This window comes from Myodes glareolus, chromosome 7 (genome assembly GCF_982192425.1).
Source record: "Myodes glareolus chromosome 7, mMyoGla1.1, whole genome shotgun sequence".
NCBI classification, from domain to species: domain Eukaryota; kingdom Metazoa; phylum Chordata; class Mammalia; order Rodentia; family Cricetidae; genus Myodes; species Myodes glareolus.
In genome coordinates, this window is record NC_142032.1 from 28,260,268 (window position 1) to 28,379,345 (window position 119,078).

General features: G+C 42.1%; 2 protein-coding genes across 5 annotated transcripts; one reads left to right on the forward strand and one right to left on the reverse strand.

Annotated features, from left to right (window-relative positions):
• The first annotated feature begins 23,994 nt into the window (after positions 1-23,994).
• Positions 23,995-37,484, forward strand: Acta2 (actin alpha 2, smooth muscle). Its single transcript, XM_048438866.3, has 9 exons — positions 23,995-24,153; positions 26,931-27,082; positions 27,765-27,893; positions 30,267-30,377; positions 31,930-32,014; positions 32,421-32,582; positions 34,050-34,241; positions 35,594-35,775; positions 37,199-37,484. Exons 2-9 carry the CDS (start codon positions 26,954-26,956, stop codon positions 37,340-37,342), a joined length of 1,134 nt encoding a protein of 377 aa, XP_048294823.1. The 5' UTR covers positions 23,995-24,153; positions 26,931-26,953; the 3' UTR covers positions 37,343-37,484.
• Positions 37,485-38,570: 1,086 nt separating this feature from the next.
• On the reverse strand, positions 38,571-89,962 carry Stambpl1 (STAM binding protein like 1). 4 transcript variants are annotated; one of them, XM_048438862.3, is made up of 11 exons: positions 89,514-89,962; positions 63,636-63,723; positions 54,246-54,463; positions 50,535-50,610; positions 49,160-49,255; positions 46,965-47,322; positions 45,983-46,107; positions 44,919-45,056; positions 40,842-40,954; positions 39,483-39,582; positions 38,571-38,893 (listed from the first exon to the last, which is right to left on the reverse strand). In XM_048438862.3, exons 2-11 carry the CDS (start codon positions 63,663-63,665, stop codon positions 38,837-38,839), a joined length of 1,311 nt encoding a protein of 436 aa, XP_048294819.1. In that variant the 5' UTR covers positions 63,666-63,723; positions 89,514-89,962; the 3' UTR covers positions 38,571-38,836. The 4 variants fall into 4 exon arrangements, with proteins under 4 accessions (XP_048294819.1, XP_048294820.1, XP_048294818.1 ...); XM_048438863.3 differs by having other exon boundaries at positions 89,442-89,962; XM_048438861.3 differs by having other exon boundaries at positions 89,551-89,961.
• Positions 89,963-119,078: the final 29,116 nt, after the last annotated feature.

The window sequence follows — 119,078 nt, forward strand, 5'->3', positions numbered from 1 at the left end:
GTGGTGCAGGCCTGGAATTCCAACTACATCAAAGCTGAGGCAGGGGAACCACACCCAGCTTCTTAGGAGACTGAGCCCGGGGATCCCAAGTTCAAGGCTTTTTTGAGAAAATTGACGAGATGCCATCTCAAATTCAAAAGGATAAAGAAGGCAGGAGATATAGCTCAGTGGTAGAGTGTGTATTTAAGGTGTGTCTTGAGACCCTGAATTTTTTCCCCAGTACCACAAATATTATTGCTAGATTTGAAGCCTACTCCCTTAAAGTCTGAGAAGGACAAGTGGCTGGAGTGGCCCAGGCAGAAGGGATATCATGACCTGAAAGGACCCAAGATGTGGCAAGAGTGTAGCCAATTCAATCCATCAGTACCTGAGAACAAAGCCGCCTTTCCCTGCCTGGAACATTTTTGTCAGTTGTATTATTATTTGACCATCTTCACAGTTGTGTTAGGGGAGAGATGCAAGAAAGTTAGTGAACTCAATAGTCTCCTACCAGGCCTGTTACTTAATTCTATTTATGATCGCTCCATATCGTAAATGCGTCTCTGCTCCAGACACAAGTTTGCCTTGAATGCATAAACACATATTTTTCCTATCAAGAAAAAAAAAAAAGACCTTAGTTTCTTAGTTCCTTTTCAAGCACACTGAGCTTTTCTGTGAACCGAAGGAAAATTGGCTGGATATCTGCTGTGTCCCTCGGCCAATCAGGAGAATGTGACCATAAATGTCCATGAATTGCCCCTTCTGGGAATCTCTGCTTTTTTTATTTCTGTCCTGAGGACTTGTATCTTACAGTTCTGAGCCACACCCTCTGCCTTTTAGTTCTGACTTTTTTCACGTCTGAAAAGATGCTTAAGTTCAGTGTGATTGCTCATTGAAAAATCCACTGCTTCTTACATGAAAAGCCCTTTACTTCCTCGTGCACTGGTGTTGCTTCTTTTTTTTAAAAAAAAAAATCATAACTAACTCATTTAGATCACTCAGTATGAGCCAGGCACAACTGTAAGGGTTTTATGAATATGGTTATATTTTAGGGTTACAGAAGTTCCCAAAATGCCCTGCTGCGCAGGGGAGGTAGCAAAAGGAACCCAGTAGGAAGGCTCATGCTTCCATCACAGAGAGTAAGTTACAGAGCTGAGATTTGAACAAAGGCAATTGTTCCCTGAATTCTTCAAAGTGTTACCTTTACAGGTCTTAGTTAATAACTGAGAATTCAAAATATTCCAGGCCCTTTCTGATATATTATTTTATTTAATTCTCAGGCTAGTCTGATTCCTATAAATGGAACAAATCCACATTGCAAGCCAGGCATTCAGGTACATCTGAATAAACTCTGTGGTTTGCACAACAGCATGGCATCTCTTGTCTTATGGTGAAGGAGACCATTTGCCTCATGGTTTGTTTTGTTTTGAATAAAAAGCATCGTCCACCCATCTAGGTCTTTGTAATGCCATTCATTAGCAAAGTAGATGTCAGAGGGCTGGGGGAAGGGCCATAGCCAACCTTACCTTCACCCTTCCTTATGTCTTAGGATCAGATTTCTTCATTTTGCATTCCTACCCTTGACTACTAGTACAGATCTCACTCAGTTCAGAATTTATTCTCTGATTCTCATACTGTGAACACAGCTAAAACATGAAACGCCATAACCCACCAGTGTTGGAGTATAAGACATCAACCAGTCCCCTTACAAGTAGGCATTCCTCTCTCTGCCCTGTGACTAATATGGGGTTAATATTTATCAAGAGCTTGATTGCACCAAACAACTGATATATACACAAACTTATCTCATCTTAACTTTATCTTAGTGTCTGTTCATATAAACACAGCTTTATCTGATCTTAACTTTCAGTGCCTGTTCTCATAAGGAGAAACCAAAGTCTGAAATCTGCAGAATGAAAGTTAACGTGTACATGGCTGGTTTGTACTAAAGCCTCCTCAGTTCACATTATCAACTGAGCCACTTCCTCTTTGTTACCATTCCCTAATTCTGAATTCCTAGCAGCTGACCTCTCTGAGTTCTGTCCCCACCCTGTCACCCAAATATCTCTGCTAAAAGGACCCTCGTTGAGCCTCACTTCCCATATAAGGTAGCCTTAAAGACTTGTAGCCTCTCTTGACTCACATTACCCAATCCTGACCTTTCCCAACTTAGAGCTTCCTTGGCGTGATTGAGGAACAAGCGAGAGAGTTGCAGTGGGGGCTACGACTGGAGCTTCCTGCCTTTTTAAATGAATACTTGAAATCAATCTAGATTCCCCTGGAATTGCATTATTGTTCTTTTATTTATCAGTAGCTACTCGATCTTTCATGGCGTGTGACATGCTCCTCATTAGAATACAAGTACCTGAAAAGATGCTTTTTCTTCCTGTTTCTTTTCTAAAGGTATTTTTCATTTTTGAGATTATAATATAGCATTTCTACATTCTCTTTCCTCCCTCAAGCCTTCCTGTTTTCTTTCCATGGAAACTTGGAGCTTAAATTTGGATCCCCAAGTCTTCCCTAATTCTATAACTTCTAATAAGGGCCAACCTACTGTGGAGGTCCCACAGAACTGCAAGAGGTGGGCAGGGTAAGGATGGTACCAGTTTCATTTCACAGTCCTGCTCTATAAGAATGGGTGAGAATGACACATTCGAGGACATGCCATAGACGTCCGTGGCCTCTCTGCACCTTTTCAGGGTAGACAGGACACTTCAGATCTCATCCTGTTCTGGATATTCCTTTTCCTCTTACTGATATTGAGTCATTGCATCATTCTGCAGCCTCTGGTACCTTCAGTTCTAATGTGAAGCACCAACAGTCTCCTCTTTCGGATGTGCAAATCTATACCCCACACTCCGGCTCCTTAACTTTATATTTCGAGTGCATTGTGTGCTATTTCCACTTATTTTTCTGCTCATTCTCTCAAATTCTTACTGTGCCTAAACTAAACTCTTTCCTTTACACCTAGGCCAGGAAGCCAGAACATCGTAAACAGTAAAGCAAATAACTAAATAAACAATAAAATTCCAAAAGCAAAGAAGTTCGTCGTCAGGTCTTCCAAAACACAATTTTCGCTTATAAGCTTTGGCTTCCTTTGTCTGTTAGCATCTAACATTAGCTTGGTAGGGCCTTGAAAACAGGCTATGTAGCCTAGGCTGGCTTTAAATTCACTGTATAGCTCAGACTGGCCTCTTGCATGCCAGGATAACTGGCATATGCCATCACACCTGACCTCACAAAGCCTGCTTTATGGTAATGGTGTTAATGCTGCTTCTGATTTATTGAATACTGGTCACAGAGGAAAACACAACATGGCTGTGTAGCTACACATCAACACCATCGAATCAAAAGGCGATAGAGGAGCCACAGTTAAGCCCAGAACCTTCTATACTTTCCTTTTTCTTTCGGAGATTTTAGTTTTCTGATCTATAAACTGAATGACAAAAGAATGAGCTTCCGTTTACTGTGAAGGTTAAAGGTGATGCTTCACATAAGTTATGTTTGACAGTGCCAGCTGTGCAGTAAGCCCTTAGGTAAAATTCTAGACATTAGAAAGGAGGGAGGGAGTGGGGCCGTGGTGATGCACGCCTTTAATCCCAGGACTCAGGAGGCAGAGGCAGGCGGATCTCTGTGAGTTTGTGTTCAGTCTGGTCTAAGAGGGAGTTCCAGGTCAGTTAGAGCTACACAGAGAGACCCTGTCTCAACAAACAACAAACAAAACAAAACAAAAAAAAATAAAAAAGAAAGGGTCATATCTATCTTTGGGCATTACAGGAAGTCTTTAAAGTAATCTTGCTTAGCTCTAACATGGGTTAGCAGCAGAGAAGATTGAGTTTAATAGCCCCCTCCCCGCCCTTGGTATGTTCCCACAGAGAACCTCCCTTCCTTGGCAGGACTATGTATTGAGGATCTGGTGTCAATAGAATGTCTTCTCTTGCCTGGGCCTGCCTGGTTGGCCTTTCTTTCTTCTCTTGAGATTGAGTTCCAATTGAGCAGAGCATCTCCCCGCTCTTACCCTTTTCTTGAGAGAGAAGAGTGGGTGTGGTAGACGTTTGTGCTCAAAACAGGTACGTGCAGCTGACACCCCATTGCAGAAGCCAGCAAATGCATGCGGAGATGTAAAGATGTTTCCTGCGTTTTCTATGCTTGTGTGAAAGAGGTAGCCAAGAGCGTATCCTGGCTTTTAAAGCATTTGAACAGTTCTTCACAAACTCAATAATTCATTAGATACCAGAAGGGCAATCAACCAAACAACCAATCAATCAATCAATCAGCTTCTGTAGCAGATCTCCAAGAGTTTTCTTTGTTGATTACACAAAGAAATCTGGAATGCACAGGCAAAAATCCTCTTTTCCAGAGGGAAGCATCTCAAGCCCAGTGAAACTCCACTATAGGTATTGATTTTGGATTAAGCCTCTGTGACAGTTCAGTTGTGTTTAATGAAGGAATTATTGAATTCCATTTGCAAACCTCATCTCTACCGAAACCCATACATTCATGCTCTGATTTACCTAATAAAAAACTTCCAACCCTCTTTGTTTCTTTCATGGCTTCAGATTGCTTGGAAATGACATCGTTCTCAATACTCAGTGGTTTTTTTTTGAACCAATACTATCATTAGAGATCTACTCATATTCAAGACATATAACTGACATGTTAGTCATTTTCAAGTCACTGATGGGAAGGAGGTTTAAATTCGAGAAATTTGAGATCAAATTACTTAAACTAGGTCAATGCAATATAATGGCTATTTAAATGTGATAAATGTCTTTCTCCATTTTACATGATCTTTATGATGAACCAATATATTGTCCTTCATTGTCCTCTCAATATGTGTATTTGTGAATACATATTGTCTCCTGCCTTTACTGCCATGTGTGGTAGTGTAATTGGTTAATACATTATATAAGTGCAGATTGAGATTTCTCTCTGTTCCACCCATTCCACTGTACTGGTTTCTCTTCACCCACCAGGTCCTCACAGCCACGTATAAAATACGTACTCTAAGGCTTAATATCAGTTACAATTGTTTGGCTAATGGCCTCAGCTTCTTACGGCTAGCTCTCTCTTCTAAATTAACCCATTTCTATTACTCTATGTATCATCATGTGGTAGTGGCTTACCCGTGATGCCCTGGTATCTTGCTTCCCTGGTGATTACACAGCATCTCCCTGTCTTCACCTTCTCTTTCTCCCTACCTTTGTTTCAATTTCTCACCTATGTCTATAGTCTGCCTGGCCATTCGCTGAAGCAGCTTTATTAATCAACCAATAAGAGAAACACATAGTCACAGCATACAGAAGGACATCCCACATCATATAATTGTTATAACTAATTAAGGATGATTGTTGTAGGATACTCATATAAGAGGAAATGGAAGGTTCAGTGGTGTGACAATTCAATAAGGGCCTTAAGTCTGAGGGGGAATTTGGATTTGAGCGGTAATTGATTGGGGAATCTTATGAAGTGGCTCCTGCTGAGGCCTGCATCAGAACATCCAAAGTTAAACCCCTAACTCCAGTTGTGTGACCCTGTGATTCAGACTGGCAGTTTAGTCCAACATGGTAATTCTACACTGAACACACCTCAAGGCTAAGGGAAAATGACAACTCCAACGTACTTGAGGCTCCAAAGTTGTGAACTTCCAAGGAATTGCCCAGTCTCTTTCTACCTGGAGAGGACATTGTACCAGATTTTGACCGTTCTTTGTTTGAGAAATTTATCAATCGCCCGTTACATAGTGGCCCATCATGAGACTGCAGCAATGCAGAAGAAAACAAGAGAAAAGTGTGTGAGATGGCTCAGCCGACAAAGCACTTGCCGCCACTTGAGTTCAATCCCAAGGTCTTACAAGGTGCCAGAAAAAAATGGAACCCTGCATGTTCTTCACACATATGCTGTAGAATTCACATTCCTACACACACACACACACACACACACACACACACACACACACAAATGTGCTGTTTTTTGTTTTGTTTTGCTTTAATTTCTTACCCCCATAGAATTTATAGTTTAGGAAAATATCAGTCCGGGCCTGATTTGCTCATTCCAGAGTTCAAAGATATATTTACTGGAAGCTCCTTCTGTCTGTCTCTAGATCCCTTCTTTTCTGGGCTTTTTTCTCTGCATGTGAGATTTCTGACCTATCAAGATACAGAGAATGGAGAAAGGGCAGATGTTATTTCTTCTGTCTATTCTACAACAAACACAACATAAATTCTTCTGGCAGTGTGTGTGTGTGTGTGTGTGTGTGTGTGTGTGAGAGAGAGAGAGAGAGAGAGAGAGAGAGAGAGAGAGAGAGAGAGAGAGAGAGCTTTTGAAAGATAATGACTTCTGGGGCAGTGAGTCGGTTTTCTCCAAGGATGTGGCCCATGCTGCAGTGAGTGGTCCTTCAACCTCAGGCTCTCCAGCTGTGCTACAGTGGGGTACAGTGAAAAAGAAGATGTGAATTGGGAAGCAGATGAGGGAATCTGGGAGATGTTGGAGGGGGGAGGAGAGGGCATGATAAAAATACATTGCACACACATATGCAATTCTCAGAGTAAATAAATAAAATAAAATAATTTGAAAAACAGCAACATATTTTCCTACTCTTTAGATTCCTAGCCTTTAATAGTGTCTGTTTTCTGACCGGTGAAATGCCCTTTACCTGTTCCTGTCAATAACTGCGAACATTACTTAAACAGGGGCCACATGCCACAGATTTCCTGACCCCAGAACATTAGTACACTTGTCAAGTCCCAAAAACTGCTTCCTAATTAGGAGAAAAGAGATTTATTTTTACCAAACAAAGCTTAAAGTGACTTTGCCAAGGTCAATGGTCAGATGGAATTCACAGAAATATTTTTATTACTTACTAACCACCAGCTGATTTATCTAGGTACTCAAGAAGAATGTCCCTTAATAAATTGCATTCAGTGATGGGACTGCTTCACCCAAAATTTTCAACCCAATGGATAGGGCTTTGGTTTTAGTCTTCCCTTTAAAGTATTAAACATGAATTTAAGGTGCAAGCCCTCCAAACATCTCTTTAAGGGGAACTAGAATGGTCTTCTGTTTGCATTGGTTTCCTAGCAAAGGCTTAAGTACTTAATTGAATTACCAGGTGACTAATTAAGTCCTGAGAACTTACTCCTTCATCAAGTAGCCAAGCTGCTTTTTATCATTTTTTTAAAAAAAAATCATTTATGAGTCATCTCAACATTTCAGCTCTAATTTTAAAGTTTAATAGCTTGAGGCTCTGGGGCTGGTGATATGGGTCAGTGGTAAAAGCTCTTGCCTAGCAAGCCTGGGGTTCTGGGTTCAATCCCTGGGACCCTCTCAGCATTTTCAGGGTAAGATAGGAGGCAGAGACAGGACACAATCTCCACATCTTGCCAGCCAGCATCATGCAGTATGCATGAAGGTGGAAACAAGATCCTTTCTTAACAAGCTGCAAAGGGAGAAGTGACTCCACAACGTGGCCCTCTGATCTCCACACATATGCCACGGCACATGTGCAACGATATTCACACACACACATCATACAAATATTCCACATGCTACAATAATAATTAAAAAAATGAATGCTCTGAAACCATATATGCAACTCTGCATCTGGTATCCATTTAGGATGGGCTCTGGAATGCCTCCACAGAGCAGGGTATCAAGGACTTGCTCCCTAGCATCTTGTGTGCTTTCGATGGCATCAGAGCCTCTGGGGGTGAGACTTGGTGACAGAATAAGGGGAGGTTATTGAAGCTTATGCTTGCCTCTGGTCTGGTCTTGAATTTTTGCTTCAGGTCTGTTGTATGGGAAGTGTCTCCACCACAAGTTCTTGTTGCTGGGAACTCCACCATGCCTTCCGGGCCAAGAAAGACTGTGCTCTCTAAAACCATGGGCCAATGGTTTGGAGAGATGATGGCTCAGCAGTTAAGAATGCATACTGTGCTTGCAGAGGAGCCAAGTTTGCTTCCCAGGACCCACCCATGAGGATCTGACACCCTCTTCGGTTTACATGGGCCCTCTTCGGTCTGCATGTGAATGCAGTCAGCCGCACACAGACAGCAAGCATTTACATAATTCAGTGTTTTTAATTTTAAAAAATGTGAGCCGAGCTGTTTCTCCTCCCTTGGGTTGTGTCTGTTAGGTGTTCTGCCATTGTGATGCAGAAGTTATGAGTTCAGTACCCCATCCAGGGCTCCCTGACAGTGCCTGGCCTTGATAAACCAATTGACTGCTGAGGAATGTGCAATTTAGTAAACGGAAGGAAGGGACTATGACTAATGAATTGTTTTCTTCATTGTGAATTGCATAGAAGGGTTTCACAGTTGTTGCCCTGGAAACTTCTGGGATTGCCCAATCACTTTCTCCTTTAGTTCCTGCTTCTCTTCAAGACTTTTAGACACGGGCTGGAGACAGGGCTCAACATTTAAGAGTGCTGGCTGCTTTTGCAGAGAACCCCATGAGTCTCTAGCACCCTCATGGCAGCTCAGAACTGTCTGTAACTCCAGTTATGATTCTCGAGGTTCCACATGTGAAAGGAGGGGAGGCACCCCGACATGCCATGAGCACTGTGGCAAAATGAAAGTAGAGAAATCAAACATAGAAATTAGAAAGACTAAGGATTTACAAGTTTGGGGTTTAAGATTTCATATCAGTTCAACTTTGATTTTATATTATTCATTTTTTTTTTACCCCTAGGAACTCAATCCTATATATAAACGTATGCACCTTCAATCTTACAATATTTAGACTGTCATCCAAAATACCTTATAATATTTTGAAACTACTTTTAGGATTCTCAGTTAGACAGACCTTGGGTAACTAAATCAGAACCTCGCTAAAGGGTAAATGCTTAGATGGTGTAGATGCAATATTGGAACCAATGGAAAGAATACTAAAGGAAAAGTTATGTCACTGTGTGGGTTTGCTAGCAGTTTCTACATGAAGGAACACGTGGACTGGGATCTCAAGGGTTTTAATTGTTTTTATCAGCAATGTAGTATTAACTCCAACTGGCCGGTGACTGTTTAAATATGTATATTGCAATCCTCCGAATAACTCCTTCAAAATTACAGAAAACACACATAACGCGGTGATTCACAAATTAGTAAATATAGAAAATATTCAAATGCTATAAAAGAAGATGGTGAGGACAGAACAAAATAACAAAGGCAGCATATATGAGCTTGTCATAAAATGGCTGAACTAATTTGATCATTTCAAATATTTTATTATTTCTTAATAGGCTAATTATAGCAGAATACCAATGACTTTCCTAAACTTCTTCTGTGACCTGTCCTTACTGTACAAACAGTAACCCCTCTCTCACATTTTTGCAGTCCAAAGCCCAGACAATTAATTTTAAACTGATCTGTTCCTTTTTCTTTTCTTTTTTTTTTTTTTTTTTTTTTTTTTTTGGTGAGGATTTGGAGATTTTGTTTCATCTCATTTAAAGTGGTCAATTAACAAGCAGCCCCACTAGCTAGCAGTATTAAGGTTTTCTACCCTCTTCATGCATAGGCTGCCAAGAAATCAGGTGTGTATGTGAACTCTCCATCAGAGCCCCGTCCTGTGACCATTGGTTCTTGGCTGCTTTCTCAAGGAGAAGATGCCGCAGGTGCACATTATACAAACCGCCGTGGTCACCCTCGCCTCATTCATATTCTAGGTCTGCGTTTTCAAATGCCACTTCCTACGATCTTCGAAAATAAAAAGCAACTGTTCAAGTGGTTATCATTCATTTCTGGCAAACTAATAAGCGGGGGAAACAAATTCAAATATTGAAAAAGGAGTTAAATGAGTAATACTTGGGTCTAATCTTCATCAAGTGGTATCTGAGAAGTACAACTGCCCATTCTTAGTTTATTTTATTTAACACTTCACTTGGATCCTAACATGAATTTAAGTGTGTCGTGTAGATTAGGAGTGAGACAGCATCAGTTGGCTCCCTCCCCCTGACCCGTCTCACCAAACATCTTGCATGGACTTGCATGGGCATTGAAATTTATTTTAATTAATTAATTCTACATCTATTATTAGTACTGTTGTTATATATTGTGATGTGTGTGTGAGTGTAAGCATGCACGTACTACAGGGCACACACTAGAGTACAACAATGGAGTCACATCTCTTCCACAGTGGATTCCAAAGGTCAAAGTCAAATCATCAGGCTTGCACGAGAAGCTCTTTTACCTACTCTGCCATGTCCCTGGCTTGTGATTTGTCTGTTCTGTGATTATATTTGTCCTTAGCTGTATTTATTTCATCAGGCTATGCTTTTGAAAATGGAAAATAAATGCATTATCTATATTCATACCCACTTGGTGTTGAGACACCCATTAAGTAGTTGAAATGTTGAACATCTGAAAAAGAAAAGCCAATGAAATGCTCCCTTTTGTTCAGTTCAGAAAAATGCTTTCCAGTTCAAATCCACAACTGACTAAATGAGGCTTGAAGATTAGATTTTATTATTCAAGATGTCTCCTCGGTATGTTTCTTGTGGATTAAGGAAGAGGAGACAAACTGTTGCTGAGTGGTAGAATCCTAAAATTAGACAAGAGCACAGATGTATCTTTTTGCCATATTTTAGATGCATAACTATCAAGCTGGGAATTTTTAGCTATGCTGACTGATTTCTGGACTTCCCCGATGTAACAGTAACATTCCAGTTTTTCCCATTCCTTGGTACTAACATGAATTGTGCTTAACTGGGCAAAGACTCCTTAAATGGTTCCAGAACTTCTCCACAGCTGCTCTCACTGGTGTGGCTCACCTGAGGAGCAGCAAGGGTGGATGGAGATGGAGCTGGAAGTTGGAAAAAGGCTGAGCCCTTTCTACACTCAAAGAGAATTAACAAAAAGGAAAGATAGTTCAATCACACTGCCTGCTCATTTCCTGAGGGATAAAACTGATACCAGGGAGAGTTTTCTCGGCGAAACAAAGTCACGTGAACATGGCAAAGACTTTCCCCTTGGGTAAAGAATGAGTAGATAGGTGCTTTGATGTGGGAACATAAAAACGAGTCGTTCCTAAGCATCAAAGCACGAATTTCAGCATTAAGCACATGTTGTATAGTGTCTGGATATTGAAAAGTATTCTATTCTAGAAGCTTGTAAATTCATGTTTCCTTCCAATTTCAGTCCAACTGTATATGAAGCTAATATCAGCATCCTTTCCAAAGAGCACCTGTTTGTCACTCACTCATCATTAAAAGTCCAGGTGGAGTTTATAATTAAACAACAACTCTGTGACCAATATTTACTGGGAGCCTCCTGTGCCAACACTGTGATAGACACTGGCATCCCATGCGGAATTAACATCTGTCAGAGTCCTTGATATGGCTCAGGTAGGAAGGTGGATATTAATGAAGTCACATCACGCATAGATCCGCTGTTGGACTATAGTAAGTATATGAGGAAAAGACAGTACACTGTTAAGTCTATAAGAAGACCTAAGCTGGGTATGGCGGCATACATTGCGAATCCCGGCTAGTCGGGAAACTGAGGCAGGAGGTTATCCTTGAGACTAGGCCTTTGAGGCCTGCCTCAACAGCATTCTAAGATCAACTGTTTCTCAAAAACTAAAAGTGAAAAGATCTTATTGAGAGGGTGAAAGGGATCACATATGCATACGCACACACACACCTGTAACTGGAAGTTTCTCTCTTGCCTGCCAGTTCCCAAATAACCACTCTAAGGTAAATATTAATTACAAACTATTTGGCCTATTAGTTCAGGCTTATTATTAACTAGATCCGAACTTAAATGGACTCATTTTTATTATTCTATATTTTACCATGAGGCTCATGGCTTGTTACCTAACATTTTGCTTCCCTGATGGCCCCTGGTGTCTCTCAGTCTCTGCCTTCTTTCTCCTTGTATCTCTATTTGGATTTCCAACCTGACTCTATTTTACCTGGCTTTTGGCTGAATCATCATCTTTATTAATCAATGATAATGAAACACATTCACAGCATGGAGAGGGGTATCCAACATCATACATCCTGCATCCCTCACACACATATACAAACACACTTATTCACACAAACGCATATATGTACACACACATAAAAATAAAACAAAATATTTATGAAATCTATTAAAAATGGATCATCTGAGACCAAAGCTCCAAAACTCTTCTTGTGTCATGCAGGACATTCATGCTTTTTCTATGATTTTCAGGCTCTTTCAAAGAGAGATATCAAAGGCTAAATAACTAAGGTCTTATGAACATAGGCTTGGGCACATCTGATACCCAAGGCATAGCAGTAAGTGGAAATACTAATTTCTTTCAAAGAAGTTTGTATGTGGACTATCAATATCAAAACTAGTTTTGAGAAAGAAGACAAGTAACATTAGCTAGGCAGTAGAATAATCAAGGCTAGCCATAGAGATAAATTCTGAGTCCCCTACACCCATCATTTAAGTAATGATCAATATCTTTGGTTCACCGATAGATATCTTATTTATAAAGATTCTTGTCCTGAGTAGTATTTAAAATAGAAGAGGAAAAAAATGAAAACGTTCTCTTACAACCCAGAACAAAGCTCTCCACACATTCTACCCCCTACATCTTCCAAAGAACCTTTCCCTCAGGAAGGTTTTCTTTCCTGATGCATTTCTCATCTCTAGTGTGGGACATCAGAATCAAAGCAGACAACCTGTTACCCGAAATACTAAACTCAGAGTTCCAGCAGAAAGTTCTAATTCTGGGACCTCCCCCACCTAGTCTACTTTCCAAGAAGACCCACAGAAGGGTGAGTGAGGTCTAAGGAACCTGGAGCATTCTTTCGGCACACACACACACACACATATAAGTTAGTAGAAAAGAAGAGAGAAATGTCTAAGTCAACAGTTGCCTGGGACATTTTTAGCAGAGACTCATTCCAGGCCAGCCAGTGAGAACAGAGCAGCAAAGGCCTGTGACTCAGAAGCTGCCTTCCCTTATAAGGTCAAGGTTCTCCGGGTGGTATTTTGACTACTTAGGGAGGAGGCATTCGCTTCTCTGAAGAAGCCAGAATTTTCTGTTCCTCTCTACCAAAAAAGTATGCCACTGACAAATATGTGTTAAAAATGCAAAGCGTGCCTGCATTCTTTCAGGTTGGGGCAGTGCCCTTGCTACCAACATTCACTGCAGAGTTTGGGGCAAAGTTCTTGTTGTCATGGCTTCAGGAAAACAGTTTTCAGTTGTTTCATCATGAGTTTTAAATTCAAAACTGAACAAAAGAAGCACGGAGATTTATCGGGATTTTATCTCTGAAAGGAATATTCTTATGACAAGTCTTTGCTGTGAAATAAGAGCATGAGCTGAATGCATAGCTAGGACTACTTAGAAACATCGTACGTGTTCCGATTAGTCAAATACTCTGGTTAAATGAGAGCAGCTACACGTAATTTGAAGGACTTCAATCCACATTAGTGTACAAAAATGAAAGAGAAGTACAGATAATTATAACACAGTGATTCCTGAATTAGTTTACGTCTGAAAATAAAAGGTACACTCATGATATACCTCAAGCTCACAAGAAAAAATTTTCAATTATTGTTGCATGCAATAGCAAAAAATATAATTTTTATCTGAATAATGTTGTTTGAATTATAGATAAAATAGAACTGTAAAGCATGAATATCATACTAGTACTCTCTAAAGAATTTATTCATGTGAAGGTTTATATTTGTGAGAGATGAGAGGGTGTTTGCAGTTTCTTTACTTTCTTAACAGATCAAAATGCCGATTTTCACGAAGACCCCGACTGGCAAGCGCATCACCCAGAGGTGGAGCCCGATGACATCATCCAGAATGTGAAAGCTAAGACTTAGAATACACCAGGACGACAATCCCCAGACCAACTGAGGATCAACTTTGCAGCAGCTGGAGCATGGCCACATGTTTCTAATTATAATACCCAGAAAGCGTCAACCCTGCACCTGGATCTCCATCCGAGGGGGGGTGGATAATTATTCTTCTGTCTGCATCCCTAGTGGGCCATGATGGTATTACCCTGCATTGTAGTCCGTTGATCAGATTTAAGTTTAAAAATCATAAGTTTCAGTAATAACTGTATCTCTGTCAAAAAAATATCAATAAAGGTTTCATTAGAAGGGTAAAAAATAATAATAGATTTGTGCTTATTCCAACTTGCATCCCCAGAGGGGCGGGGAAGAAAATGACCTCGTTCTCCACCCTCCTGCTTTGAACTGAGAGGTGACTGAAATGGATTCCTGGGTGTGAACCGTCATTGCTCCTGGACTGATGGAAGCTTCAAGACTCAGCCTGCTTTTTTTTTTATTTTAATTGACCTTTTCAAGATTCAAATTCCAGAAAGAAAGAAAATCGTCAAGCAAAATGTGGTGCTTCGTCTGCTCATTCTCCACTTCAGGTGGCTTCGGAAACGAGGGCCCTTGTTCTGAGTCTTGCTGCTGGTGGAAAGTTGTTGCCAGGTGTGCCGAAGTTAGCAACGTGGACTGTCACAAAATGCATGCAAGACTGGAACAGGGCTAAGGATCATAATGTTGTTACCAGAATCCAGCATTTCACCACACCCTTCGTCTTCCTGGCCACCTGCAAGAGAGGGAGCTGTACCGTTTCCGTTTTGCAGACAACAAAACCAAGGGGTTACTAAGATTCGAGGCCATCAGGTTTGAAAGACTGATGAAACAATTATGCTTAATTCTAACCTCATTCCAAAGGCCCCACTTCAGCCTCTGTTTCATTTGTCATTTCTGACAGATAATAAGAATCTTGCCTGGCTCTAGCTATCTCAATTTCCAGTCAGATATTCAAAGCGCCGGGGGGGGGGGGGAGTTTGGCAGTCTGGAATTACCCTATAGGGTCTCAAAGCTGTAGGCAAGGAAAAGGAAAGAAAATGTCTCAGATTTCAAGTTGCAGCTTCTAACATTCTTGAAACATCCAGAGATAGCTCACAGGGTCTTAACTGTCCGCTTTCTTTTCTGGGCCATAAAGTGTGTCTGATGTAGAGTAGTGTCAACTCCCAGAACGATCTTGGCTCAAAGCCATCTCTGTACTATTCAGGCCACTTGGCTCTTCCGGGAATGATCAAGTCTCAAGGTCCTCCGAAGGAAACTTAAGTGTCTGCTTCTGCCTACATTACCCAACAACAAACACTTAGGTACCACCCAACACCAAATCCTAATCTTGAACAGCTTAGGTGACAGCAGACAAACGACTTCACAAGTTGACATTTTATATTTTCCAGAATTCTTGGCTAGGACTGACGGTGGAGCCCAGTGGTCAGGGCTCTTGTTTGGATACCTCATATGTAAAGCTTCGGGGACAGTCCCCGGTACTGCAGACTTCACCAAAGCCACTTAGCCATGCTCTTGACCTAGCAGGCATGGCTGTGGTGAAAACTGACCAGGAGCTGAGTTGCTGCTCGGTTGAGAAGGGACAGCCTCTGCCTGTGTTAGTGGCCGTATAGTGATGGTATCTGAGTTCCACTTCCCTTTTATGACGGCATCAGCTTCACTGGTAGATGTCACAGATAAATAGAAGAGTTCACACTTTCTCTTTAGCTTTTTCAAATTCGAAATCCTAATCAAAGATTATTAGAGGCCGAAATAGCGAAACAGCAGCAAGCAGTATAGCAGTAGGCAGTAAGCATGCGACCGAAAGGCCTGGGCATTCTGTGAACTGTTTAAAACCATGCAGACAACTATCAGTTGCAAAACCTGACAGGCAATATTAGCTACTCATCTCCTTTCTGCTGTGTTGTCCTGCAGGCTTGTGCCTGCGGTGAGGCAGTCTCACAGGGGACTCTTACAGTACTGATACTATCATTATTTTTGTGTACTTTTTTGTTTTGTTTTGTTTTGGTTTGGTTTGTTTTTTCGAGACAAGGTTTCTCTGTGGCTTTGGAGCTTACACTGGAACTTACTTTATAGACCAAATTGATCCCAAGCTCACAGAGATCTGGCTGTCTCTGCCTCCCCAGTGCTGGGATTTAAGGCACGTGCCACTAACTCCTGGCTGTATGCTTTGGTGTCACACTCTTCCTCCTGTTTTATGTCTCTGGCCTATTGAGTGGTTCTTGCTTTAATGCAGATCTGCATAAAAGACTCCACATCAGAGAACCTGGCTCAAGGGAGGCCTAGGAGGAAGATGATAGGATAAGATATGATATATCTTAACCTGCTGCCCAGTGATTTTGTTGATTATGGTTCTGGAAGTTTAGGCCGCACTTTAGAAAATTTTGCTCCCAGCGTTTGCAGGGACTGGGGTGGAAAAAAATGATGGCAAATTATATTTAATAAGCAATTTACTTTTTAGAAGAGCTGTCCCCAAATGAGCCATAATGATCAGTTAACAGCAAATGTATTGCCAAGTCAATCCTTGAGGAAGGGCTTTGTCTGAAGCTAGGGCATCTTGGGGAAAATCTGTGCTGTGTAGAAGAGGTGCAGAAGAGGCCTGACAGCCAGTGTTGGCCACTTTGCCCAATGACCTGAGAGGCTAGAACATATGTGATCCAGTCTCTGTTCCATGTGTGAGCTTTTGGTTACTGAATAATACTATTGTATCCAATGTTCTTAAACTCCTGAGCAAGGACCCTGGGCAGACACCAGGCACACCTTACGTGTGAAAAATAGGGCCATGTTCTCAGGTTGTAATAAAAATGAAATTACACAAAAAAGCCAAGAAGCACAGAACTCCTCTTATCTTATACATCGTATCTACTCTTTTCTGAAAATGAATTAGAAGGTTACTGAAGATAAATGTCTGAGATGTTCCGTATAGCTGTTTGAAAGCTGTGGGAAAACAGGAAGTTGCGTAACTGCATTCCAGAGCAGGCTGGCCCCAGGGAATAACGAGCGCACTGGTTCTCTCCAAATGTGTGCAACCCAATGGTTGAGTGTAGGAAAATGTGCAGAAAAGGTAAGAGTTGATAGAAGTTAATTATGTTGAGTGTGTCACTGCAGCAACGGGAGCGTTATTTGAAGCTGTGGGGACAGAGTCCAGTTAGAGGAAGTAGGTCCCTGGAGGCACGCCCTTGGGGCTGTGTCCTGCCCGACTCCTTGCGTTTCTGTCTCTACTTCCTAACCACCGGCTGCACTGTCGCTGCTCTGCCCCTCCCTTCCCACACTACCATGGTGGTGCACTGACGCTGCTGAAACTGTATGCCAAAGTAAACCCATGTCCCTTTAAGTTGTCTGTGTCCTATTTTGCCATGGTGGTGAGGACAGAAAATACCATACGTCAGTACCAGGAAGGACAAGGATTGATTACCGGAGATGATCGCAGTCACCTGCCTGAAGGCTGACACGGAGGCAGCTAGGAAATAATGGACTACCAGCACCTATTTGCCTTCTGATTGTTACATACTTTGACTTTTCCACAATTTGACACCCCTAGGAACGCAAAGACTTTTTTTCTATGTCTTTAAATCTCTAAACATTGTTATATAAATAATATCTAAATCACTTCTTGATTTAGAATATTCATTTCTTGGGTGTTTCCCATGTGGATATGAAGTGTGTTTCCATTAGCGTTTCTGCTATTCAGCTCTCTTTTGTTGCAGTGATTTGAGACCAGCACTCAGAAGGGAAGAGAGATTATTCTTTTTCTGCTGTACGATGCAAAAAAAAATATATGTCTGTGGTGTATGAGCCCCAAGATGGGGCCTAGCCAATATAATGAGAATCAGAAATAAGGAGTTTGGTTAAATGAGCCATTTAGGATGAGCTAGAAGGTAACTAGAAATTGTAGCATTGTAATAAAGTACGGATATGCAGAGAAGGGAGAACAAGGGGAAATCTGCAAAAAGCTGGGGGTGGTGCTTCACACTTACAACCCTGCGCTTGGAGGCTAAGGCCAGAGAATCACCATGAATTTAAGGCCAACCTGGTCCTCAAAAAGTTCCAGGGCAGTCTCAGAAAGAAAGAAAATGAGAGAGAGAGAGAGAGAGAGAGAGAGAGAGAGAGAGAGAGAGAGAGAGAGAGAGAAGGGCAGAGGGATATGGTGACAGGGAGGAAAGAATGAAGGAAGAATAAAAGGGATTAAAGAAAGAAAGCAAATTTGCACAAATGTTTAGTTAAGAGTGTTTGCACATTTTAGTTCTTTACAAACTGGGTGGGGATATCAGTCTAACTGCTCTAGAATTACCTTCCTTTTTTATCTAAAATATCATTACCTAAGTTTGCCCTGTCACCTTCTTTACTGGCCTTTGATTTAAAAAAAAAAATGGTGTTTTGCTGCAGGTAGGTGATTTGCTAGCACTGAAGAAATTCAAAAAAATTGGCTGTTGTCTTGATCCATAGATCCAGAGTACATGCCACACGCTGTTGAAAAGTTTAATTTTCTAGAAGAATTTCTAGCGAGAGATAAAATTAACTTGGCTCTCTAAAGCCAGTTGACTATAAAAATTACTAATCAAAACCCTCTAAGTGTGTCAGAGTTGCTGTTTAAATCCTTACTGCCAAGGAAAGAAACTCATTCACCACACAACCCACACAGTAAGCACTATCCTTGGGGACATGCTAGGCACCAAACATATACAAATTTTCCTCTTTTGTGAACTATTGGAAATGAAGACAGAATATTTAGGGCACTACCAAGCTTTAGCTACAAATACTCCCTTCCTCAAAAAGTGATCAGATATGTCTATGACAATAAAAGCTGTTTGGAGTGCTGGAGGCATGGCTGAGTGGTTAGAAGACCCTGATGTTCTAGAAGACCTGAGTTTGGATTCCAGCACCGGAGAAGCATACACATGCACTCTTATACACACACACACACACACACACACACACACACACACACACACATGCATGCTTATGTTCACATACACTAAAAATATTAAAAATAAAAGTACTTTCCTTTTGGGAAACTAGCTTCAGAAGCAGTGGACGGTATTCAGTAGCAACAAATGAGTACCCTTTGTACCATAAGCTCCCAGAAGTTGATCACGATGATAGTTGGCCCTTCTACTTGCTTACCTATACTTTTCTCTAAAGTCAGTGACTTAGGGGTGGCATCCTTTCCTACATTCCACAGCATGAGCAGGGTGCTTCTTTTCTGTTTCATACACTGTGCATCCTTCGGATATTGTTGGTGATGAGCCACTCTTCTGTGAATTCAGCCAGCCTTTTTCTTTTCTTCCGCTGTTTGTCCCCCAAATTGTATAGAGCCATGTCTAGCTCTTGTGCCTATCACTCATTGTGACTAAGTGTGATTTGGAAGAAGGTCCTTCAATCCTATCAGTCTTGGGGATCTACTTTAAAAACTGGATCTACAGAAATTATGCTTAGTGCCGAGTGTAGGGTGTCCGTTTCCCACTAACTGCATAGCTTGCCAATGTTGCGAATTATAACACGTGGCTCTACTGTGCTGTGCACTATGCGCTATGAACTGCTCACGGCTGTGGAGGTCCTTCCTCTGCACACAGTCTCTTATTTGCAGATATTCTCAGATCCTTCCCTTGATCACATACCCTTTTCTTTAGCGGAAACTTAACTCTTTTTCACATTTCTTCCAAGGTTTAAAGTTCCCTCGCTGTCTCTGTCCCTTTGTCTGTTTGTCTATCTGTCTGTCTGCCTCTCTGTCTCTGTCTCTCTTTCTCTGTGTATGTGTGTCTGTCTCTCTGTCTCTGTATCTTTCTATTTCTCTCCCTGTGTGTGTGTCTGTCTGTCTCTCTGTTGCTGTCTCTCTCTCTTTCTCTGTATATGTGTGTCTGTCTACCTGTCTCTGTATCTCTCTATTTCTCTCCCTATGTGTGTGTGTCTGTCTGTCTCTCTGTCACTGTCTCTCTCTCTTTCTCTGTGTATGTGTGTCTGTCTACCTGTCTCTGTATCTCTCTATTTCTTTCTCTCTCTGTGTGTGTCTCTCCATCTGTCTCTCTCTCTTTCTCTCTGCATGTGTGTGTGTGTGTGTCTGTCTGTCTCTCTGTCTCCATTTATCTCTCCCCTTGGTATGCTTTCTTTCTTCTAGGAACCCAACGGCAAAACACACAAGGTGAAAACATCAACAGTTCTGCTTTTGTTTGCTGTTTGGTGTCTATCAGAACCATTTAGTTCGTGAACTAATTGACTATTAACTAGTCCCATTGGAACACCATCTGAGTGTCAGCCACACTCAGAGAATCCGAATCAACTGAAAGAGGCCTCAGGATTTCATGTTGTTTTTACCCTCAGCCATTTGTATGAACAATTCTCAAGGTTGAAGATGTTTTCAAAAACAAATTTCTGTCTGGATATTCTATCCTAAGGAGGTAGAGTGTAGCCCTCCATTCTTTAAGTGTGGTTGCTTATAATGGAAGCCATGCAAAAAGTACTGCTAAGAATGGCTTAATGGCAGGGTAGTTTTATAGCAGAGAAGCCTAGCAGATGCCATGCAGGTGATGAGATCAACACCAACAGTGCCAATCCATCTTGATATAAAGTAACAAGGGCACTTTGTTTAGCTATCCTTCTAATATACAACCCGATTTAATCAGGAAAAATATAAGACAAATTTTAAGTGGTATTTTACAAAGCATCTTACTTGTCTTCAAAGCTATCAAGGTCTTTAAAATTGTTTCTTAGACTGTGGTATCTGAAAGGATCTTTAGATAACAAAACCAAGTACACTGTGAAGCATGGGATGCAATGGGATGCCTGGGATGGGTTTCTAAAGCAGAAAAGGAGGCAATGAGCAAAGTCTTCCTTTGCTTTCTGTTGCTATGATAGAATGGTAAACACCATTACCAAAGGCAATCTGGAAGGAAAGGGTTTATTTCAGTTTATTGCAGTCCATTATGAAAGAAGTTAGAGCAGGAGCTCAAGGCAGGAACCTGGAGGCAGGAACTGAAGGCTACAGAGTAATGCTGCTCACTGACTGGCTTGCTCCCCATGACTTGCTCAGCCTGCTTTTGAATACAATCTGGAACCTCAAGGCCAGGGGTGGTACTGCCTGCAGTGGGCTGGTTCCTCCCACATTAATCAGTAATTAAGAAAATGCCCCATGAGCTTGTCATTAGGCCAATCTGATGGAGGTATTTTCTCAGTTGAGGTTCCTTCTTCCCCTAAGTTGACAAAACAAAAACAAAAAAAAAAACCAAAACCCAAAAAACAACAACAACAAAAAACCCCAAGAAAACAAAACAAAAAACAAAACTAAAAAGCACAGATAAGAGCTAAAGAAATGCTAGTGAAGGGTGGCCTTAGTTAATACTCCTGTGTCAACACTGGTTCACCAATGTGATGAATGTACAAAAGTGCTGAAAGATGTCGATAGTGGAGACCGCTTATTGGACAGATAGGAAAACTCTTCATTATTCTATAAATCACAAAAGATACAGTATTTTCAACTGAAAAGTTTAAGAACCTTCAGGTCAGGATTTATGTTTCAGGAGGTGATTGGGGTGAGGGGGTCCAGTTTTGTAAATCACTAACACCATGTCCCGTGGACTCTGATAAAGACAGGCCATGGAGTTTGCTCAGAGGAATGTTGGGTACTGTGAACATTCTCATCCGTGGCGATGGATTGGAACGTGGGCTCTGGGATAAGCAGTCTCTTTTAGCCAATCTAGAAGTAGCCCGGACACTGGAATTTTCTAAGGCTTTTGTGCAGTTTAGTGGTAAACATATTTAAAACTCTCTATACCTGGGAATTCTAATATGGCAGTCTATGCGAACCAAAATTTAGCTAAGATTAAATGAAATAAGAACAAGGGAGATGCTCCAAATGGGTAAAATAATGCTGTACAAACAACAGGACTGAAATTCTGATCCCCAGCACCCACATAAAATCCTGGTAGGTATGGAATACCTAGAGCAAGCCAGCCAGTGAGTCAAGTGGGGTCAGCGAGTTTTGGGTTCAAATTAGAGACCCTGTCTAATAAATCATGTGGAAATGATCAAGGACTACATACACTATCAACCTCTGGCTTTCACAGTCATACATATGCACACACATGTGCCCACTCACATGAAAATATGTATACACAAAGGCATGCACACCCTACACACATGCCAAAGCAAAGATTAAATGAAATTAAAAAAAATGTCAATTCTACACACTTCAGTGGTCAATAGCTGCATGTGGTTAGTGACTATTGCATCAACATTGCTGATACTAAACATTCTCCTTACTTCCAGTGAGTACCAGGCTAACTCAGCTCTGGATTGATTCCCAGTGAGGAGGAATATGGTCTCCCGTTCTCAAGAGTTGTACAGTAAGTCATCACTAGGTCACATTACTAAGGTGTCATGTGATGACTGTAGAGCAATACAGCTAGAGACGACTCTTGGGTGTGTGCCTACAGCTTGGATATATTTTATAGTTTCCTTGAATTGCAACCAAGTGGCCAGATGTTACTCTTTCCCTAAGCAGTCCATAACTCCCAGCATTCATAGCTGTCAACCTCGGGAGTTATCTAAGCACTCTAGTGGAACTTCCCTTGTATACAGTTCACACACTGGTCCAGTGGACTTTCTTGCGTGTTAGAGGCTTGAGTTGGATATAAAAATCTCAAACTCACCCAGTGAGACCATTGATCGCTTGCTCAGAAATTGGTTTCCAGTTCCAGATCCTTTTTGGTTACTTCAGATTGTGTGTGTGTGTGGTTTTTTTTTTTTTTTTAGTTTTTTTTTTTTTTTTAGTTTTTAAAAATAAAGCTAAACCTTGAGTTATATTATAATTTCTCTTTTTTATGTCATAATATCCTGATTACTGACAAATACAACCACCATAAACAAAGAAACAATATAAGATTATCAAAACTTTTTTTCTTGGCATTTAAAGGAGTGGCTGGCTCATAGGTAATCAAGACACCACTCACTCATGAGACTAAACATCATCACAGACATCCATGTCGGGGACTAAAATAGGGAAAATGTAGAGTTTTGCTTTATATTATGCCTGTGATGAAAACCATTGGATTGATCCTAAGTGTCCCACGCCGAGTCACATGATGCAGTCTCTATATTTGAGCAGTCAGACAATTATATTCCCTAGTTGTTAGGAACCAGATAGAGGATAGAAATCTCTCAAGCAACACAGAGGCATCTCATCATTATATAGCAACTATTGAGACTCTTCTAAGGATCAGCAGTGCAGTTTCTCACAGACAAATATGAACACATGCATGTGGACAGCATAAATCAAATGCACGAGACTTGGTTGTCTGAGAGGACAGTCGCTGTCATTCACCCTGGGGATTTCCTAACATGTGAACAGTTCAGAAGCACTCATGGAATCCATAAAAAATATTTATATCATGAATAGAATTACGATTTTGGCTTGAGGGGGGCGAGATACAGAAATGTATAATGATTGAGCCTGACCATTGAAGCCCAAGAGCTGATGTCCTTGAAGAATGGAAAGGTCACCTGATCTCTACTCCTGTCCAATGGGCTCAGAAGCATGGAGGAAGATCAGCAGGCTTCATTTCAACGTTTCAACTTTTCTTTTACAAGTTATTTTGGATGACAGGGTGACAGGTCACCTCCACAGCCAAAAGACAGCTCCTAATCATGCAGTCAAGGGCCAGTGACTAAGCTACAGGCTGGACTGCACCTAAGGGCTGAAGCAGTTTGAGTGATGCTGACTTCTCAGCTCCTCTTTGGGCAACACAGGCAGGCTCATCCTGTCTAGATCCTATCTTCACCTCCCCTTTTCCTTAGTGCTACATGCAGCCTCGATGTATAAACATAGTGTGACTACCATAAAATGATCGCTCCCTCTCCATATTTAGGAGTGTCCGCCGTGTCTTTTGTGAAAGCATTGCTGTAAACTCCCAGCTAGTCAGAGGCAGGCCCTTCCTGATCTCAGTTCCTTAGCAAATGGTCCAGAGGGCCAGCTTGACAGTGGGCTGGCGTCTTCTGAGGAATGTGCAAACCATGCCTGCATCTGCCCCAGGACACTAACCCACTGTCTGGGCGATTCAGCAGTTGTTCTGAGGGCTCAGGATGCTTATCCCCCCCAGGAGCAGCTGAGCTGCCTCCTGTCGCAGGAGCAGAGCAGAGGAATGCTGTGGAAGAGACCCAGGCCTCTGGCCACCCAGATTAGAGAGTTTTGTGCTGAGGTCCCTATATGGTTGTGTTAGAGTGAACGGCCAGCTCCAGCCTGTCTCTGCTCCTTGTTTGGGAAGCAAGTGGGAGGGGATCGGACTAAGGGGCTATATAACCCTTCAGCATCCAGCTTCCCCAGACACCACCCACCCAGAGTGGAGAAGCCCAGCCAGTCACTATCAGGGTAAGTGGCACCAGCCCAGGGGTGTGACTGAGAGATTCCGTGGACTCTTATAGCTCAGTGTAACCAGACAGTGTCTGTGCCACTCTGGATGACTCTCACATTCTGCAGTTTTGAATGAACATTTATACTATTAAAATGGGTGTAGCTTTTGGGCTTGCATGAGGTTACATTCGAATTGAGCTAAAATGAAACTTGATTTAGTGGAGAAGTTGATGGAGTGAACTGAAATTGTGTTTATGCATGCCACCTGAAAAGCCTGTTTATGCTGAACCGATTGACTGTCCAGGTACTGCTGCCTACTGTAGGGGTGAAGTCTAGCTGAATGTGGCAAATTATGTGTTTATTTCTGCTGGGATTGGAAACTTGAATTTGTCTATGGTTCCTATTTAGAGTGGAGACTGTATTTTTAGTCAACTGGGGTAACTGGAAGTGGTTGTCAGGAATGAACTAGGGTGTCCAGCCCTCTGGTTTCTGCTGAACGTCTTCACTGCTTCTGGGTCTCCGTGGCTCTAACGTGGCGTCGCCTGTTGGAAATGTGTATCTTGTGAGTGTGCTGGTGTCCTTGCTGTTCAGACCTGTGCCATTGCTCATTTGCCACATAGCAGAGCTTCTGTACTCTCTGCAAAGAAAGGAGGAAGTGTCTCATCCAGGGGAGGACCGCTTTGCATTTCTCTGCCCCAAGGGTCCCTCGGCCTGGCAAGCAGCGCCTCTGTGGAGTCAGCCTTGCCACCAGAGGCGAACCCCTGTAACTCGGGGTTTGGTAGCTAGGGCCGGGAATGCAGTTTTCTCAATAAGATTTTCCTCCCATTTTGTGATTCATGACTAAATATGGTTTGCCTCTTGAGACCCACCAGCCGGGAATGGTACCGTCCTTGCCTCCTCCCCTCCCCACCCCTCCCTGACAATTCAGTTTTGGCACGAGATGCACTCCACTGTGCTGCACCGAACTCCCTGACCCGGGTGCAGTTCCAAAAGCAGTCGCTGAAGCCTGTGTGTTTTACCTAATTAGGAAATGCTCCGCTTTGCCCTGAGCTACTCATTCAGGTTAGATAAGAGCTGTAAACCACTGCAGCAGTTTCTCTGGGAACCCGCAGACTTCTTTTCTAGTGACAGTGCTCCTTTCAGGATTTATTAAGACAGATTTTCTGCACATTTTTGAATGAAACATAAATACATCTTTCCTGAATTTATTTATTTATTTATTTATTTATTTTTGCATTTTTTGGGGAGGCGGTAGGCAACTTATTTTTCTAAATATATTAAAGTCATCTCTATCCAACAAAAAGTTTAGGTGATTTATCCTTCCCCATTTAGAAAGAGTTTCCTAATTCTAAGTGGCTTATCCCATTTGCAGCCCCGTAGCTCAGTGGGGAAAACAGGCTTAGTATATGCACAGACTCCCTGCAGGTCCTTGCTGCTGGCTGCCTCTCATAGTCAGGGCGCTTCGACCTGGGTCTCCTTGTATTTACAAACTGTAAATTTGTAAATTTACATTTACATTGTCTACCAAAAAGGTATCATCTCAAAGAAAGGGGAAAAGCAAGGAGACGAAAGAAATCAAGAACAAGTCCTATTTTCTGTCCTCATGAGGGGAATTCACACTGAAGATTTCATTCTAATCCTGAGAGGGCAGTGTTGAAAAGAAGACAAGATGATAAACAGCGCTTGTGGATCATAGCAATAATCCCACAGTGGTATCCATTTTCAAAGTTCTGAATATCCTTCCAAGTTTTCAAAAACCCAAGCTTAAATGCCAGTTAGTTAAAATTTTGTTTTAAAACCAAAGGAATATATTCTCAATTAATCAAATTTAGAAGATAGGCCAGAACTCAGGGAAGAAAATAGACTTCTACAAAACCCAATACTTTCCACCTCAAAAGAACCCCAGTAAATACCTTGGTGAGAATAAGTAAGCTTTCTGCAAACAAGCAAACAAAACCCCACATCTTATTGTGGTCATATTATGCTACTTTCCCTAGCTTATTAGTGATATGTAAGATTAGCTGTGAGCATACTGTTGAATTTTCAGCTTAACAATGACTTTAATTAAGGAAGAAATGCTGTAACTCCTAAAATTGCAAACACCCTCTTGGAAAAATTTCAATTCAAGTTTCTATATTAGAGCAGTTCCTGTTGGCCTCAAATGTGTGATCCACCTTCCTCAGCTCCCAAGTGCTAGGATTGCAGGTGTGCATCGCCTCACATAGCTTTGTTTCGTGTTTAATGTCTCCCCAAATGTGCAAATCGTCAGAGCCAAAAGAACTGTCTTTTAAACATTTAAAATGAGTAAATAGTTTAACATTTTCAAATTGACAAATATTGCCCTTTCTGTAAAAAATCTACCTTTTTGGAAAAAAAATTAGCATATTTAGAAAAAAGTGTGAGTTTGGTTTGATATAGACAAGTAAAACTGGATAGTTCTTCAGCACGTGCTAAACCTTGGGGAACCCTGCTCTCTCACTCAGGAACTCTATCTGCACAGTTTGTCCTCTCTTTGTGAGCCCTGGCCAGCTTGAGAATGTTAGAGGAGCCTGTGACACGCCAGTCCTTGTGCTGAGGGCCCGTACTGCTAACCTGGAAGTCAGAGTAGGAGTTCATCAAAGGCTTTACAGCCTAGTGAAAGCATTTCAAGATAAGAGTGTGTTAGCTGAGAACTGGGGAGAGCCTCCAGCTAAAATAACATGAAAGGGCCAAGAACCCTGTCTGAGGGCCGGAGTGATGGTGAGCTCTGGGATTGCCCTGGTACAGCAAGGGCTGCTTCCTCCCTGTCTCTGTAGAACCCCGTGAAGCTGCTCCAGCTATGTGTGAAGAGGAGGACAGCACCGCCCTGGTGTGTGACAATGGCTCTGGGCTCTGCAAAGCTGGCTTCGCTGGTGACGACGCTCCCAGGGCTGTTTTCCCATCCATTGTGGGACGTCCCAGGCATCAGGTGAGACAAATTCTCCTTGAATACAGAGAACAGGACTATAGGCTCCATCTCTCTGTCTCTACACGTATCCAACGGTTGTCAGATCTGTCTGTCTACATGTATCCATTGATTGCCAGGTGCTTTCTGCCCAGAGTATAAGGCTTTCTTTCTCTCTCTCTCTCTCTCTCTCTCTCTCTCTCTCTGTCTTCTCCTCGCCCTGTCCCTGTACTGGTGATGATTGATGCCCAGGAATAGATGTCAACTTCACATATCAAGCAGAAAGATTATCTGGCATATTATATATATATATATATATATATATATATACACACACACATACATATATATGTATGTATAATATATAATGGCCAGTTAGCTGTTTTATGTTATATTTAATAATATATAATTATAAAATAGTTTTAAAAGTCTTTCATTTTCTCATGTACACTATGGAAATACAGCCGCTGTGACCATTGTTCTCACTGCAGTAGCGGCAGCAGCAGAAATCGATATAAGCTGCCCTTGTGGACACCATCACCTCTTCGGGGGAAGAAATTAAAACACTCAACCTCACAGAGTTTGGTTTAAGATGAAAGGGAACACTGTTACTATGTGGAACTTTGTATCTCATTTGCTGTCAGAGAAATCGTCAAGTTGCCCGTTTCCGGAGGGCACTGACTTGTGGTGTGTTGAACCGTTTTAGGGCGTGATGGTGGGAATGGGACAGAAAGACAGCTACGTGGGCGATGAAGCACAGAGCAAAAGAGGGATCCTGACCTTGAAGTACCCGATAGAGCACGGAATCATCACCAACTGGGACGACATGGAAAAGGTACCGAAACCTTTCTGCAGGCTGCGTCTTCAGGGTGCAGGGTGCCAGTGCCCTGAGAATAGGAACAATACGCTTGCCGCATAAGGCTGCTGTGGAGGACAGCTGGCCGGCATTGCTCAGCTGCACTGCCATTTGCTATTGTTTAACTTGGATTATTAGTTATTGAAAAGAATCTTGATGTACTTCATTCTGAAAATGAATTTCTTGGCTATTGGTGTTTATAAAGTGGTGGGAGATGTTTCTGTAGGTGGGAGCAGCCCTTCGCTAATGTGGAACTGATTTTCTTCCACACTCTTTGGACGGCCTGTGAGGACAGGCGTCCCCAGAGCAGCAGGTGTCTAAAGCTAGAATTCTGGGAAGACCCCCTAGGCGGCCCATTCTTGAAAGTTTATTGTTAATTGTCCCTAGGTAGTTTTCTTAATTTTCAAAATTAAGAAAGACCAGAGTGTATTTGGTACATTCCTGAATGTCCCTCAACTTATTTAAGTGCAATTGTGACTGAAAAATTTTTTAAATGAATACTTTAAAGTTCTCGTTCTGTGTCACATTGAGCAAGACCTTTGCTCCCAGACCACTGTGAAAGCCAATGGAAAGCAAGTCAAACACAAGGATTATAAAGATTGTTATCAGACATTTTATAAACACTAGTAGCTAAAAACAAAAGGAACAATAAAAGGGGAACATAATTTTTAAAATACAGCAGAACATATTAGATCTGCAATATGTGCTTCTTATTTCTGTATTTATTAGCTTTTCAAACCCCCTAAACACATAAACTCACCCACACATGCTCACATGTACCATTCAAAAATAAATCCTACACATAATGCTGCTAAAATGTCTTGCTAATTATGTCTTTCTCTGCAAGGGCTGCCCATCCTTAGCTTTGCTCTTGATTGTGGACCAGGTGCAATTGCAGTTTGTACCACGCAGGTGGCGGTGTCACTCGTGGAAAGATCCTTCAGGCCTCTCTCCACGGAGCCAAGAGCAGGGCAGCAGGGACGACCTGGGAAAGCGAGTATTGGAACGGGAAAACAAAAACAAAACAAACAAACAAACCCCAAATCTCTGCATTCCTGGCCTTTAAAGTCAGAGCTCTCTCTGGAGAAAGGGGGTGAGAAAGGATTAGAGCTTTTTACAACCTGTTTAACCATGGTGTGTTATAGAAGACCAAGATTCTTGAACACTCTGTTTTTCCTTTCATTTTCAAATGATTATCTGTTCGGTAGAATGAGGTGAAGGGAGTAAGGAATAGTCGCCCACTGATCTTTACTGTACTGTTGAATTATGAAGATGGTTTTCCAAACTTGCTCAGCCCTGGCCTTTCTTCCTTTTATGCCCCGCCCCCCACCCCACCCTACCCCACCCCACCCCTCCAAGGGACGGACTAGCCAGAGTCCCTTTCTTTGCTGGAAACCACAAAACCAAAAGCAGGAAACTTGAATCATGACAAAGTCTTTCAAGTTGGTTTTACTTTCGTTGGTCTGCAAACTGTCATCAGCTATGCTTGTTTACCCTTGGGTAAATCTTATATTCCCAATGCTGGTGGACAGCAACCCTTCCTTAAAAGGGGAATTATTTTAGCCCTTTTCATAATAATGCATTCTTTTTTAACATCCAGGGATTAAAGACATTGCTTAACTACAAAGCCAGTGAACTTTTGTCCAAAATACATTCATACCAAAACACTACACACAGGTTGGTGTGGGGAAATGTCTAAGGCTTTTGTCTGCCCCTGAAAGGAAAGTCTAGACTGTTCCTGCCGAGGCTGCTTTACCTGCCCCTGGAGGGTGAAGATGCTGAGGGAAAGAAAGGTGAAGCCCTTTTCCCCACTTGCACACACCTGCACACACCTACACACAACTATACACACACACACACACACACACACACACACACACACGGTCAAGAACGGTCTCCAAAAGTATTAAAGATGGCAATTGGGTTTTCAGGGGGGCCTCCTTCATTTGTCGCTACAGTCATTTGCCCTTTTCTTTATCATTCTAAATCAGTTACAGTGGAGCTGGAAAGTTGCTGGTTCACATAAACAGGAAGTGGCCCAGCTGTGGTCTGAATCTTCCCTTGACTACAGAGCCTATGTCCTTGACCACGACACCATCCTGTCACACACACACACACACACACACACACACACACACACACACACACCTGGTTTTGCGTAGTCACTTAATAACTGTGCAGCCTTGTGCATTCGGTTCATACCCTCCGGGCCTCCGAGTCTTCACAGATAGATGAGGCCTTGCGAATTTCACCTGATGTTAGTTTTGTTCTGCACATTCTGGTCCCTTTCCAGGAAGGCCCTTCAGTGCCCCACAACAGCACCCAACTCTTTCTCCTGCCCCTCCTCTCTAGATCTGGCACCACTCCTTCTATAATGAACTTCGTGTGGCCCCTGAAGAGCACCCCACCCTGCTGACGGAGGCACCACTGAACCCCAAGGCCAACCGGGAGAAAATGACCCAGGTAAATATTTGTTCCGGAGTGCAACACTGTTGGATTGGGGATAAGGCTAACTGGAGTAAGAATACAGCATGGCAGATCCAAGGCCCCAGCTGGCAGTTCCCCACCTGACTAACCACCCAGAGACCCCAAAGGTCAGGGGTCAGGACAGTGCTTACATCCTTACTACACAAAATCTAGACCATTTTCCCTCAAAGGGCAAGAAAAAAAAGTTTAAAGATTTAATTAAGAAGGGAACATATTTAGGGTTAGAATCTTCTGAAAAGCCATTTCAAAACGCAGTATAATATAGTAGGAACTGAATCTGTCACTGAAAGTCATGTCATTTCTGAGAGCCCCAGCTTCTTTATTTGTTGGGAATATTAATTATTTCTCAAGGGATGGATATGCAGACTAATGATGCAAAAATATGTGAGTATCACTGTGGATGGCATGATAAACATCCAACAGGTAGTGGCGGTTACTGTCGTATTGTCTGTGTGACACTTGAGACCCTACAGCAAGAGACCGCCCAGGGAACTAGCTCTGGAGAGTTCTGGTGTGGATGCTCTGTAAAATGAGAGCATCTAATGTCCGTTCCACCCAGGCCCTGGCCAAGCACGGGGGTATTTCACACGCGCTCTGACCCCTAACGTTGTGAAGCAGGAGCTTTCATCCCAATAACTCCAATGATGAAATTAAGGCCAGAGGTGTACTGAGTGATTGTCCTAATATCACGATGTTAGGAGCAGCAGGGCCTGGAGTTGACCCATGGCTTTTCCTGCTGAGAAATCATAAGCTCATACAGCCCAGGGCCTCCCTTCTTGTAAGAGCACTTGGTGTGCACACCAGGACATCAGCTGCTCTGAGAATCACACTACCTGTCAAGACGTGGTAGTTCTAGGAAAGTTACCAACCCGTGAATTGTGTTGAGGCACAGAAAAGACTGAAAACTATGGGTTTCTGAGAACATTGGACATTCCTTCAGGTTCATGCACTAGAGAGTGTTACTAACATGGAGGTTGAGGACTTCTTCTGATGCAGGAGGCGCCTAGGGAGTTCTGATTTTAATTTTGACCCCGAACCTCATGGACTAATGAGTTGCATTTATCTGTAGCCAAGATCATGGCATCTCCTATTCTATCCATGGGACCTCATTTCCAGGGCTGGCATTGACCCACCGTTGCATAAAAACATCTTAGAGTCTCTCCCAGCGCTCACTTACTCCACAACCCTCCTCCCTTTACGTTTGAGAAATAAGGGAAGAGCGAGCACTTAGTGAATCCTGTCACATCTAATTCAGGACCAAGACTAGAGCCCACAGGTAGTCACTCCCCACCATGCCAGGCCTTGTGTTCATGCTGCTGGCTCCTTTCCTTTCCCATCCGATCACCAGTGATGGTACTGTCTATTGCCACCTTCATTTTTCTTACTTGTGGGACCAGCTCTGCCTTGGCCTTCCTTCCTTCGGTCTTATGTGTCTGGAGGGTCCGTATCAGGCAAGGGGGGTATGCCCTGACATGCTCTTTGTAAGACTGACGGCACCATCTACTTACCTGTTTGGATTCCTTTGCAGATTATGTTTGAGACCTTCAATGTTCCTGCCATGTATGTGGCTATTCAGGCTGTGCTGTCCCTCTACGCCTCTGGACGTACAACTGGTAGGTAGCCAGGGGAATGGGAGCCTTAGTCCAGCGAATCCACCAGAAAAGGTGAGATTTGATGGTTACAAGCTCCAGGTTGTGATGGATGAGAAGTCAATAAGCACAGACAGAGATGGTCCCTGTTCTAAAAACAAAACAACATGAAACAAACCACTTTGCACTTTTCAAAATCAGCCCTGGACCCCCACTTCTTTAGAAAGACATGTTCAGGGGCTTCGTTCTTCCTCTTCCCATCTCCCCTAAGCACTCTCTAATCTTACCTCTCCCATCACACATGTTCTTTCTTCCTCTCATATAAGAGGCTAAGGAATTACTGCTCCTCACGGTCTTCTGTATACTAGAACAGCAAGTAACTGCACACCAGCTGCGGCGGTGACTTACAGCAAGGTCAATGATCCCCTAGGTATTGTGCTGGACTCTGGAGACGGTGTTACCCACAACGTCCCCATCTACGAGGGCTATGCTCTGCCCCATGCCATCATGCGTCTGGACTTGGCTGGCCGAGATCTCACCGACTACCTCATGAAGATCCTGACTGAACGTGGCTATTCCTTCGTGACTACTGGTGAGGCCCGGGGGACGTCAAGGGGAGAGGGTAGGGGGCAGCATGCGGCTCACGGTCACTTAGTGGAACAAGAGCTGTCACTCAAAAGGGGTCATGGAGCTAGAGAGATGGCTCAACTGGTAAGACCGTTTGTTGTGCCATCGTGACAACCTAAGGACAATTCCTGGAGCCACAAGGAAAGGAGAGAAATGGTCAGCAAGTTACCTTCTGCCGTCCACACATGTGTGCCTGAATGCACATGTGCACACACAGCCATATACACGTAATAATAATAACATTAATAAGTAAAATTTTTTTAAAAAAAAACTACTGAAAGAGTTGGTGAGTTAGTGACTCAACTAACAGGAAAGCCTGTCTCCAACGCACAGAGCAAAGCACAGCTTTTCTTGCCTTGTGATTGCAAAGTTATTACAGTTTCTCTGAGAGAGGCTATAGACAGGGGTGTAGAGGGGAAGTCGGGGTGAGCATGTCTTTGTATATGCTGCTAGAGATCAAATCCAGGATCTTACGTCTGCTAGCCCAGCACCCCACCCCTGAACTAGGGCTACTTGGAAATTTTTTAATTTCTGCATTAATAAATAGAAAAGAAAGGATATAAAGATAGAGAGGTGTGGCTGGCGATCTTTGGAGACACCTAACAGGAACTGAGTCCCCGACTCTTACCCTCTAGTCACGTGGTGACCTTGAACACTAATCAGCCTTGCTAAGCTGTAGTCCTCACATCTGTAAAATGGGCTGAGTCAGAGATTCTGCCTCCTGGGACTGCTAAGAATACGAAATTCTGCAATGCCTGTAGAATGCTCTGCCCATAGTCAGCGCTCAATAATTATTAGCTATTTTTAGCACAGACCTAGCAGGCAGTGAGTGTGTGTGTGTGTTGTACAAAAGCTGGTGCCACACACTCCCTTGACAAGAGGCCAGAGCTGGGCCAGCTAGAACCCCTAGTACGCTCTAAGTGACCACGTCTCTCTAGTTGCCTGAATCATTACAAATTGGGACCTGTCCAAATTTTAGGTTTCTGGACTACTTGCAACCAATTCTAGGCTCCGTGTTTGAACCCTGACAGACATTATAATCTTCTTTTCCAATATGATGTTGAATTCATTCTATTCTGGTCCCCCAAAACACCACCCAAAGACTCCCAGGAAACAGGTGGAATTGGGGCCTTGGAAGCTTAAGGCACTGGATCCTGAGGAGTCGGCAGCCTCCTTTTCCATGTTTCTCTCTGTATGCCCCATGGGAACTGGAGCCGGCCTGAGCTACCTACCATCCGCTTCATTTTCAAAAGTAAAGAATGTGTCAGAGGTCGAGCCATTATAGAACTGGGCAGGGAAGCAAAGATCGTTGAGGCATTCTGGGAACCTTGAGTCTTCTGAGGAGCTGGTCCAGCAAAGAGTGGCATGGGGTGGGTAGGCTTTAGCCCCCGCGCAAACCCTAATGCGTACGGTGTTTGCATGTGTTTGACAGCTGAGCGTGAGATTGTCCGTGACATCAAGGAGAAGTTGTGCTATGTAGCTCTGGACTTTGAAAACGAGATGGCCACTGCCGCCTCCTCCTCTTCCCTGGAGAAGAGCTACGAACTGCCTGATGGGCAAGTCATCACCATTGGGAATGAACGCTTCCGTTGCCCGGAGACCCTCTTCCAGCCATCTTTCATCGGTAGGCACTGGGTGGGTGGAGCCTCCCTGTACTGTACCCAGCCAGCCCTGGCTACCAGTACCCATTTGCAGCTAGAAATGAATCAGGGCTTCAGAAACAGAAGCAGTCCTACAGGAAGGAAAGTGCCATATTTCCAAAATGAGAAGACCACAGGGAGCCAAGAAAGCACTTGATGGCCTCGGAAACCTCTCTTAAGTCATGGTTCCCCCAAACATGCTCTCCACATGCAATGTAAAAGATAAACGGTATCTCTGTTTAGGATGTAGTGGAGCACAGGACTGGTTGGGGCTCTGAGTTTGGGAATGCTAGGGGTGGGGCAGAACAACTAGAGGGCACCTATTCCATACGGGCAAGGCACAGTCACCAGAGGGTTTTACAGAGGCATCCTTTTTGGAGGCTGGGGGCCAGGTGCTTGAGACTTGGCTCTATTTTCAGGATTTTGAGAATGTCACTTAACCTCTCTGAGACTCAGTTTCCTCCTACTAGGGTAGCTGGGAGGTTTATAGCAGACTTGGATAGCACCCTCATCCTGGTGCTTCAAGCCTTCAACAGTTCACAACTGTCAGTAAAGAATAATTAATTAATTACAAAAGACCTAGATGACAGTGCTAAGAAGGAAGAGGGGGCCACCTAGAGGTTTATTACAAAAAAGCCTGCATCATAAGTCAACAAGACAATCAGCCCTCTCTCCTCAAAACATCTTTATACAAAGATTACCATAAAAAGCATCTTGGTAGCTGGGCATAGAAGGACGTGCCTTTAATCCCAGTACTAGAGAGGAAAAGGCAAGTGGATCTCTATGGGTTTGAGGCCAGCCTGTTCTATAGCAAGTTCCAGACCAGTTAAAAGACACCTAGAAAGACCAGTGTTAAAAAGAAAAAAAGAAGCAAAAGACAAAACAAAAGCAGAAACTTTATCTAAGTAGGAGAGATACTTTTCCGATTGAATGATTCCACCATTCACCATTCAATCTTGGGTGTTGGAGGCGCAAAATAAAATAACAGTCAGGGAGGGATGGGGCTGTTCTAATCAATGGCTCTGGCCCTCCCTTTTACGGAACACCTGAAGGCCTAACCCCTTGTTCAAGCCATGTATAGCAATCCCTGCAGAGACACTGGTGTTAGCATGTTGTAACCTCACCCATGAAGTGCTGCAGCTGAGCCTCCTCTTTGGAGGAGGCAGTTGGGCATGAAGCATTACAAGGTCCTTGATCTCTTGGATGGTAGTTTCTAGTTCCTGAGGCCTGCAGCTTCACCCAAGAGAAGATTAGTCAGTTGTGCCGACCTGGATTTCCTTGATCAACCCAAGTTTTTCTCAGAACCCAAGGACCACGACCTGTGTCTCTTTTCCAGGGATGGAGTCGGCTGGCATCCATGAAACCACCTATAACAGCATCATGAAGTGTGACATCGACATCAGGAAGGACCTCTATGCTAACAACGTCCTCTCAGGGGGCACCACCATGTACCCGGGCATTGCTGACCGGATGCAGAAGGAGATCACGGCTCTCGCACCCAGCACCATGAAGATCAAGGTACCACACTAAGACCCTCTGACTCGGGAGGCAGGGGGCGGAACAGTTCTAGAGCAGCCTCCAGCTTGTGAGGCAGTCTAACAAGTTCTCTGTTGTTTCCAAGGGTGATGAGGCTGAGCTGGGAGTGATGTAGACTTATTTAAAACAGGCTCTGAGAGAGTTTCTCTAGAGGACAGCATGGTGAGAGTGGAACCACTGCTTCCTGGGGGCTTGGGCTCCTTAGATATCTGTCTGACCAGCTAGAATCCCCCCACTCTCGGACAGCTGTCTGAGCGGCTGAGCATGCTGCAGAAACTACTTAGTTGGAGTTTGAGAATAGGCAGGCTGTATGCAACAGGACTTGAGACAAGCCTCAATTCTCTAACCTTAAAATGGAAACAGATGTGAAACTTGGGGGCCTCGTATGGGCAGAGAGCACCGAGAGACAATATAATTGGGGACACCAACACGACGAGTTCACGGAATGAGCCTGAGTAACGTCAGGAAGTCCCTGTACCATCTGCGTAACTTCCTGGAACTCTTAAGTTATCACCAAATCCCCTCCCCATGGAAAAGAAAATGAATAGCTTCAAAACAAAACTCCTGTGGGGACCAGTCTTAAAAGTGAACCTGATACTGACCTAGCCACTTGTGGCTGTTACCGGCAGTCCCCTGAGCCTATTTCTTTGTATGTAACATGAGAATCACTGGATACCTAACCTTCAGAATCGATATAGGAATCAAACAAGCTAATACCTGTTAAATATCTAGCACGGGGGCGACAGTGAGAGCTCAGTGAATGAGAGAAAAAACAAATGGATGTTGAAGCAGAGCTTGTGGGCGAACAGAAAGAAAACGCTCGCCCAGCAAGCATTTCAGGACACTTCGTTCACCAGTGCACCTGCTGCTGGCCAAGCAGCTAAGACCTGAGCTCAGCTTGGTGCTGCTCAGCTCTGGGTTTGAGTTGCTGTGGCCCATCACACCCTGGCCTGATACCCTGAATAAAGCCAGCCCCTGCAGGAAACACTCCAAAGGGGGACTTGGAGCCCTCTCCGAATTGGTGTATCTGGTAGGGATTTCAGAAAAGAGTGGTCAATTTAATCAGGTGAAGAACACCTGCACGAAAGTTCTGGAACATTTGCAATGTCCCTGCACACAACACCAGGACTTCTACAGTAAGTGCAGGCCCTGCCGAGCTCTTAGGCCCAGCCCCCAGGGCCTCCCCTGGAGACTAGTCAGGGCTTTTATGTGGAGACCCCACATGATCTAAGGCCAGTTTGCATTTACCCGATGAAAGGATAAAAAAAAAATTAGGTTTGGCATAGATTGCATAAAAACAAAAGAAACAAACAAAAATCAAGGAGCTCACCAGGGAATCACTCTACCCCAGTTGGAAGGGTCAGCTTGCTCCAGGCACTGACCTCTCCTTTTCTTATCCTGACAGATCATTGCCCCTCCAGAACGTAAGTACTCTGTCTGGATCGGCGGCTCCATCCTGGCGTCTCTATCTACCTTCCAGCAGATGTGGATCAGCAAACAGGAATACGACGAAGCTGGTCCCTCCATTGTGCACCGCAAATGCTTCTAAGCCACCTCCCTGCTCTGTCTCTAGCACACGACTGTGAATGTTTTGTGGATCTGCGCCTTTGGTTCCTTTCTAAATCATTCCTACCCAAAGCTTTGACTTGTTACTCGTGTTTTTTAATAAATCAGACATGTGCTACCCTGAACTTCTAGCACTGGCCTATCATCAACACTGTGAATGGCTTCTGCTAGATGGGACGCATTTATATGGAGTGGCTCCCTCTAGTGGTCAAGAAAGGATATGACACATTAGAATGGCTTGTTCCCAGGCAATGGATAAAAATCACTTCGACAAGAGGAAGCCCCCTTAAATGATGTAAACAGGATGCATTTGAGAGTGCATAGGACATGCATATATTACATATAATAATATATATTAGGGCCAATATGAAAAATCTACACTGACCTCATGACTGGTTGAGCGATTATATTACTTTATACATATAATGGCAACTTGATAAGTGAAAACAAAAACAATTTTTACAGGCATTTAAAATTCGACAAGCAATGCTGCTTTACTAAAATGATATATTTTGCTTTAAACCTTACACTTATGCATGAATATGCATGTGTGACTTTTAATTTGCATCAAGCCTTGTATATTATTTGATTTTAATGCACATCAAACCATACGTATTTAGGAAAGTGTAATTTTTGAGTTTGTTTTTAAAAAGAACATACTTTGTGAAACCCTGAGAATCTTCTTTAAAAGCTTCATAATGCACCTGGATCATGTTTCCCTCTTCCTTTGACCAATCTCTGCCTCTGTAAGAAAACGCAGTGGCTGTATTTACACTAAAAGGAAGAAGGACCAGCCACGTCACTCGTTATTTTTTACACGTCACCACTATTTTTTTCTTGACGACTGTGTGCAGATAAGTGTTATCACCAAGTGTCCCTGACACGTAGCTGCTTCAGGGTGAGCTGCCCACTTCAACAGTTCCTTTCCTGTCACCATGGGAAGTCAATGACTTTTAAAAAAATATACCAGACATATTGGGACTGGAGTGTTGGCTCCATTAAGAATACTCCTTGGTCTTGCAAGGAACCCTGGACTCAATTCTTAGCACCCACATGGTGGCTTCCAACCAACTGACTCAAGTCCCAGTGGATCCAAAGCCCTGCTCTGACCTTTGTTGGCACCAAGCATGTACATGGTACACATATATACATGTGGGCAAAACATTCATACATATAAAAATAAAACCTAAATAAATTTTTACAAATAGGTATATTGTTATTTGCAGCACAATTTATTTTCTGAGGATATTATTTGGGTACATTAATGGGTATAGATTGAACAGCATGTGACCTCCTTTGAGACACAGCAACCCAAAAAGGAAACTTCAAAATATGCAAGAACAATAAATATCAAAGTTTTGGTCTAAAATATATAAATATAAAATATCAGTCACTCCTGGAAACATCATAAGAAATTCATCAGTCACACACATCCATGGCAGGTATCTGGCGCAGATGGTTGTGCATCTGGAGCACGTCACCTCAAGTCCAACACTGTTGTTTTGATGTCTTTTACTAATACATGGTTGCATATCTAGAAAAGAAAACAAAAACAATGTTACATAATAATGTTTAATATGTGGTTTTCTTTAGGAAAGGTATATCGAGTTCCTTACTTATTTTTCTCTGAATTTTATAAATGTTGCTGAATTGGGGTCGGGTAAACCTAAGATAAACATCTGTGAGAATAATCCATGTTGTCTATTCACACTGAACATCTGGGAGAATAATCCATGTTGTCTATTCACACTGAACATCTGGGAGAATAATCCATGTTGTCTATTCACACTGAACATCTGGGAGAATAATCCATGTTGTCTACTCACACTGAACATCTGGGAGAATAATCCACGTTGTCTACTCACACTGAACATCTGGGAGAATAATCCACGTTGTCTATTCACACTGAACATCTGGGAGAATAATCCCTGCTGCTGAGCCAGACATTGTGGTGCACATCTTCACCACAGCTCTCGGGAGGCAGAGGCAGGGGGATCTTTCTGAGTTTGAGGGCAGCCCGGTCTGTACAGGGAGTTTCAAGGCTACACAGACGAACCCTGTCTCAACAACAACAACAACAACAACAACAACAACAAGAACAATCCTCCAGGATGTCTACTCACACTGAACAGCCTGGGGTCCTTGGTGTGAGGATGAAAGCCCTTCTTTTTACAAGTAGAGACCTCAAGCATGCCGGCATTGGTGAGCCTGAAAATGCCCGTGCTAAACATGAGGGGGGAAAGAGGCACAAAGTTAAAAACCATCTGGGAAGATGCAAACATGCTCATTCCTCACATGGGATGGGGGAAGAAATCACCAAGCAGGAATCCCTGGTGACTGTCACAATTAGCCACAGCATGACTACTGTTAGATATACTGATCTCCAAGTACCTACAGGAACCCAAAGGGACCAAAAGGGAACTGCTGAGACCCCATGGGAAAGGTCATACACATGTTCTCCACCCTAGCAGATAGTTCTATGTCAGTGATCAGGCAGGTAGGTGGCAGTGTTGGGCACTGTGAGAAACACATCATAGACACTCTCTAGTGTCCTTCATCAAAGATGAAGGATGAAGAAACTGGGTCCCTGTGCTCAAGAATCCAACATCTTGCAGGTAGAGACAGGCTTCAAACAATGTCTGTCTTATTCTTATGATTATAACTACTTGTAAACTGAACCCCAGAAAATGAAAAGTCATTTCCGTGTTAACAGATCTGCAATACAAGGCCAGTTGACTGGACTCCTTGGTGTGGAGGGTTAGAACGCTTTGGACAAGTGGCAGGTAATCTAGAGCTATTTTCAGTCTCCTTCAAAACTCTTTCCTGCGCACCTTTGTGCTGACGACGATCACAGTTTTGGAAGATATTCTTCGCAGGCCTTTTACTCATCGAGAAGTTATAAATGTCCTCAGACAACCTCTGATCCCGACAGCACAGTTGCCTGCCTGCTTTGCTAGACCCATCCTACCTGCTGTTTCTGCCAATGTGTTTGGTGTATGTCTTGATTTGTAACTAGCTTTGTTCTGTAAACAACAGAACTGAATGCAATCACTTCTGTGGCGGAGTATATTTCTCAGGGCAACTTGAATCCATGTTCCTGGGCCATGGCCACTCACATCTGGCTCAAGAATAAAATCATTCTTTCCCAGATGAGAATGCTTTGTGTTACACAATAACATTTGTATTCCCAAACTAGGAAAGCTTTGGAGGTTACTGGGGAAGACCGGTCAATTTCTTTCATAGAAAACAGAACAGTAGAAACATGATTTCAAAGGCAACTGGGGTGGCGAGCCCATGACGCGTTATCACACTCGCAGAAGGGGGACCAGCAGGCTCACTTTTGCGAAGACTTAAGACAACAACAATAACAGATCGTGGAGCTACAGGTGTACAGGAACTAGCCACAGCCCGTCTCCTGCTGAAGAGCCTCATATCCAAGCACCGCAGCATGGTGGACTCGGAAGCCCTCTCGCCACACTTACTCCTTATGCTTTGGGGAGCACACAATGGCAACCGCCTCAGGCAACATCAGCTGATAGGAGCAGTGAGTGTGAAGATCCACACTGGACAGGAACGCAGTTTGCGTGGGGTGCGTCTGCAAATGGGAAGGAAGAGTCTCGTGAGGGAAGCCCAGGCTGCACTTAAACCTTGCCCTGCGATTTTCATGGAGCATGTGAAAAGCATGCTTTGTTGCGGGTCGGTGAGACGGCTAGTGGATAACAGCGTTTGCCAAGCATGCCTGATTGATGACTTGGATCCGACTCCTGGGACTCACGGTGGGAGAGAACTGTCTCCCTGAAATAGGTCCTCTGACTTCCACATGTGTGCCCTGCCACCTGCACGCCTACACTTGTACACGTCACACACTACTACTAGTAATAATGCATAAAGGTGAATTAGGTGGGGCTGATAGAATCCCTCCATTTCTGCCATGCTATTGTTTATTTGTTTGGAATAACTATGCCTTAGAGACAAAATTCCTATGAGTGTATGTACTTTCGTTGTGGGAAAGGCGGAGACGGCCTTGTTTACTAGAATAGATCCTCCATTAATCTAATGAGGCAATAATCTGACTATCTCAGCCTATATACAAGGATCTCCAGACTAAGGAAAATGAAGCAGCATGGCCACAGGAATCAGAAACCTGGAGTCTTGGTCACTTTTGCATTCTGACAGAATTAAATATAGCACATAAATGACATTGTCTATGGCTCTTCATCCTCATAAACAGGAAGAGGAGGGATCTCCAAGTTGCTGAAGGTGTTTGAGACTCTACTTATCCATTGAAAATGCACAAAGAGAAAGGAGACTATGAACAAAATCCTGTCTGTGCTAAACACCCACCCTTCCGTGGAGTCACGCACCAGGTAGGCTCATTGTTCAAATGCAAAGATTTAGTAGAGGAATGAGTGAGAGGGCTTGACACTGCTCCTCTGCTAGGGAATACCTTCTCTGAGAAAACCAGAGCTTTCTATATCATGGCAGAATGGAAGACGTGTTCTATGGGACCAGTGTGCTGTGGAAACAGCAAGCAAGTTGTAACATAGAAAAGTTACTATGGCCATCAATTGACTTCAGGCTGAATGTACCCATGTAAACACCTGAGCCCTTCATTTCTGCCTCAAAGAACCGGTTCCATGCTCAGGAGGACATCTCTCCCATGGGAGCATGGTACTCCCATTGCAAAGGAAAATGATGACGGTGGTGGTGACAGCAGCAGCAAATGCCATTTATTACCAAAGAATGAAGTGCTGGGCCGAAAATGAATCGCTTTCCATGAATTATGACATAGAGTTCTCACGAAGGTTTGTGTTGTTATTACCCCTGTTCTATAGACAAGGAGACAATTGCGATAAACAGCGTAGTATCTTCTAGATACTCCAAAGAGCCAGTCAAGCTAGAGACATTTAAAATTCAACTCCAGGTCTGCCAGATCCGTTCCAACTTTCTTCCTGATGATGAGTTTGTATAGATCTAGCCTGGATTGACTGCTGTTATCATGTACTGTGAAAGCAAGCACTTCATCGAGCTATAGAGATGTAACTAACAGCTTGACTCAGGAAAATCTAGATCTTAGAAGTCTAGAGTGATGACAAATCCACTATTGAAACAACTTAAATTCACTATAGCCTACACAGCAGACACAACACATCTTTGGAAAACCTTTGATTCTGGTTTGGGAATTGTTCATCAAGATGAACACTGACTGGCCTACATAGGCAATTTTAAAAACTACCACTTTTAGTTTGCTGTAATTTCCTTACTATGACTTGCATATGTGCATAAATGCATGTGTGTATGATATAGTGGTGTCCGTACATGTTTATGTGTGTACGTGCATGTGTTAGCCAAAGGATAATATTAGGTGTATTTCTCTATGGCTCTCCACCTTATCTGGGAGGGGGTGGTCCAGTTTTTCCCATTGAACCTGGAGCTCACTAACTTGGCTAGGTTGGCTGGCTACCTGGCAATCACCAACGATCTGCCTGTCTCTAACCTCAGTTCTGGGACTCTAGACTCATGTGGCAGCACCCTGCTCGTTAGGTAGGTACTGTGGTTCTGAACTCAGGTCCTCATTTTTGATGGCAAGTACTTATACCAACTGGCCTATCTTCCCAGGTCTCTGTGCTATAGTTTATTTTGCTTTAAAATGTATTCTAGACACATTCTGTTAGGCTAAATAAAGACTTTAAAACAGCAATCTCCGGCCAGGCAGTGGTGGTGTATGCTTTTAATCTCAGCACTTGGGAAGCAGAGGCAGAGGCAGAGGCAGAGGCAGGTGAATCCCTGTGAGTTCGAGGCCAGCCTGGTCTACAAGAGCTAGTTCCAGGACAGCTAGGACTGTTACACAGGGGAAACCCTGTCTTGAAAAAACCAAAACAGCAACAACTAAAAGCCCAGCAATTTCCATTCAGTAGTAAAGTGTATTATTTATTATTAAACAAACCAAATAAATGAGTAGCAAGTTTTTCTTTTCAAATAAACTTCTACATTCAAGGCACGGTTTATACTTTTTCAAAGGGCTTTCATATGCCAGCTTCTTTGCCACTCACATCAAATCAGTGAGAGAAACTCATTAGCCTCCCTGTCAGCAAGAGAACTTGAAAATAAGGAGCTAGTAGTCTTGACTAAGAAGACAGAGGGCCGAGCGGAGTGATGTTTCCTCCACCCTCCTAAACTATATTGTAATAACACTTGGCAGGTGTGTGTGTAAGTCCACATGGCTCCTCCCCAGCATTTTTGTACAAATAAATAAAATGCAAACCAATCCCTGCTCATTCTTTAGGTCTCTTGCAGGCATTATTTCATTTAACATTCAGTATCATAGGAAGTCAATTATTATGGCTCTCACTTTGTGGACGATGAAGATGCTGTTACAGTCACTTGTCAATGTTTCTCCATGAGCTCTCAGTGGAGCTGATATTTGTTAAACTCATGTCTACTTGATGTATAAATCCAGTTTCATACCTACAGTGGCCCAATGGATGTCAGAATCCAATATTCTGACCCTAGTTGTTCAATCCCCAGTCATTTTATGTACACACTTCTGCTCTGTGGAGCAGGACACTGAATGTGTGGACTCCCTTTGGTACACACATGCATTTTTTAAAGATTTATTTATTATGTATACAGTGTTCTGTCTGCATGTATGCCCGCAGGCCAGAAGTGATGTCAGATCTCATTGTAGATGGTTGTGAGCCACCATGTGGTTGCTGGGAATTGAACTCAGGTCCTCTGGAAAAACAGCCTATGTTCTTAACCCCTGAGCCATCTCTTCAGCCCCACATGCATTGTTTAAAAGTAGTGTGGTGTAGGAGGGTCTTCTTTCTATGTGTTGCTTTCATTGGCCAAATAAAGAAACTACCTTGGTTTTTTGATAGGGCAGAATTTAGATAGGTTGAGTAGACTGAACAGAATGCTGGGAGAAAGAAAGCAGAGTCAACCAGATGCCATGGCTCTCCTCTCCAAGACAGATGCTGGTTAGACTCATGCCGGTAAGCCACAGTCAAGTGGCAGTACACATTAATGGAGATGGGTTAAACTAATATGTGAGAGTTAGCCAATAAGAGGCTAGATATAATGGACCAGGCAGTGTTTAAATGAATACAGTTTCCGTGTAATTATTTTGAGTGCAAACTAGTCGGGCGGCAGGGTGCCGGGAACACAGCCCGCTGTTCCGCATTACAACTGTAGTGTTGTCAAAAGAAGGTTTATAAACTATTTAGATCCATAGTCAGAGATAGGAGACCACCACACAGTCTAGACTCGGCCATTTCTCTGAGATTATCTGAACCCAGCAGAGAAAGGCCTCCTGTCATGTCTTACCTTTCTTAGCTCTGGAGAAACAGAAAAGTATAGGCTACCCCTTTCAAATCCAGATGTGACAGACTCATACACAGCCCAACACTGAAAAAACTGTTTTAAATCGGGATACTTATTACCTCCGGGAAAATATAAAGACGAAAAACTATTTAAACTCAGCTAAATTCCTGTTTGAAGAAAACAACACACCACACACACACACACACAAAAACCAAAACCCAAAAGGCCAGACGTACATGAATCCATCCCAGCGTGAGGAGTCCATGTTGATCTTGAACACTGAATAATTCCTCTACGTTCTCCATGTCACAGTAGTCTGGGCCTGCAGACTGCTTTGGCACGATCACATGGGTAATAGTGAATTCATTATGTGTCTGGAAAACAACCATTCAAGAACAGTAACAAGTCTCTGAAGAGGATGTGGAATGCTTCAATATCGGCCAGCAGACCTCACCACTTGTACTACGACACTATCACAATTCAAAAACAAACAGAAAAGTTGACTCTACTGAAAGATTCGGGCATCCGCTGTTTGGGGCTTGAAACCCATTTCTGTGGTAGAAAATACAGACGGAATTAGCATCAAGGAGAGCAATGGGGAACGGAGTTATTAGCTAATAAATAATGCATTGGCATACTAGACCTACAAAGGAAAATGTCTCCACATAGCAAGGCCAGTTTCTGTGGAGGGACAAAGACTAAGTTGGCAAATGTGTGGTGTTACTCAAAGGCAGTCCTATGAGTTGTAGGGATTGCTGTCTTGCTTTTTTTAATCAGTTATATGTAATTATAAAAAAGTTAGGATTTTTCTCTAAGGGTGTTTTCCAAAATTAAAAAAGATGGCTCTTACAATTAAGTAAAAAGAAAGAAGAAACACATTGGGCTCTTCTTGGGGAAAAAAAGGTGCGGGTGTGGGAAAGAAAGGGTCTTAAGGTAAAGATGGGGAGGTCCTGGCTGGGCTGTGAGGTGTGTCATCTCTGGGCCCACTGGCCTTCTAATCCTTCTACAGCACTGCTCTCTCCAGCCTCAGGGCCTCCCTTCCCATTGAGCATGGTTCCTTACATCTTGACTTGTAATCTACCATTTTTATAAATGTTCTGTTTCTAGTGTTTGATGGTGTTTCTAAAACTTTAGTGTTCATTTTTTTTTTATAATGCTGAGTTCATGAACAATAACCGCTGTTTAAGGAAGCGTGTGTGTTTAAGGTTACTTTTGGAATACTTACAGCCCCTCCCCGACGTGCTTCCACCCTGCTCTCAGGACTGAAAGTGACCCACTGAGAGATAAAACAAGACCGTACCAGTTTGCCACAGAGGATTCCACAGGTTTCTATTCCTCTTACTGTGTTTGATTCAGCCAGCAGCAGAAATTTATGGCAAAGGTCTCTTGATAAAACCACACCCCGCAGGCCTTCAACCACTAAATCTAAGACAGAGAAAACAGAAACATGATAGAAAACAAAGCTTGAGTCTCGTCCTTCAGCCCTGAATCTCGGCAAGCAACTAAAGCACAAATTTCAAAACTATCAGGTGGTTCACTTTTCATAGCTCATTAACAAAAAACACTGGGAAGTAGATATTGATTAGAAGGAGGGTAAACTGATACGTACATTTCATATGCAAATCGTTTTATAAGAAAGTTTATAAAGAGCCAGTACTCATACACAGCTGCCTTCTGGAACAACTCTCAAATGCGTGTGTTTTCTTCCTGCACATCGCAAATACGCCAATGAGCCCACAGACCGACCGCAGTTCACTTTCCATGAGACACAGGATGAATATTCCTTATTGTGCTTGTTACGTGCTACTACTAGCCTAATGAATGTGGGCGATCCGTAAACAAAAGCACATTTTTCTCCGGAAACAATTACCAGCAAAGTAGCATTGCTGCCTACTGTGACTCTTAAATAGGAACCTCTGCCAAAGAGAACTGCCTACTCCATTTGGGAAACTTGCTAGAGAAGACGAGACAATACTTAAAACTAACACCAGCAACTGGTCCATGCTGATGCTGAACACTGCTCTTTACTATCTGTCTACTGAGCTAGGGTCTCAGTAACTAATTCCTCAGTTCCTTCTTTCCGGAGTCCCCAGTGTGTGTTTCCCTTTAAGATGTATGTGCGTCTTGAATAAAACACAAAGAAGGAAAATAAATGCTTGGACTTCTCATTCAAAATCTCTATCCAGTAACAAACTATGACTGCTCTGTAATCAGACAAGTTAGGTGGGCTGGATTGTAAAGTTAGAGACAGAAGGCGGTGCGCCTGCGTCCTAGAGACTTACTCTGAACCGCGCTCAGAGTGGCCGCGGGCTTTAAGGCCCTGTTCACGGGAGGAGAGTGATCAGCGAAATCGCTGCCATCGCTTTTACGGGGCTGATCGGCAAATACGTTCCGTAGAGAGTTGTTCTGGTGGGTGGAAAAGCAGGACAGTCTGCTTCCATCAGTCTGCTCAGACAGCACCGGGGAGTCTTGACCTCGTGTCTGGCCGCGGGCCAACTCTTGCTTCTTAAGCTGATCTTCGAAAAACAGGAACTGTTCTGATTCTAGTTGCTGCTGGCGCATCTGAGCTATCCGCTTCCGCTCTGCCTCGATCAGTCTCTGATGTTCCAACTTTTTAAGAATTTCGGCATTGTATTTGTTCTGAGGAGATGGTTGCCAGGAAAAAAAAAAAGTGTTAGTTTCCAAGCCAAAAACATCAAACTGAAATTATTCGATTCTTTGGTCTTCTGGGTGGGGTGGGGGCAGAGAGAGAAAGGAGAGAGATTCATAGGAAAACAGAAAAGTAAACACCACAGGAAAAATGCTGAATTTGATAAAGAAAGTAGTTTCTAAATCCATCATATTTCATGAGAGGCAGCACAGAAATCATGCTCTATATTCCCATGGTTCTAAATACCGGAATATCAATGTCTTGTCCTCCTGACCCCTCAGACCACTTCAAACAAAAGATCTTGTCCCTTAAACAGCATTTTCCAATCTGGCAGCTAGTAGCCAGATGCTGCCAGATGCTGCTATTTAAATTCAAACCGAGACGAAATAGAACTAGCAATGCAGTTCTCAGGCACACCGGTCACACTCAAGTATCCAACAGCCTTCTGTGCTAGTGGCTGCTGTACTGGAATATGCTCTTTGGCTTGGGGCTCTCCAGAACCTTTCTGTCTTTGCCTTTAGAATGCATACATATGTTATGGGAATCACAGGGAAGTGGTTCCCAAAAGTGTTTCTATTTCTTCTAATCAAAAGTCATGTTAAAAATTAAGAATCCCAACACCCAGTTCTAACAAAAATATCTGGGCATTATTAGGACAGAGGGATACCAAGGGGGTAGTAAGTTTTCCAACTGGTGTTGAAAGCAGCAGAAAGGTGGGGGGAGCAGAGTGGACTCACTTTATAGCCATGCTTCATGTGAATCACCCTGGGCCTTGTTAGCATTAGCAATTCTGATTGGGCACGGATTCCACAGTTCTAACAAGCACCAGGGCAGGCAGGTGTTGCCCATAGTCAGAGCCTTTAGGTAGATTTAACCTCTCCCTAGCCTTGGCTGCTGCCACTACCTCTCCAGAAACCTGCATGTGAGGTAAGACTGTAGACTCTGTGGGAGCACTATCGTGACCACGGCAGCACAGGGCACAGCTGTCCCATGTGCTCCTCCCAGGGACACCCTGAAGGAGCACAATCCTCACTCCCTCTTCAGTTTAGCTAACCAGCCTTCCAGCGATGCCCCCTAAACTCTGGGACTGTTAGCAGAAGTAGTGAGATCGAAGAGACACCAAGAGACGGTGAGGCTGGCGACCTCCAAAGCAAATGGTCACCCAACCACAAAGAAGCAAAGCAACACCTCTAATAACCTCTTAAGACCTAAGAATTTGCATATGGAATCTGAGAACCCCCTAGATTTACTGGGCAATCTCCCCTTTCAATGCCCTTCAGTCTCCTTTCACTGTGTAACAAAAATTCAGAAACTAGCACCCACTGGAACTAGGATTATGTTTCACCCACAAGGTTAACTGTTCTATCTTGAGGAAATGTTGACTAAACTATTTAAGAACTAAATTTAAATTTCCAAGGCCTACATAATTAAATACATCAAAAACATGCTTTTTTTTTTTTGTCTACTTTCTGCCGCTTCTATTCATCTGGAAAAATAAATGTATCAGCCATCTGGATCAAGGTTACACTGGAATGACTTAGTCAGAGGCTCCATTTAAACCACTGTAGGAAGTCTATTTCCTAATGCACTCTTTATTAGATGTTTCAGGAAATGAAAATACCGCATCCTTAGAGCACATGCTCAATCTGGACAGCTACATGAATCTTTTATTAGATTTACATCATTACATCTTTAATTTTTAATTTAAATGCACATATTTCAAAAACTCATACAGAAATAAAATTCAAAAACCATTTTCACACACACACACAAAGAACAGTGGATAAATAAATCCACTATTTATTTATATATGCCTATTGAACTTACTTTGCTTTGCAAATACTCTTGGTATTCTATGTTGTATTTTCTTATCAGGTCCCTTTTCAATTCATCCGTCCTTGGGAAGGCAATCTCCTTCAGTGTCTTTCAAAAAGAGATACACATATCAATTAGTGGGAATTTCAGTACACACTTTCCGGACATCAGCTGAGAAAGAGAAACAGCTGGCACGTATGTTAGAAACCAAGTTAGAAGAAGCAAAGATAGTCTCAGAAAACCAAATCTATTCTAGGATTTTAAAATACAGCTTCTAGCAATGAGGAAAATAAACCGTGAGCTGTGTTTGTGTATGTGTTCCCTTTGGAAGATCTCCGTTGAGTCTACTGGTTAGATAACCGTTTTGTTTAGGAAGGTACCAATAGAGTTTCACGCGTGCACTTGGAGGTCACTTATTCTTGGCATTACAAGGGAGACATAAGGGTTTATAGTGGGGAGGCATTCCTACACATGGCAGATGTAAAAAGCAGCTGAGGGACCTTTCATGAGAACTCAGAGTCCCAGGCTAAACCCAGATCTCCTGGATTCACATCTCCAGGGAGGAGTGAGGAAGTCAGGATCTCAGACAACTTCTTTAGTGGTTCTCAATGACAGGAAAGACCCAGGGAATTTGATAGAAAGTCCTATCATACCCTCCCTGTGAAGGAGAGAAGGAAAAGCCTAATGAAATTGGTTCACACAGGGAGCTGATGGTCCAGTTAGGACTAGTTCCCAAGTCTCCTCTCTTATATCTAGCTAATCTCTTCAGGAAAATGTCTTTCTAGGAGGCAAATGGTTACAAACCACTTAACAACAAGGCTATGTCCCAAGAAACTTATGTTTCAGTGATTTTGTTACTATAGAAAAATCAACGTATACACTTAATAAACTAAGATGGTAATGATGTCACTAGGCAACAGAAGTTAATGGAACCACTGTCATCTCTAGGGTTCAGGGACTGAAACACACAGTACACAGCACAGGACTGTAGCTAAAATGTGAGGCTACCGCAAAAATCACGACTGATTTCCAAAGAGTTATTCAATCCTGTGGAGAATAATCCAGCAGCTCAAGTGACTGCTTCAAGGAAGTGCATGGGAACAACTGTTATCTCAGTCTCCGAGAGGAGCTGTAAAGGAATTCCTGCCTTACATGTGTGCCTTAATGGAGCACATTCTCTTCTCTCTCTCTTCCAGTTTAGTTAGACACCTTGAATGGCCACCATTACAACCACTAAATGCATTAGGGGGAAATCAGAATGTCACGGCTGATGAAATGGGGTTTGGGGTTTTACATTCTTTAGAGGACAAGCCAAGGAGGAAGCTATGAACCAATCACATATACTTCAGGACATCTGAGCCCACAGGGAAGGCTCAACCCAGTGTACCTTCATGATATCCTGCTTCTCTGGTACTTCACACTGTTGGTAATCTCTATGGCTAGGAAGCTTTTCGACAAACAATCTAGAGAAAGAGAAAACACAGCGTTAGCATGCCGTGCCAGGGAAAGGCCAGTGTCAGTTTCTGATGAGCATTCTTTTAAAAAATAATTACACTCAACAACATTTTTTTCTCCCCGAGACAGGGTTTCTCTGTATATCTGTGGCTGTCCCTCTGTAGACCAGGCTGGCCTCAAACTCACAGAGATCCTCCTGCTTCTGCCTCCTCGAGTGCAGGAATTTAAGGCATGTGCCATCACTGCCTGGCAACAACTTTTATTTAACTATGGTCTTTGTATCCACCCACTTCTTAAATAAAGAACGGTATGTATATTATTCTGACTCTACACTATACTTATACTAAACAAAAAATAGCAGGGCTGTGCTGGTTAGTTTTTTTTTTTTTTTTTGTCAACTTCACACAAGCTCAAATTATCTGGGAAGCCAAACCTCAACTGAAAAAAATGCCACCTCCAGACTGACCTGTAGGCCAATCTGTAGGACTTTTACGTGATTAACAACCAATGTGGGGAAGCTCAGTCTACTATGGCAGTTGGGCCTGGATTGTTTAAGAAAGCAGGTTGACCTAGCCATGAGGAGCAAAACTGTAAGCGGTGTTCCTCCATGGCTTCTGCATGCGCTCCTGCATCCAGGTACTTGCCTTGACTTCCCTTCGTGATCAGAGCATTTGTTGGAATAGAAACCCTTCCCTCAAGCTACTTTCGGTCATGGCCTTTATCACAACAATAGAAAGCAAACTCAGACAAGGGATGAGGTCAGGGTCTCTACAGGCTCCCTCCATGCTCTAGTCCTTCCTGGGCCTTGCATACTTGAACCCACCGCAGCACCGTCTTACGTATGTGTAAGATTTTCAAACAGGGGTATAAATCCCTTTCATCCCTGAAAAAGATCTAACAACCTTTCCTGAATTAGTATCACTGTCGTGTGTTGGTAAAAACTCGTAATTGAAAATTCATAGCTAAGAGAGATGCAACAGAACCTCTAGCGGACGTGTTAAACGGAAGTTATTTTCCAGTCGCCTGGGAGGAAAAAGATTCCGCAGAGGTGAAGAGAAAACCACACAAGGCAGGTGCCTTGCTCCCAGGGAAGGGAAGAAGATGGCTCGTCTGCAGGGGCAGATGTTTCTCCTTCTTACTCTGTGATGCATCCCTGGCATGAAGAATGGTGTTGGCCCATAAGTGATCAATACAGATTTGAAAAACGAATGCTGAGCCTTTGCTTAACAGATCATGGTGGAGTATAGATCATTTAATATGGGTACTTTGCAATTACTGGTTCACTTAATTTCTCCTCACGACAGGGTGACAGGTCACACCTAAACATGAACATAACTTCCATTTCTGATACGAGACAGCTAAAGCTGGCAGAAGCTAAACTAAAGGTATTAGCTGCCAAAGACTTCAGAAACAGTAAAATCACAGACCGGATGGTAGTTTGAATGTATCTGGCCCCCATCAGTTCATAGGAAGTGGTACTGTTAGGAAGTGTGGCCTTGTTGGAGGAAGTGTGTTCTTCTTGGAAAAGACTGGGTGACACACACCTTTAATCCAGACCTTGAGGCTGGAGGGCACAGCTTTAATCTGGGCCACACCTTCTATTGGAAGTATGTCACACTGTGGGGGCGATCTTTGAGATCTTTTTCTCAAGCTTTCCTAAGAATGCCAGGTAGTCAACTTGTTGTTGCCCACAAAATGTAGGATTCTTAGCTCCAGCACCCCGTTTGCCTGCATGCTGCCATGCTCGCCTTTGTGATCAGAATGAACTGAACCTCTGAAACTGTAAGTGAAACCCCCTCAGTTAAATGTTTTCTTTATAAGAATTGCCATGCTCACAGTCTCTTCACAGCAATAAAAACCTTAACTGAGACAGATGCTCAGAGCTTTCTCCTTCATGAGGAGAGTGCTGGGGGAGTTTACACAAAATTAGACCTGAAGGTGGAAAATATATGACATATTGAAAATATATTTCAGAAACTAGAACTTTTGCAGCATTTTGGCCATAAACTGTGGTTGACAACCCTCAGTTTCATATTTATTGTTCAAATTTCTGGTAACCATTAATTTTTCCCAGTCAGGGTGAAGTTAGTCATTAATTCTTTAAATTTCCACTTTAAGTTTCCAAGCTTACTAACTTGGGAATTAAATATGTAAATTGTTTTTACTTTCTTCTTTGGTGGAATCATTAAAAAACCAGTTTTTTAAAAAAAATATTTTATTCTTTCAACTTGAATGTTTTCAGAATAACATCCTGCCACGTGAACTACTGTAATCATAAATAAAATGAACAAAATACAGAATACGAGTATTTCATGATCTCATTTGGGATTTTTAAAAGACAAAGGCTATGCCACACACAGTGATGCACGCTTGCAATCCTGAAGACTTGGGAAGTGGAGGCAAGAAGAACAAGCATTGAACTCCATCCTTTCCCTGGTACATGGTATCTGAGCTACATGAAACACTGACTTCAGACAAGGTGGAAGGGAAGACTGACACATGAGGCTACTTTCTGAACTCCATATGTGTATGCTGTGGTATGCATGCACCTGCACTCATGTATACAAATGTACAGTATGCATAGCCATCTGAAACATACACATATACATGTGCGTGCACACACAGTTTTTTTAAAACAGTAACAGTTCAAAATTCCAGATGGATGAATAAGTTTAGGGATCTGCTGTACAACATGGTATCTATAAATAACTATACCCTAGAAAGTTGCCAAGACAACAAATTTTTAAATATTATCACGATCAAAATTGGCAAGTGGGTGATATAAAAAGTTAATTAGCTTGATTTAGCCACAGAGGCAAACAAAAACATAAATATGCACAATTTATGATTTTATTACATTAATTAATTACATTAATTTTCATAAAAATTACATTAATTTTCCAACTAAAAACAAATTAATGAAACTAATTAACACGTGGCTTTAAACTCAAATGAAAGGCTTAGCTTAGAGTCCATCATTATTGTTAAGAAGGGATCCTCTAGGCAGTGAAATTACCAAACTTGTAAGGGAAGTCCAAAATCACCTTCGCTAACTCTAAAGTTAGGATCCATTACTAACACACGTCTGAGGGGAAATGCGGTAGTTTCTGATGGATATTGTGGTGTAGTCACTCTTGTTCAATATTCTGAAAGTTCTTTTGTAGATTAACTTCTTGCATAAACAAGCAAATGCTTCTCAAAAGCAGCTGCTGAATTCTGTGTGAAATGGACTGCTGTGTCCTCGTCAGAAATGACACCTCTCCCATGCTCCCCAAGGTGTTCCTGCTCTCAAACCTTCAAATCAAATCTTTAAAGTATCGATGGCGGACTCGACATGCTCTAGATGAAGCAATATAACTCCTGCTCTCAGAAGGCGCATCTTGCTACGGGAGGAAAAGGGCACCAAATGTGAAACTATACACGTGAAGAGAGCCTCCACCCCTCCTGACCCTCTCATTCCTGAGGTTCATGGATGATATCTCGATGCGTTTCAATGTATATCAACATATATACTCCGTTTTTAGAAGATGGTCAAACTGGTCTGAATATGAACACTCTCATGGTATCCAAAGTGCCATGTCAAATTATCACATAAATATTGTTTCAAGCTTCTCATTCTAAAGACCTCTAAGACAAGACTTACGTTATAAATTTGTTATAAAGAACAAAGGCATTTTCCAGGTTCCCTTCTTCCAAATACACAGACGCCATCCTTTCCATTTCTACTCCGGACCTGAAGTAACGGCGTGGGGTGATGTCTTCATTAATGGAGATATTACAACCAAGCTTGCTTAGGGCGCGGACCCGCTCCTCTGGACTTAGAGAAACATCTGTATGATCAGGCATTGCAGCCAACTTTTTCTGCAATGAAACATTTAAATATCTGATTATAGGTTTTTAAAATTACATAGCTATTTAATTCATGTAATTTCTGTACCACAAACCCAATACTAGTACCTCAGAAAATCCTTCTATAAGAGTTAATGATAGGATCAGTGTAAGACCTGTGTGCACAGTCACACCCGAGACACACATCCGGAAAAGATAAACACTTTTATTTGTCTAAGACCTCTTCATAGGTTTCAAAGTACAATCATGTGGCATTTCCTGGGTCTGCAAGTGCTTTAGGTATAAGCATCATGTAAGTTGTCATGTTAACCATTCTGGATCATTCTGGTCACAGGAGGGCTCACGTCACGGGACTCTGAGGCTCTCCAGAAAGTTGTTTACATTGAAGTTATTATTAGGATTTGGTTCTATCCCACAATATAATAATTAATGGGGAGTTTCTAGGGTCCCCCTCCACTGCCACTATACAAAAGAAATTACAACAAAAAACCACTGGTAACTCCCCGTGAAGCCCTTTCAGAGAAAAAGAACACTCTCCAAGCCCCACCCCTGCCCCATTATTTTTCTTTTAATACAAATAAATCTAATAAACTTCCATCTAACAGCAATTGTTATCAATTAGTTCTCAAGTGAGAAAATGATAATAAATTATGGAGAAAAGTAATTTCTATTTCTATCTTTGAATTTTACTAATAATGCCATGATGTATACTCTCAGACATGCACAAAGCATACATAGTAAGGATAACTAAGACGGTTCTGTGCCTCAGAAATGCCAGACTCGAAGACTGGCTTGTTTTGTTTTGTTTTTCCATTTATTTAGGGCCCAGTAGTAGATATTTTATGTTCTTTACAACTTGAATTCAGGTCTCCACATGTTAAAGCAGCTGTAAACGATATGGCCATGAACAGCCCTGGCTCCTTGCCAAGGCGATGAATACAGCACTCAGACCACAGCTTGTTTTCCCCGAAGTTCAGACTTGTCTGTCTCAAGAGTATGGTCCAGGCACCTGCAACATCAGCAAGACAGCTGTTCTCAAAAATAAAAAAAAAATGCAAATTCCTAACTGGCGCCACTGAAGATCTACAAACTCAGGACCTCAGGAGGTGGCTGGAAAATTGCTGCTTCAGTCAGTGTTCGCAGAAGGACTCAGTGCGTTCTCCAGCTTCACTTGACCATTATTTCACAGCCCAAGAATAAGGCTGCTCCAGAGAAACTCAGCATCTTGCGGCCTTCCTTATTCAAATATGGGTAACTTGTAAGCCCAACTACAGTAAAGGCAAAAATGTTTGAATAAAGTCCGTAGAAAGCTCTGAAAAAAATTTAAATCAGATATAGCTTTATTCTGCCATGAATAACTGAGCCACTGGGCAGAGTACAGGAGATTAGGTAGGTAAGTTTTTCTTGTGTCACTTGATTTACTTTATTTCCAACTTTATAGCAAGTAAAACACTAGAAACATGAAATGATTCTTGTTTCTAAAGGTTTAATATATAGCAAAAGCCATAAGACTTTTCTTAAGGTTCCATTATGCTGAAGGCAGCCACCTCCTGTGCCTGATGGTACTGTTGGTTGGACCTGTAGCAATGAACACGAAAGCTCTTTTCTGCTAATTCCTTCCCAAGGAAGTGCCAGGCAAGGTTTCCAGGTAACTTTCCTGCAGATTGATGGGCATACCTGGTCCAACTACAGTCCAAGAAATAGTAATATTTAGTCTTCTACATTCCCAAAGAAAAGAAGTTTCTGGTCCAAGTGACCATCATAAAAGGATACACAAAATTTTGATTCTCACCTTACACTTTTTGATCTATTTTCTTTTGGTTAGGAATTCCAAAACTAGAGATATATGATGAGCAGCAATGTAATATATGCTCTTCCTACCTTAGTTTATGCCAAAGTAAAACACATTTCTTCCATTAGACATTAGGAACGAAAATAGAGCTGACAGGAGGAATTAGTTTAAAGTTCTAAAGCATAATAGGATAACAAAAGACACAAATTATATAATAATGTGAAAGTTTCTAACACAGAGACCTGGAAATGACAACTGCCCTGTTTCAATCCCTGCAGAGTGTGTATGTATGTATGTATGTATGTATGTGTGTGTGTGTGTAATTATATATATATATATATATATACACACACACACACACATATAATTAACATCCTATAGTCTATAAATATTTTTTAAAAATCTGTTGGAATTTGTCAAAGAAATGTTCTAGCAAAGTCCAATATCTGCTCATGATAAAATTCCTGTAGAAAGAAAGAAGGGATGGAAGGAAGAGATCTCAACGAATAAAGGTATATATGAGACACCAATAGCCAACAATCACACGAAACAGAAAAACTTGAAGCACTTTCACTAAGATCAGGGTAAGTATGTTACTACTCCTATAAAATACAGTGCTTGAATTTCTAGCTAGAGTGATAATACAAAAAAATGAAATAAGAGATACAAATGGGAATAGAAGAGACCAAGGTATTTGCAAATAATTCCATATCTGAGATACCCCAAAGACTCCACCAGGAAACTTCTAGAGAAGGCAACCACTTTCAGAAGAATGGTAGGCTATAAAATTAACAGCCTTCCTATTATACTGACAAAAAAAAACAATAAAAAAAACAGACTGAGAAATAAACTTGGAAATCCCATTCACAGAAGCTTAACAAAAAACTTGAAACCAACTTATAGAATGAAAACTTTAAAACACTGAAGAAAGAAACCAAAGAGGACACCAGACGATGGAAAGAACTCTCACGCACATGGGCAGGTAGGATTAATACAGTGAAAATGGTCATCCTACCAGACGCCATCTACAGCGTCAATGAAATCTTCATCAAAATTCTGATGCAATTCTTTACAGAAATTGAAAAAGAAATTTTAAAATTCATATGACAGCACAAAAGACTTGGGTTAACCAAGACAACCCTGAACAAGAGAAACACTGCTGGGAGAATCTTCATTTCTGATTTCAAGTTATATTACAAAGCTATAGTAGTTTTAAAAAAAAAAGTTCAAAAACAGTCAACATGATTGGTTGAATAGAATCAAGGACCCAAATATAAGCTCATGCATCTTACAGTCACTGGTTTTTGACAAAAATGGAAAAAAAAATACATCGTAGAAAAGAGTATCTCTAACAGAAAGTTGTTATCTGTCTACATGTAGAAGAATGTAACTGGAACCTTTCTTTTTATTCTGCAAAAGAAATCAGTTACAGGGCTGGAGAGATGGCTCAGTGGCATCGCCTGCTCTTCCAAAGGTCCTGAGTTCAGTTCCCAGCAACCACATGGTGGCTCACAACCATCTGTAATGAGGTCTGGTGCCCTCTTCTGGCCTTCAGGCATACATGCAGAAAGAATATTGTATACATAATAAATAAATAAATATAAAAAAAAGAAATCAGTTACAAATGGATCATAGATTCCAATGCTAAACCTAAAACTTCTAGAAGAAAGAGCAGGATACAGGCTCAAGTAAGAACTTTTTGAGAGGACCCTAATTTCCCAGGAAATAAGATCAACAATCAACAAATGAGACTTCATGCAACTGGAAAGTTCCTGTACTGCAAAGGAACCTGTTAACTAACTGAAGACACAGCCTACAGAATTTCATTAAAAAGAAAAATATTCACCAGCTATATACCTGGTAGAGGACTAACATCTCTAATATAGAAAGAACTCAATAATATAAATATGAACAAAACAACCCAATAAACAGTATGCAGAAAGTTCTCAGATGAAGGAACACAGATGGCCAAGGGATATTTTTTAAAGTATCCACCATCCTTAGCCATCAAGAAATTACAGATAGAAACTACTTTGAGATTTCACTGTATTCTAGTCAGAATGGCTAAGACTTAGAACACAAAAGAAAACAAACACTGACAAAGATGTAGGGAGAAGAGAACCCTTATGTGCTGTTGGTCAGAGTACAAACTGGTGCAACCAGTTTGGGAAAAAGTGTGGGAGTTCTTCAAAACTACAAATAGATCTACCATATGATCCAGATACATCACTGCTCGACAAACCGAAAGAGATATCCAAACTGTTCTCTTTCCTGCTTCAGAGACACATACTCAACTTTGTTCATCATTGCTCTATTTATAATAGCTAGGGCATGGAAACAATCGAGATGCCATCAGTTGCACAAAGGATGATAAAGATGAGGTCCCTAGATTCAATGGAATTTTATTCAGTTGCAAAGAAAAAAATTAAATAATGAAAATTTCAGGTTAATGGACAAGATTAGGAAACATTATCCTGAGTGAGGTAACCAAAGACCCAGAAAGACAAATGGAGCGTGCTCTTAGCCAAATGTGGATCTTAGCATCAAATCTCTAGATTTGTGTATCTAACTTGGAATACCTACAGAAGCCAGGAAACTGGAAAGGGGGTCATCGGTGGGATAGGAAAGGTTAAAAAAAAGATTTTAAGGTAGCAAGAGACAGTAGGACTCAGGTGATAAAGGAAGGAGAATAATGGGTAAAGAGGCATAAATAGGGTGGGGATGAAGGGCAAGGGCAGAGAATGGGGCAAGAAGAGAAAACTGACACCAAGGACGTTTGAAAAAGCCATATGGAAACCTGTTTTACAAGCTTCTTAAATATCTGTCTATCAAAAGAGAGAGAGAGTCATAAAAATATAATTACAGTTATCTTATCCAGGTAATAATGTTTCTTCCAGTCATCGGAGAGTGCCAAATACAAAGCACAGGGCCAGGTGTATGATACCTTCTCTCACACTGTTTATGAGGGGTGTGCTGGAAACCTCCTACACAATACAGGCTATCACCATTGCTCTTGTTTTCTCACTAGAACTTGGTAGTAAGACCCTATTGCTAAAGGCACTACATACTTTGTTAACAATACATGGAGAAGTCAAGTTAGTACTGACCAGGAAGTTCCTCTCTTTTGGGAAAGATGCTATTCAGGCTGCTGACAGAGAAAGGTTATCAGCAGTCTTATCCAGCTATGACCACTGTGAGATACAATAATGACTAATATGATGAGATATGCCCTTGGGTGCAATAGTGGCATGAATGTTGTGGAGGTAACCAACTGCTTTTCTCCTTGAATTTAAGGTCATAAGGAAATTCATGCTTGGTGCTAGCCAAGAACCCATGTTTGGGAGCTCATAGGATTTACTATTGTTATTTTGCTAAACAGACAGATTATCAAATTGCTCTCTAAATACCCATAGACTTATACAGCTCTTGGACCATATCAAAGAAGTTTATTTTTACAGAAGATGGCAGTTAATGCAGATACTCACAATTGGTCAAAGTACAGAGAATAATTAAGTGTCTACGCAGTGCTCAGCCACAAAAGGGACATCTATATTACAGACCCTCCAAGGTTCAAGGACCATAAGGAAAGAGGAGAGAGAGATAAGAGTCAGAGGTCAAGGAGGGGTAAAAGACTGTCTTCCTGTCATGTCAGATGCACGCATGAATTCAGACAGCCTGGTTGATTGCACAAGATCTATACAAGATGAAATCAGTGAGCATTCCAACGTAAGTGGGGAGGGACTCATGAGCCCCCACTTCCAGTTGAGGGGCTCTTGACAGTTGATGGATTTTTGGAGAGGGAGATTTGGTTTTCCTTGTAGGTGTGGTCCTCCGGTAGGTTAATCATGCTTTAGTATCCCATGTCCATGAGTTCACAGGCAGCACAAATCAGACTCTGTGGACCATTATAAAAAGGAAAGGCGTAACGCTGGGAGGGAGTGTGGGTAGCCACAGCTCTGAGAAGTGTAAGAGGAGGATTAGGGAGCTAATATCATCAAAATACATTGTATGACTATATGAAATTCTCTAAAAATTAATAAAACATTTTAAAATACTCTATCAATTAAAAATGAAGTACTAAGTAACAAAGAAAAACACACTTTCGCACTTTGACCCACACCTCACGGTACTGTTCTTGTAGTTTTCTAAATAATTTTCTAATTTCAGAAAAGCTGCTGAAGACTTCCCTACAAAGGGACAGGAATGGGAGCTTGTGACCACTTGGGGTCGGGAAGTTCAAAGGTTTCTGCAGCACCTCCGTCTCAAGGAGCCTCCGAAAGTCATTCTTGCTCAGGATTAAAGCATTCTTGCTACAACCCACTTAAGTTCGAGGGACTTCTAATTCTTTATGCTGTTTATGTGTCCAGGGCCTGTGTTTTGTGTAGATAATGGTATTCAGACCACTGTTGCTCTCAGGGTTGCCATCACTGTGGGTTTCATCTGGAGGAAAAATTTAACGGCTTCCATTTATTGTATACAATAGGCTGAGAGCATAGCACAAAGGAGGGCCAAAAGAGATGAAAGAGTGGTGTGGGAGAATTATTTGTATTCTGTCAATCATGTATTTCAATAAAACACTGATTGGCCAGGCAGGAAGTATAGGCAGGTCAACCAGACAGGAAGTAGATGCGGGGCAATGAGAACAGGAGAATTCTGGAAAGCAGGAAGCTTCCTCTGCCATTCCTGCGCAGACCACCGAAGAGGCAGGATGCAACCTGCCCAGCTGAGAAAGGTACTGAGCTGTGTGGCTAACGTAGATAAGGATAATGGGGTAACATAAGTTATAAGAGTTAATAAGTAGCCCGACCTAACGGGCTAACCAGCTTTATAATCTTATGGAGTCTTGTGTGTGATTTTTCTTTGGGGTTTGCCGGTTGTGGGGTACTGGGTGGGACAGAAAACCCAAGCATGTTACATATGGCGCCCAGATGTGGATAACTGAATCCACAGAAAGCTTGAGAAAGCTTGGGAAAGAATAGAGTAAAGCATGTTTTCTTGGTAGCAGCAATTTCTCGAGTCTGCTCTGTTTGCTAGGGGCAAGCAAATGCTCTCATCTAAGAGGCTTCCTGACTCAGCTTTAGCTGCAAAACTTTGCAGCTCCTTTAAGAGGTCCTGCCGCAAAACACTTAAACGGTGTCTATGAAAAGCTGAAGGCATGCTTTTCGGTTTTCAGCCATAGCAGGAAAAAAGCTGCGCTGTTTTAAAATGCCGGCTTTCTGGGCCGTCCTGCCAGGGCAATCTCTGACTCTTTTAGGCAGGCAGTCTGACTGAGTGTGGTCTGTGAGCAGAACGCTGCAGCTTGCTTTCTGGCAAGGACCTTGAAACGCCATAGAGTTGTGGCAGTGAACACAGCTCTGGCTGGTATCTCAGCCATGAGGCTGGAAAGCTAAGGAATGGGCTAGATCCAGCCCTCAAAGCCACGGTTTTAGACTCATGTGGTCAGAAAGAGAGAGAGAGAGACAGTAAAGAGAGATTCAAAGACAAAAAAAAAAACCTCTAAATGTTTTACTATGTGTTAAAAATATATGCAGGCTAAAGGTTAAAGTTCTTAGGGTAAAAAAGGAAGAAAGAAAGTAGTTGGGTGTGGTGGTACACACCTTTAATTCCAATGCCTGGGAGGCAGAGACAGATGGATCTCTGTGAGTTCAAGGTGTAGTAGCATACACCTTTAATCCCAGCACTGGGGAGGCAGAGACAGGAGGCTCTCCGTGAGTTCAGGGACAGCCTGGTCTACAGAGTTATTCCAGAGAATATACAGATATACAGAGATATACAGAGATATATATAAAGATATACAGAGAACCTGTCTCAAAAAGTAAAAGTAAAATTAAAAGAAATAGAGGTTAAAGTAAAGCTGCATAAAGATGGAAAATATACAGAGAATCTTGATACTGTATGCCATTATGCTCTCTTTGAATTGTTTGAATGCTGAGGAAGGAGCAACAGCTGCTAAAGGACTTTTGTTTATAAATGCTGCTGAACTAACCCAAGATAGGTATTTTGAAAATACCTTGGCTTCAAAATTGAAGTCAAAAGGTATGATACTTTGGAGAAGAGATTTTGCTTTTGTTTCTACAGAAAATGAGAGGCTCTGGATTCATTCTGAGTTAAGAAAAATCCAGTTTGAACAAGGAAGACCACCTGAGAAATCTCCGGTAGGAACAGATGGCCTGGATGTCTGAATTCTACATCTAGAACAGATTCAAGACTGCTGCCTGAGATGATCAAGACTCACAGGATACTCCAGTCAGGACTTGATTATAACTCTAAATTTTCTTTAGGTTCCCGTAAGATTATCAGCACCCTCAACCAGCAGGAAGTACCCTGAAATACTATGCCCACATTCCCAACAAATGGACTATGGGTATTTTCCTTTGTTTAAAAAAAAAGAGGGAAATGGTGTGGGAGAATTATCTGTATTCTGTCAATCATGTATTTCAATAAAATGCTGATTGGCCAGGCAGGAAGTATAGGCAGATCAACAAGACAGGAAGTAGAGGTGGGGCAATGAGAACAGGAGAATTCTGGAAAGCAGGAAGCTTCCTCTGCCATTCCTGCGCAGACCACCGAAGAGGCAGGATGTAACCTGCCCAGCTGGGAAAGGTACTGAGCCGTGTGGCTAACAAAGGTAAGGATAATGGGGTAACATAAGTTATAAGAGTTAATAAGTAGCCTGACCTAATGGGCCAACCAGCTTTATAATCTTATGGAGTCTTGTGTGTGATTTTTCTTTGGGGTCTGCCGGTTGTGGGGTACTGGGTGGGACAGAAAACCCAAGCTAGCCGGCCCTTCATGTTACAGAAGGGTATCCTATATTCACATTTAGGGACTGATCTGGGGCACCAAACAAGCACATGTGCTCTCAAAGTCCTGGTTACTTCCCCTCCAACACCCTGCGCTTCAGGGATGCAGCTAGAGAAGGTGTGAATTCTGCAGGGCTGTAGAGGGAAAGTGAAAAGAGCGAGAGTTTCAAAACTGCAGGCACACAAGGAGGATGCACAAGCAACACCGCCACCGCCATACTGAACACACAATGCTTTTCCAGTTCCTACCACCCACCAAAGCAAAGCTTCTCTATCTGTAGAGAAGCTGAGGTTGAAGCAATCAACGTGATGTCCACGCTGAAATCCCCTCCAGTGTTTCTCGAAAGGATCTACACTCCTAGAATCTAACCTCACAGATTAAAATTTCACAGATGTTTCAGTAAAATGATATTTTTGTCTGGCAAAGATGGCTTTATTAGTCACTTCCTCAAAGGACACAGCCATACACAAGGCTGTAAGGAAGTGCTATGCTTCTTGAAGTGGTTGTGATTCTCTCCACAGTCGGTTCTTTCTGTTCGTCTTTTGGAGTTTTTCAATCATAGCCAAAGTGTCAGTTGGGAGAACTTACCAGCGAGTTCACAGTGAATGGCTGCTCCATGCTGTCCTGGCTGCAAAGGCCAGGTGCTGAACTCACTCTTTCTTCTCAGTCACTTCATCTGTTTCAAAGACACAGAGCAAAGCTGAAGTTACTCTAGGAGAACTTGTTTCAATCTGCAAGTTCTAAGTTCAAAAGGACATGAATACTGAAAAAGTTACACAACCAGAGTGCCTAAAGAGACTATAGAGTTCTTCCCTAGAAAAATATAAAACCACGGATAGTTGTGGGTTCTTGAAATTGATTTTCAAAGTCAGAGGGATGCAGAGAATTAATGTTTGATGAGCAGAGCGTGTGAAGCTGCTGTGTTAGTTTATTTAGAATCCTATGGAAAGCTTACTTTCTTCAAAAAGAAAATGAAGAACATGGTTGCTGTGATCAAGAATGCTGAGGTCACTGACTGGAGAGGAGCCTGGAGCCAGGTTGGGTTTCAAGAAGTATAAGACAACTCTGTGAGTCTTGACATTATTTCCCAGTTTGTGGAGTACCCTCCTCTTGAGAAGGACAAGACTTGTTTTAGTGGGCCTTCTGCCTACCAAACATGATAAATGAATGTTGCTCCCATGATTATGTTCCATTATACACTAAAGCTGAGGATTTATGACATATACTGCAGCCCCTTAAGCAGTTAGTATTAAGCTAATTAAATCCCAGGCTACCACCTGGTCTTCACCAAAGGAAGTGAGACTTTGAACAGAAGCAGGTGCTCTGCTTGTTTTGAGATCCAGATGCCGAGAGTTCTGCAGCTGCGAGGAAGCCACTTCTACCAAAACCCACAAGCACTTCAAGGAGGAGCCACAGCCACAGGTCTCAGGTTGCTGAGACCCTACTCACCAACACCCAAGTTACAGATCCCTAGTCTGTCCTACTAGGTCAACGGCTCGACTGGGCCTTAGCACGCAGAGAATCTAGGGAGGCTATGCTCAGACACATGCCCATAAAAATCTGGGATGAGCACAGACTGTCTTTAGCCACTAAATCCAAGGAAAGGACTACGGTAGCCGTAGAAAGCCAGCCAGCTGTGTGCCTACAGCTAAGTTACAGTGTTGGGACATCTGAAACCTGGAGAAGTAACAGTGCCAATGACATGGCTGTAACAAGGATTAAACGAGTTAGCAGGTAGACTACAAAGAGTTCCTATCCCATAGCCAATAGCCTATAAACAACACCATTATCAGAATCTTTAATTTTCAGTTGCGGAAACTAGATGTCAACAGTGCTAAATCATAACCATTGCTAGCGTTTTCTTTGGACATCAGTGAGCGCAACCTCTCCACCCCCGCTTTCCACCTCCAACCCCGTCACGAGGTGGCAGACTCCTAAGCTGTAAGAGTCTGTGATTTCAGAAAGCTCCAATCAGATCAGTCAGCTCATCTCGATGTTCGTTTTCATTCCAAACCCGCAGAAACCCTTCAAAGAAAACAACCGTGCCGCTAGGTTCTAGCTGTTTTCTTCTTGTCTCCAGATAACCTTGGAGTAAATACTTGAGTGAATTATGCCTGAGTTACAAAGATGTCAGAAAAGAAACCGCCTTGGAGAGCTGCAACATGATAAATAAAAAACCAGAGACAAAAATTTGGGTTCCACCTGAAAGTCAGAAGAGAAAAACAGCCAGGCACTGGCTCTTACCTCTGCCTCAGTCTGAAATGGCGATCCTGCCTTTAGCAATCTCAGAATGAGACTGTCTGAGAGCCGTCTCCTGCAGCCTTACATTCCTCTCTAGTGCTGGGATTAATGGCATGCACCACTATTTCATGGTCTCTATGGCACACAAGTGTGTCACCACTGCCTGGTCTGTAAGGCTGGCCAGGGGGGCTGTTTGACTCTCTGATCTTCCGGCAGGCTTTATTCAGTAAACACAAACGAAATGCCGCTACAGAGAGGTACAGTCACAAGTCACAGTGTGAACTGATCACTCCGGCACTGTGGCTGACGTAGAGTGCAGGCCACTCTCACTGGGGAATTGCCACTTCTCAGTTCTCAGAAAACAACAAACCTGAAAGAGTTGAAGAGACTCCCTCCCTGTTTGATGTAGCTGCACGCCTCTGTAACCTCCGCGCTAATGGGGTAGAGTCAGTAGGATCAGGAGTTCAAAGTCAGTTTTGGCTACAGAGAGAGCTATACAGAAAACTGAAGGCCAGCCTGGGCTAAGTGAAACCCTGACCCTGTCTCAAACATCAAAAAGAAGAGGGCAAAGGGGAAGTTAAAGAAAGAACCAGAACAGTGTGAATGGGTGGGGGAGGGTGCGTGGGAACAAAGAAATTCGAGTTGGTCATCGGGCTTTGTGAAAGTTGGGTTATTTCTGGACAGGGGGCGACGGGCAGGGGGATAAGGTTTCTGTTCAAGGTCATTCTGAGCTACACATCAGTTCAAGGCATTCTCGGATTTACGAACCCATATTTTTAAATTAATTAATTAAAACACAAAGCCCTAGAACTCATCCACAAAGCTTCTAAGCCCAGAAACAGGCATTTTAGAACGAAGCCCGGGATTTCCATACAAGCATTTCCGGAAGTGACGGTGAGCAGATCTGCACTAACTGGGCCTACAAATGAATCATACAGGGTTCTTAGCTGTGGGCAAAGCCCCCGACTCTTGAATTCTGAGAATAACCGAGAGATCATGGATTTCCAGGAAATCAAGTTCGGAGGCTGCATTTCCAGGAACACCACCCAAACCTCGCAGAAGTCTGACAGACCAGAATGCCACCTTGCCATCTGCTACAATGCCAACAGTCTCGACCGGAGACTCTGGCAATAAATTGTTGCCGTGGAAACTATGTGCAGTTGCCTGAGGGGGTTTCTAAAACTTGGCAGTTTCCATACTACAGCATGAAACATAGATGTTCATCAATTATGCCTAGGTCACATGCCTGCAGCCTGGCTATAAACAGGCCTGGCCATGACCTATTCAGTATTTCACATTCCTATAGAAAGCAATAAATGTGCCAAGCTAGAAATGATATGTTTAGGTTGGTTGGCCGACCACAAGAGGAAGTGTACAAAACCGAACAAGCAAAATTTTCTTTGTAATGCGTTTCCATTTGTGTGAAATGTTTAGTTTGTTTGTCTTAAATTCCAGAATTAATTAGTTTGACACGGTTAAAATAAGCACTGTGACCTTTCACGTGTAAGTTTATTATTCAATGGCAGAAGCCAACCTCTCCCAAATATAAGATGAAAGAAGTTCACAGATTGGCTGACCTTTCTTTTGGACTGGCCATTGCTCGACGGCGCTGTTCCTAGAGAGTTCTTAGATTTGGAAGTTCCCCCTTCTGGGTCTTACAACTGCTAAGGAATCACAAAGTGGTATGCTGTCTGGGTTGGCTCTCAATGGGTAGACCAGGTATCCCGAAGTACTTTCAAGGGGCATTCAAGGTCAGTATTATTTTCATGACATTACTACAGCATTTGCTTTCTGGAACATGTGTGGGTGAGCATGTATGTGGGTGTGTGATGAACGTGCCCACAGGTGTGGAGGCCAGAGGTGAATGTCACCTGTCTTCCTTAGTCACTTCTCCACCCTATGTTTTTGAGACAGGTTCTCTCACTGAATGTGAAGCTCACTAGGTGGCTATGCAGGCTGGCCAGCTGTGGTTGGGTCCTAAGGACTCCCTCAGGGGAGGGGGTGAGAGGGTGCAGTCAAGGGCACCGACTCTGGGAGTCAGGCAAGTCAAAGAAGGCAATGGGAGAACTCTCTATACCCTTTTCCCAGCACCCAGGCTGGGTTCTGAAATTATCCTCCTGAATTCAACAAACCAAAGGGATTCCCTATTATTGCCTCCCCAGGGCTAGAGTTACAGTCAAGCCCTTTCTGGTCCAGCTTTTCCATGGGGATCTAAGTCCAGTCCTCAAGATTTCACTGCAAGCCCCTGTCAATCAAGCCATCTCCCAAGCTCTGTTCTTGTTGTTTTGTTTGTTTATTTGTTTTTGTATCCATCTCATACAACTGTGTTTTAGAGGGTGCCAAATGGGTAAAGTAATTCACAGAATCTCCACTTCAATATTCTTAATGTCTGTTTTAATACTGAATAGTGGAAATAACCCACCTTAAATCTTTTTAACTCTTTAGTAATGTTTTAGACCAAAAAGTTTAAGTATTGCTTTTCTAAGACAACCAAGCAAACAAACAACATAAGAACTCATCCCACTATGCAGTGCAATCAGAAATAAAGCAAGCCATAAGGATCTAACACTGGACAAAAGTCAATGGCAAGGCTGCCTTTCTTCTGCGCTGCTGGAGTCGTGCTGAAAAGAATGAGAGAATTTAAAGAGAAAGAGACGCTCAGTTTCACTGAGGCCCACAAGTACAAATACAGCAGCCTAGCAAACACCTCTCAAAGCCATTCTCTTCCTGATATAAATATGTTATTCCCAGTAGATACAGAGCGCCCAGCTCAGACCCACAGTTTTGTGGCCACGTCACCAGGTCACAGACTTCAGACACAGAAGTGAGGCAGCCAACACCTGGATCCTGAAAAGGAATGATAGGAATGATTGGGGATGAGAGGAAAACATCCTTGACCTGGGTTGGCAGAACCCAGGGGCTTAGGGCAGCAGAAATTCAGGGGTCACCAAAGTCAACCTGAGACAGTGGTGCTCAGGTTGGTGGTCTCGCTCTAGTGATGATTAAAGACAGGGAACTTGTAGGAGAAAGGAACACAGAATTAATTCTCTCAAGGATGAGAAACTAATGGAACGCAAGGAATCGAGCAAAGTGAAGTTCCCAAGAACAGGGAGGGACTTCCAAGAGGCAGGAAAAAGTTAACCTGTTTCGTCTGGTGTGTGTGTGTGTGGGGGGTGGGTGGGGGGGGTAACAGTATTCATTGTGGAAACTGACAAAAACTGAGGTATTTCTCTTCAGACTGGTTAGCACTCTGGGAATAGTATCACAGGTGTGGCTGTTTAAGGGGTGACATCTATCTGTGTTCTGGCTCAGTCGGAAGATGGTCATGTGCTCATTTGCTACCCATCACGACCCTGTCACACACACACACACACACACACACACACACACGCACGCACGCACGTACGCACGCACACACGCACCTTTCTCTGACTTCTGATTTGCCAGCTGCTGACTTGGACAGTCTGCTAGCTCTTGAATCGGGCTGGCATTGTTACCCCTGACCTTGCAGGTGTCTTAGGCAGCTGATTACTCGGTGCCCTTTGTTCTCACACTTAAGCGACCGGCTTGTAGTGTCACCATGGAGCTAACGCCTATCACAGCTCCCAAAAGACAGCCATGATAAGATGTAGACACAGCTGTTCTCGGTCACCTCACATTTAACTCCTCGTCTGTGTTTTCAGGAGTCTCTTTCCTAAAATGAGTGGAGGTTTCTAGAAGCTGTTCTTACCCACTTACGACTCAGTCTTTTGCAATTGGCTGCACTAGGGGTGAGAATATGTGAAGAGAACAGCAGCGTCCTGCATATGTTCCTCAAGACACAGTGCTTCAAAGGGGGCAGCTGGCCTGCGAATGCTGGCTTACAGCTCTCCCTTCCCTACATGGCCAGCTCGATTACATGATGCCCAACTGCAAGCTCTTTAGTTTTTCCTCTCATGTTCCCATGAACTATTTTAACCCCAACACACCTGTTCTCACCCTAATATTTTTGTTAACATATAGTTTTTAATAGGAGTCCTTTTTCCCTGTGTACCCACGGTGAGCTAGCTTCCATCTCACAAAGATGTATATATGACATGCTCCACCCACTCCTCCCTCTCTTGCCAGCTGAAGTCGCATGCAGGTGAGGTGTGTCAGGATGAGCCATGGCAAAACAAGAAAAGAGGAGAACATCTTAGTTTGTTCATACTCAGACAATTTAGAGGTGCTGTGGAATAATCCTTCCACACACTAGGAAGACGTATTCCTTTCATTGTTAATAAAAAGCTGATTGGCTGATAACTAGGCAGAATTTTTGGGCAGAGAGAATGCTGGGCAGAAGGGCGGAGTCGGGAAGATGTCATGAGATGCAGAATGAACAGGATGGGAAGTATGCATATAAGGTAAATGAGCCTCGGGAAAGCACATAGGTTAATAGAAATAGGTTGCTTTAAGTTACAAGAGCTAGCTAAAAACAAACTTAAGCTATCGACCGAACAATTAATAGCTAATATTAAGTCTCGGTGTAATTATTTGGGAGCAATTGCTGGGACACAGAACTCTGCCTACATAGAACAGTGGTTCTCAACCTGTGGGTTACGACCCTTTTGGGGAGTTGCATATCAGACATCCTGCATATCAGATATTTACATTACAATTCATAACAGCAGAAAAATTACCTGAAATAACAATGAAAATAGTTTTACGTTTGGGCGGGTCACCTCAACATAAGGAACTGTACTAAAGGGTTGCAGCTCTAGGAAAGCTGAGAATCACTAACTTAAACGCAGACAGCTTTGAGTGATTGTGTAGGCAGCTGGACCAGCATTCTACATAGGCAGTGACTCAGGAAGGCATAGGGAATATGTCCATGCTATACAAAAACCCAAGCCTGTCTTTGCCCTTCTTTCCCTAGCCTTAGCGTCTGTCTGGTTGGCTTCTACCATTCCCCTATCTCCCATCAGCCCCACTAGAAATGGCCCAGATTGTAACATCGCACTTACCCACCCAGAAGTTTCAGGCTTCCCCAGAATCAATAACACACAACCCTCAGGTCTACAGTGAGCTACAGTCCCAAATGCCTACCTGTGGTTTTCATCAAGAGTGAATTTGGTGGTTTGCAGTAAACTTTAAGTTTTAAGTCAATTATCACAATTTAAAACTGAGAAGGTTTCATATAAAAACCGTGTGTGTGTGTGTGTGTGTGTGTGTTGTATGCATCTATACCTGTTCATGTGTGTGCACGTGCAAGTGCAGGTGTGAATGTGTATGTAGACAGCAGAGGTCAGTGTAGGGTTGTCTTCCTCTATTGCTTTCTGGCTTACATATGACAAGGTCCCTCACTGAACCCAAGCTCTTGAATGCAGTAAGGCCAGCCGGCCAGCCAGTCTCAGAGATGTGCCTGTCTCTGCTCCTACTGCTGGAACTGTATGCAAGCATGCATCACCATACTCAGCCTTGGAGTGTGTGCTGGGGACACTAACACGTCGTGTAACATTTGCGTGGCAAGCTAGTCGCCAACCAAGCCATCTTCTCAGTTCCAGATTTCCAGCTATCAAGCTCTGGTATCAGTGAGCCTAAGACCCTGAGTATTTAGACACTTACAGTAGTGAGTTGCTTCCTCTGTGACTTGGGATCAGAGAAAGAGAAGCAAGGCTTTGATGAGGAAACCAAAGCCATTTTCATTTATTTATTGCCCAGTAGGAAAGAAGGCAAACAACTTAAGGGCTAAGAAGATAAGCAAATGGTACTTCATGGAAAGAAGAAATTCATATAGCATGAACTCCACAGGAGAGCGGGCTTGAGGCTGCCTGTTAACACTCACACTTCCGCAGCTCACACAGCAACACAGGTTGACCATTTCAAGTGCTAGGGACACTGCAGCTTGGAGAATCAGAAATACACTGAAGCAGAATGTCAGAGGCAACACAGAAGTATCGCATGCCGTGCAAGAAGAAAATATAATTGCTTGTTTGAAGTGAAGGTCCAGTGTGGCGCATTCACACAATGCCAACAGCCCCATAGTCCCACAAGCTGGCGGTGAGCTTGGTTCTGACATCTGCTTGTTAGCTCCCAATGTGCCCCCCCCCAAGTTCACAATGGCACTCACAAACAGCCTGACCTGGTCCCACTGCTCTCACACCTACAGCTGTTTGACAGCACCCATCAACAAGGTTTGATTTAGTCTCAGCTTGCTCCTTAACCTTAGTCCCAGTTCAGCCCACATTCTTCAGGTTTGGTAACAGTGGAGTTACAGCCACAAGGCATTTAACCTGGAAGACGCCCTCGGGAGTCTCGTTTGCTCTGTAATTTTCTGCGTTCTTGCGTTTATCCCCAAGCCCTCTCCTCCACAGCCTCTAGAAAATGTTAATCATTCCCTCTGAAACTGACCTTTTACAGAGGTGCAGTGAGCCTCAGTTTCTTGCTGATCCTGACAGAAGGCTTGGGAACGTGAGTGCCCAGAAGTGTGTGTTTCAGCTAACCCCTGTTCCAGAGGACCAGTTGGCAGCAGTCCAGTGAAGGAAGAGAGCCACCTACTGCCCTATGTATATCTATGACAAAAGTGACCACGTCCACGAACCTTCTCCGAACGACAGTCCACACACCGTGCTCAGAACACCAGGCCATCTTTCCAACCAACAGTAGCAGCTTCTTGTCACTTGATGCCCATCTCATTATCTCTAAGTCTTAACTGCCCCCCAAGACTGGAGAGCGCTGTGATTTTGTCTTTTAATATATGTAGCAAATAATGACAAGGATGGACAGAAAAAAGTATATGGCTGGTATTTTGTGATTTCTTTCAGTCTTAATATTTTTTCTTTCCTTGCCCTCTGTGCCCACATTTCCTGTCCCTCTGGTCCCCTACCCACCCCCCACTTCCCCACCCCTCCACTGGCCCCACTCCCACCTTCTGAAGGGCAGAGAATGTTCAAAATCTAAGGTCTCACACATTGGACAGGTACTCCAGAACTAAGTTACATATTCAGAACAATTTTGCGTTGTTGTTAATGTTGTTTTTGCTTTTTTTTCAGTGTCAGATGACTTAATTTTTTATTTAAAAATATACTTTGAGATTGTTGTTTTGTTTTTTTCAAGGAGATGTACTTAAGCTCAGAATTCTGACCTACTTTCATCCATAAAAGCAGTATTTTCCAGAATACAGAAAGGAATCTATCAGACAGTGAGCATTCTCCTTGGAGACCTCACACTCAGGGAAGAGCTGGGGACATCTTTACCCGGCTGTGTCCTTTTCTCCCCGAGTGCCACAGTGGCCTGGATAAGTAGGTAAGAGGGGCCAGACTCTCGTGCCATCTGCCTTGGTTCTCACTGGCCAAATCAACAGTTTTTCTTGGTCCCCACCGGGTTAGAGCTCATTTTCCAGGAAGAAAAGGTGCAGTTTACTTAACTGGAGACATGTAAAGGAAATTATTGTAACCCAGGCCTTGAGCGGCAAGGGTCAAATCTGATTTAGATAACCAGGGAGGCCTACTCTAGTGCCTTCAATGACAGAAGCACAAAGGACGACTTCTTAAGTCATACTCTTAAAGATGGGGACCTGATGGAGGGGGGTAATAAGGTAGGCACAGCCCCTCTACCCATTTTTAAAGATTCTGAGAACAGAACACTGTGTGTAAAATATTCATCTATACTACTCACACGAAGCGTGTCAGGACCCAGATGACATCATATCTATACCAAAATATGGGTAAGGTAAAGACAGCATGCACAACTAGAATTTGCCAATTACTAATTGACTAATAAAGTTCTTTAAAGTTGCTAAGACTTAGAAATTCCCCCAAACACTACCGAAGAACACATTTCCCAAAGATAAAATAAAGCTCTGGGGAAATGAAAGTATATGAATGGAGACGAAGAGGCAAGACCGTGGGAACCAGCTTCCACTGAGGGCTTTTTTCCCTCCTGTTAACAACTATACTTAAGATACTTACTGGGCACCAGGTTTCTATGTCATTCCTGCAGGTATGTCCTAAGTAAACATTCTACACAGAGAGCTTTGAAGCTGATCAGTCAGCAAGACTGAAGAGTACTATTAACCACATCATGACTCGTGGAGAGCGGTTACATTTTTTATATAGATTTACTTATTTTATTTTGATGTATATGAGTGTTTTCCTGCATATGTGTATGTGTACCACGTGAGTGTCTGGTGACTCTAGGGGTCAGAAAAGGGCATTATATTACCTGTAACTGGAGTTACAGATGGTTCAGAACCAGTATGTGGGTGCTAGGAACCATGAATTCCAATGTTTTTACACCTTTAAAGTGTACTATTTTCTTCCTTTCTCTTTATTGCAGGGGTTCTCAACCTTCCTAATGCTGTGATCCGTATGTGGTGCTGACCTCACCCAACCAGAAAATTATTTCGTAGCTCCTTCATAACTGAAATTTGGCTATTGTTATGAATCGTAGTGTAAATATCTGATATGTGACCCCTGTGAAAGAGTCACAACCCACTGGTTGAGAACTGCTGTTCTACTTACTGCCTTCTAGGTAAGAGCCAGTTGGGTTCTAGGCTGAGGAGGAACTAGTAAAGTGCTACCTGTCTCCTTTAACATAACACACAATAGCAAGACAGCCACCATCATGGTAATAAGTACTGCTAATAAGTACCTCCCTTTCCTAATGGAATCCACCATCAACACACATGGTTCAGACTGCTGTGAATTGGGCCTGGTCAGAGTTTAACAGACACACAAGCTTACACGTAAGACCTGTATCCCACAGTCAGAACACTTGAGTTCAAATTCCAAGCCTTCTTAGAGTGAGGTAATGCTTGACAAACATACAGCACAAAACTCACTACCATTCCCCCCTCCATTTCATGCATGAGGAAACAGAAACTTCTAGAAGAGGCAATAAAATTGAGCAATGCTGGAGGAAGGAAGTAAAACAAGGAGCCCAGCGTTCTGTCATAGTCCTATCATGATAGCAGTCATCCATTAACCTTTGAAAGTCAACAGTAAGGTCCAGAGGAGGGTCAAATCTGTGGGCCTCAGGCAAGACTGACAGAATTGACTATAGAAAGGGGACTCTGGTCTAGCATCATAAATATGACTCATAATCTTTCTGCCCAAGATATAAGATGGGCATTCATTTACACTTTTTTCATAGGCAGAATGATTCGGTGTCTGTACCTGGCCATCTGGTACATGTAAATAAAGAAATCTAAATGCACACTTATGCTAGTAGGACATGGTTTAATTCAAAGTATTCATTAGCTTTTTTAAGATAAATACTAAATTTTGTGATATTCAAAAGACTTCATAAACTTACAAAGAGATTTACTAGTAGGGGAACAACATTGTCATCTTGAATATATGGTGATTCTGAGCTTTTTAAATATGATAATTAATATATAATATAAAATGTTTGGTAAATAAATTTAAGGTGTCAAGAAGACACTTGGATTTAAATGCTGCGGGAGTATCTTCTGCTGCTTCAGCCAATAGTCGCTGAAGCACGAGCCCATGGTGCTGTGGGAGCGCCTTCCGCTCCGTCAGCCAATAGCCGCTGAAATACCAGCCCACTGGGGCGTGGTATATTTCTCTTTTAAAAAGAGCCACAGAGCTCGGCTTGGGCCTCTTGGTCCCGGCTCCTGCTCCCGGCTCCTGCTCCAGCGACTAGGCTCCCTTCCTGACGGTTTATGGTGTATGTAAGTTTTACCCCCCAAAATAAATAACCCTTTAAAACATAACTGGTGTGGGATTGATTCGCCGTTAGTATATGAGCTCAGAGACAGAAGCAGCAGGCACAGGGCCCTACGTGGATATTCTATAGCTGTTAGCTTAGAATTTTTAGGGCACTCTTGATTTAAACACATTTTTCTCATCATAAATTCAGGATGATAATTTTACTTTCCTGTTGGCAAATCAAAAAACAATTCGGAAACTATTCATTTCAAATATAAGCCATTAACTTGCTTCCCTTTATTCCAAATTGCTTTTCTAAAAATTCTATTCAAAGGTACTTAGTTCAATGAACCCATATTTAAATGACATCATTTTTTGTTTGTTTGTTTGTTTGCCAAGATGACTGAAGCTCTGAGATAAATAGGACCAGTCCTTGGCCGTGACTGATTTTATTTAATTTTCATAAATTTCCTAAGGAGAGTTTTCCAACAGACAATGTTAGTCTGACATTGCTATTCGAAAGCAAACAAAACAAAACAAAGGCCAGATATCCTGGAGCATCTGTGCACTGCTTCCCCAGGGTACCAGGTATCCTGGAGCATCTGCCCACTGCTTCCCCAGGGTACCAGGTATCCTGGAGCATCTGCGCACTGCTTCCCCAGAGTTCTCCAGCCACAGGCCTCTGCCCTGTTCAGTGTGCTCCTGTGAGCAGTTGCACAGATGTTTGGTTTTTTTGTAGATGAACTCTTCAGTGCAGAGGAACAAAAGGCTGTCGAATAAATGTGCCCACAGGGTGGCGGGTTGGGGTACTGAGAATGAACACAGGGTTACCCATGTGCCCTTTCATGGCACTGGCACTCTCTAGTAACATACCAAACACTTCTCAGGAGGTCTTTATGTCAATGGAGTGAGTGCTTAAAATGTAACGATTATCTGGTTCTGTTATTATCTCCACCCCTGCCTTCCTCCCCTGTAGGTGACATCTCTCTCATGCTAATGTAATGTTTATTCTGACTGTAGTTACTAGACTACCTGGACCATAGTAACATGGGAGAGAAGGGAAATGCTGGCAATGACAGGTAATTAGGTCCTAAATGGGTCAGAATTTCTGGGAAGTATGTCCCTAACCTCCCTCTCCCCTCTCATTTTTTTTAATGCAACAGGCCAAGATATGTTTACTTGCATCAAAACCTGAGACACTTCATCAAGTAAAATTCTTCTAAGACAGGAACAGATAACTCTCTGAGCATGCCTAAGCTTCACTCGGCAGACATTGCTTTAGAAGAAGCTTATGGTTTTCATGATTTAGAGGTATCTCTCCTATTCCTCACCCCTCAATCTGCATCCCAAATACTGATTTTTTCATCTCTGCAGTTAACATATCTTTGTCCTATGAAACGCAGTGTTTTTTCATGGCTACCATTTAATCTGAGTTGCAGCTGTATTCCTCATTTCCACCGAGGCATCCATCCTACTGTGATTGCTCACTCAGTATCATCCAAGGATAAATATACCTTTCCTCCAAAGACTTCCTTTTCCAAATAAATTTATTTTCTGTTTACTTAGTCATTACTACTTCTTAAGCTCTGACCATGAACTAGAAGGTGTTGAAACAATGGAGAACAGGAACACAGACCTGTGGGAGCTTCCTGGACTTACAGTATCCTGGTGACAAGGGCTATGACAGAAAGGTAAAAGTGTTAATCAATTGGCTAATAAAAGATCATGGAACCTACTTCAAAATCAATATAAATAATCAATAAGAGGTTAGCATTTTTTAAACAAAAATATTGCAGAAGTGATGATATGTCCCTGGTGCACATCATTGGATTGTTTGGTTATTGAAGAAGTGAACTTTGATAGTTTAGACTATGTCAGTTTTTCCTCTATAAAGAAACCATTTTCTGAAATGCAATTAAAAAGCATTTTGTAAGCAGCGATGATAAAAGTATGCAAATATTTTGTTACCAGCTACCTTGAGCAACTAAATATAATTTTTTTCTGAAACAATCATTGCAACATTTGAAAAGGGTGACGTTTTTATTTACATTATTCCTTGCATATTTATTAGTTTAGCAGGATTTCTTGGATGAAAGCTGTTTTATTTTTAGATAAAGTTTTAAAAAGTTAAGTTGGCCGGGCGGTGGTGGTGCATGTCTTTAATCCCAGCACTCGGGAGGCAGAAGCAGTCAAATCTCTGTGAGTTCGAGGCCAGCTTGGTATACAAGAGCTAGTTCCAGGACAGGCTCCAAAGTTACAGAGAAACCCTGACTCGAATAAACCAAAGAAAAAAAAGTTAAATTCTCTAATGACTCTGTCCATGGTGAGAGAAATACTAAGGATGAACACAGGGCCTCTCATACCCTAAGCACTCTACCCCAGCAGCCATCTATTGTTTGATTAGTAGCTGAAGTCTAACTTGTTAAGGCTAGCTTCCCAGATCATTGCTGATCTAGTGGAATCGTTAAGAGGTGCAGCCTGGCAAAAAGAAATGAGGTCAGTAGGTAGAACCATCCCTTGATGGTGATATTGGATGTGCAGACATGAGTCAGTCTGTCTCTCTGTCTCTATCTCTGACTATACTCTCCTTTGCACTTTCCTCTCCTCCCCCACCGTCTTTTCTTTTTCCTGGCCTCCGAGAAGGGAGCACATACTCTCCGCCATTTGCTCCCCATCTCTGACTTGTCATAGACCCCAGGTTTAAAGGAGACAGCTGACTGTGAACAGAAACAATCGCAGGAACAAGGAGTCAGCATAAATCTTCCCCCCTTGTCTATCTCAGGTATTATACCAGGGAAGCAAAGCTGACTAAGATGAATCTTCAAACTCACCAATTTTAAAAATATGTCAACCTTATTTTTTTTATTCTGATATAATTATGGTTAGACTTTTTTTTGGATAAATAGCTCTTGATTATGTCTAATTTACTATAATATAAAAATAAAATAAGACATATTTTTTTCCCTAAGAAAAATACCCTTTTCTTTGTCTCAAATTATAATGGGGAAATCACCCATGAGTCTCCAGAGATGTATTCAGTTTCTTGTTTAATTTTCAATTCTGGCTAACAAGGTAGTCTGTCCAAATAAGACATTAAGTACATATTTACAAACTTGAAATGATCAGGCTATGATGGATAAAGTCTCAGAAAACACAAGATGTGGTGGCCCAGAAAGGAAGCAAGTGCATCACAGCATAAGGAAGCAGTCCAGGTCTGAACTAGAGACAGTAAATGGAATGGGAAATACAGCTATGGGCAGGGGGCATTCTGAAGACTACTCAAGGAACTTGGGGAAAAAAACCAGATATAGTGGGAAGCAGAAACATTTTATATATATATATATATATATATATATATATATATATATATATATATATATATATATATATATATATGCTGCTGGTGCCAGCAGAGGCAGGGACTGAAAATGTGCTCCTTACCAAAGTCCAACCAATCGCATAGCACACACAGCAAACCCTAGAAATAGATACTTTGCATTTGTCCCTCCCTCAACTCCAGACTCCACCTACTAAACATACCTGCATATCAGATTTGCTCTCCAAAATGCCTCTCAAGATGGCATCTTCTAGCTTATCAAGAGGCCTCTTAATATAACTGTCACTTTCTCTATTCACATTGTTAGAAGCACTCTCGTACTATGTCTGTCACTACCTTGTTTCTCTCTGATTAATTCTAAATATGACATCTGCCTCTTAAATACCTGCCTCTGACATTGTCATTTCCGTTGTTAATATCATAGGGCAGTTTCTCCATACTTTAGAAATATATGTTTTAAGACTCCTCAATGGATGCCTGAAATTACAGACAGCACCAAATTTTTCATGTATGCTTTTTTTTGTTTAGCATATGTATCTATGACAGCTTAACTTATAAGTTAGACACACAAAAGACTTAAAATAACTAATGGAAAATTATAGAATTATAATATATAAAAGATTTAATGAGGACATAAAGTTGGTTGTGTAGGGTAAGGAAAGTGCACCTGGGAGGAGTTGGGGGAGGGTTAAATATGACCAAAATACATTGTATAAAATTCTCAGACAACTAACAAAAAAATTAAAGAGTGATTCACGAATCTGGAATTGCTTTCTCAAAATGTTGTATTACATTCACTTTTTTTTTTTTCCTTCTTGTCACAGGTAGCTGATACCAAAGAACTGAATGACATGCATGAAAAGGGACAACTGAATATCTATGGTAGGTTCTGCAAAGGTCATTCTGACCCAGTTGCCTCTTCACTAGCCTTCACTCACACACTTGTTCCACACATCAACATATTCAGTTACTGAGAAGCATCATGCAATGTCAATGCAAATATCCCCACAAGCAGTCAACATTTCTCCTCCCAGTGAGGGCTTAAACAGCTCTTCTTCAAGCAGCTTTGGTGGTTTGAAAGAAAGTGGCCTCCAAAGGGAATGGCATTAACGGGAGCTATGGCCTTGTTGTAATAGGTGTGGTCTTGTTGAAGGAAGTGTGTGGGTCACTGTGGAGGTGGGCTTTGAGGTCTCATATCGGCTCAAACCATGCCCAGTGAGTCAGTCTACTTCCTGCTGCCTTCTGACCAAGATGTAGCCAGCACTATGTCTGCCTGCATGCTGCCATGTTGAACCATGATGATAGTGGACTAATCTCTGAAACTAAGCTACCACCTCCATTAAATGTTTTTCTTTATGAGAGTGGCCGTGGTTGCGGTGTCTTATCACAGCAATAGAAACCCTAACTAAGACACTAGCAGACTAGTTTATACTCTTGATTATATAGGATTGAATATACATCAAACAGGCCAGAATCAACGGGCTTGTTACAAAAAATAAAATAAAATAAACAACAACAATAACAACAAAAAGCCGGCAATTATTTTTGAATTAAATATTTCAAATGTTTGTATTAGCTCTGCAAATTGCACACAATGTTCATATTCAGTCCTTAAAATCCTCCCGTAGCCATCTTCTGCACTTTCACCTCCCTACCCACCTAACTAAATCACAAACCTGCCTTTTGTGTCACCTTCTCATGCTCTTGGGGGGTGAGGCCTGCCCTGGAGTGTAGTTGGCCGACCAGGGGTCACATCATTAAAGAAAGACAACTCTCCCTCTGCCAGCAGCTGCCACATGCTTATAAATGTTCAGTTAGTGCCTGCCATTGCCCCTCCATGAAGGGACTTTTGTCTGGCTTTACCTTGTATTGAAATGAAGTATTTTTAAAGTATCTAAATAGCATCTCTGAAAGTCAACAAGTGATATGTTAACAAAGTAAAATAATATTTGCATCACTTGCAGCTCCTATAATATCCATGATCATTACATCAGATGAAAATTTGCAGAGCAGTAGTTAGGGGACAGACATGAATAAAAATAAGCAAATGACAAGAAGAAGCTTATAGGCAAATGTAAACAGCTACGTATGATATGAAAAGGTATTAAAGCTCACTAGTAATTTTAAAAAATACTGAATTTCAGCACAGGGCTATAGGTCAGTAACTGTCCATTCTTTAGCCACAATGCTCCAGGTACAGGTTTTGGGTCTTTGGCACCAACAAAACAAAACTTTGAATTTAAACTAGGTCATTTTACTTACTGTACTGATAAAAATCACCTAACTGATCAGACCCAATATTGATCATTCTGAAGAATATATGTTCCTGTTGACCAAAAAGGTCTAATTTGAAAATTGTTCTTTAGATTCCTTGACTAAATAAGCAAACACACACACACACACACACACACACACACACACACACACACACACACACTATACACACACACAAGCATTAAAATATTGAAATAAAAGTAGTCATCCAAAGAGAAACATTTAAAAGAATCTGACAGATGAAGCTGTTAAGGAAGATTTAAATGCTTGCAGCTGGACCACGACATCCATGTTAGAGCCTTCCATAAAAAGAGCGAATGATGGAAAGCACCACGCCTGTAGTGAGTGCATAAGCATTGAACTTGCATGGGCACTCGGAGTTAAAACACCTGGTGCACAGCTGAATTTTCCTTAAAGGTTCCCTCAATGATGGCCTCACCGGAGACTTTCAATGCATTTCTTGTATCATTTGCTACAGTTGAACATTGACTATGTATGTTGTAAGAACATGGAAGTTCTATTTCTTTCAACATTTTGATAGTTTACTAATTGGTAAGGCAAGCTTCCCCCACAAGTTGAGAACCACTGTTCTAAAACAACATAAAACACTATATTGGTACCTGTTGACCTGTTCCTCCCAGCGTCCTAAATGCGTGACCTATCCACTGGGCTGTGCTGGGGGCATATTCAGCAAGTGATTCCAATGAGTACATCCACCTGATTCCAAGTTAATTTAACTTTTATTTATGTACTTGAGTTCTGCATCGATTCAGTGAGCAGTTTCCCTGAACCACAGAAACAGCCACACATGCAGGGCCTTTCCAGACCTTTCCAATCCCATTTTATCTCCTGGCTCCAGTCTTTTAATGTTAGAGGGAAAAAAATGGACAGTTTAGAACAAACCTTTTGGGGACAAAACAGACAGAAACGAGAACTAGAGCCAATCCATTATTAGAATGGAACATGGCCCCGTGGACAAGGAAGAGTTCTTTGGGTTTCGTTTTAGCCACAGAAATGCACGGGACTAATGCTAAGGGATACAGCCTTACAGGTAGGGCACAGAACAGAAAAAAATGAAATCACGAGGTCAGCAAATAAGAGCAATTCAACCACAATCCCATTACTAAATGTAGTTTTCTTTTTATTTTTTTCTTTTAATTAGAGGTGCATGGCTGATTACTGTTCAGTCATTTGAGCTTGAAATACTGTTCTAAAAGAGATCTGTACCAGGGTTCTTTCTGAGTATAAGCAAATGGGAAACAGGAAGTCAGCACAAAGGGAGCCAGAAAGGGTTAAAATGAGTCATCCTGACCTCCTGTTTCCAAATTAACCCAATGAATCACCAAGTCAACTCATCAGTGACTGATCTATGATGGCTACTTAAAGTTACCTCTCATAGGAACCTTTGCCAAATCTCTTGGCTCAACTGAGATGCCATTAAAGCATTAGTATGGCAAGTATTTAAAAACCAAAACACCAAATCTGTCATCTGTAGTCAAGCTAAAACTCAAGAAATTGAGGAGATTCTTTAGTGTAGAATGAAATTTTGGTTAAATAAAGAAACATCCAAATCAAAAGATGCAGATGTTACTTGAAGTGCCTTCAAGAAAATAATGCATGGTTTATGGAAAAGCTTTACCCAAGACCAGGAGAAGCTCTCTCATGCTGAGTGATACACAATATTGGAACTGGAGGTATATAGATAAATGGTCAAGTCTTTGCTTAATATGTGTATCCATGAAGTAAGTCCCAGCACTCAAATAGAGACAAACTGAAAACTAGGTCCCAGTTATAGACTTTGTAGGCCCATATTTCTTTATGGTGTAGCAGCCAGGCTCTGAAGCCACTGGGCAGATCCGAAGTGATCATGTAGCCCTGCAGACAGGCTGTCTCTGCCTGACAAAGGTCAGGATGTTTGCTGTTCCTTTTCTTTGTAATTTGGAGGATGCCTTATAGAGGTGTTAATTCAAGTCTACATGACAGGTAGCATACTCAGCAGACAGGTAGATGTAGAGAGCTGCGTGATGCCATGCCTTAAAGGTGGCACTGGTTTCTGCCTTCCACCTTCCCAATGGTGAGTGCTCTCAGCTGTGAACAACTCCATATATGGCTAACTCTAAGAATCTGGCTTGCTTACACATTTCTGAACCTATCTGTGTTTCCCACATGGCTTGCTGGGGTTGGCTACCCAGAGGTTACTTAAGCTGTAGGCTGGCTTTGCCCCGGGGGCGAGAAGTGTGAGAGGGGCAAGAGGTGTGAGAGGGTGAGAAGATTATTCAAGGGTCCTGAATAAAACCACAGTGAGAAGAGTCCAGTGTTGCGTCTTCCTTGCTGGCGAGGCAGACGTCACAGGTAGATGCGGACATGACAAAAGGTCATTCATCTGGTTACCTAGGAGACAGTATGATGTATTTTCTCGCCCAGTTTATGTATTGGTATAAAAGATGTTTGGAGAATAAACGCAGGGAGATCTTGAGGAAGAAGAAGCCTGAGATGCCCTTTTCCGTAATAATGATATAAACTGTGTCTGGTTATTCCTTGCGCCTCCGTACCAGTCGAGTTAGGGAAAATAAATATCTGTGTTGGAGCCACATGGGCTCTAACAAGATTTCTCAAAGTTACTTACAGAAAAAAATCTCAAAAACCTTTAATATAACATTGTGAAAACCCACATACATCAGTGATGGCAAACTAGATCCACCTGGAAAAGACCTGAAGGAACTGACTATAGCGATTTGCATTGGTATGAATCCTGGCTTATTAATATAAATTTCATTTTTTTATATTTCTTTATTTATTATGTATACAATTTTCTGTCTACATCCATGCCTGAAGAGGGCACCAGGCCTCATTACAGATGATTGTGAGCCACCATGTGGTTGCTGGGAATTGAACTCAGGACCTTTGGAAGAGCAGGCAATGCTCTTAACTACTAAGCCATCTCTCCAGCCCTTATTAATAAAAATTTAAGGTCAATTTTGTTATACTGTGTATATATATTTCTGCTCTTGAGTAAGATATTGTGATTGTGCAGCTCATTTAAAAATGTAATATATAATTAAGAAATATAATTAAATAGGGAAATAGAGAGTCATCTATAATAGCCAAGCTTATAGTCATGTTATATAGGTTTTCTAGATATAGAGAGATATAGTTCAGTTAGATATTCTTCAAATCTTTCAGAGACCTACAGAATATGGCATTTAAAATGTTTTAAGAATTTAGGACTTTTTCTGACAGAGACACATCTGCACCTGGCAGCACCAATTACTTCAAGAGGAAGATGGGCATCAAAGAGGCTCCTTATAGAGTTGGTTATCCATTTGGGCAAGAAACTGCTCTTGCTTGGACTGCTTGATGAACTGGACATGTAGGACCCGCAGAGAAATGACTGCTGAACTTTTCTAAAGGTGAGATGATCCTTCAGGGTTCTTGTTTCATGAAAGAGTCTGCTAGACATTCTTCAGGACACAGAAGATAGGGACTGAAAACTGCCAATATAGATAGAACTGTCTTCGAAATATTTTGCTTCATGGAAAAGTCTGTCAAATACTATGGGCCTGTAGGCTGAAGATAGATGCCCCAACAATACAGATAAACTTTGGGTGACTGTCCAGGCAGCGAGATGTCTCTGTCAACTTGAGAGTTTTTTAGAAGTTGTTTTAATGCACTTCCTGTTTATTTAGGTAATATATCCTTCTGAAGTCTTTGATAAAGTTGAAGAATTTATAGTTTTCCTTAGTCATGATAAAAGATAAAGTACATATAAATATTGTAATTGTAATTCTTGCTTGATACCTATTTTGTTATATGTAACTTTGCTATGTTAAAGTTAAAGCAGCTCCTTACAACACCATGTTGCGGCCGCTTGTTCATTCTGGCCAGCCGGAACTGAAATAATCACACAGAAACTCTATTATTTAAATCACTGCTTGACCCATTAACTCTAGCTTCTTAATGGCTAACTCATACATATTAGTTTAACCCATCTCCATTAATCTGTACATCAGCATGAGGTTGTGGCCTAACAGCAAGGTTTCAGCACGCCTATAGGGAAACTGCTCCATGACTTCTTTTTGACTCTGCCTCCTTTCTCCCAGCATTCTGTTTAGTTTTCCCCAACTAGCTCTGTTCCCCTATAGCTCTGCTATAGTCCCAAAGCAGTTACTTTATTAACCAATAATATTTACAGCATACAGAGGGGAATCCCACATCAACTGACAACTTCCACTCTTCACCACCTTGGGGGGGGTCTCCCCAGAAATAATTAAAATCTGGACTCCGAGAACTAGGTGCATTAAGTTAAGTAAGCCAAGGAACAGCTGTAATTTGTTTTGCCCGTGCTCTCTACAACCATCTGAACAAGATAAATAAATAAATAAATAAATAAAAAACAGAAGTAACAATCATTACTGCATTGTACTTGGAGAGCGGAAGCGGCATGAGACCTTGGGTCATGGGGGAGAGGAAGATAACACAGAGGTCCTCGGAATACTGATAGCCAATACTAGACCCGAAACCTACTGTAGTTTTTCAAACATCATATCCTAATCTCAAGCACAGCCATTGTCATGTATGTCAACTGTACCGTGCAAAGAACTCAAACAGAACTCATTCTTAAGGCAAATGTAAAAAGACAAGTTAGATGGCTCAGTTGGTAAAAGTTCTTGCCACTGCATCTACCCACTTAACTTTGATTTCCAAAACCTACAAAGTGGAAGAAGAGAACCAAAAGCAATTTTGCATTATTGTTAAAAGATACGATATTAATATATAGGTCAATTCTGGTAGCTTTCTAATTTTCATCCTGAGACTAGATTCCAAAAGACAGAATTTCTAATGGCTGGAGATGGAAAGTCAGAACTACAGCAAAAAGAAGACAAACTTCTAACTGTTGGGAATATTATGTTAAGGTGTGTTACTTTGTTTATGTTGCATTTGTTTAACTCTGTGAAGCTGCGATGCTTTGCCGGTCTAGAACACCTTATGATCTAATAAAGATCTGAATGGCCAATAGCGAGGTGGGAGAAAGGATAGACAAAGTTGGCAGGCAGACAGGATATATTGAAAGAGAAATCTGGGTGGTTTGGAGGAGTAGCCAGAGAAGGAGGAGGAGATCAGAGGCCAGTCATCCAGCTACAGAGTAAAAGTAAGATTAAGAGAACGGGAAAAACCCAGAGACCAAAGGTAAATGGGATAATATAAGAAAGCTGGCAAGAGCCAAGCCAAGCTAAGGCTGGACATTTGTAACTAAGAACAAGCCTCTGTGTGATTTATTTGGGAGCTGGGTGGCGGACCCCATAAAATAGCAAAAAGAGCAAAACCATCTTACTACTACTATACCTAATATTCCAAAAGAGTTCCCCAGACAAACCACAGAATTCACCTGTGTTTGGATTAAGGGACTGCTTTTCATAAATAAGGGTTAGGAAGGTACCACCCATCTCAATTTACTGTCTCTAGGACAAGTGCTTCAACAGACAAAATTAACACTGATTTAATTTAAAAATTAGAAAGAGAATCAAAGGAGCTGTGGTTTAAAGACTACGCAGCTTGCCAAATGTTAAACTTGCCTCTCTACTTGGCTAAAGAGGCAGGAGGACTGTATTCTCCAGCCAGTGGATTTGCTTAGAAATGCAAATAATTTCTGACAAAAGCCACACCCAGATGCAGCTCCATCCAGATTATTCCTGAATGGAACTCTGTGCTGTCAGCTCAGGACTTCTGAATATGCCCTCAACACAATCCAGGGGACAGTTTCTACGTTCAGGAAGCTGGGAGAAGCAGGTCAATAGATATCAACAATGTGTTTTATGTTGTTTTAGAATAGTGGTTCTCAACTTGTGAGTCATGACTCCTCTGGTGTCAAAGGACTTTTTCATAGGGGTCGCATATCAGATATTTACATTGCCATTCATAATAGTAGCAAAATTGCAGTTATGGAGTAGCAATGAAATCATTTTATGGCTGGGGGTCAACACAACATGAAGAACTTTATTAAAGGGTAGCAGCGTTAGGAAGGTTGAGAACCACTGTTTTATTGCTCCTTCCATTGATGAAGGTGATCTTCTTCATTGAATATATTGACTGTGCTTTGATTTGATGGAGTGTTTGGTGCTTCATATAAAGCTATGTCCAAAAAGAGAATCAAAATCAGAAGAGTCACTGTAGGTTAGGCTGGGAGGACAAAGACATTCTAGAACCGGATACTCACTTGACAGTTATTTGTTGGACAGCTGAAACCCATCAGCCCTAAGGGATGGAAAACTGACTTTGGTATTTTTAACAGTGGCCATGAGTCATTTCTCATAGTTTCCTCGGAAATACCTTATAAATTCTGGCAGACGTTAGGAAAAAAAACCTACTAGATTAAAGAGAAACACAGAGACACCCAGTGGGTTGATGAAAATGTTAACTGGCAAGACTTGAGAGAGGGCTCAGTGTGTAAAGCTGTTTGTACCGAGCTTGAGTTGCATCCCCAGGATACAGATGGTTGATAAAGATACCCAACTGCCAGATTATCCTCTGACCTCCATATAGTAGTGTGCATATGCACACACTAAATAAACAAGTGAAAATAATGTCTCTTGAAAACACAATGGCCAGGGGGACACTTGATATGTACTCAGGGATGTCTGCATTACTTCTGCTCATAATTTTGAGTAAAAATTAGCAGCCTAGATGTCCATCAATACATAAGTGGATAAACTGTCGTGAACCTATAGCTTTAATTTTACCCAGCTGTAAAGAAACATGAAATTATAATATTAAAAAAAATGGGTCACTGTGTTAAGTAAAATGAACCATTCAGACTCAGAAAGACAAATTGCATTTTCTTCTGTGTGCGGAGTCTACATTTCAGTTTACACACACACACACACACACACACACACACACACACACACACACACAGAGAGAGAGAGAGAGAGAGAGAGAGAGGATATGAAAGTGGAAAGGGAACCTGAGAGGGAGAAGTCTGTGTAAAGGGAAGGGGGAAGGAAGGAACACAAGAATAGAAAGGGAAGTATGGGGAGGAATGGAGGGATAACAGACCTAATCAGGAAGGACAGTGTGGGGAACTAATAAGAACAATATAATGACATACAGATGTGAATGTATTTCTTTGTATGTTAAAAATTAATTTGAGGATAATCAAACTTTCTTTTCTTTTTTTTCTTTTTTTGAGACAGGGTTTCGCTGTGTAGTCCTAGTTGTCCTGGAACTTGCTCTGTAGACCAGGCTGGCCTCGAACTCACAGACATCTGCCTTGCCTCTGCCTCCTGAGTGCTGGGATTAAGGGCATGCCCCACGACCATAAAAAATAGGCCTGAGAAGAACCCTTAAAGGAAGGGTCTCAACCAACCAAAAGTGTTAACTGTTTTTAACATTTCTTTAACATTCCATCCACCCCTTCAGCGACCACCCCAGAGACACCATTCAGACAGAGCCTATTCTGCTGCTGAGCACACCCACAGAACATGGGACCTCTCACTGTTCCCTCCAAATCACTACCCCTTTCAAATGGGTAAAGGACCGAGAATCTGCCTTTATAGGTTAAATGATGTATATTTTACTCAAACAAGAAGATAAAATGCTTCTTAAAATTCCCAAGAAACAACTAATGCATACATTACAGCTGAGGGGTACTCAACAGTGTATCCCCATGAACTAAATACTCTGCTACTTGGGCAGATGGAACAGATAACTTACATATAACTTACATCCAGTTAATTTTCCCGGTTGGCTCCAATAGCTGCCCCTGCCTTCGAATAAAGAGGCTCTAACAGGGTGGTTCTCAACCTGTTGGTCCCGACCGTTGGGGTCCAGCGACCCAGGGTTAGCCCAAGACCATTAGAAAACCCAGATATTTGAAAAACAGTTTGCAATAGTAGCAAAATTACAGCCATAAAGTAACAACGAAAATAATTTTATAGTTGGGGGTCACCACAACATGAGGAACTGTATTAAAGGGGTGCAGCGTTAGGAAGGTTGAGAACCACTGCTCTAACGGGATCAGCGTACTGCTCAGACATTAACGTGCTTAAAACGATCTAAAAAACATTTCCAGCAGAGTCTGCTTACAGAACACATTTGTAAAGTTCAATTTAGCACCCACCAGACACACACACACACACACACACACACACACACACACACACACACACACACACACACACAAGTGCCCATTCGGAACACTACTTAAAAATTGAAACCGGAAGTCAAACATTCAAGTGTTAATTTGTCTGCTCTCCCAGACCGTGTTGACCTTGACGGAAACTCAAATTAACCTCATTTCTTAAAACACTTTTAAAACTCAAGACTTTGTTTAATTTACAGCGGCTAGCTGGATGTCTGGTAAGCAGCGTGCTTACTAGCGACTAAACACTCATTTAGGGAAGGCAGACCAGCCCCCTCCCCCCTAGACTAACCCAGAGTGGTTTTTTTCAATCCTCTAAATCAGATTCTGTTTCTTGAATTGCTGCTTCATTGTGAAGTTTTAAACTTCAGTTATTCACAGCACTTCGGGGTAGGTTGTTACGGGGAGTTCTGGAAAATTGTACATTTTGTGTGTATTTCCCTTGAGGCTTTTAGCGAACACTCAAGTTATTCTGATAAGAGAATATGTCTAAAGAGGCTAAATGGCATCAATGCAATATTTAGAAAGCCCTCTCCTCCCCCACCCTCCAGTATGAAGGTGTTTTACCAGTTCTCGCCCCCCCCTCCCTCCTTGACATCCCGCGCAGCCAATGTGAAGCCCCACGACAAAAACCAGTGAGGTGGGCTCTCAAAATTCTGACATCATCAGCAAGGATGCATCCTAAGTCTGAACCGGAGGACGCGCATCCGGGTCCCGGTCACCGCCCAGAGGCCAGGAGCCACCGTTCCCACCTTTCCCAGCAAGAAGAAACTAACCCTAGGGCGGAGAGGGGCGCATGGGGGCCGGGACCGCAGGGCGATAGGAAGCAAGCAGTCATCTCCACGCACCTCCGGGGCCAACGGGCACACGTGTGTGGCCACTCACCAGCAGTCCTGCGTGTCGGGTGTTCGCGTGGGATGGCGACTGTGGCGGCTTCCCCTGCGCGGGCCGCGAGGCTCGGGCATCCGTGTGGCTGTTGCAGCCGGGGCGGCGGTGGTTGCTCCGCAAGGCACCGGTGCTTGGTGACTGTGGCACCAGGCTGGGAGGCGCCCGCGAGCTGGTCCGGGCCGTGCCTCCTCTTGGTTCTCTCTGCTCGTGGTCTGACGAGCTCTGCTGCCTTCCGTGGCTTGGGCTCGTTCTTGGTGGCGGGACAGCCCCAACGCCTTTGCAAACCCACGCCGCACGGCCGGTGACCTCTGAATCTGTGGCGGCTCTCTCTGCGGCAGCAACGCGGGGAAAGAAATTGTCGCTGCGACGGTCCGGGCCTCCCCTGCCCCGGCCCCTGGGTGCCGCCTCCGCCTCTGCCTCCGCCCCCTCCTCCGTAGCTACAGCCTCCCACGTGCTGCAGAAAAACCTCCGGGGTGGCGTGTCCCTGCGGATCTCTTAGGGCCAGAGTGAAACGGTTGCCTGTGGTTCATCCCCTAGATAACCTGCACGCTCGCTGCCCAAGGTTGGACGGTCCAGCGAACCACCAGCGTCTCCTAGAAGCAGGGGAATAACTGGGCGATTTCAAAACTGCAGAGTACACAAGCCATGATGATGCAGCCGGATTTGCCGGTGGAATGGCTCCGGATATAGGATTACAGTTTATGTAGAAATCCCATTTTGAGATTTGTCTGTGACTAAGCGCTCCCGCCACGAAACACTCTCTGTCTCTCCCCGCCTTCATGAGATAGTAAAATACCAATGGATAACTCCTCATTATTACTATTACTCATATTACATTATCATCATATGCAGTGTCTTTAATATGGCCATGCACCTGTGCCAGACACACGCTACGTGCATTCTTACAGTCCCGTGTATAAAAATTGCATATTACATTTCCTTGAATAAGACATAAAGTTAAATTATTTATCTACGATTTTTTTTTTAAACTCAGCTGCAGAGTAGTAGAAGATGTACTTTAAATCTGAGAGTGTGGAAGAAAGAAGAGGGAATGAAGGAGTTGGGAGAAGCCACTGTGATTTGACATCTGTGCTGGCTAGTTTTATGGCTACTTGGCACAAGCTAGAGTTATCTGAGAAGAGAGAAACTGAATTGCGGAAATGCCTCCATAAGGTAGGGCTGCAGGCAGGCCTATAGGGCATTTTCTTAATTATTGATCCATGTACAAAGGCCCCGCCGACTGCAGGTGGAGCCATCTTCGGGCAGATGGTTTTAAATTCTACAAGAAAGCTTACTGAACAAGCCATGAGAAGCAAGGCTCTAAGCCGCGCTCCTCCACGACCCCGGATTGTTGCTGTGTTTAAGTTGCTTCTATGACTTCCTTCGCAAATGGACCATGCAGTGGCAGTGAAGTAAACCCTTTCCTCCCCAAGTTGATTTGGTCATGGTGCTTTAGCACAGATATGGAAACCCTAAGACTACATCAAAACTGCTTCTTTAAGGGAGCAGATCCTACCAACTCCCCAACATATTAGGAACTGGCTGCTACAGATGAGACTGGGGGTCTTTTCTTGAATTTAGCTGGGAGGAAAGACCACAGGCAGGGCAAGGGCGCTGGCTTTCTTGATTGCATTTCCTTTGGAAACGAAACTTGCAACCCTGACTCTGTCATCTTCTGAACTGTTTGGCTCACCATTGCCACCTTTTAAGGGGGCACCACCCTACTGTGGTATAAAAGTAGTCTTGGTTTTGAAGAGGCAGTGGCGTTGGGTTTTGTCGTTTTGCTTTGTTCCAAATATCAAAACCAGGAAATTCCCCGCATATTCACATTTTTAAATTCTATATTTTAATTTGCCGTGGGAGGAATTAAACCCAGAGCTTCAAGAGAACTAAGGATGAGTTCTATCTAGCCTTGAGCTCCAGAACCCCAAAATTCAGATTTGTAGAGTTTTTTTTAAAAAAAGTTTTAAGACGGTCCACCAGCTATAGCTGAGTAACTTGTGGTTCCTTCACATTCTTCAGTTTTCCACAGTGTAGAGGCCATCTGTCCTGTGGATGTCCGCACTTCAATGGCATTTGAAGACTTCGTAGGCATTTGTTTCTAATATTCTGGAAGGAATATTCTTCTCTACTATACAATATGCATCCTGGTAATATGCATTCTGTAACTCTACCTATGTATTTGTAACAGTGACTGGTCATGCGACTTACCGCCTAGTCGCATGCAAAAGCAGAGTAGGGTGGTGCATGCCTGTAGTTCCACATAATCAGAGTCTGAGGTGGGAGGACTCACTTGACTAGAGATCTCCGGGTCAGCGTAGCCAGCAGGGAAAAAAACCTGTCTCAAAGCAAAAATAGTATTTTTCAGAGGGTTCAGAGGGTAAAGATGATTGCTGTCGTGCTTACAGACCTGAGTTTGGTCTCTCCTACATGGTAGAAGGAAGGACCAGCTCTTAGAAACTGTCCTCTCATGTCCATGGGCACATGTGTGTGCTCTCACGTATGCACACAAAATAAATGAGTAAATAAATAAATAAATGTTGAATTTATTTTTTTTTTTTTTTGGTAAAAAACGTGAGACAATATGTTCTGCCCTCATATCCTCATTTTGGCAGGCAGGACACTATTATCTGACTTAAAGTCGACTGTTCAGAGGCTCCTAGCTGGCTTTGGATCTAGATTTTGTTATTTAAAAACTTTAGAAAAATATCTATTATCTGTGAAGGGGCACCCCAGGGTGACAGGGATACTGCTGTTCTACAGAGGCTGTGCCAGTGCTGTCTAAGCGGGCTGTTTCTGATTTCAAATGTGCCTGTTTGGTGTGCAGCTTGATACTTTTCTGTACCTTTCCAGGGAAGTTAGGCACTTTATGAAGAGGTGCTACAAGAGTCTAGAATTTTTATTTTATTTTATCTTAGATTTCAAATTTAATCCATGTTATAGTTTTTTAAAAATCCAGTTTCAAGATCACCCCAAAATCTACAAATCTAAGGGGAAATTGAAGAGGGAGATCGAGAGAGAGAGAGAGAGAGAAAGAGAGAGAGAGAGAGAGAGGAACCTATAACCCCAGCTATTCAGGAAATTAGGAGTGGAGGGTCTCTAGCTGAACGCAAGGCTGGGCTGCAAAGTTCAAAGCCAGTGGACCAAATTTGTGAGATCCTTTTTCAAATAAACTATAAAAAGGAGAGTCAGTGGCAAAGCAGTGGTTTAACATGCATGAGGCCCTAGATTCAGCCTCTAGTGGCACATTGCATTTTTTAAAAAATAAAAATTTAATAAATCATGTCAGTAGAGTTGCTTGTTTATAGATAATCATTTCTATATTGCTGGCTAGGGCACAATTAAAGGAGCTCCCTCATCTGGGGGTGCCATTCTTACATGATTGATGGGAAATGAATTTTTCTGTATGTTAACAAAAAGTCTAAATTGCACATGCTCCTCTCCCCTGTAATGCCGTTTCTAAGAAGAAATGTATCCAGGTAGAGTCTGAAGTGAGGAGTGAGAGTTTCTCATTGAGCTATTTACGAGTAACTGTGGGAATCACAACATTTATGGTGCTCTTTAAGGATGTTGGAACTGCTGCTGAGACGATGTTAATCAAACGGGGTCACAGAATTGCTATCCATGTAATATCAAGTGTATAAAAATAATTCCTTAAGAGCCGGGCAGTGGTGTCACATGCTTTTAATCCCAGCACTTGGGAGGCAGAGGCAGGTGGATCTCTGTGAGTTCGAGTACAACCTGGTCTACAGAGTGAGTGCCAGGACAGACAGGTATTTTACACAGAGAAACCCTGTATGAGAAACAAAAAACAAACAAACAACAACAACAACAAACCCAGAAAAACAAAAAACAAAAAATTAAAACCTCCTAGATATTAGTTAGGACAGTTATTGTTTCCTTTATACCAAATCATATTTTCATTTTTTTTCTATAAAGCTCACAATTTTCTTTTATTTAAGAAGGAGAATTTAATAGTTAAGAAGTAAGTTAGATTGGCAGCCAGATGCTGGTGAGACTGTGCTTGTCCTGGTACCTGGTTCATGAGAGGTGCATCACGAATATATGGGAAAGGAACAAAAGAAATGAAGGGAAGGAGAAAGGAAGGGAGAAGGAAAGAAACAAACATTGTATCACAGAGAGCCATGAATTAGGGATGCGACTCCTTGTCCTTTGCTTAGCTGCTGGCACTCATAGACACAGGGCAGTGCACTCCAAATTGCTTCATTGAGCAACCCCACACTTCCGTATTTCCCAACTCATGACAAATGAGTCCATCTGGATGCGTAATACAGCCAGATGCAGATTTTTCCTGCTCCACAACATCCGAGATGATCTGTCCTAAGATGTGGAACAGCCCCAGCATGCTGGTTTTCAAAGCCAAATGGTCTCTTCCAGCCTCCGGTTATAACCCAGAGATCTGCACGCTAGTTAAGAAACCAAGACGCCAAGAACCTGAAGTGGTCACTAAATTCCCCGTTTGTTGGGATCTTGTCTCTTGGAACTGTCAGTACGAAGTATGCTGGACTACATTTGCCTTAGTCGGGATGTTAAACTGTTTGTGTCCTACTCCAACAGTTTGAGGTATGAACAGAAAGTGGTGGTCTCTTGGCTCAGCCCTATGCAGTGGCTCCAGACTGGCTGGAGTCCTTGTACTTGATTGTAGATTTAGAATTTCCTGGCTCTGGCTTGTGTTTAATGTCAAATTTCAGGAAAAAGGCAAGCGCCAAAACACCCAACTGACTCTACTTGAAGACTTGAGAATACTGTGTACTCGGAAGTAACGAGAACCTTCTAGAAAGCATTCATTCCTATAGTTCAGATTTTGCAGTCATTTAGACCACAAAATCCTTTCAGTCAACAAACTTGAAAGGATTTTCATGAAAACACAAAGGCATTAATTGACAGTTTCTTTCTCATTCTCTCACGAGTTTGCAATAGAAAGCTCCAGATCTGTATGTGTGGTGTTGACCCAACTTGAATGCAGATACAGATAGAAAAATCAGGCCATCTCTCAAGCTGGGCACCAAAGAGATAGAAAGCAGGGTTGGGCGTATAGCTTATTGCTAGTATACTAACTTAGGTCATGTAAGGTCTTGGGTTTGTCTCCACCCTGGCATTGCAAAGAAAAATAAAAACCTAAAGAAATTCTGAGATTAAAAACTTTGAGAGTCACTGGTCTATGCTAAAAAGAATATTTTCCATTTTCAGTCATAGCTAGGGTTGGTTAGCCTGAGCCTCTTAACACAGGAAAAACCATTCAGATCGGAAACCGTGGGCACACTAGACATTTTCCACATGTGAGCTTTATCTGGGAGGTTTTTTTCCCCCTGCTACTTTAAACTCAGACGGTTTTATATTCCTTTGTGCTAGGATTAGGGGCCTGTGCCATCACACCCAATTTTATGTGTTTGTGTAACCTAGAGCAGCACTCTATCAAATGAACTATCCCCAGGCCCTGCCACTTTTCTCTGGTCGCCTTAGCCTGAACTTGTCCTTGAGTGGCCAGAGAGAGACAGACAGGTATTTGCTAAGGTGCAAACCTTAATGAATCTACTCCACTTCTGCTCCCTCAGAATCTCACCTATTTCCTGGGCTCTGCCTGCTGACCCTGGGCAGATACTCTCCCAAATCTATACCAAGAAGTTAATTTCTCAAGACTGCTGACGCTTCTCCTGCGTTCATCCCAAACACATCATCATTTTACTTTGTTATTTTGATTTTATTCTTTCCATGTCCAACACTGACAACATTTGCAGTCAAGGTTCAAGTCCTCCCTGGCATCCTCACAAAGAGTGCTAGGTGCTTTATGGATGTGATTTCGGTTAATCTTCATAACGGTTGTATTTACTGAAGAAACTGAAACTTGGAGGTCAGCCATTTAGTCAATACACCTGAGTCAATTCTATGTTTTTCTGTAACACAGAGATCAAAAGGTTTTTTAGGACTGGTATGACCAAAGCTGGTGCCTGACTTAGGGTTAATTTTAGGGACTATCAGCCCTCTTGCATCTCAGGGGTCCTTTCCAAAAGTCTAGCTGCAGGACCCTAGTAATTATATAAAAGCCATTATGCAAAAATGTGGCAACCAACCCTAAAACAATCCTGCCATTCCTCCAAAGGACCTAAAATGTTGTTAGTGTTTAGAGAGGCAAAGTGCCAGAGAGTATGCTGTGATTGGAATCGACTGTTTCAGAGGAGGGTTTGGGCCTTTTTCTTTGACACTGTGTTATCTCCTTGAAGCTAGAAGTTTAAGGGCTTTATGGTATTTCTTTTAGAAATCTCTAGACTAGGACTGAGGATATAAGCAGGTCATCCAAGGTTGAGTTTTCTGAAGCCCCTTCCTGAGCTCTTGAAAATAGATGAGGACTATTTCTGAACTGCCCTGGGCAACAGAGTCTGTGTGTACTGTTTTTAGTAATGGTTCCAGGAGGCTCCCCTCCAAAAGGAAGTAGGAATTGAGAGTCAGGGCAAGGCGGCGTTGAGAAAAAAAAAGGGGGGGAGGGCATCTCTAAGGCTCCGAACTGAAAACCAGTGGGTACCTCCTAGAATTTGACATAAGAGGAATTAGGACTAAGTAGGAGGATGTGGGTGGGTCTTGGGACTAGGAGGATGGTAAGAGAAGATCCAGGGATGAGTACGACCAGACCGTATTATAGACATGTATGAAGCTGTCAAAAAATAAGTTGAAAAATAGTGAGAATGTTCTTTTTGTTTGTGTGTAGATTCAATAAAACAATTCATTTAATGTGTGAATTAAGTCACAGAAAATAATGCATGACCTTTAATAATATCATTAAGTTCGTTTGGACAGTGTCTTTGTGTGTACATGTATGTGTAAGTATGTGTGTGTTTGTATCTGTGTGTGTGTCAATGCAAAAGTACAGCTCTCACCTCAGGGGAGATATGAGGTAGTTTATACTGGAGACAAATATGAGTTCCATGGCCTGGAAACACAAAGCCAGGTTCCCCCAAATTTCAGGTTCTAATGTGTCCACATTCTGAAGTCTTTATACCAGAACAAAGATTGTCACAAGTTAAGACACTTTTCAAATGCACTGGTGGAAACATCATGTGGTGGCTAAAGTAGGTGGAGAAATCCATTACGGGCCTCAGGTGCTCTGTGACAACTGCACTAGCCTTTGGACAGGTGAGTTGTAGTGGCCTGCTAATTACATTCCAGAAACACGTTACCTGTTAGTCTCAGGAACACTAGGTAGGAGAGAAGGACAGGCATGACTACCACAGGGGCTGAAGATAACCCAAGAAAAATGGTTTTAGCTCTGGACCTATAACTCTTCACAGTCTCGGCCTTGCAGAAGGTTCAAAGGCTCAATATAAAGTGGGGCTCTTTCCAAGAACTCCCATTTCTGTGTGTGTGTGTCTTGTGTGTGCGTGTGGTATATATGTGTGTGTGTGGTGTATGTGTGTGTATATGTATATATGTATTGCGTGCATGCATGTGTATGGTGTGTATGGTATATGTATGTGTACATATGTATGTATGTTTGTGTGGTATATATGTGTGTACATACATGTGAATATATGTCTGTGTTGTGTGTGGTATGCATGTGCACGTGTGTATATGAATGTTTATGTGGCACTTTTGTGCATATACACACATATGTATATATTTATGTTATATGTGTGGTATGCATGTATACATGTGTGCGTGTATATTTGTGTGGTATATATGTGCTGTAGGAAAATCCTACAGCTAGTAGCCTTCAAGTTACCCGCCCACTGGGACGTTGCCTCTTATACTATTTATACCAATGTAAAACATGTGCCTGTTCTCTTTTTTGGCTGCGGGATTTGGTTTCTGTTCTCCGATCCAACAGAGGATTCTGATTTGTGAGTCTACCCCTAAATAAAAAAACCATCTATTATTCTCAATTCTGAGCAAGTGTGGGATTTCTTTTAGTGTCCTTCTTCATATGTGTGTGTATATACATATGTAGGTATATTTGTGTTGTGTGTATGTATGTTAGTGTGGTATATATATATGTGTGTGTGTGTATACATGTGTATATATATATTTGTGTTGTGTGTATATGTATGTGTGTATATAGATGTGTATGTATATTTGTGTTGTCTGTGTCTATATGTTAGTGTGGTATACATATGTGTGTATATACATGTATATATCTATTTGTGTTGTGTGTGATATGCATGTGTACTAAAAAAACCCTTATATCGACTGCTTGGAAATTGTTTGCAATTATACTAGACAGTAATTTTGAAACTTAACCATTACTTTAATTTTACAGGATCCCATTAAGAGAACATCGCCCCCATGACAGTGGGAAGCAATTCTAGAAGATGACGCTCCCATTCCCAAAAAGTTTATTTATAGGGTTGGAAACACTGTTTAGGGGTTATTGATTATTACTTGTATTAGATAGAGGGTTGGGGTAAAAACTATGTTTGTTAAGAAAAAAAAGGGGAAAGATAGTAATAGTGAGTAATAAAATGAATACTTGTGAGCTATTATTTATGGATAATTTACATTGGCATAGTTTTGTATATTGATACAAGTTAAAATTATGTCTGTTTATTTTGTTTACATTTGTACACCAATGCAAAGTTATTTTGTCTGATTGTATATGTGCATATTTCTACCTCGGTTTAGGACATTTTGTAAATTGATACAACTTTTAGGATATATTTCAATATTGCATTATATATTCCTTCTACTTCTGATCAAAATACTTATAGATTGTTTACATTTTGAGGTCATTGTCCTCATTTGTTGCACATTTATTTACAGATTATTTAATATTCTAACATGAAGTTTTAGTCTTTAAGTTATACAGCTATTAATTATTATAGGTCAATAGTTGTTCATGTTTATTGTACATAAAGTCTGATCAATTAGGTCCTTTAGATATATAGAGACGGTATTCTGTCTAGATAGGAAATATTCAACCACTCCAAAGATCTGTAGAACATGATATTTAAATAACTTAGGGTTCTGTTGACATGAGACATGATTGCTTCTAACAGCACCAATCTATTCCCGAGAGAATGTTGAGCACCCAAGGCACTCCACTTGGAGCTTGTTTTCTTCTTGGCAAAACTGGCCTTTGGGCAAGGAACTGACAATGCCTCAACCACTGACATGTTACATGACATCCGGAAATAGGTAAGCAGGACTGTCAAATCTTGCCAAGACAGGATAAGACGGTTTTCAAAGATTTCCTGCCTCTGAAAAGGGTCTGTCAATTATGCTAGGCTATAGCCAAAGTTGGTTGCTTCAATGTTGCGAAATGAGACTTTGGGTGATTGCTCAGGTAGCTAATTGTCTCTCCTAGTGGAAATGCCCACCTGTTTTCTCAAGGACTCGGATAGTGCTAGGGCACATTAACAACTTGTTGGTCTTTAAACAGCTGGCCTACCGTCACTACTAGTGAGGACACAGAAATCATACTTTGCATTTCAGTTTAGCCAAATATTCTCTAGCTACTACAGTCTCATATACAAACCTAAGAAATCCCATTAACTCACAGCTACTTCTTAGGAAGGAGCTATAGACTACCAGTATTAAAATGAAAAATAAACTGACTAACTGTTCCATAACACTTCTTTATTAAACGGCTCACTTTTCTCACTATTTGAGGAGAGAGAAGCTTCACGGTTACTTGCATTTGAAGTTTGGGTTGGTTTTTGTTTTTAAGACAGGATCTTGTTTGGGGCTGGAGAGCTGGCTCAGTAGTGAAGAGCACTGACTGTCCTTGCAGAGGACCCAGATTTAATTCCTAGCACCCACACGCTGGTTTGCAACCCTTCTGTAATTCCAGACCAGGTAATTTGATACCCTCTTTTGACCTTCTCGGGAACCATGTATGCAGGTGATACATAGACATTTATGCAGGCAAAACACCTACACACAATAAATATATAAATAAATAAAAAAATTTAAAAGAACAGCTCCCCTACATCCTCCTATGCTGGCTTTGGACTCACTTTGTAGCTAAGGATGAAGATCTTTAACTTCTGATTTCTCTTTATCCACCTCTAAAATGTTAGGATTTTAAGCATGAACCACCATGTAGCTTATGTGTTACTTCCCATCCAACCCAAGGCCTTGTGTGTACTAAATAAGCATTCTATCAACCGAGCTGTACTCCCAGCATGGGTATTTGAAAAAGAAAATCTTATATGCTACATAGTGGGAAAATAGATAATACATCAATGAAGAACTAGATGTGTCGGCACGGTTCTGTAATCCCAGCACTTTTAGGCTAAGACGGGAAGGTTGAGTTCAAGGCCAGCTACCCCAACTTTATATCTAGAATCTGTTGCTTCCATTCACTAAACACATATGTAAATGAAATACACTTTTTAATATAAACCAAGAAATCAAGTGATCAGGAAATGACACATGGATATAAACAGTGAATTATTTATGATTAAAGCATTCCTTTATTGATCACTTAAAATAGTGAATCACTATAATATTGATCACTTAAAATTGAGGCTGAAGAGGTGGTTCATTGGTTAGGAGCCCTCGTTACTCTTGCAGAAGACCCAAGTTCAGTTCCTAGCATCTACCTTAGGTAGGTCAAACCATCTATAGCTGCAGCTCTAGGAGATTTACCACCTTCTTCTGTCCTCCATAGGCCCTGTGTTCACCTGCACATTTTCTTACACAGACACATACACATAAAATAAATCTTTAATAAACAAACAAGTACTATTCACTTGCTTAAAACAAGATCTCACAAAGAGCATGTTTTATGAAGAAGAGTACAATAACTGATGGCTTGTGGATATCCTGCTTTCATTCATTTTTAAAAAGATTATTTTATTTTGTGGTTTGTTCACATGTATGTTTGTGTAGCACATGTATTTGGTGCTTGCAGAGGCTAGAGAGGGCATCAGATCCACTGGAACTGGAGTTACAGGTGGTCATGAGTCACTATGTAGATTCTGGGCATTAGGCCCAGGGTCTTTACAAAAGCGCCAAATGCTCTAAACCACTGAGCCTTCTCTCTTCAGCCCTCTTAGTTCTGTTTTTAATTGAGCAGCAAACCATAAGATGATTGGTAAAACTCCTTATTCTGTAGGTGGAGTTTTCCCATCTTGGGAGCCCCTTCCAAATTACCACACAGAGGCTTATATTAATTGTAAATGCTTGGTCAATAGCTCAGACTTATTGTTAGCTAACTCTTTACACTGAAAGTAACCTATATTTCTCATTTATGCTCGGTCACATGATTCATGACTTGTAACCTCATTTTCTACACATCCTGCTTCCTCAGTGACTGGCTGACATATCTTCTGGCTCTGCCTTGCTTTCCCCGCCCCAGCACTCTCAGTTTGGCTATTCCACCTATACTTCATTCCTAGCTACTGATCAATCAGATCTTTTTTATTAACCAATGAGAGTAATATATTTCACAGTGTACAGAAAATTATTTCACAGCATTATTTCAACAGTTGAAGGAGACTGCAGCTTGACATTTATTAATGTGCAGTGCAGAAATGGAAAGATAAAATAGCTTATCTTAGAGGTATCAGGGTACTGTATATGTAAGTCACCTTGAAAAATTATGAGAAGGAACTTCAAGGTAAGGACATTGTGAAATATTTTTAGAGATCGAAACCAATATTAACTGTTAAACCAATATTAATTCAAGAGACAATCCCTCAAGTATAACACTTTTTTTTAAAAATGAGTTTTAGTATTAAAGTAGACAAAGGAAATATTAACACAGAAATAACTGTCTGATTAATGTACACTCTTGTACAAAGCAATGAACAAAAGGTCTCTTTCAAGAACTGGGAAATGGTTTTCTAGGAGGCATAACTGTTGTAGAGTAAGCAGTCAACATACAGTTAAACTCATGGATGTCCTTTGGAAGCTGAGTTTCTTTATGTAGACTGTGACAGAATCCCCTCAAGTTTCTAGAAATCCAAAGTCTTGGGATCTAACACCTTTAGAAATTGTTCCTGAGGGCATTTTACTCCACATGCAGACTCTGAATGACTTACCTCCTATTTCTTAAGACTGAAGACAGCAGAGATCTTACACCTGGCTATAATAGATTGGAAGGCAGCTGACTTACCTAAGATGCCAATTGAGCCAAGGAAAACAAAAGGCAGAAAGTGATTTTGAACAAGAATTTTTAAGTAAAGACTCACCACTTCTTTACAGTATTAGTCATGATCAATAGTTGTGATGGAAAGAAATGGAGGATAGAGTTCCCAAACTCCAGAGGGGTCTGAGAATGCATCCTGAAAGACAATGCTCCCATATCCCTACCTGGGATTATGCTACAGAACTTGTTGGATGGAGGGCAGTTTGTTGATTCATGGCTTCCCGATTAGCTTAGGCCCAAAATAATCACACAGAAACCATATAATTTAAATCACTCCTTTGTCCATTAACTCTAGCTTCTTATTGGCTAACTCTTACATCTTAATTTAACCCATTTCTAGTAATCTGTTCAAGAACTAGTTTGGGGAAGATACCACTTGCACCATTATCAAAGTCACCACAACTAGCTCTTCAACATTGAATCCTGTCTTTGGAAAGAATTTTCTATTGGTGAATTTCATTGCTGCCTTTCTTTTTTTTAAAAAAATATTTATTTATTTATTATGTATACAATATTCTGTCTACATGCATGCCTAAAGAGGGCACCAGGCCTCACTACAGATGGTTGTGAGCCACCATGTGGTTGCTGGGAATTGAACTCAGGACCTTTGGAAGAGCAGGCAATGCTCTTAACCGCTGAACCATCTCTCCAGCCCCCTCATTGCTGCCTTTTTTTCAATTTGGAGTACTTGTTTCCTTTTTTCTAAGGTTATCTTTTTTTTTCTAATATGTTTACACAGAAATAGAAGAACAGGGACAGCATTTCTCTATAGAGCAAGTGTGTGTATGCCCATTCCATCCCTGTAACACAGACATCTTACATCCAGACATGGCTATAAGCCCATCCACACCTCTCCCATCAAAGGTATAATCAAGATGGGGAATGGGTACTCATACTTAGATTGATGGATGGCGTAGTCTTTTGACCCACAAGTGTTGTATCACCTGCCCAGAACCAGTAAAACAAACAAACCAAAACCAAAAAACCCTCAGTCCTTTCAGATTTCTCTGAATTTTTAAGTACATTTTTGCCTACTGCGTTTAGAAACTGGAAATAGACACCAGAAGACAAAGGGCACAACCTTCACTCTGATGCCTATGTTGGGAAATAGAAAGAAATCTGAAAACTCTTTCCTCTTTCTGGTTGCGTTGTTTTGATCTGATTTTTAATTTTTAATTTTTGTCAGTTTGGGAATGGAAAAGTCTTCAAATACGTGTTTTCCAGGATTTCAGCCAAGACAATAGGTAAAATGTCTATTTCATTAGTAATCTTTTTGTATTTGTAGAATTGATACCATGTAACTATTTTAAGGACTCTGTCAAAGGTCTATAATACACTGGTCAATTCCAGGTGTTTAGCAGAACTGTTTGTGCCACCAGGAAGTCACTCTTATATAGTAATTATTCTTCTGTTTATTTCACCTGAGGGAGGGAGGGGAGAGGAGAGGAGAGGAGAGGAGGGGAGGGGAGGGGAGGGGAGGGCAGGGGAGGGGAGGGGAGGGGAGGGGAGGGGAGAGGAGAGGAGAGAGAGAGAGAGAGAGAGAGAATATCCAGGACAATTAGAGATATGCAGACACACAGATGCCATACGGATCCAAGATGTCACATATGACTCAGGGTTGAGATGAGGCATGAATACGACCAAGCCCTTGCATCACCTTAAGAGGGAACAGTCATCTTTATCTGGAAAAGCAAGATGAAGGGTGAGAATTCTAAGAGGATGGTGAGTGAGTAGCAGTGCAAGAGGGGGACAGCCTTCTAGAAAACACTTGAGAACTGACTGCTTGTTTAAGTTTCCTTGTCCTAAGTGAAGGAGAAGGGGGCGGGAAAGGAGGGAAGAGAGGGTATTTGTAATATAAAGACCCTGGATTTATACAGATTATATGTTCACTTAATTACCCTAAAGCGAATAAATGTACTGGTGAAATCACAACCCAGATAAAGAAATAGGTACTTCTAACACCTCAGAAATTTTCTGAAGTTTCCTCTAAGGTAAACTGCAGAACTATTACTCAAAGTCCAGCATCATTAGTTTACCACTTTGAAATGCTGCTCTTAAAGCAGGGCACAAGGGCTGCATAGTGGTTATTATATTTGGGGGACTCATCCCAGACCCTGGCATCCATCTTTGGAATGGAGCAGGAAGCTTTATTTCGAACCCCCTCCCCTGGGAGTTGCCTTGGTCTGGATTCGACCTCTAGGAAAACCCAGGGAAGGTCAGGACCACTCCACAGGCTATTTAGGCTGCCCCCACAGAATGAACACGTGGTCTCCGGGTTTTGCGTGGTCTTCCCTTCTCTCTCTTCCCTTTGCCATGTTTTCCTGGTGCTACCCGGGAGTAATGCATTAAACATGGGCATCTTTTATTCGGTCTGATTTGGTCTGATTGGAATTATTGCGTCTTAGAGGTTCATCTAAGAACTATTTCTAACAGTGGTCAAGAGTTTGCCTAGCATGCATAAGGCCCTGAATGTGATGTTATCACTGATAATTTGTACAAGTAGAATTATATACATATATCATTTTGTATCAGTCTTCTTTGCAGAGAGCTGCGTGGAGCTTTGCCTTTAAGATGGCGCCAGCTGCCGCCCTCCGCGAGCCCAAAAGCGAGAGCTATCTGTGATAAACAACTCCTTTTATGGTGATGGCCCCTGACCTGCTATGATCGTGTGTCGCTTGCGTTTGCTTGAGCCTATGGACTATGTCTACGTGGCACTCCGGGATAGGCGACTATAGCCTATATAAGGGCTGGGAGAGGTCTGTCCTGGGACAGAGAGAAATGGGAGAGAAGCAAGAGAGAAGCAAAGGTCCTGAATTAACTGCACGCAAGAAGAGCTCCGTGATAGCGTCGTCATTGCTGGTTTGAGGTGGTTTGCGTCAAGTGGTGGCCCGAATGGGGAGAAGCCACTTCCTCTCCTGGAGCCCAGAACTTGCAGCAGTCAGGAGTGCACAAGTAAGTCCTCAAGGTAAGTTTGGGGATCTGGGAAAAAAGCAGGGTTAGTGACCGCGTCCAAAGCGGGGATTAGTGACCACGTCCAGAGTGGGGCTAGAGTTTCGCGAGCTGTCAGACTGAAGCGGTTTCGCATTCTTAAAAAGAGTAAAATCCGTGGAGAATATCGCACTGTGTATTCTACCTACAAATTTACAACCTACAGGTATATTATGGCAAGAGAGATCACTGCTGTGGATCTATCCTAAAATTTCCCCTGCTAAAGCTATAGAACATTATCCCACTGCTGTGGCTGTACTTGCTCAGCAGGGTGTCCTAACCTGTTTACAACATTTTGGATGCCCGCCTAAGATGTTGCTAGTCCCATATGATAATGCTCAAATGAAAGTGTTATGTGCCACCATCGATGATTGGGCCATCTTACATTGCTCTTATTCTGGATACGTTGATTGTCATTTTCCTAAGCATTCTCTCCTGTCATTTTTTAAAGAACACCCTGTAATTTTCCCTAAAATAACTGTTTCACAGCCTATACCAGGGGCCAGCGTTATATTTACAGATGGATCAAAAAACGGTTGTGGAGTTTACATGGTGGATTCTGCAGAGCCTGTTACACACCAATTTTCCCCAGGAACCCCCCAACATGTGGAATTAGCTATAGTAGTAGAGGTCTTTAAGGCCTGTTCCTTTGCATTTAATTTGATTTCTGATTCGGCTTATGTAGTTAATGCTTTAAAACATCTTGAATGTGCTGGACCTTTAATAGCATCAAGTTCAGTACATGCATTATTTGTCCAACTACAGTGCCTTTTATGGCAGAGAAAACATCCCTTTTTTGTGCAACATATTCGAGCACATACAGGTTTGCCAGGCCCTCTAGCTGTTGGCAATGACAAGGTTGATCAGTGTACCAGACAAGAATGGATATTTCTTACCTCTGCCCTGCAGAGGGCTCATGACTTTCATAAAGAATTTCATGTTAACGCAAAGACCCTACAACAAAAATTTGCCATTTCCCTTGCTGATGCACACAAGGTAGTTGCGGATTGTCCACAATTTGTCATATATCATCATCCTCAAACTTTGTGGGTCAACCTGCGTGGATTGCTCCCCCTTAACCTGTGGCAAATGGATGTCACTCATATTTCAGAATTTGGCAAACTGAAGTATGTTCATGTTTCTGTGGATACTTATTCTGGTATCATGCATGCCACTCTCATGACAGGGGAAAAGGCGAACAATGTGATTGCCCACTGTTTAGAAGCATGGGCAGCATGGGGCAAGCCCCAACAGCTAAAAACAGATAATGGTCCTGCCTATACTGGTAAACAGTTTACATCGTTTTGCCAATGTATGGGTGTTCACCTTGTACATGGATTGCCTTATAATCCACAAGGCCAAGGTATTGTGGAGCGTGCCCATCGCTCCTTTAAAGAAATGCTTCAAAAACAAAAAGGGGGAATAGGTCATCAACAGACCCCCAAGAATAGACTTTCTTTGGCCTTATTTATCTTGAATTTTTTAAATTTGGACAATTCCAACCAATCTTCAGTGGACAGACATGCTTGTCCAAATAGCCAACCTAAAGGTCTAGTGAAGTGGAAGGACATTCTGACAGGAGTCTGGCATGGCCCTGATCCCGTGCTGGCATGGGCATGAGGTTCTGTTTGTGTTTTTCCACAGGGTCATTTGGACCCTATTTGGGTACCGGAACGCTTGGTGAGAAAAGTACAGGTGCAGAGGAACGACAAGCAAGATGAAGCCTCAGACTGTGATCCTACTGATGGTGACGGTCCTGATGTCCCCATTGTTGATCCAGGCCAATGAACAAATCTCGTGGGTCATAGCAAAAGCATGGCCAATTCCTATACCTGTTCATTCTATGTCAAAAGTTTTAAAATACTTGGCCCTGGCTTCAATGGATTCTTTCTAATGAAAGAGGGACCTTTTCATCCCTAGAGCCTTTTGCTGCCCTTCGTAATTTGACTGTTCGGCTAATTAACACCTCTGCCAGCAGAGATACGAAGGACGTTCTTTCAAATGGTACTGTATGACTAATATTACCAATGCCACAGAGGATGTGATCTATTGTAATTCCTCTAAGGCAACTTGCCTCGCAAGTCAATGCTGGAATGGTACTTATAACATGGCTGTGGTGATGAGAGTTCTCACATATGTTCCCATCCCAGTCAGAGTTGATACCGGTACCTTCCCAATCGCTCATTTGCTCAGAACAAAACGAGACTTTGGGATAGCAGCAGCCCTAGTCTCCACAATTGCTGTATCTGCTGCAGCTGCCATGACAGCTGCTGTTGCCATGACTGCAACAACTCAGATTGCAGAAACAGTTAATGAAATCGTGGAGAGAACAGCCTCCACAATGACCACTTTAAAATCCATCGATGGTCATTTAAAAGCTGGCATTTTGACAGTAAACCAAAGAGTAAATCTCTTACAAGAGCAAGTGGATGATTTAGTAACCTTAACCAGTGTAGGATGTATTCATTCCCTCTCCTCTTTATGCATCACTTCTAGATTGGCTGAGAACTTTATGAAGAATGGTAACCTGAGCTGGCAGCTGAGTGCATACCTCCAGAGAAAGTGGAGCAAGGAGTTCGAGAACCTGATGGACACCTTGACCAACCAGATCATTTCCCTGAATGCCACATGGTTGGAATTACCTACTGCTAAAGCTTTTCTCAATATGCTGAAATGGACTTTTAGTTACTTTAAGGAGTGGGCGGGAATAGGAGTCCTGACAGGTCTAATGGTGCTTGCCTCCTTGGTTTGTCTGTGGTACATATGTCGCATACGGACCTCACAGCATCGCAACGCAGCTATGATCATCCAGGCTTTTACGGCCATTGAAACAGGACAGTCTCCCCAAATATGGCTAGCTACGTTAAAAGATTGTTGACACAGGTTGCGAGGCTTGTGCACTGCACTTGAGAGCTCGTAATGTTGGTCTCAAGAAGAGCAAGTCTGATTGCATGTGGGTTGGTGCTTGATCTCCCACCTTTGCGCAAAAGGCACTGGGCGGATCTGGTGTTTCTCTGGGTGGACAGCACCTGGCTAGACATCATTATATTTTTTGACAGAGATCAGACCTCTACTCTTACCTGTTGCTTATGTGAAAACAAAAAAGGGAGAACTGTAGAGAGCTGTGTGGAGCCGTGCCTTTAAGATGGCGCCAGCTGCCGCCCTCCGCGAGCCCAAAAGCGAGAGCTATCTGTGATAAACAACTCCTTTTATGGTGATGGCCCGTGACCTGCTATGATCGTGTGTCGCTTGTGTATGCTTGAGCCTATGGGCGATTTCCACATGGCACCCCGGGATAGGCGACCATAGCCTATATAAGGGCTGGGAGAGGTCTGCCCCGGGACAGAGAGAAATGGGAGAGAAGCGAGAGAGAAGCAAAGGTCCTGAATAAACTGCGTGCAAGAAGAGCTCCGTGGTCGCGTCGTGGTCATTGCTGGTTCGAGGCAGTTCGCATCACTTCTCGGCTCTATATTTTGCTTGTGTACCTTATTTATGTTTTTCCTGTAGCTAAAATGAATTTCTTAAAATCTTACTGCTCTGCAGTGTTCAGTTTATCAATATCTTAACTATCACTTATTCATTCTGCCTTTGAGGGTATTCTGACTGGTTCTAATATTTGTCTACAGCAAATGACACTGAATATTTCTGGACATCATAGTGCGAACATTTGGTTTGGAATTATACCTAAGATTTGAATAGTACACTTCTAAGTAATTTTCCAGAGTAATTACATTAATTAATCCCCCCCGATAAGGGAATCAGCTTCTGAGATGTGTGGAATTTCCTGTGTCAGATCACCAGCTTCCTTGTATAGACAGCTTAGGTGTAAGGATAGGAAGCTGCCCTATGTCCTAATGTCAGCTAAGTGGCCCCTTTATCTTTCAGTGGTTCCCCAGCCTTATGTTTCCTTACTGCTGAAACTCCTGACTGTGACTCTTTAACGGTCATAATTATGAGCCAAGGGTCAAAATTAGATTAGATTCAAACAAAGTTCAAAAGCTCATGGGCAATACTGCTTAAAATTTACTAAGAAGATGTGTGGAGGCCAAAAAAATACAGGCCCATGTCCACCTAGTCTGATGGTCAAGAGAGATTGACAAGCATAATTGCCTGTCCTAACTCAGGAGGTGATAGCTTGGTTCTTTTGAAATTAAGATAGCTTATTCTAGTAAGTCCATGCCATCCTGACAGGTGGTCAGGATATGCAAATGTACTTCTGCTATTTCTTTAGTAACTATGAGGTCAGCCTACGTGACATAGAGCACTTTCAACTAGACAACAGAATGCTAATGATTTGATGTCTCAGAGTGATAAAGCCATTGACTGTGTGAGTTATCTTTTAGTATCATGTTAATAAAGTCTTAGATTACCTTATCCCCCCCTTCATTTATGTTGGGTATAAAAACTGTGGAAAAATAAATGAGGGCAAATTTCAGGGTTTCAGTCACTGGAATCATTTCCCGATACTTTCTGGGGTTTCTGTCTCATTATATATTTGCATCTTCCTATTTTTTAAAGCATAATTTATTTTTTTCTATATGAATTGGTGTTTTGCCCGGATATATACGTCTGTGTGAGGGTGTCAGATTCCCTGAAACTGGAGTTACAGACAGTTGTGAGCTGTCATGTAGGTGCTGGGAATTGAACCTCAGGCCTTGTGAAGAACAGCCAGTGCTCATAACCACTGAGCTATCTCTCCAGTCCTGCATCTTCATATTTTTTACTTATATATTTCTTCAATTCCCATATCCCTAGCCTGGTAAGAAGTATTTTTTGTCTTGGCTGCTCCTCAATAAAGACAGATTTACCTATTTCTAATTTTTTTAGTTTCTGAGACACGTATTGACATAGGACAGTGAGAGAGTAATGTTTTATTATCTTTTCCTCAGAGGTACAGAGTAAGACTACCTATCTGAAGAAGGAGATTTTTCATTATCAATTCATATATTTTTACATTTTTATATTGAAATATTTATTTTGAAATTTTTTCATAAAATATAGCCCAAGAAATATGAAGCATGCAGAAGGCTTAAACTCTATATTCTATGATGTATGCTTAAATTTACATCTATTTATTGCATTCATTTCATTTTTATTTTATAAATTTACAAATCAAAGTAACGCAAGGTTCTATGGCAATGGACACAATTTTCTAAGCCTGGAGCACATGCTAGTTTTTTAACATTGAAAGGATGAATACTGCTAGGTGGTGGTGCACACCTTTAATCCCAGAACTTGGGAGGCAGAGGCATGTGGATTTCTTAGTTTAAGGCCAGCCTGGTCTACAGAGTAAGTTCCAGGATGCAACAAAACAAAACAAAACAAAAAGAGAGAGAGAGAGAGAGAGAGAGAGAGAGAGAGAGAGAGAGAGGGAGAGGAATACTCTATTTAGCACCTTCACGGATTTAATGAAGCTATACAAAGAGTAAGACTCCTAAAGAGCTCTTGAACCACCATGAATGGAGGCTGTAAGGAGGTAAGATCCAGTCAAAGGGAAATCCAAATGTTTTCTGGGATTTCTGGATCTCTGGTGTGTCTATGAAAATATATTATTGACAATCATGCAAGAAAACAAATGTGACCCAATGTTTACGATCCCGAATACACCACCATATAACTAATACAGCTCTAAAACCAAGGGGCTAGAGAATCAGGAGTTTCAAGCAGCATCCAGGAAACACATCTCTTCTTCATGAATGCGGCTTAGCCCGTTTCTCAGTCCAGAGAGTTTGTTTGCTCTTATATTTGAAAAGATACCCTGAATATATGTCGCAGTCAGATCTTTACGCACTGGTAGTCTGAGCATTCAGAGGAAAGCGCTCTGTCAGGGAATTAGTGCCCCTCAGCATTGAACGGTCTTTACTTGGCAGGTAAGTCCCAAGCACAGCTGAAAAAGACGACAGTCAGGAGCTGGAGAGATGGCTCAGAGGTTAAGAGCACATCTTTCAGAGGTCCTGAGTTCAATTCCCAGCAACCACATGGTGGCTCAAAACCATCTGTAATAAGATCTGGCGCCCTCTTCTGGTGGGCAGGGGTACATGCAGGCAGGACACTATAAATAAATAGATAAATAAATAAATAAATAAATAGATTTTTTTTTAAATAAAAGAAGATTACAGTCCTCTTAGTCTGATATAGGATGGAGCACGTGTGGAAGCTCATCACATGCTTATTCCTGGAGCAGCACACAGGCACGGGGATGGGGGGAAATATCGGCAGCTGTTTTTGGAGACAGTTTCCTATATTCTTGATGATTAGATACCTCAAGCTGTTAACTCATTTGATGTTCTGTTTCACTTTTTTGTGAGACAAAGTCTTTTCCTATGTGGTTCATTTTGGCCTCGAAGCCACGATCCTCTTGTCTTAGCCTTCTGGCTGCTGGAATGGCAGGCATAAACCACCATGCTCAGCAGCTCCTTTAATTCTGTAGCTAGTTTATTTTCCAGATGGAGATAATGATGCTCACGTTGGGTCATACACACCTGTGATCCCTGTGCTCAGCACGTTGTGGGAAACAGGCTGTCAAGGAACCAAGCCGTTGCTCAGAGAGCTGGAGAACTCAGGTGTACTTAATGCCAGTGGGCCTCAGCTTCTAAAGCACAGGGAGTAGTTTGGCTATATTGGGTGCATATTAACAGTAATCAATGTATAGCATATAATTCTCTTTCTTCTTTAAGAAGGCTGTCCGAGATATCCTAGAACACTTTATCTCGAAAGGCAGAAGAAGTGACAGAAGACAATAACCAGGAAAGGAAAAGCATATTTAGAGATCTGCAGTCGGCCTGGGCTGAGCAAGCTTGTAAGGGCAAAGCCAAGATTACTGCTCTGCCAGCAGAGACTCTTATTTTGAGGCACGCTGCAATGTTTTTTGGTTTTGTTTGCAGTATTTGATCAGGACATGATTGTGATGTCGGTTTAAGTAGGTGTGAATCATGGGCCTATCGGTTCAAAAAATGATGAAAGGAACACTGATGTTGATTAACATTCACACAGGACACCAGATGAGCACACTGAAAGCCAGTGACCTATGTAACATATTGAGCTAAGGTCTCATTGGAGCATCGTCTCAAACCCCAGACCATCCCTGCTCCATTGTTCATCATCCACAGCTGTGCTTGCAAGACTTTCCACTCTCTTGTCTGAGCATAGTAACTGGCTAACTGCTGGCCCTGGTAAACACTCTCTGCCATTCAGTAGACAAGAAGGACTACTGTGAGGTGTAACTCTAATAATAAAAACCCAGAGTCAGATATTGGGGTTCAACCTGAAAACCAGAAAAGGAAAGCAGTCAAGCCACTAGAGAAGTCTTAACTTTTATTCCTTAAAAAAAAATATAATGTTGGCGTGACCACAGCTGCTAGTCCAGGCAGAGATGGCTGCCAGAGTGGTGCAGATTCCCTGCAGCGAGCGGCAGAGTGGTGGCTCATCCCGGACAGGCTGGTGCTGCCATGTGGCCGGGAGAGTCACCCAAGCAAGCAGGTGGAGACGGTGGATAGAAGGCTTACAAGACATAGTAAATAGACATAAAGCTGAACATAAAGATGAACATTTATTACTTAAAGGAGAGGGAGAGAAAGAAAGAAAGAGACAGGGAAAAAGAGAGAGATGGGAAAACACGTGTACACACGCCAAGAGGGGGAACAGAAAGAGAGTTAAGATGGCAACGAGAGGTCAGAAGTCGCTGGGAGTGGGCGTGGCTTGCCCCTTAAAGGGACCGGAGATCAAAAGGAATAACAAGGAGTACTATGGAGGTGGAGCTGGATTTGGATCTGGGCTTTGCGTCTTGCTGACTGTTATCTTGAGAGGATAAATTTACCTCTCAGAGGCTCAATTTTCTTATCAGTGGGATCAGGATAATAATAGGAACAATCTTATGGGGTTATTGTAAAACTGCACTGAATGGAGTCATGTGGATTAAGTTCTTATACTGCATCGTCCATGAATGGTAGCAGGTTTCATTAGCATCTCAAGAAATTATTATGTCTAAACTAGAAAAGTATGTGATGTGCTTTGCTCGTGGTAGAAGGTTCTGGTAAGCTAAATAAATGAAAGTTATTGCTTATAGCAAGGAAATGCCAGACAGCTAAAAATGGCACTGAAGAAATCTGTTTTATAGCATGGAAAGGTCTAGCTATTGGACTGTGCACATAAGTTAGTTACGGACGTGTTCATGGGCTGAAGAAGTAAGATCACATCTTGAAACCGAAGATTCTGAAGCTGAATCTCCTGGCTTTCCTTTCTCGTGTTACCACTTATTGTGTAGCCCTGGGCAAGTTGTTTCAGGTCTCTGTATCTCAAAGTCCTCATCTTTCAAAGGATAGTGGGTAACTCATATGAAGGATTGTTGGCAATGTGAATTGTATTTATACAAGTAAAGGGCCTGGTTATTGCCTGGCATAGCAAATGCCTTAACTGTATATTTAAGGACTTTATGAGGCACCTATGTGAAGTAAGGACAGCCTCAGAACTTGTCCTTGCTGTGCTATCCACCTCTTTTAATCTTTGACACAAAGTCTCTTACTGTTTTGAAGGTCAGCAGGTAGGTAAGACTGGCTGCTCACCAACCCCAGAAGTCTGCCCATCTCTGCCTCTCCAATGCTAGAATTACTAGTATGTGCCCAGGCCTTTGGATACGTGTTTTTCTTTGGTTTTCGTGTGGATTCAGAGAAACCAACTTAGGTCTTTGTGTTTTCAAGGCGAGCACTTCATCAACTGAGCTACACCTCCAGCCACACAGGAAACTTGTTCTTAAGTATCCTTCCCCTTAATCCTTTTAGATCTACAGACATAGTCTATATCTAGTTAGGTAAATGAAAAGGACCAGAACACATCACTCCAAATGTACCAAACTTGTATGAAGATTAATTTAAGTGAAAGTCTTCGAGAGTTCACAGATTCACAAGGCATGGTCATGCAAAACTTGGCAGTCTTCCCTCTTCTGAGTGAAAGGGCCAACTCCTGGAAAGCAAGAGGGGTGTGAATGCTCTCCAGGGTCATTCTGCTTCCACAGAGGAAATGGCATCTACCCTAAATCCCTGCTCCAGGGGAGCGTTATTAGCATTAAAGTGATAAAACTTATTTTCACAAACATTACATCAATTCTCTTGACAGCCCACTGATCTTTCCAAAAAGCCATTCAGTTCCCATTAGTACCCTGTTCTCTCCAATACTTAAGTGATCTAAAGCAGATGTTCTCAACATATGGGTCATGGCCCCTTTAGGGGTGGAAGGGCCCTTTCACAGCAAAGACCAACAGAAAGCACAGATATTTACCTTATGATTCTTAACAGTAGAAAAATTACAGTTATGAAGTAGCAATGAAAATAACTTTATGATCGGCGGTCACAACAACATGAGGAACTGTATTAAACATCATAGCATTAGGAAGGTTGGGAACCACTGCTCTAAACGCTCCAATTCTAGCTGCCCTCAAGTCACACGTCACTGAGATCTCACATGTACTCTGTCACACAGTAAATGAACTGTCTTCTTTTTCTTCTTGCCCGTTTTCAGCCTGGGGGAGCAACATCATTTACACTGAGAAGATATGAATCAAAACAAGAAAAATAATTTTAACAAGAATACAGTAGTGTCTAGGAAATTTATAGGTTCTGATTTCAGATTATGGACCATAGAGGATCACATGGCTTCTTCATGCCTGGATCCAGCTGAGATAGTAGCCCTGGTTCAAAGACACCCCTCCAAGTCTAGCTACTTGGAGTTGGACAAGAAGGTAATGGGTGTTTGTAGTGATATTTCATTTGTATTTTAATAAATAAAGCTTGACCGAAGTTCAGAGAGTGAAACAGCCCCATGGTCAGCCTTACAGACCAGGCAATAGTGGCATACATCTTTAATCCCAGTAGCCATGCTAGTTTGCCATAGAAACCGGGTGGTAGTGGTGCAGGCCTTTAATCCCAGCCCTACAGAGAAATATAAGATGGGGGGGGAGGAGGGAGACAGCTCTCAGCCACAGTCTCATTCTAAGATTCCTGGAGGTAGGATAGCCATTTCAGGCTGAGGGCGAGGTAAGAGCCAGTGGCTGGCTGTTTTACTCTTCTGACCTTCAGGCTGACCCCCAATATCTGTCTCTGGGTTTTTATTACAGGTGTTACTCATTCATTGTTCAGTTACCTTTGTCTTATTTGAAGTATTTTCAGAATCTTAAGCTCCAACACATTTAGATACAAATGCAAAACTACGTTTGAAGCCAGGTAAACTGTTAGGATTATCACTGGGCTCCCTCCTTCCAAACTTTACTATAAGAAAGAAGAAAATAAAGATTGCCTGCCCTCAACCCCAAGTTGCCCAGTCCTGGTTTTAAGTCTCCGTGTCCTAGCTCAGAGACTGATGCGTCACCTCTGATGTGGGTGGATGGATTTTCGTTTTACAAACTCTGGGGTTATTCATAGGCACATTGCATAATGACAAGGATGATGGCAGTAATAATAATAATGATGATGATGATGATAAAGGGATAAAGATATTAAAAGTTCTTGTTTCTCCAGTGCAAAAACATTAAATATTCGTGAGGGTTTTTTTTTGTCAAATACTGAAATGTTTGCTTAAAACAAAGCAATTCAAATCTTTTTGTCTTCACTACTTTGTAAGATTTTAATGAAATTCTTTTTATCTCCCCCCTCTTTAAACTCTTTATAAAAATGTTTTAATCCTCCTACCTGGTAAAATGTATGTTTACACAAAGGCCCTGCTGCATTCTCTGAATTAGAGCCTCTCCACTTTCTCCCTTTCTTTCATTTCCTTTGCATCAACTCATGAAACGACTGGGAAAAACTGTGAGGCTGGACTCTAACCAATGGGGAAAGACACAGTTGGCACCTCCATTAGTACAAAACCGAAATTTCCTTCCTGCCTATGTGTGCTTGCACCTCCCATTTTAAAATATCACAGCCTCTTGATCAAGTTTTGCCTCGCTGATATGCTTTCTCTTGGTTGGTATGTCCCTTTGTGGGAAACCCAGATAAATACAAAACTCAAAATAATTGTTTAGGGCTGGAAAGAAGACTCATAGGTAGAAACATTATCTTTTTAAGCCTGCCAAGCTGAGTTCAATTCCAAGAACCCGTATGAGTGGTCTGATACAATGGCAAGCCTCTGCGGTTCCAGCATCCCTATGATGAGATGGGAGATGGAGACAGGAATCACCCAGAGGCTCAGGGGACATTTTGCCTCTGTGCAGCACAGAGCTGGAAACAAAAGCAGACCCTGTGTCAGCAACTCCTAAGGGCTGTCCTCCGGACTCCACATGTCGGCTCTGCTGTGGAAAGAAACAGTCGCCTTCTCAAAGGCATACAAGATACGACTTATTCTGGAGGAAAATGAGTGACCACGGCCTGGTCACATACATCTTGGTGTCCCCAGAATATAAGTTTCTGATGTGGAAGCAGTTTTCTAACAACAGAGCAAAGAGAGTTGCAAGTCAAGGCTTCTCAAAGTACGCTGGTGGAAACATCAGCGAGGCAGGAGTTACTTCAAGATGGGGGAAATCTCTCCTATAAAATGATGACATTCTTAGCTGTGGTGGGGGGATGTAAGTTAGTGGTATGCTAAATTAACAGATTACAAAAGATTCTTTTATTTGTCAGTTACATAATGTTAGCCTGACATGGAAGTGAGTGGCCAAGGAGTGGCTGTCAGGGGGGCTAAAGCTGGCATAAGATAAAGTAAATTAGGCTCTGAACCGGCAGCATCCCAACCTCTTTCCTTCAGTCAACCAGTTGTTACAGACACAGCTTCTTCCCAGGAATTCTTGCTCACAGTTCACACCCATATTTCACACACACACACACACACACACACACACACACACACACACACACACCTGTGCACTCACAAATAAAAATTTAAATAAAACATCTTCCTAAAAATTAAAGGTGTGTGTTTTTATTCTTCAGGTGTCATATAGATTTCCATTCTGCCACAGTTTCAGCAGCCTCTTTAAACTCTCCATCACACTGTGGGCTCCAGTCAGATTTGTAACGACGAGAAATGTAAACTTCAGAAGAAAGGGAGAGAGATTAAGGACACCAAAGAAAGATTCTAGTTAGTTATAGAGGTTCACGTTTGCAAGCCCAGTACTCAGGAAGGTTGAGGTAGGTTGGATTTGTGAATTCAAGGCTGACGTGAGCTAGAGGAAGACTCTGTGTCAAATCAATTAGTCAATCAATAAAAACCAAAGAAAATTTCTGTGAATTGTAGGATCCAGGTATGACAAGCTCAGCGGAGGCTCAGGTCTCAGTAGTTTACCCTAAGGAAATATCTGGTTCCAAGACAAATGTCAGTCAATTAGGGGTCCTGAACCTTAAAATTCCCTCACCCAACCTCCCAACTGAGCTCCGGGCTCTCTGATTGCACCAATACATTGGACACATGGAAAGTCCAAGTTTGAACTTGAATAAAAATAAAAGACTTGGTCTTTTAGTTGCTTTGGGGGCCACTCTATGATCTGGGCACAACATGAGTCAATAGACTAAGCTCTTATAAAATGGAGGTCATGAACCAAGAACTGGCTTATATTCTTCAAATATTTCAGATGCTTTATTGCTCAGCACTGTGAAAGCATTTTTTCTGAACGTGATAAAATGCTTTATTGTGAGTCAGAGAATAGGTTTCTTCACCTGATGAATTAGCGAATGATAAAAGAGAAGAAAAGGCCTGCTGATTGGATAGAATAATTCAGGACACCACTTCTTACTTTGTGGTTAGTTGAGAAGATTTAGGCTTTGCCAAGGACTGAAAGTAGATCAGAGTCAAGAGAGCAAAGCGAGGAACCTGCACAAAACTAACAGCCTTGACCTTAGCGAGCCAAGTTTTAAAAAGCAATCCTCTTTCTCCCCAAATCACTAAATAATTCTTTATTCTAAAGGAAGTTAAAAGTAACAGGCAATGTATACAATGAACACTGAGCCCCTATCAGGCCATTGAGTTATATCACCCCCTTTTCAAATGTGAAGGTCACCAGAAGTAAAGAAAAACTATCATGCAACAAATGCAGTAGGCAGCTCTCTCTTCCCCTTGTCTGAGCTGGTAAGCTCACACTGAGTCTCATGCTGTGGAACTCACTTTCCTAGGAAACAGGCTTAAGGTGTTAGGTCATCTAACTAACTCCTGAGACACAAGAGGAGAAAATGGCGTTTGTAGGTAACTCCTTCCAGAAAGCTCCATCTGGTAAAACAAACAAACAAAAAATGGATCAACAATAGTTAGTTCCTATTTTTTTTCTATCTATCTTTCTATCTTTCTGTCTATCTATCTATCTATCTATCTATCTATCTATCTATCTATCTATCTATCTATCTATCTACCTATCTTTTTTTCCTAGTTTTTTTGAGACAGACTCTTCAGTATCTCAGACTGGCCTTGAGCTTTTGATTTTCCTGCCTCAGTCTCCCAAGTACTGGGATTCTAGGTGTGAGCCATGATGTCTGGCTCCTTTTTCTTTCTAAACCAAGTGAAATTTTTTGCCTCAGATACATTGGCAACTCACAAATTAGGATATACAAACCATAGACTCCAATGAGCAGGGGCCTTTAAAGATGAATGTCCTCTTTGTGTTTCCCTGAGCTCACATGAACATGATTGATACTGAGAATACTCAGGAGATTGTGACACAGAATAAAACACACCACAGGGCCAAGTAAATGTTGCTTAAGTGTTAAACCCTGCTGTGACCTATTTTAGATGTAAACGCACAATGTTGATATTTCCTGATTTAAGTGCTGGTTGACAACTGCTAAGTCTCCATTTCCCCAAATTCCTTATTTTGCTGGAAAAATTTAAGTTAATTTAAACATTAGCAAGACTTTTAAAATTGGAAACGTTTAAAATATTACATTAAAATGTAGGCCAGCCCTGATGAATGCCTTAGTAGAAATAGCCTGCGAACCTCTTAAGTAGTGATAACCTTGTTTAAAGGTTATCACAGGAATAACATTTAGATTGGGATATGTCTTATAAATTCTTACTGTAAAGAAAAGCGATATTGAAGGCCAACCCAGTTGGAAATGGCTCAATGCATTATTTAACCATAGACTTTCCCCACAGGACAGAGCACATGGCAGCTGTATGATTGCCACCAATCGCTACCATATTATCTCTCTGTTGCCGCAGAAATGCTTCCCCTGGAATGTCCTGCAAGGGCTCCTTGAACCATTTCTGACTTGTAGCTGCCTAGCTTAGCAAGCACTGTTGACAGAAATGATTCCCGCCCTCTTCTTTCTGTAGGGGATTTAAACCTAAGCACTGTGTGTGTGCTAAGCCAGTAGCAAACATTTTACCACTGAACCACAGCCCTTGCTTAATATATATAATATTATATATTATATATAATATATACATATAAACTTTTCATTTTATTATTTGAGACAAGGTCTAAGTCCTTTGCACAGAATGACCTGAATTCACTTTGCAGCTG

Coding starts and splice junctions, on each gene's coding strand:
- Acta2 (XM_048438866.3), top strand. CDS start 26,954: ATGTGTGAAGAGGAGGACAGCACCGCCCTGGTGTGTGACAATGGCTCT. Junction 27,083..27,764: donor TGGGACGTCCCAGGCATCAG/GTGAGACAAATT, acceptor GAACCGTTTTAG/GGCGTGATGGTGGGAATGGG. Junction 32,583..34,049: donor CTATTCCTTCGTGACTACTG/GTGAGGCCCGGG, acceptor TGTGTTTGACAG/CTGAGCGTGAGATTGTCCGT.
- Stambpl1 (XM_048438862.3), bottom strand. CDS start 63,665: ATGGAGCAGCCATTCACTGTGAACTCGCTG. Junction 50,611..54,245: donor CTTTATAACAAATTTATAAC/GTAAGTCTTGTC, acceptor CTCTTTCTCTAG/ATTGTTTGTCGAAAAGCTTC. Junction 45,057..45,982: donor GAATCCTCTGTGGCAAACTG/GTACGGTCTTGT, acceptor GTTGTTTTCCAG/ACACATAATGAATTCACTAT.